Below are 121,896 nucleotides of genomic sequence, written 5' to 3'. Positions count from 1 at the left end.
ATTAAATCTTTCATTATACACTCTTAGTATTTTCTTTAAATTGCTCAGTACATATGGAAAGGGTATTAGAGGCAAAAACAGAGAAGATAGATTAAAACAAATACTTTAGAAACTTTACTTTAATAATTCTAACCATAATAATACCTCATTACTGCAGTTGAGTCAACAGGCCCAATTCATCACAGGCATAAGTAGGTGCTACAGTAGCGAAGTCAGCTGCTTATGCTAGTGGTGAATGTAGCCCAATGCCAGTAAAACAAGGATTTTTTTAATGGTAACCTCTGAAAAATAAATTTGCCTTCTATGTACATGTAACAATTTTTTAGCATCTCCTGTCAAGGTCTCTGTTCATGCTGCCTATAAATTGCTCAGTAAGGCAGACTTTAAAGCCTCAATTCAACAAAGCACCTAAGCATGTGTTTAATTTCAAGTATATGGTTTAACCCCACTGAAGTCACTGGGATCTAAGCACATGCTTGGATATTTTGTGGAACAGGAATGGCTTTAAGTAGGTGCTTATAGTTAAGCACATAACTAAGTGCTTTGCTCAATCAGTGCTTAAGATTTGAAGGTAGCACTCTCCTTTTCACACTGTCCTGCTACAAGATTTCTTGAGTCTACTGTTATTTGCACTTAACAATGGGGAAAGACCAACTTTTTCAGCATGAAGGGTCAATAACAGGTGTTCAGAAATAACAATACACAACTCAAGATCTGCGGATAAACTGAAATTAACCATTATCACAGATAAATCTATTTTCATCACTAGTTCTGAGTTTGTTAAAAGACACACAAGGATTTTTTACAAGCCTGTTGTAAATTCTGGTAGTGATGTTTGTATTTGAAAAGATTCTTTATATAATCCATAAATTATATTTTTTGTATGTGGAAACAAATTTCAAATTCAATAATATAACTGAGGTGGAAAAACTAGCCAGTCAGTTTTTCATTTTTAAAAATCAGACTGAAAAAACATGAACTATTAAGTTTCTCTGTTGATTACTAGAAATTGTGGATAATTGTACTTACTTACCTGAATACCTATTTAGCAAATATCTTCAGATACAAGTTTAGATACAGAGTTAAATGTAATTTGAGCATTAGTTTACACATATATAAATCAAAGTTTGACAATATCAAAATCCCATCAAACTGTGGGCCCTTCTTATGCTATTATCAAATATACTATACCACTATGGGATAGCAGAGAACCATGGAACACTAGCATTAGGCATGTTTATTAAATTTGGTCAAATTTTCAGAACCTTCCAAATAGGAATACTAAACATTTATTTTCCCCTTCTGGAAATTTTTTTCTCATGCTCAATACAGTTGTCATTCCAATTCCTACTCAATTTATAAAAATATTTTTTTTATCCAATAATCCCGCCAAGGTAAAAATAGGAGTTTTTATAGCAAATGATAAACAAGCTCACTGACTATGAGAGAAATTAAACTTATTTAAACTGTCATACATTCGCTACTGAATCACACATCTCCATTTTCTTTGTGGGTGTGTGTTGTTGCCCACCTCAGACTGGCAGTTTTTAAGGTGCAGAAGCATCTTTCAAATGTGTGTCTAACTTAATGATCAAGTGCCACATGCTTTGAATTTACATCGTTAGTCAACCAAGAGCTGTCTTTAACAACAGGTCTAATTGAAACTGCATAATTCTTTAGAAATTGTAGCACTTTCAATCTAATGAGAGAACAAAAGGGGTATTTATGTGGTTCATTATATTACTAGATGCAATTTTTTGTAATTAAAAAAAAACAAACTCAACCTCTCTTCAAAATTCAAAAACACATTTGAAAGAAGTTGCTGCACCTGCAAAGACACTCTTTAAGCTTACTATGAAATACAAAAAAGTGCACCCTTCTATATCTACATATAAAACATATTAGAAATAAAACTTGTGTAAAATGTTTGCTGTGCAAACTATAAAAACAGTCAGTCAGTCCATTCATTTTCCTAAATATTTTGTCACATTCTCTTGCTTCCTACTGCAGAGAATCACTGTTATCCAAAACAAGCCCACTGATGTTTGTTGTTGAGAGGTCTGCTCCATCGTCTTCACCACTATCCACAGATTCATCCTCACTTTGTCCTGCCATCATAACTTGCTGAACAGCCAAAGTAGCACCATCAGATGACAGAGACTGGAGACTGTCTACATTCATGTTGACCGGAGCTGTAATTGTTACAACAGCTCCTGGAGAGGTGAAAACATGTATACAATTAGTAAACTGAAAACAATGATCAAATCAGAATTTAGATTTAACATTACACAAGAGAATTTGGTTTTTTTAATAGGATACCTTGGAAATTACATATAACAACTAACTATGTTATTTAGGTTGCAAAGTCAAGCACTCAAAAGTTAGGAAATGTCAGAATTGAGATTGCAAGACTCTATTTGGTCCCTCTGTGTGCATGTATGATACAGTCTTTAATTACATGATAAACTAATATTTCCCACTGTACCCCTACCTCATTCAGTGCACAGGCTGGAAGGTGCTCAGGGAATGAATCAGGGTTACTTAAATGGATGAGACTGCTGCCTTATTTAGCTCCCATTGATGTCAACAATTAATTGCAGTGGTGTTGTAGCCGTGTTGCTCCCAGGATATTAGTGAGTCCAATAAAAGATATTACCTCACCCACCCTGTCAACAGTTACTGGCAGCTTTCCTATTGACTTCAGTGGGAGTCAGATCAGGCCCTTGATGCAGACGCTGCAAGGTGAGTAGGGACCTGAGGCAGGGGTCTGCAGGAAGGGAAAGGCTGGTCCTGTGGTTAAGGCAGTTGGATGCCACCCAGGAGGGATAACTGGGTCTATTCCTGCCTCTGCCACAAAGTTCCTACATGATGCTAGCCAAGTCATTTAAACCAAAAGTTCAACAGGTGGTTACTAATGATATAGTCCTCATTTCTCAGTGCCCAATGTGAGACTCTTGGGGCCTGGTTTGCAGCACTGAGCACACAACACTACAAGAGAATTCAATGGGAGCTGTAGTACCTTGGGCAGTAAGGCAGGGTGGTCTGCACGAATGAGAACAGCGTGGAGAGTCAGGAGGCCCCATGTAACAAGTCTGGCTCTTCCACTCTGGGAAAAATAATACATGTTCATGTAACTAAAAACTATATCACAATACACATGCACCAGAGCGAAGAATTAAGGTTGCATGAACAACTTTAATTCTGACATTTCCTAACTTCCGAGTGTTTGACTTTGAGAAACCTAAACAACATTCTTGAAACACATTTTTTCTAAATATAATATTATATACCAAAAATCCAAGTATTTAGCTAAAATTCTGAGAGAGAAATTTCTGTCAATTTTTTCCAGACTACCAACACAGTGGTTTAGCTACATCAGGAAATGCCCCAAAACATAACAACAAAAACCACTTTATTTCTATGTAATAAAGACATTTAAATAAGGAATTCATTTTACTATACATGTTCCAGCCAATTTTCCTTACCATCTGACATTGTAAGTTCATTAGATTGCTGCTGAGCAACTCCCGATGCAATGGAATCAGGCCAGAACCTCTGAACTGGTCTGTTTTGAGCTGTTTTTTTCTTTGTTTTTGGAGTTTCGGAACAGCTAGAATCCAGCATTGGCTGAAGAATTCGTCTTCTAGCATTGATAAACCTAAACATGACCAACAAAAAAACCCCCACAGCTTATGACCAAAAAATTGTGAATGCATGCGCATGCACACACACACAGAGACGGTCTCAACCAATGTTTTATGCAAAAAATAAAAATTAAATAGAAATTAATATTAAAAATGAAAAATGCTATTTCTTAGCACCTTGATTTCACACTCCACGTCAGGGATGCACGAGAACCATTGAACCACAACACCTGCTCCTGGAGCACTGAAGTCCTTTGATATTGCAAATCTAACTAAGGAAGCAGCTCTCTACTTCTCCCTGGCTGTCAGGCCCTTCTTCCTCCCTCCTCTACTGCCAACTGGTACAGTTCTTCTTCTAGCCAGGTGCATTCTAAGGTCCACCCACCCAATATAAGCTGTGAATCATTGCAGCATGGCCCAGATAATGGACGTTCCTCTAATTAGGGTCCCCCCAGACATGGCTCCTACTTGGGTCATTTGCTCAGGTTCCCTGCTCACCTGGCTCTTTCCTGTTTCTCTCTGGTTTGTCCCTAGGTCCTGCCTGACATCCTTTGATGGTCCCACTAAATTTCCCATGCCTGGCTCTTGCGCCAGTCAATCCACTCTCTTGTCAACAGTCTCTACCAAACAGATTCTCCACCTTCTTCCCAATTCCCTGTAACTCCCTGCTCTCCTCCTGTTTATTTCAGGCCCCTCCAATTGCTGCACAGGAACCATCCTTCCCTCTCTTTCTGCTCCTGAACATAAATTCAAAAGCCTGAAAAGCCATCAGTAATTAATTTCACTGTAGTTAGGTAAGGAAGGATTGTCTTATGACAAAGCACAGGACTTTGAATGAGGAGACCAGAGCTCTATGCCACTTTTGGTCTGTTGGACGGGTCATTAAAGCTCTCTAGCCTCAATTCCTTTATCAGCAAAATAAGCATACTACTACTTCCATATCTCTCGGGGTGTTATGAAGTGAAAATCCTTAGTGCCTGTAGGGTGTTTTGAGGTCTTTAGGTGCTTTAAGTTTGCAGAGTACTATTATATGGAAGACCATCCATTGTTTCCAGGCAAGTTTAGCGTAGAACTGTAGATTTAACTCTAGATGTTCATGATTTTTTAGTTTAAGTTAGACTCTTAATTTTATTTCTATGTACTGTACACATGTGGAAGGCACTCACATACACAGAGTGTACCTCCATACCCACACTCCAATTATGGACATTAAGCCAAAGTTTTGGATCTTACCAATTGTTAACCTGCAGTAGTGTCAGATTTGTCTGGGCTGCAATTTGCTTTTTCTCATCTTCTGTTGGATATGGATGCTAAGGACAACAACAACAAAAAAAAAAAAGTAAGAAAAAAGCAAAAAGTTTACATTCTTTAAAAGAAAATGAAACTTTCTTCATTACTATTGATTAAAAATGGCTAGAATAAAAAAACACCTGTTTCATTAACAAAATAATTTTTAAAACAAATTTTTACTGATACAGTCACTTAACAAGTAAAACTTTACTAAACAAAAACTGATTTTATCTTTATAAAGTGTATATGCCATCATTTAATTGCCAATGTCAAATTCAGAAAAAAAATGCTTCTCACAGCTGCCAGAGTCCTTGTTAGACAGTGTGATCCTTCATCAGCACAGCATGTGGTAAGATTTGATTAGTTACACTGTCTGACGGCTATGTCACATGAGAGTGCTGATGAGCCTTATGTGGTTAAATAACAACCCCCCTCCACCCGAATTAAACAGGACAAGGAAACTGTATGTAACATAAGAAATGCACATGTGATTTTCATGCATAATTTATCAGTTGTAACATCAGTTAGCTAAAACAGAAGATAGAGCGCTATAAATTAATGGAGTATTTATTACTAATAGAGACCTATCTTCCCCTTCCAGCGCAAGTATGTGTGCACAGGGAAGACACTGTAGAATAACATGGAGCCAATGGCACAAAGCAGTTGTTGGAAAGTTTGGTGAAAATTCAATTCCCCTCCACATATAATTTATACATGAAAAGTGAGCCATGCATTGGAGGAGTACCTGGCACTAAATCCTGGGCACCACTGAAATAAAGAATAACAACTTCTAGGAAATGTAATAAGATCTTGCAGTTCAAATGTTAAATATATGCAAAATAAGGGCCTTATCCAGCTCAGATTAGAGTCAATGGAAAACTCTAACAGATTTCAGTGGAAGCTGAATTGGGCCCTTAATGCATACAAAGTAAGGCCAAAAACTTTTATCTTCCTCAGAAAGTCTTCTCTGAATACTTATGACTGCTGATGTTTAATTCTTACCCCTATGTGCTGAAAGAGCCAAGATCTCATCACATTAGTAGCGTGCTTTGGAAGAACCCCTCTCTTATTTTTTGACGAGCCATCATCTTGATGCAAGATACTTAGATCTTGGTTTAACTGTAACTGAAGCTGCACAAATAATTTAAGAAAAATGTAGAAAGTTATAAAGTTACTTTAATGAATAAAGATATTGCACAAAAATTGTTTTTATCATGTGAAAGCAATGAAATAAATTAGCTCTATAATCTGTGTCAAAAAAGGGTACTTTATTTACCTGCAGCGGTAGTGGTGGAAGTTCTCTTGCAGTATTATCCTAAAGAGATCCATACTCTGGGTTACATATTATCAGGTTTCTGATGTTTTAGCATTTTCTAGAACCTCTTTCAAGAATTGCTGTAGTTGCCAGGAGGCTGTATTCACCGCATCACAGCTACCAAGTGCCAATTTATTTTCACTTACAATAAAATTCATTCCAGTGCAGGGGGCCAGGCATAAGATCATCCTTATCCTGTAAACACCATATTGAGAATCTGATTCTCTACTGACTTGCAATTTGTGTAGCCATTTATGCGTGGTGCACAAAGAGTGTAACATGCTATGCTTATTTTGTAGTGTTTCACACTCACTTTACGCAGGTGTGACTACACAAGATGCAAGGCTGTGAAGAATCAGGCCCTAGGGGTTTAACATGGAGCTTAAGTAGTGTAAGACACCTTGTGCGGGTCTTCTGCACTGAGGTGAATTTAACTCTACGGCCCTTACTTCCCCAGCCTAAAAAAATACATCAAAACTCTCAAAGCACAATAGGTCTGTGCATGTGCCTCAATACACATCATCATCTAAGAAGACAATAATGACAGGTATAAAAAGCAGCTCTCACTACTTAACGTTCCCCCCCGCCTCCAGTCTCTGGAAACTACAAAGCTGAACTGGTGAGAGGTGCACACACCAGCTCCTTAAAGAAAGCCATATATATAAACAGATACAAAGAATATATGTATGACAACTAACTTTGTAAAATAAACAGCTATCACCAGCTCCACTTTTAAGAGAAAAATCAGCTAAACTCTGTCCTTGAAGTATGTATGCAGTTTCTTGGGAACTGCATGCATACACGTTCAAGTTGAGTTTGGCCTGATGAATTTAGATTATTGCAACAATAAGTTCAAAAGAGCACGAGAACAGAGTAAAATAAATGACGAAGTTTAAATGATTGTAGTGGAAATTCAGCAGCTCCTTTAGCAAGTATATAACTGTATGCAAAGCCACTGTACAGGGAGAATCTATTACTTAAATGTACATCCTTAAAATACCAATTAATAAGGTTTTCCTCACATCTCTATCTATATGTGCACATACATTTTTAAAAACTACACTAAAGCAAAATTAAGTTTTAAAATTTAAATGCACAAAAATCAGGAGATTCTGAATTAGAGTTTCCACACAAATTTTAACCCTACCCAGTCAGTAACCAATGCTGCATGCACTTGATTTATATTTATGCTGTACCTTTTCTACAGCTTCAGAGGCACATATTTAGTGTTTTGTTTTACCAACTCTGGGTTATAGCCCCTGAGGCTGTATTATATTCTCCATGTTCCCTCAGCTACAGAGCATAACCAAGTGGCACCAGCTGTTTTAGAAAGGGCTGACTGGCTTCACCCATAAATGTTCTTGGTCCCCCAAACCTGGCAGGCCATTGCATGATTAAAAGGAGCACAGCATACAGACTTGAAATGAGACAGTCCTCTCAGTCAGCTGGAATCCTCTGAAACCGAAGTCAGCAGGATTTGAAAAGTCTGCACTTGGGATAGAGAACATGAAACAGATTTCAAAGCCTGCTGGCCAGGTCTCCCCACAACCCCCAAGACATCTGAAAAAAAAAAAGTTGTACTGTATTGTTTCTATACTGTAGGATCATTTAATGGAAGACCCTAATGTAATGCCTACATGGGGAAGAGTTCAGGCTATTGTAGGATCCATAACAGCAAGTAAAAGCTAGACCTTAATGATTTTTAACATAGATGTATGAAACCTTCATAAGTTATCAATCTTTCCCTCTTTTGTCTCCTTTTTTCACTCTCAATTGATGTATCTAGATGTTCCCACATTGAAAAAATCTGCATCTATGAACATTTGGAGAGATGCTCTTCAGTGTTTATCCAAACCTAGTAGGAAATAGCATAGAGCTCACATATGATATATCATTTCGAACAGCTGTGTTACAATTTCATTATTTCTAAACCAAGTTTCCTCAAACAAGACAGAACACTGATTCATCGCCAAGCATTGTGTATATGCTGAGTGTGACTATTTTTAAAAGGCTGTTCTTGAGCTAAGTGTAAAGTATCATATGAAAACAAAATTTCTCCTAGTCCCCAAACACATTCAGAATTGACAACACACACAGCCAATTTTTTTAAATTCACAGCAATCGGCTTCTCTGCAGAGGCTCACCATTGCATTTTTCAGCTCCCACAAGATAATTTCTTCCCCACTCCCTCAGAAAGTTATGGAACACTGGAAATAGGAATTTAGGAAGATCTATTTCATGCCCAAGGGTTACAGTGGAATACAGGGTCAAAGTCAACCCACAGATGGACTTTGGAGTTTCAACAGAAGTCAAAGGAAACGGACATATTTGTGCATAAGTTGAGGTTATTATTTCCCACTGGATGCCACACTTTTCCCATTCAAAGAAGCAATAGTTTTCCCTCCCAACAATCCAGTTTATGTGAGAAATTTTACAAGTAAGGGGCATGGATGCAATTCCTATTAACTCAAAGGTATATGTATCTGAGGGCAGTATTTGGCCAGGTACGTGCTGTTACAAAGAATAAGTGAATTTTAAATATTCTCTTTCATGAAAGAAAATCAGTAATTGTTAATGGACTTTATATTGTGCAAATGAATCTTCCTGTTCAAATGTTTAACAAAATTAATCCACTCTAGGATCTTCTTATTCCTGGATAATGTGATTTACCACTTTCTGATACATGGACCACTATCTTGATGTTCTGATTTGAGACTGTCAATCTGTTATCATATATTTTCCTTTCCTATAATGCAGATTTGATTGGACTGTCCTATTCTAAACTGTAAAGGGCTTCTCAGCAAAAGAAGGCTGATCTTTCTCTTTCTTGAGTGTGATGTAATGCACACTATTTGGCTGTCACCCATTTAGTTCAACACAGTACTCTGAAAGTTTGTGTAGTGAGAAACACGTCTTAACAAGTGTAAACTCTGAAATATATAAAAATAAAGTTTTAAATTACTGGTGCTGGCAGCCTTCTTGCGAAGTGACACTTCTGACACCAGCAGTATGGCATCATAACATACTTGTGTACATCCATCCTGCCATAATACTAGTTCAGTTAGAAAGAGTTTAAAAATGCTTAATGTTTACTCAGTAAACTATTTTTCTTCTATACAAATACTTCTCTGCTATCACCAAGAAGAAAGAAATTGATAGTTGATGTCATGATGCTCTGTCCTGTCAAGGGAGATTTTTGCAAATCTTTGAGATCCTATGCCATATTACAAATGTGGGGATCTTTGCAGCAATGCTTAACATTTTTTTCTGGATTAAAGTAATTAATTCTACATTAATTAATGTTTATTTGTGTAATGCTCAGTCTGTCACTTTATCATACTGAATACATTACTACCACTTTAAAAAAATAGGTTTTTTACTCCAAGGAACTATTCCATGAAGACCATGAAACCAACCTGTGAATTCTGGATCCTAATTGTCCCAGGTGACAGTGCTTGTGTCACTACTTGACCTTGTGGAGTGACCACAGTGACTGGCTGATACACTGTACCCCCTTTAAAAACAAACACAAAATTATGATTATAAAGTAGATGAAAGTGAATTTTTGAAAAACATGCATTTCAACACTAAGATCACTATTAAGTGAATATCTTGATGGGAGTTATTGTACTGACAGACATCATTCTTGTACCATGTCTAATTTAAAGAGGGACAAATAACATTCTATTTAATTATTTTAATAACATTATTGCTGACAAATAGAAATGCATTTTTTAGATAACGGATATTAACTATATTTTATTACAACTTCTCTAACACATTAAGATGCACTCTTGGATATTAAAGTTTCATTCATAGAAAACCATAACAAGTTTGACTCAATTTCTGTCCATTTTAGATATGCCAGATCAGATGCTCATAGTGACCTTAGTGACAAGACATTTCAAGTGTATTTCATCTTGACTGCCAGCCCAACACAATGGTGCAGTTTGACGTTGTCAGGATTTCACTGACTTCCAGTTCCTGTTACCAATCTACATAATGCGATGAAAGACTTTAAAGCACAGCATTTCAATAATACATATTTTTTGCCTAATAATATTTTGAAAAACAGTAGAAAACATATGTTCTTTTCAACAATAGATCAAATAATTTTTCCATTTATAAAAGGACATTGCATAGAAATATATCACACCCTTCACCCCCACTTTCCACAAAATCCTTTAGATATATTTCTGTGCAATGTCCTTTTTTTGGCTGTATATACATAAGTATTTACCAGTGGTTCTCAACCAGGGGTCCGGGGCCCTCTGGAGGGCCATGAGCAGGCTTCAGGGGGTCCCCAAGCAGGGCCAGCATTAGACTCGCTGGGGCCTGGGGCACAAAGTCAAAGCCCCACCGCATGCGGCTGAAGCCTGGGGTCCTGCCACCCAGGGCTGAAGCCAAAGCCTGAGCAACTTAGCTTCTCGGGGCCCCCTGTGGCATGGGACCCCAGGCAAGCGCCCTGCTCGCTACCCCTCTAACGCCAGCCCTGAGGTTCATATGCAGAAAACCAGTAGTTCTGGCACAGGCGGATCATGGAGTTTTTATAGCATGTTGGGGGGGCTCAGAAAGAAAAAAAGATTGAGAACCCTGGTATATACTATACTTAATTTACACACAACATATGAAACCAGTATTCAAAAGAACTACTGGGACACTCGGTTGTATGACATTTGGAAAGTTACTATTATAGGAGTTATTAATAATAAAAAATATTCCTATCTTTGTACATTTCTTAACAACTGTGAAAGAAAGCAAAATAAAAAGCAATATGCCAGTTTTTCTTTTCTGTGTCATACCTGCTACTGTTGCCATAGTTACATTTCCCTGCTGCAATGCTGATGCAGGCACCATAATCCCTTGGGGACTCAGTGTGCCTGCAATGGCACTTTGAATTTGCTAGAAAAATAAAATAATTAGTTTTTTTTAATTAAGTATGCTCATGTAATTTTTAGTTGCAACAAATCTGGGGCTTTAAAAAGAGGATCATCTCCAAGGGAAAGACTCCATCACTCAAAGGTCATTACTGCAAACTGATCAGCTTGAAAACATTAGTCATTAAATAATAAATTCACAAAGCAGACATGAAATACCCAAATATATTTGGGGATAAAAAAGATTTTGGATACAGAACTAAACCAGAAGTGAAACAACAATTTTCAAAGACATAGAAGATAAAGAGTAGATGTAATTTTACCTCCTGAGACCACTTGTAAGTGAATTTGGAGGTTTAATAAATAACTTAATTCCTTCTGTAGCTTTCTTACTTAAAAATGCAATATGTACATGATACCTTAATATTATAATTTAATTAAACTGTGTAATACAGTTATGTAATTTAAATTATGTTCATACACCCTGATCCTGCAAATATTTGTACATATTCTTAACTTTGCCTGTGAACAGTCCCACTGACTTCAAAGGAAGTACACGTGTAAAAATTAAGCAAATGTGTGTCTGTAGGATTGACAGCTAGTAGCCATGCCACCAAAAATTGTTTTAAGTAATCTCTATCTAATTTCAAACTTTCCTCGCCACGCTTCAAAGTACCAAAAGCAAAAAGTGAGCTTTAAAAACTGAAATTTAAACCATTAGGAATATTCATAGTACATAAAGTTAAACACGCACGTAAGTCATTACAGGATCGGCACCCTAGACTAAAGCACTACTAGGTAGTATGACATCATTGTCCACACTCAGGAAAATAGGGTTGCCAACTTTCTAATCGCACAAAACCAAACACCATACCCCCGCCCACTACATTCCCCCTCCCTTGGTGGCTCGCTCTCCCCCACCCTCACTTTCACTGGGCTGGGGCAGGGGGTTGGGATACAGGAGGGGGTGAGGGCTCCGGCTGGGAGTGCGGGCTCTGGGGTGGGGCTGGGGATGAGGGGTTCAGAGTGTGAGCAGGGGCTCTGGGCTGGGGCAGGGGGTTGGGGTACGGGGGGTGAGGGCTCTGGGCAGGGGATGCGGGCTCTGAGGTGGGGCTAGGGATGAGGGGTTTGGGGTGTAGAAGGGGGCTCCAGATTGAGGCAGGGGGCTGGGTGCAGGAGGGGGTACAGGCTCTGGGTTGGGGCTGGGGATGAGGGGTTTGGGATGCAGGTGGGGGCTCCAGGTTTGGTGGGGGCTCAGGGCTGGGGCAGGGCGTTCGGGCGACTCCTAGTCAGCGGCTCAGCGGGGCTAAGGCAGGCTTCTTGCCTGCCTGCCCGCCCTGGCACCCCAGAAGCGGCCAGCAGGTCCGGCGCCTACTAGGTGGGGGGGCCAGGAGCCTCCACGTGCTGCTCTCGCCCTCAGGCATCACCCCTCCAGCTTCCATTGGCTGGGAACAGGTCAATGGGAGTGCAGAGCCAGTGCTTGGGGCGGGGGAAACGCGCGGAGCCCCGTGGCCCTCCTGCCTAGGAGCCGGACCTGCTGGCCACTTCTGGGGCGCAGCACAGTGCCAGGACAGGTAGGGACTAGCCTGCCTTAGCCCCGCAACACCGCCAACTGGACTTTTAACAGCCCGGTCAGTGGTGCTGACTGGAGCTGCCAGGGTTCCTTTTCGACCGGGTGTTCCAGTTGAAAACCGGACACCTGGTCACTCTACAAGGAAAGAATAGTAGGAGTACCAAAAAGAGCAATACAGCAATCATTACCTCTCAGATTATTTTATACAATAGATTAGGTATTGTAATCAGATATTTCAACAATCTAGCAAATACAGTGCACGTGTATAAGACTATGTGCAGCTGTTAATATTACAAGGTAGATAGAACAGACACGTGACACATCTCTAAAATATTATGACTAAAAACCAACAGGTAACCTTTGTCCACTCTAAAATGTTTGGATCAATTTATACGTTCAGTTTATATACACACACTGAGCCAAACCGTCTTTTCAACTTCAGTGAGGCAGATAAACCTGACAGCTGGGTCAAAGCTAAGGAGACATTGCCAAAGAGATGCAATGCATATTATGACAACTTTTTCTTGTGCCCATTCTCTTTCCTAACATCTGTTCTCATCAAGGCAGCAACTCCAGCAAATCCCAAGTTTTTGTTTGTTTGTTTTTTATTTTGAAGTTGCTGGACTGAGGTAAGAAGTAAAAGGAATGCAGGCAAACAGTAATTATGGCATGTCTCTAAGTGTTGACACTTTTCAATAAACTTGTCCACTGTTCAGCTCCTCAAAAGAGGGTTGCTAACCTTAATAAAAACATAATTACAAAGAACAAGGTAAGCAGTGCATAAGTGGAATTCTTACAAAGTGCAGCAAAAAGGTATTTATAAATTTTGCGGTATTTCTAAGCAAAAGCTAATTTAAACTAACTTGAAATGTACCTGCGATGGTACAGGTGAATAAGGACTTCCAGGTTCTCCACTTAGTAGAGTTTCACTGTTCATTTTAGTTTTCAGACAGGCAATGTAACGACTACAGAAATCCTTGCAGAGTTCATTAACCTTTTCTAGCTCAAGCAGATGAATACGTAGAACCTGGATTGCCTTTACCATCTAGAGAGAAAGATGGAAAAAAGACTTAGAAACAAGGCAAGAAAACACTATTACTTGCATGAATAATATAGTGCAAACTTTAAAAACCATGTAAGAATATACTATTTCAATTACCAGAACACAGAATTACTGATGCAGAAGGCTGCTCACAATACTCTTTCCCAGGCTGTATTTTACTGGAGTGTGAAAGGCATGTGTTTAGAACAAAATCCTGTGTTGCTCCACTGCTTAGGTAAACTGTCAAACAAGACAGAACAAACACAAATACAGCATAGGATTTTTCTTGTCTTGGCCACAGTCTATATTACTGTACAATTTTAAAAAAATGGTTCGGGCAGGTGTGGTGAACAATAGTACTCTGAGCTATACCCAGAAGAAGGGGTTCAATTCTTCAGTCCCGTTCCCTCACTCCCTGGTTCAGGAGAAACCATAAGTGCTATGGAAGCCTTGCTGAGGAGGAGTGCTACCCATTACTCGGCAACTCAAGTGTCCAATTAATGCTGCCCTATTACCTAAAAGGACATTGGCAGCAACATAAGGCCTCAAGAACAGAGCTGTGAAAGTGAAAAAGTGGGAGAGGAACCTTCAGTTCTTAGACAAGAATAGAGCCCATCAGCAAATAAATAAATAAATAAATAAGCAAGCGTGCAAGCAAGCATTCATGCCATCCTTTGGATATAAACATATTTGTAATCATATCCTTTAAAATGCAGTTTTATTCCAAAGCAAGACTACATAAAACTGACATCTTACTCAACAGATCTGTTCCTATGTGTATTCAGCCATATCTGCTGACGTTAGTAACAAAAACACATTGTTTTTCTGCTTTTTATGCCAGTTTGCAGAGCTAACACGTCTAAGAAAGAATCCTCAGCTCACCCTATTTCACCTTGTGCATCAACAGGATTGCTCACGAAGCTCCAATCTGTTATCCCAGTACAAACTCACTGAAGGTAAGAGGGTTGCACTGGTGACACTCAGGGGATAATTTGAAGACAATGGGAATGCATGTGTAATCTTATCTGGCCTACAGAACTTTATTACTTACAATGTACAAAATACAAAAAAATCCTGTGGCAGGGCAGGGGGAAAACCCTATCACCCAGAAGCCTTAGACAAGTTAAATTGTTATCTGGGCAAGTAAAAGCACCAGACTTCCTGTTCACCAAACAAGGACATTAGGAGAGCCAGAATGACATCAGACACAGCAACATAGACCATAGTCAGAGGACCGAGTGGATGGGAAAGGGGAGCAGAAAGAACTAAGTTGCCTCAAGAGCAGGGACAGAGAGGAGCAGCAACACTGAGCTACCAGTGAGAGTGGAGGGGAGGAGATGCTGGGCAGAGGGATGGGCCTAGCTGCTGTCAGCCAGATATGCAATGCTTTGGGGAAAGGGGCTGATACAAGGGGAAAAGCACACTACTGAGCATATCTGAGGATAATGTGTTGGATACAAGTGCTCTGATCAGAGGTCTGCTGCAGTCAGGTAGTTCAAAGGCAGTCAGGTATCTTTACCAAAAAGGAAAGCCACGGTTTAACATTTCAGCCAAGCCAAAGTAGGCTGTGTATTATTATTTATATTGTAGCGGCACTAGAGGCCTCAATCAGAGATTGACACCATTTTGCTAAGCACTATATGTACCTAACAAAGTCTGCCCCGTCCCCACAGAGTTTATTGTTTACTCAAACGAACTAAAAATGTCATTACTTGCTGCTGCTAAAAACAATTTGATTTTATTTAGAATGGAGATGATCTCTCTCTAATACTTTGTTGCAGCCTTCAAACTGCAAATTTACTGCTACTAAGGACAGGTAGTCTGATTTTTTGCAGCAATCCTTGATTTACACACTACATGCTTAAGAAACATTTGTGTAAAGACTATCTACGCACCTAATTTTAAACAAATCTGAAAAGTGTGTGGAAGACATTGAACCACACTGCTGGGTTTTGGGGTAAAAAACCATCATCAGCAGAGCGCAATATTGGAGGCCCTGGGCCAAGAAAGAATAAAGCACATGACACATAAGAAAAATGAGATACTTAGAGTTAAATGCAATGTCCAGAATTAATTAAAAGCTACTATAGATGTAGTTCATGTCAGAAAGATGAAATGTTCTGTGTAATTTGCAGAAAACATGAGAAGCTTTCTGATAAGAGAGATCTTCTTGTAAGTGGGTGAAAAACCTTTAGAACTGATTTGCTACACGTACAAGATTTCTCTGCTGCTCATGCAAAATACACTGATGCAGAAAACAAGTTGCTTTGCCCCCAACAAGAACCTGTTACTATATAATTTTCTGTAAAGTGTTAAATAAGGAGATCCAACAGTTTGTCACCTTGTTTAACACTCTTTACAGTCACTAAACAAGATTTTAGTTCAAGGGATTCTGAGACTTTGCAATTTGAAGGCCAAAAGTGGCCTTAATCCTAGATCAGGGGTGAGCAAACTATGGCCCGGGGGCTGCATCTGGCCCTTCAGATGTTTTAATCCGGCCCTCGCGCTCCTGCTGGGGAGCAGGGTACAGGGCTTGACCCGCGTAGCTCCCGGAAGCAGCAGCATGTCCCCACATAGGGACAGCCAGGGGGCTCCACACGCTGCCCCCGCGCCAAGCACTGCCCCCGCAGATCCCATTGGCTGGGAACCGCGGCTGATGGGAGCTGCAGGGGCGACGCCTTGGATGGGGCAGCGCGCAGAGCCGCCTGGCCACACCTCCGCATAGGAGTTCGAGGGGGGACATGCCGCTGCTGCCGGGAGCTGCTTGAGGTAAGCACCGCCCGGAGCCCGCATCCCTGAACCCCTCCAGCGCCCCAACCCCCTGTCCCATCCCTGATCCCCCTCCCACCCTCTGAACCCCTCCTGCACCCTGGAGCCCGCATCCCCAGCTGGAGCCCTCACCCTCTCCTGCACCCAAACCCCCAATTTCATGAGCATTCATGGCCCGCCATACAATTTCCATACCCAGGCCAAAAAGTTTGTCCATCCTTGTCCTAGATCAAATCATATTAATAACTATAGCATGGAAGACTTTACAAATGCAAAGTTTCTTCAGGAAGTGCCTCAGAAATATATACAGATAGCTAGCTTTGTTACTGTGCTTGCTGATGAATCAACTGACAGGTAAGTAACTGAGCAAGAGATGGTGAAATCTGATTTGCGCATGATAACAGATCTTGTACTCTTTGCTGATACAGAAGACTTGCAATCTGGGATAGCTAGTGGTACTACTCAGGGAATAAAAACAGCGTCAGGAATTGTAAATATCATGGCAAAATAGCTACAACCAAAACCAAATGGGCTTTCAAGACTGATTGTACAGTAGTGAATACAGGATATTAAAGTAAAGTAGTGTGCAGGCCAAATTTAGGCACAATACTCCTTGGCTGGCTGTTGTAAAGTGCATCATCCACAATACTGACTTGCTATTCTGGATCTCAAAAAAGATTCTCCTTATTCTATAAAGTTTGGATTTCTTTTGTGCACTATTTTGGACATATTCACCATGTACATTGATTTGCTTGCCTGGCCAGAGCACTGAAGCCAGTGATCAAAAATGATCATTTAACAGTCACCCATTTTGCTACATATTGCAGAAACTAAGCTAAGGGGCTGAAGTAACCTTAGTTAAGGGCATCTTAAGGAGATCAAGACAGGCAAATTTGTGCGCACATTGTTTTCCATGATGGATGCAGCCTACATTGTGCCTGAAGTTTTTCTTACTCTTCAAGGAGAGGATCTCTTTCTTGTATGAAGTTTTAGCAAATCTAGAAAGTGGTATGTCGGAACTCACAGCAATGAAAGGCAATCCTAGCCCTTTGGTCCAAAACCTTATCTGTAGGGATGGCAAATGCTTCTGAGTCTTTAAAAGAAAAGCTGCAGAAAAATCAGATCCATGTGCTCAAAGTGTTATTTAAAATATGAATGCACATTCACCAGATTTCAATATTTTGACTACACAGAGTCCTAGTGATAAAAAAAAAAAAACACCGAGCCATTATGAAAGTATACAATAGACAGTCTTCTAGACCAATGCCCTCTTCCAGTGGTTGCCTTTAAAATTGTGTTTAAATACCGCCAAATCCCATATAAATGATCATGAACATGCATATTTAACAAAGTGTTTAACCAGCAGGTCACCTGCTTTTAAGGGTATACTGTTCTTGGTGGAAGTATTATTAAAAAATTGTCCTGTAATGCCACAATGGTAGAACATGGGTTTTGCACAAAGAACTTTAAAACAAAAACAACCAGTGGCAAAACAAGACTTGATGTAGCTACAAGTAAACAGCCTAAATATAAACTTTTCTTAGCCTCACCAAACTATTCTCTACTGGCTTGAAGGAGGACCAGGAACAAAACACATTCATGGACAAAGTCACAATGAGCATACAACAGTTAGGTAGCATTCACTGGAGGGCTTGACTAATGCTAATCTATAGGATCAGATGGACAGTACCCATAGTATTACCTAGGTATCAAAACTTTTACTTGTTTGAAATAAGTTACCTTGCCTCAGTTCTGACCCTCTGTCTCAGATTAGTGGTGATACTGTAATTAACATTAAAGCAAGGACAAAACTAATGTAAGATAAAGTGAGAGCTAGACACACTAACAGACCATAGAGAAACGCTTCCAGACAATTGCAGCAAAAATAATATTTCATTTTAATTCGCTTGAGAGAAAGAGACCACAGCCTGAAAATTGGGATGTGCACATTTTCGCATGTAATAAGTACATCTGCAGTCTTAATTTCCTGTGGACAAAGCATTAGAATTCTTTTCCCCCAGCATGACTGACTATTACATGCCACCTAATTATGGGTGTCAATAGTCATCTGATATGGTCTTTCCAGTTGCAGAAACAAATCTGGAACATCCACTAAACAGAATAATTTGTCCATAGGTACCAGACAGTAAAAAGTACATTGATATTGTTTGAAGCAAACCCAGGCATATACTACAAAACAGGGAATAGGACTAAAGGAATGCCTATGCCATACAGATCCTTTGTCCATTTACTTCAATATCCTTTCAGTGAAAGTGGCCAGCACCAGATACCTCGGAGGAAGTTGAAAGAAACCTTGTGCAGGACAGTTATAAAATAAACTGTCCACGGAAGAAGTTTCCTTCTGACTCTCCACCATCTCATCAGATATCCTATCAGATTGGCTTATGCACTAAAAGATGAGGGTTTATTGTTCTTCTAAAAAATTGTATTGTATCTGTTGCGACTGTACTGAATCTAAACCAAAGTCCATTAAAGTCAATGGAAAGACTCCCATTGACTTCAATGAGAGTCATATCAGGCATATTATCACTACAAAATGTCTAATCCTTTGATGTCTATTAAGTTTGGCTTCAATGACAATGAATTCCACATGTTGTGTGAAAATTATTTTTTAAAATCAGTCTTAAATGTGTTGCCTTTAAATTGCACTGCAAATCCCTTGCTCTTGTATTATGAGAAAGAGTAAACAGGAGTGCGCAGATTTATCTTCTATATATTATTCATTATTTTGTCCACCTTTACCATAACACTTTTATTTGTCTCAAGATCACTTTTCCTATGGGAAGTCTCTCCTTGCCTCTAAATAATACCATAAATCTGATAAAGGAAACATGGACTGCTCTGAGTTACTATGCTACTTCTTATATGATAAATAACTGCCTGGATTAGCAACACCACCTCCATATGTCCCCCACAGGGATATATTGGGAAATATAGTCAGACACACTACTCACAGGAGGCCACCTCAATACCTTGGGGTCAGCAGACACATCAAAGATTATGTGCATTCTTTTGTAACATACACCTCAGTGTTGCCTTTGAAAATTGTTAGTGTGCACTTCTGAGTAATGCAACCAACTGATGATTCTAACTAATCTTTAATTCTCTGGATCAATTCAAATAGGTGTAAAAATAAGTTGATAATGTTAAACTGCTAATTTGTTAAGTCTTCTTTTTAAATGTTGCCAGATAGCCTTTTCACTACTCTGGGTGATCTGAGCTACTCTAAATACTCTGCTTGGTAATATCTGTAACAACAGAACTCGCAAAACATACTGCTAACAAGTCTCATTGGTAAGCCCCTGTGGCATTCTTAGTACTGACCCAATAAAGAAATCTCATTACCTAATGCTAACAATGGTTGTACCATTACATTACACTGCATCTAGCATACAAAGAATACAAGTACTAATGTGTATCTTCTCTAGGATAGATTACTTCAGAGTTATTCACTGGGGCCTCATCCAAAGTCCACTGAAGTCAATGGGAGTCTTTCCACTGATTTCAATTGTCTTTGTATGAGACGATGTTCGGAGTGGCACCCTTTAGGATACTATGCCAATTGATTCAATTGGGTGCAGCATGGAGGAACTGAATCCTCTCAATTCAAATAATCAGACAGTGCTGAAATTTAATTTAGATGTCATTCTCAACTACAGGTGCACTAAGGTGGTCCTTAGAGATATTTCAAGTAAATTCTGCTGGAGTTTCGCATGCTGAAATCTTTTGCATAGCATTAATGCAGGAATCCATCAGCTCACTTAAGAAGTGAGTAGTCCTCATAGGATCAAAGTAATAGGAAGTCATCAAAATGACTAAAATTTACTAAAAACTGCTGAATCACTGTGCTTTAAGATTCTGCAACCCAATAAAGCTCACAATCCACTCCCATTTTAGCCAAACGGCTTTATTCCCAAAGATCTGTGCCATGTTGGCACACCACTCTTTAGAGGCCATGTACACTTGATCAGCCCCTTTTTTGGGGAGCATCTCAGCCAGTTTAGGTGTATGAGACAGATGAATCACCTGTAGAGTTCTGTTACTGATCCATGGGAGACTCCCAGACCATCCTTTATGATTGCTCAGAATATCCTGCAATTAGTGGATTAGCCTCTGTGCTGCCCTTGAGCCAGATGGGTTTGCTGAGGACCATGGTCACAGTATCCCAATTATTGTGGCGCTACTGTGACCTCAGAACACAGTACAACATTGAAGCAACATTGAGTAAGTCATAAGAACGGCCATATTGGGTCAGACCAAAGGTCCATCTAGCCCAATATCCTGTCTTCCGACAGTAGCCAATGCCAGGTGCCCCAGAGGGAATGAACAAAACAGGTAATCATCAAGTGATCCATCCCTTGTTGCTCATTCCCAGCTTCTGGCAAACCGAGGCTAGGGACACCATCCCTGCCCATCCTGGCTAATAACCATTGATGGACCTATCCTCCATGTATTTATCTAATTCTTTTTTTAACCCCGTTATAGTCTTGGCCTTCACAACATCCTCTGGCAAGGAGTTCCACAGGTTGACTGTGCACTGTGTGAAGAAATATTTCCTTTGGTTTGTTTTAAACCTGCTGTCCATTAAGTCTAAATTCTGAAAGCTGTTCTCTCCCCCGCCCCCCCTCAAAAGTAAAAAGAAAGCTCTTTCACCTTGGCCAAGCTCATGGCTCTTCGTCTGTTGGTACTGAAATATGTGGCTTCTTTTAAATCAATACTGAAATGCATGGCTCTTCCTAATTCAGCTCTTGTTCCAAGATGACAGTGTACTATTGAGCTGGTATTTACCCCCAACATGTTTATGTGTCCACAGGAAATGCAACGGGGCCTGGACTGGAGGGAAGGGAGTCTTGCAGTTGTGTGGCCCACTCTGTTGGTGCCTGTCTTCTTTGCCTGGATGAGCTGGGGCCAAAGACAGAAGAAGAGAAGCTGGGGGGCAGGGGGAAGGAGGAGGAGAAATCAGCCTTGTAATTAAGGATCCTGCCCACTCCACCTGGATATATAAATATATATTTTTAAAAGTTATAAGAGAGGAAAGGCTGCCATTGCAACCAGTTGCAAGTCTCCCTTGTGGGAGCACCAATAATTCAAGGAGGGTTGACATAAGAACCCTGTGTCTGGTTGGCTCTTGGGGACGAACTCTTCTGCTCATTTCTTTGGTGCCCTTGACTGACTGGACTGTATATTGACGTGTGAACAATCCAGAATGTCCAATAATACCAACAGGTGGGGGAAGAGGTTACACTGGTCAAAGGTGTCATTTCTGAATTATCTCGTAGTGGAAAATAGGGGAGGAGTATGGCTAACAGACATACCATAGAGAACCTATCTAAGGTATTTGCAGTAGACATAAACAAGTCCACATGATCTATGGGCAAAGAGCTTTAAAGATTTTGATTATTCCTCTCGAAAGAAACCAGGAGCGGAGGACAAAGGAAAACAGTGTCTTTGTTAATATTCAAAAAGTTAAAAATACCTTGAGGCAGTATCATCTGATCTATTTCATGCAGAATAAAATGACTTTCATTTTTACTTATTTTGATGACAGAATCTAAGGCAGATTAATAGAAGTCTGAAAAAAAAAAAATACCCCACAGGAAATGTTAAGATGCCAGCCAAAAGCTGTGGCTGATTTAGGAGCAGCAGCAGTCAGGCACTCCTTTGCTGTCAGTCCTGAAAGAACTGACAGAGGCACTACAGGCTAATAAACTGGCAGAAGTGAGGAAAGAGAAGAGCTGTCCCTCAATTCTAATAATATAAGAATTCCTGCCAGTCAATATACTAGGATCATGGACTTAAAAATGACTCTAAAACCAATGGTCTGTTTAGGGAATTCTGCTTACAGTTCTGTCATGTTATCAAGTGACAAACTCACAAGATCATGTACCATGTGACTCATACTTCAAAGATGACTGAATCTGAAATAATGGCTGCAATCTTTCTCAGAAAGAAATCTTTATGGCTATTTAAAACCATTAAATGTGTTTCTCCCCTTGACAATGAACCTCATATTTAAACAAGATATTTTAATTGAAAACAATTTGAAAGTGTGAAATGTCTGCAGCGGGGCTCTTTCTTTTCAACAGGAATCTAAAATGGTGGTAGCAATGTGGTGGGTCTTACAGAATGTCAGTAAACCTGCAGTGTTTTCCACTGGCTTGGCTACACTTTTCATATGATGGGAGAGAATATATCATTATAGCCGTTAATGAAGCAGTTATTATTATTACCAACACTTATGATAATATAGTGGTATGAGTACTTCACAAGACTTCACTGGGTCATTAACATTCCAGTTAAAATGAACAAACACCATGTGCCCCTGCTGCTTGCAGCTTTCAAAAAGCCTGTGGAAGGACCTGGTTTATTTTCTCTCTTCCACATTCTGTCCATTATTTTTGTCTATGGTGGCAACAGCCACTCTACTACAGGATTTAGCCACAGAACTGTTATAGGATACAAACACATTTTGTCTTTTTTTGTTTGGACAAATTATTTTACAATATCAATGACCTTTTCTTATGTAAATTACACCAAACTTTGCCTCTCCGTTAGAGAGATACAAAGGTCTCATGGTTGAAACACTAGACTGGGACTCAGGAGTTCTGAATTCTCTTCCTAGTTGGGACCTTGGACAAACCACTGAATCTCTGTGCCTCAGTTCTTCATCTGCAAAATGGGGATAGTAAGATCTCTCCACCTCACATAGGTGTTGATTATGCATTAATGCCTCTGGGGTACTCAGACTACAGAGGAGTGCCATTGAAAGGCCTATAAATGAATATAATGTAAATATTTCACTAACTCTTAACTGCTTCTCCATCTTTCTTGAACAAAAACTGGGTTTTCCAGTTTAACTCTGTTCAATTAGAAGTCACCAAAACAAACTTTCTACTTGACAATGGAAATATCCTCAGCTATCTATCTCCCTTTCATTCAAGTCTAGTCATGGAGTTGCCCTCCACCATGAGCTCTTCTCTGCACCTCAAATGTATATAATCTGCAAGTAAGCCTACTGTAACCTTTTCAGTACAGCACATTGTCTTCCTCCCCCTCCAAGTAGCTTAATTTAAATATGTATCAAGCCCTTTCAATGTTGCCTCATACTTCACTCCCTCCAGTCCCCTGATAGTTTCTGATGATCCTTTCTGAATTCCTTCCAGTTTGTCAATACCTTTCTCGCCTTGTACCCAGAAAGAAACCCAGTATTTCAACCACAGTCACACAAGTGCCATATAGATAAGAACTATTACCTACCTCCCTGCTCCACGATATCATGTCTTTCTATATGTAGCCAAAATTGATTTTTGGTTTTTGGCAGCCATGTACACTCATGTCTAATTTGCTGTCACCCCTCTGTCACTATCACCTTGATATCACCTGTCACTTCCAAACAACTTAGGTTTCTCCCATCTGTTTAACTCAAAAATAAGAATTTAAGTTTTCCCCAGATGTATTGACTTGTGTCTCTCACTATTCCCTTCCCCCAAGTTATTAACTGCATGTTTTTAATCTTTCTAAGTCCCTTTCTATTACAACATTCTTCTGCCCTGACTTGTTTCCCAATTTCGTTAAATTAATAAATAAAACATGTTTACTGACTCTTCAAGATCGCTAAAAATGTTAACACCAGCCTTTGTGGGCATCCCAATAGACACCTTCCCCAATTCAATCTATTGCCATTTATCATTAAGCTTGGTTTACAGTCTTTTAATCTTTAAAATATACTTATGCACACACTTTTAGAAAACTAAGGATAGGAAACTATCTTTTCTCCAAAGATACATAATAGATCCCTACTCCGAGTCTCTAACCTCCAAGGCTGTGTTTGTAAAAATACAGAACTTGCAACAATGTAGGAAGAATATAAATATACTGTAACAGAGTGAAAAAAAGCAAAAACAAAGTAAAATATATCTTGACCAAAAGGCAATACAATAATCTTTATTGCCTGCTTTCAACAGGTTCAATGAGGTGGACTTCAAGCAATAGTACCTTGTAAAAATAGGTCTGGAACTCTGTGTGGATGCCATAGAGCCCAAGCCAACATTCTTTTGACACTCATCGTTAAAAACACTGAAATCATAGCCCTACCAAGAAATAGCAATGCAAGATGTACTAAGACAGACTTCTGAGGTTGAATTTATGGAGAAGGGCCTTTACTGGGCTTGACATGTGTGCGTGAGAAGCTAGCAGGACTCACCGACCTAGGTAGAACACAGAGAAAAGATCTCTCACTCTAACATAAAAATAAGGTAGTCAAACATTTTGTGTGTGATGCATGTCAAAAGAGCCACATTGGCCTTTTTGGACCAGACAGTGATTTCTTTCCGTGTAAGTTGGAATGCTCTTTTGGTAGGCTTCTTCTGAGCAACTGGGACTTCAGAGGTACTGAATCTCTGATCCTCTACCTGCAAGTACTCATCAGCTGCCTAATTTGAAGTTCCTTCTCTCTGCCTTGTCTGAAATGGCAGAATTCCATTTATTGCTACAAAACAGACACAACCTTATAGGACTCTCCATTTGAACAGCTTTTTACGTAGGCCCAAAATACCAAACTGAGTATCATTTAGAAATGCTGTCTCAAACTGATTTATCATTCAATACAAACTGTTCTACTTGAATTTTTTTTAAAAAAGATTTCCTTATATTCCTATTGCATACCAGGCCTCAGACTTCTTTTTATGTATAAAAGTTAGTGGGCAATTTTTCTAACCTTTCCTCCCTCAGACAAGGCAGATGCATCAGGCAAAAAACACACCACAGGAAAATCTGACTAGATAATTTTTGTTCACTGTTCTATAGATCTTATCTGATTGCCTTCTGAGAAACTACTCTGTACAGTCAACTGGATTGTAGTGGGTATGTGTCTTAACTCATCTCTAAATATAATGTCAACCTCAGCTGTTTTAGGAGCACATATTGGAAACAACTATTGAAAAATGTGAGGCAGGTGGTCAAAATGAAGGATGCAATAGATGTTTGTAGATAAGAAAAAAAGGATAAAAAGACAAACTAAGTTTACAGACTATTTCTGATCTTTAGTTTCAGAATTCAGTACAATATTAACAATACACCATTGTAGGATCAAAAGATTTGGGAATCTACCGAGAGCAACAGTTGAGAGAAGTAATTGGGAATAAGAGGGAGAAGTGTCATTTGCTTCATAAAAATGCTTTATACTTACTAAATTATCAGTTTCTGGATCTTCACAAAAAAAGGGTTTTCCTTCCTTCTCCTGCTTCCTTACAAAATTTTCAATATCTACATCAAAACTAGCAGAGGTAGTGCCTTCTGAGCCCTGTGTAGATTGTTCACATTTTTCAAATAATAGTGCTAACAATGGAAACAGTGGGTGCCTAGGAATAAATAAATAATAAAATCAGGTCTGAATAAATATTTTTTTATTTTATATTTCCTACTTTATAACGTTAGGTATCCAAAAAGTAAAAACCTAACCACCATTCATCCAGAAAAGCAATTCTGTAAGTTTTATGAAAAGATTATATACAACACACAACTGACAATATTAGCCAAAAATCCATGTGAGTTATTAAAAAAAAAAAAAAAAAAAAAAAAAAAAGAGTAAAACTGTATAAGATTTAGACACAACTAAAGCTGTATAATAAAGCATGACTAATTGGACATTGACAAGAAGATATAATAATTGCAGTTATGAAGCTATGAAATGCCATTTTATTAATTGTAAGTTAGTAGAAGGTGATGTATTAGTACAATGTGTAATGGATTAGCACTGACACAAAGAATGAAACCAGATTTAAATTACAAAAAAATAAGCCTGATAGCATCCATCTGGTCTCCAATATGTGCCCCATTTCAATATAACAAAATCACTTTACGGTTTGGTACAACTGAGAACGGCCTGTATTTTGAGAGACTCACTGTGAAATTAGCTAACTTGGCTCAGGTCAGGACTAAGATGATTCTACCATTAACTCATTTTGTGATCTTGGCCAAGTCACTTACCCTCCTTATGTGTCATTTCCCCGTGTGTAAACTGGCAATAACAGTGCCTTTGTAAAGCACTTTTGGTATGTCTACACTGCAAAGTGAAGATGTGATTGTAGCATGGGTAGGCATACATGTGATAGTTTTAATTTAGCTAGCACAGGTCACAATAGCAGTGTACTCATAGCAGCACAGGTTTCAGAATGGGCTACCAACCAAAGTACAGTACATGCCTAGGGTCCATGGAGGGCTTGTACTCTGGTTAATAGCACATACTAAAGTCCTCGCCAGTATGTGTACACTGCTATTGTTACCCACACTAGCTAGATTAAAGCTAACACAGGTATGCCTATCTGTGCTACAATTACACCCTCACTTTGCAGTTTATACATACTGATTAATATCGTCAAATGAAAAGTGCTAAGATAAGTATTTTTGTATTATAGAGTTGTGAGAAAAGGCACATTTTTATTTATTTATTTATTTTTAACCTAAAGACAAAGTGGTACAGGTTTGGTTGATCACAAAAATAAAATAAATGAGGAAAGGCCTCAGATACTATTGAAGCTAATTCTAACATATAAAATATAATGGGACAGTATGAGTTAAAGTCACTATTCCTCAATAGCCTAAACAAAATACTATTGCTAACTTAAAGCTTGATGCCCATTACAGCTATAGCAATATCTGTTTTTAATAACTGACATATCTGCACTTCATAATAGTCTTCAAGATCATGCAACAGAATCCTAAATTTGGGGAAATTTTTTGCCTTAAGTAAAGAGTCTGAAAATGAAACCATTTTATTTGAACTTACTCATTGTTTACTTGCAAACTACAGCTCATCTGGTTTTAATCTGCCTAGTTAAAAGAAAAAAAAGAAAAGAAAAAACACCTAAAACTATACTTTTTACCCTTCAAAGACACAACCAAAGTCCATAATACTACCTGTAAATGGCCTGCTTGTCTGCATCCATTGGCGTCTGAGATTCTACAGGGGCAGGACTCACTCCTTCTGCATTAGTTTCAGAGCAGTTTGGGTCTTGTTCCGTTTTTAACTCGGTTACTACTTGCATCTGTAGAAAAAGGAGGATAAGTTATTTTACGTCACCAAGTACAAAGATTTATTAGTTAGTACACTGTTTTCTAAGTAAATAGCAATGCAAAAAGCTAGTAAATTGCCAGAAGGTTGGTATGATTTGGCAATTATACAAAAAGCATAAGCAGTAACAAGAAACTCATTTAATCCTTGACACTTTTTGTTGGATAGTGTAAAGGTCATTTCAAGTTTCAGCACTCAGCTTTAAAATTGGAATGATTGATATTAGTGAACTGCTAAAGCATTTTGTGTCTCACAAACCACTATTTTTGGAATAGGTTAGACATATATTGCTCCAAAAACGAGTTTATGAAAAGGCTGGATTAACAGCCTTTGTGGTGAAACCACAATAAAAACGTTACCCTCCTATTGATTTCCTTCTCCCTTTCCACAGAGACACTGATGCAAATAGGGACTCTGGAGCTAGTTTCTCCATCCATTAAAATTCACACTTTGTTATACAGAACTGAAATATAGCATTTGTTGCAGTCTTTCACAAATCAGGAATGCAATTTCGCCTTACAATTTACCTCTAAACTTTTACATATACAGATGACATTAAATAATATAGGAATACCTACTCAATGTAAAAAGCAACAGAAAATAACAGTAGTTGTATTTAAAGAGCAATATTTACTAGTTTTTCAGCAGAATGGAGCAAAGTAACTGCCATTAAAAATATTTTAACAAGTTTGCCAGTTCAACTAAATGAGCTCATCTTCACATCCATGCAGAACAAACTTAATCAGCTTAAAACAGAACAACAACAAATTAAAATCAAGTTAGGTGAAAGATACCAGCCTAAAAAGGCATCCAATAGTGTGTGTTAGAGAGAGACTATCAGTCTGAACAGCTAGTTTGTGTGGGAGTGCAGGGCACAAGTAAAAGCTGCAATATTAAGAGGCAAGAAAAAGATGCAAAACAGCAAAGCACCAAAGCACCTTAAAAGATAAACCTAAAGAGTCATGATTTAAACATTACTAACAGGATATAGAATCCTGTAATCTTTGGGTAGTTTTATGTTATTCCATGATCATATGGGGTATATTATAGCTCCACAAGAACATTGTTAGAGTTACAGTAGGGCAATTCAATCTGCACATATAGCACATCCTGAATGGCATCAATGGACTGGGAATGCCTTCGAGACTTTGATGGCTTTCTAAAATGGAACTTCCATTCTTCTTCACCTACAGCAAGGTATCTTTAGATTAAGAGCCCGCTTAACGGGGACAGAAAGATCATCCCACTTGAAGAACTTACCTACCATGGAATCCAATCTTCCCTTCAAAAAGGATTGCATTTTTCTTCCCGCTTGAGCATTAGTCACATCCGCCTGGGGGCACTGAACCAGTGGCATAGGAAGATTCTTTTTCTGCTTGAACCATGGCAGTTTGTGTCTTAAGCACCACCACCACACTAGGATCAAGGCCTCAGAAAGAAAATTAAAAACCACAGAAGGACCCACCCTCAGAAGAGTTGTCACCAAAGGAGCAATCCTTTGAAGGAAGAGTCAGGCCCTTAGTAATTATTAGAGTAACCAATACAGACGTCATCTAAAGACAAAGCTGCACCTAATTCCACACACAACGAACAAAAGGAATTTAAGACACTATCCTGAAGTAAGTCTTGCATAGGCTGTTTGTACTTTGTTGTCTGACACGGCTGAGCCCTCTTCTAGCTCAACAGGAAATTTTGAGAAAATGACAGAACTTCCTGACCCTTGAGAAGTTCTCTTGGAAGGCTTAGATGATTTTGAAGCCACTATGCCTGGAGAAAGACATAACCGATGGACTTATTTTTTGGCTAACGAAAGGAAGGATGGGCAATGGGAAAACAGACTCATGCATATAATCATAAAGATCGGGCCATATTTTTGCAGAGTCTGTAGGTGGAGGGGTCTTCACCTTGAGTCACTGGAAATTAAAAACAAGTTACCTAAAACTGGGGGCTACTTTCTTTCAGCTGTTTCCTGCTGATGACAGAAGCCAAGACACACCAAAACCAGAAGACTACTTTGTGGCAGAGTGCTCCTGAGGTGCAAAACAAAACAAAACAAAACAAAAAAGAACCACCGCTCTGCTCCGGAGGGAATTCTGTGCTACTGCACATGCACAGAAATCATGTGCAGTGCAGAATTTTCTTTTCTCAGCACAAAATACATTCTGCCAAGAAGTGCTGCAGTTATGCCTTTTGCCCACCAGGGGCTGCTGTGGCGCCAGAACAGAGAGCAGATGCTCCTGGGTGGGAGCAGCCCCAGCTGCAGGTAGGGAAGAGAAAAGGCTCTGGTCCTCACAGCGCCCTGCCTGTGGGGCTAGGTCAGGAGGCATGGGATATGGGGGGACGGACAGGGTGGAACATATGGAGCTGCTGGGGAATTACAGACTGGGGTTCAGAAGGGCTAGTGGGGGGACAGAAGGGTGTAGGCTCACGGTGGGAGAGGTGGCTGGCTGAGTGGGAGTTCAGGGACACATGGGGACAGGGGCAGATGTGCCTAATTGAATTAAAAAGGCTAGGGATCAGTGAGGGTCTGCACAGCGGAGACTCCCTAACAACCCTTCCACCCCACCCCCAAAAAAACTGTTCCATACTTCTCCCACCCACACCCAACAACCATCCAAGTTCACACGCAGGCTCCCGCCCAGCAATTACTTTCCTCTCCCTCAACTCCTCCATTACCCTTCAATGTATACCCCAAATTAAGAAACACAGTAAAAGAACTAAAAAAGAGCCACCGTGGCTTAACAACCATGTAAAAGAAGCAGTGAGAGATAAAAAAAGACTTCCTTTAAAAAGTGGAAGTCAAATCCTATTGAGGCAAATAGAAAGGAGCATAAACACTGCCAAATTAAGTGCAAGAATGTAATAAGAAAAGCCAAAGAGGAGTTTGAAGAACGACTAGCCAAAAACTCCAAAGGTAATAAAATGTTTTTTAAGTACATCAGAAGCAGGAAGCCTGCTAAACAACCAGTGGGGCCCCTTGATGATCGAGATACAAAACAAGCGCTTAAAGACGATAAAGTCATTGCGGAGAAACTAAATGGATTCTTTGCTTCAGTCTTCATGGCGGAGGATGTTAGGGAGATTCCCAAACCTGAGCCAGCTTTTGTAGGTGACAAATCTGAGGAACTGTCACAGATTGAAGTCACTAAAGGAGGTTTTGGAATTAATTGATAAACTTAGCATTAACAAGTCACCGGGACCAGATGGCATTCACCCAAGAGTTCTGAAAGAACTCAAATGTGAAGTTGCGGAACTATTAACTAAGGTTTGTAACCTGTCCTTTAAATCGGCTTCTGTACCCAATGACTAGAAGTTAGCTAATGTAACACCAATATTTAAAAAGGGCTCTAGAGGTGATCCCGGCAATTACAGACCGGTAAGTCTAACGTCGGTACCGGGCAAATTAGTCAAAACAATAGTTAAGAATAAAATTGTCAGACATGTAGAAAAACAAACTGTTGAGCAATAGACAACATGGTTTCTGGAAAGGGAAATCGTGTCTTACTAATCTATTAGAGTTCTTTGAAGGGGTCAACAAACATGTGGACAAGGGGGATCCAGTGAACATAGTGAACATAGTGTACTTAGATTTCCAGAAAGCCTTTGACAAGGTCCCTCACCAAAGGCTCTTATGTAAATTAAGCTGTCATGGGATAAAAGGGAAGGTCCTTTCATGGATTGAGAACTGGTTAAAAGACTGGGAACAAAGAGTAGGAATTAATGGTAAATTCTCAGAATGGAGAGGGGTAACTAGTGGTGTTCCCCAAGGGTCAGTCCTCGGACCAATCCTATTCAACTTATTCATAAATGATCTGGAGAAAGGGGTAAACAGTGAGGTGGCAAAGTTTGCAGATGATACTAAACTGCTCAAGATAGTTAAGACCAAAGCAGACTGTGACGAACTTCAAAAAGATCTCACAAAACTAAGTGATTGGGCAACAAAATGGCAAATGAAATTTAATGTGGATAAATGTAAAGTAATGCACATTGGAAAAAATAACCCCAACTACATATACAATATGATGGGGGCTAATTTAGCTACAACTAATCAGGAAAAAGATCGTGGATAGTTCTCTGAAGATGTCCACACAGTGTGCAGAGGCGATCCAAAAAGCAAACAGGATGTTAGGAATCATTAAAAAGGGGATAGAGAATAAGACTGAAAATATATTATTGCCCTTATATAAATCGATGGTACGCCCACATCTCGAATACTGCGTACAGATGTGGTCTCCTCATCTCAAAAAAGATATACTGGCACTAGAAAAGGTTCAGAAAAGGGCAACTAAAATGATTAGGGGTTTGGAACGGGTCCCATATGAGGAGAGATTAAAGAGGCTAGGACTCTTCAGCTTGGAAAAGAGGAGACTAAGGGGGAATATGATAGAGGTATATAAAATCATGAGTGATGTGGAGAAAGTGGATAAGGAAAAGTTATTTACTTATTCCCATAATACAAGAACTAGGGGTCACCAAATGAAATTACTAGGCAGCAGGTTTAAAACAAATACAAGGAAGTTCTTCTTCACGCAGCGCACAGTCAACTTGTGGAACTCCTTACCTGAGGAAGTTGTGAAGGCTAGGACCATAACAGCGTTTAAAAGAGAACTGGATAAATTCATGGCGGTTAAGTCCATTAATGGCTATTAGCCACGATGGGTAAGAAATGGTGTCCCTAGCCTCTGTTTGTCAGAAGATGGAGATGGATGGCAGGAGAGAGATCACTTGATCATTGCCTGTTCAGTCCACTCCCTCTGGGGCACCTGGCATTGGCCACGGTCGGTAGACAGGATACTGAGCTAGATGGACCTTTGGTCTGACCCGGTACGGCCGTTCTTATGACTTCCCCAAGTCTTTACACTGCTTCTGAGGGGTGCAGGAAATACATTTCTGTATTGTAGTTTAAATAAAGTATTACTCAAATTACATACTTGCTGACAGGTTTTTTTTTTAAATAAATTACCAAAATAATTGAAACTGGCATGATTATATTGTGTTATTTTGACAAATAAAATATGCAGACTTTTGCCAAATTTTAAACTATTGTATACAGAATTTTTAATTTATGGCGCAGAATTTTTAATTTTTTGGCCGTAGAATTCCCCAATTCTTGTTGGTTGTTATAACCTTAATACATATTCTTCACAACTCAGAGAAAGATGTAGGTTTCATTTTTAGAACGTACACACTATACATTTAAGTGATTTATTTTGAAAACTTTTCAGATTCGTTTTACAGCTATATCAGAAAAGGAATGATTGTTTGGTTATTTCATTTATCAAAGGTAATTGAAGCAGATATTTATGAAGTCACTGGGAGGTGAACTATCTCCAATTCAACAGGTTAATCTTTAATATTTGGAGGATTTTCTTGCCCTGCTGTACTAGGAGGAGAACATCACCAGACAGACATTTTAAAAAATTGTATTTAACTAAAAACAACAATGTTATGTATTCTGGATTTTTTTCTTCAACAGGAAACATAATATTTTAACAAAACAAGCATATGAATTTTGAATTTAGTTAAACATTCAAGTTTTTTAAAATCAGTTTTGTTTTTGTTAAAATTGTTTTATTGAAAAAACAAAAAACAAAAATTAAAATAGACTATGTCAGCCAGGTCAACATGAGAAATTTAAAATATTGGCTTCTGCAGCTAACTCAGTTGTCTTCACCTTCATTTTCCTATTTGTTCGTTATCTGGACAATAAAAACAAGCTTTTTTCAGGTCCCAAACGATTTCTCAATTTGGAATGAATTAGTCCAGAGGAAGAAAATATTCTTTCTACACTGGCAGAAGAAGCTACTGCTGTTAAAAGTGAGATATTCACTTCAATAGTCTCTGAATCCAAGTGCTTAAGTGACTTCCACCAGTTCACTGGTGTGACTTTCTTTAAAACATCAGCAGCAAACATATTTCTTGAATGGTTCACCCTTAGCTCTGAAGGCAGGGCCGGCTCCAGCTTTCTTGCCGCCCCAAGCGGCGAAGCAAAAAAAAAAAAAAAAAAAAAAAAGATAAAGCCAATCGGCGGCACTTCAGCGGCGGGCCCTTCACTCCCTCTCTTCCTCTTTGGCGGCACTTCGGCAGTAGCTCAAAGAGGAAGAGAGGGACTGAGGGCCCCGCCGCCAAATGGCCGCCGAAGACCCGGACATGCTGCCCCTTTCTATTGGCTGCCCCAAGCACCTGCTTCCTTCGCTGGTGCCTGGAGCCGGCCCTGTCTGAAGGGTATTATAGTTGGCATTATGGAGGGATGATTGCTGGATGTCCACGTTATAGCCAACTCCTCTTCTTCAGCAGTTAAGGTTTGATCCTGGTACTGAGTATTGAGAATATTTGCAAGAAAATGAGCTGTAAATAGTGCTTGTCCCATTCGTTTTTTAATGCTTGTAATTTAACTCTGTTATTGCATATTTTTCTTTTTAAGATCTCACTCAGTTCCTTCCAAATTTCAACAGCGTCAGCAATAAAACAGCTATTTCCCTGCATTTTGTTCAAGGCTACAGAAATAGACTTCAGGGTACTCAGCATATGTTCAACATTTCTCTTAAGCCCAATGTTGAGAACTTTGGCTGTGACAGTGCCATCTATTTTTTCCCAATTTTATTCACAAACTGTCATCAGATTAGGCCAGTTCTTGATATAGTGCTCAAAACAGTCCACTACTGAGTTCCATCGCACTTCTTGTGGGAGAGTTAGCGTGGTTCCTCCCACGTTTTTCAGAGCAGCTGCTGCAAAGTGGCTGTTATGGAAGTATTTTGCAATTTCAACAACATTAGCCTTTATTTCTGGAACACTGAAGTCTTTGGCTAGGAGGTGCATCAAATGAGCACTGCAGCTGTATGTTATTAGCTTGGGACTCTCTTCACTCTCTTCTAAATCATTTCTTCTCATCTTGGATACATTTGCAGCATTGTCTGTGACCAAGCTGCATACTAGACATTTGAATTTTTTTTCAGTTTGTTATAGCTTTTACTGTGTGTGCATTTCCTGATGTATCAATTGTTTCGGTAAGGAAGACATACCCTTCTTCTGTTGTCACACAAGCACATACAGCAGGATAATTGTGGACATTGCTCCACCCATCAAGACTCAGGTTAACAATTTTACCCTCTAGACCTTTTGCACACTGCTCAATTTCTCTTTCATACACTTTTTATCCAACAATTTGCCTGTGACATCTGCTCTGTTGGTGGACTGTATCCTGGTTTTAAGGACTGAACCATGTTAATGAAGTGTGGGTTCTCAATCATATGGAAAGGAGAGTTTGTTGCATAAACAAACCGGGCAATTTTTTCATCAATTACGTCTTTTTGTAATCTGCTGGTTCTTATCACAAACTTATCTATGGCTGTTTCTGGATGATGGAGATTTTTTTTTTTCTTTTTGCTACAGGTGATATACTGTGGCTATGTGACATACATGATGTGACTACACTATCATTGGCAGATAACTCTGAAACTATAGAAAATGATGGTGATCTTGAAGGTGGGTAGTCTTCAGAATCCTGTATGTTGAGGATGGATTCTCCTAAACAAAATAAGTCAATGCCATTATTTAATTATTACCAGCATACTGCTCATTTAGTACATCTCTACCTCGATATAACGCTACCCGATATATCACGAATTCGGATATAATGCGGTAAAGCAGTGCTCCGGGGGGCGGCGCGGGGCTGCGCACTCCGGTGGATCAAAGCAAGTTCAATATAACGTGGTTTCACCTATAATGCGGTAAGATTTTTTGGCTCCCGAGGACAGCGTTATATCGAGGTAGAGGTGTATTATTCATTGCATGCACTGACACTCAGTACTACTTTAAAGGTGAAATTGTAAAAGGAAGATCAGCCTATTTCAGCTATTTATTTGATCACAACTGCATCTAAAATGATAGTAGCAGAGAGTAACAACTATATTTTTTGCTCGAACATGAGAATTCAAGAATAGTCCAGAAGGAAGATAGGCAGTCCTTAAGAAAGAAGTATGAAATAAAAAAAGTTTACCAACCTGAAGATCCTGCATGTTCAGACATGTTCCTTTGATCATCTTCAACGCAGCTTCCTCCTGAGAAGGAACACTTCTCATGATGTTGTTTCATTCAGGCAACCAGGCCTTGCATTTCTTTGTTGCACTGTTTGCATTTTGCAAGCATGCCTGTCTTACCCACAGGTAAAGGAACTTCATTAAAATATTCCCAAACTGGATCTCTTATGGCCTGCTGCCATTATAGGTTTTCCCTTCTAGTGAGAGAATGGTATGGCAGATCTCAAATCAATGAAGGCTACACTCAGAAAGACCTCAAGACTTCTGGAATATGCTGCTCAAACAGTTTCACTTTTGTTTCTACTGCCTGTCCCTCCTGTCTCACATTTATCTCCAGACTTCTTCTCCTTGTCCAGATCTATTCCGCCCACAACGATCTTCTATTCATTGAACTTTTTGAAACTTTGCACTTTTAGAGAGATGTAAGGGATTGACTCTGTGTACACAAATTTGCAGCGGAACAATAGGGTTGATGTCTTATTTCTCACTTCTATATATTATGTATTTATTTAAAAACATTTTTGCTGTTAACAAGCATGTTATCTCTGGAGTGGAGACACAAATCCACTGTTTGAGAACTGCAAAACTAAGCATCACTGATGGTATCTTCTAAACTGAGCACTGAGTCCCATTGGGTAGACAGAAAGATTAACCTAAATAATCTATACAAAAATCCCTGGAACCCCATAGGATTGGGTCCCTAATCCATGAACTATTGGAACTCATTTACAAAACTTTTCTTAAACATTACATGAATATATTGTCTCATACTACAGAATTAGAATTTATAATCCCTATTCCACGATGAGATATCTTTGAGCTATAATGTATGTTAATTAAAACTATCTTTAGATAAATGCTTTTTGAGGAAAAAAACCTAATAAAAAAAATCCAATTTAAATAAAAAAAAAAAATAAAATAAAAAATCGGATTTTTTTTTTAAATCATTGATTTTTATCCACCCTGCAACCAGCTCTTTACCAAGGCACATAAGTATTCTAAACTAAGTAAACCAATCAAAGAAAAGGGTTTATGGAAAAAAAGCTCTCCAAAATAAAAGCAGGAGGTACTCCAAACAGAAGATAGCAATGTAGAGAATTGCCTTTTTGGAAATAAAAGATAACTGACTGTTCAGCTAACCAGGCCTCTTTGTAGGGGAAGCAACAACTCATTTTTCCTTCTGACAGTTAACACTGTCTCCATCTACTGGCAGGAAGACTTGTACCTACTGCTCAAGCTGGCATACAGCAATAACGGAGAACAGGTCTTCAGAGTGCGGATCAATGGCATGACTTTTTAGGAACCACTGCTCAAAGATGCAACATCATATCACATCACATATAGAGCCTAACCTAAAACAAAAAGGTCATTTTTCACTTGCTAATAGTAATGCAATACATAGAGGAGAAAAAATGCTCTTACTTGTTGTCCATCTTGATAGTTGTCTATACTTAATGTCTGTGTTGCCATCATGGTTAATGAAGGGTTTATAATGTCAAATCATCACAAGTGAGAACACATTCTAGAAAAGAGGAAAAGATGTCAGTTACAAAAATATCTTTTTTAAAATGGATTCTACACAATGCAAAAAATGTTGACAAAATTTCTGTCTGCAATAGCAAAGCGAATCAGTTATTTAATTGACAATGCAATTATATTCATTTTTTAGGCAGCCATCACTCTTGCAAACAAAACATTTAAGTTAATTGAGCTATGGCAATTTAAGGCTCTGAACCCTACATGTTTTCCTTCTGTAATGTGTCTAGTCATCAGGAGTGCTTTGGTTGTTGCCAAATCTTTCCCACACTCTTGCATATCACTGTAGTATGTGACCATTAAGATGACTAATTACTCATTGTTTTCCAGATGTATTCTATTTTCTAGATATTAAAAACAGTCTCAAGTGGAGTTTTCCATTGAGAAAACATTTCAGATAGTTTGAAGAATATTCTCCATTTTCATTTTGTTGAAGGGCTTTCATATCATGAACAGAGGAAGGTCATAGCTAAGGATACTAGTTAGTCACAGAGGTCATGGCAGTCACGGATTCCATGACTTTACCAGACCTCCATGACTTCTTTGGCTTCAGCTGTCAGGGACCGAAGCCAGGACTGTGGCTTTGGCCAGGGCTGTGTGCCCTGCCCCGTAGCTGAGGCTGGAGCCGGGACTGTGCGCCTTCAGCTGGGGCTGTGTATCCCCTACCCCTTTGGCCAGGACTTGAGCTGGAGTCATGCACAAACCCCTGCCCCGCAGCTTGGGGCCTGGGCCATACGCCGCTGCCACCCTCCCATGGCCGGAGCCATCCCTTGCTGTCCACTCCTCTCTCCCCGCTGGGGCTGTGTACTCCTGCCCCATGGCTTTGGTTGGGGCCAGAACCGGGGCTGTGCACTTTGGCTGCTGCCAAGGCCGGAGCTGGGGCTGTGCACTGTGGCTGCTGCTAGGGCCGGAGCTGGGGCTGCGTGCCCCTGCCCCGCAGCTGCGGCTGGAGCTGGAGCTGGAGTCGGGGTTGTGCGTGCCCCCCGCCCATGGCAGTGGGGCTGGTGCTGTCAGTCCGTACCCCCCATTGGGGCTCCAGCTGTCATTCTTCTTCCTTACCTACCCCACCCTCTGCCAGCCCTGTCTCCTGGTTACTTTTAGTAAAGTCACAGACAGGTCACGGGCTCCTGTGAATTTTTATTTATTGCCAGTGACTTTTACTAAAAATAACCATGACAAAATCTTAACCTTAGTCTTAGCTCTTTGGAACAAACCTTTGTATGTGTTTATATGGAACCTAATTGAGCTCCGATCCTGATTGGGGCCTCTGGGCACTACTGTACATTTTCACTGATTTTAAGGCCAGAAAGGTCCATTATGATCATCTGATCTTCTGCATAGTGCAGGCCATAGAACAGCATCCAGCAATTCCTAAATCAAGCCTTTATCCTGTGGGTGAGCTAGAGCATAATTTTAGAAAGACATTCAATTTTGTGAAGAAAGAGGATTGGATTCATATTCCTAGATCCTTTAAACCTTTGTTTACAGTATTAATGAAAAACGAGGAGGCGGCTATTTTCTGGTTCTGGTCTGGAGACAGCAAAGATCTCACGAGAACAGGCATTTTTACAATATTTCAGTCCAAGATAGTAGAAGCCTCATAAGAACACCTGATCTTGGCAGAAGAGACACCATTCCAAGTCAAAAACCTCACAAGAGCAGATCTTAAGATTCTGTCATTTAATAACTGAAAGCCTAGGCCTGATTTTGTATTCTTGGCCCATCTCCATTTAAAATGCAACTCTCCTTATACTCGCCCCACACAACCCCAAAGCAAGCACTGAAGATACAAGAACTATTAATACTGCATTGCATTCTCATTAATCGATATAGATATGGGTGGGCAGAGATGCTGGAACAAATTTTTATAGTGGGATTGCTGAAAGCAGAAACCATGTATTTGGCTACTATTACTACTTCAAGCCAGGGGGTGCTGCTACACCATCAACACCCCTAGTTCCAGCACCCCTGTGGGTGGGTCAGATATTAACAATGTCCTTCATAAAACTTTTCTATTATAACAATCTTTCGTACATAACATTTCTCTTGACAAAGGTATATTGCTATATTGCCATAAACAAAAACTTACACACATTAATATTGGGATAAAAATCAAAACAAGAAACGTATTTTGTACCTAGATATTACAACACTAGACTTCTATAACACCTTCCATCTAAGGTAAAAGGGATCTCTAAACCTCATTGGTCCATAGTTATTGACACCCAGACATGGTTAAAAAGGATGTAAGCGGTGGCCAAAGGCCTGGTTGATAGTTTCGCCATCTGGTGAGGGAGGTCGTTCAGACCCTCAACCAAGCAATAATTTTGAAAATCTGGTTGATGTCGATTGTGATGTCAAGGATTGGGTTTGAGATGCTTTACATCTCTGTGGTCTTTGCCTGTGCCTTTTGGGTTCGTAATGTAGTTGCTGCTGATGCTGGAACAAGGTGTCTCTGCTGCGTCGGTATGCCTGGTAACATCTTCATATCATTGCAGGTGATATAGCCTGAGAGTATGGAGAGTCGCCTGGGAATCTTTAATTGAGTGGAGGATCTCATCGGTTTTGTCAGAAAAAAGTTTTCCTCTGTCGAATGGGAGACCTTCCCCTTTTACTTGGTGATTTTTCAGAATTCCTGAGAATTGCAGCTATGATGCTCTGTGCATTACTATGGCTGTGGCTGTTGTTCTCGCCGCCGTGTCTGCCACGTCAAGGGACACCTGTAGTGCCGTTCTGGCGACCAGCTGTCCTTCTGTTAGTATGGCTTTGAACTGTGCATGCCTCTCCTCTGGGAGGTCATTAATAAATTCATTCAGTTTGCCATAATTATCATAGTCATATTTGGCCAGGAGCGCGCTGTAATTTGCAACTCTGAATTGTAGAGTTCCCGAAGAATAGATCTTTCATCCAAAGAGGTTGAATATCTTGCCCTCCTTGTCCTGTGGAGTGGACCTGTACTGTGGTTTGCCGCATTGGTTTATGGCCTCTACTACTACAGAATTGGGTAGGGGGTGAGAAAAAAAGGAAGTCCATAACCTTGGCGGGCACGTAATACTTCCTATCTAGCTTCTTACATTTTGGTGGGTCAGTAGCTGGTGTTTGCCAAATGGTTTCCGCCTGTTCCCTGATGATGTCATTTATGGGCAACACTATTTTAGAAGTCAGACGATGTCTGGAGAATCTGGAGGAGTTTGTGCTGGGTGTCCTGCACCTCCTTGAATGGGATCTCCTGACTCTGTGCTACCCTTCTGAACAGTTCATGGAACTGTTTGAAATCATCAGCCGTGGTGGGAGGTGGCGGCATTATGGCTTTCTGTGGGGACCAAGAAGAGTTATGCACAGGTAATGCTATGTCCTGCTCGGTGCCCTCTTCCCTCTCATCCCGTTTCCTCCTGGGCTTCCGAGGTCTCCAGTATGAAGGATGGTGGTGGTGATCTTATTTTACCTCTGGGTGGGGTTAAAGGTCTGTTGTAATGAGCCCTGTATGCTGCCTATAGGTCCCAGGCTGGCCATTGCATAGGAAAGGGCATAGGTGGGCACATCCATGGTTGACCATACCAAGGTTGCATGTCTTGTCCATAGGGAGCCTTTGATTTAATGGGTCCCCAGGGTGGTCTGTGTTCTGTGGGTGAAGAGTGGTGTGAAGAGAAGGCATGCTTTTCCTGTTCATCTCATCATCACTCGATAATGGGGGGGGTGGGCGAGGCTGGTCTGATGCTGTATGCTCAGGTGAGCCATCGATGCTGAAGAGTGGTGACTGCACTACTGAAGAGACCACAAGGTCTTTTTTTTTGTATTAATTGGTGTGGTGCCGTTGATTTTGGCACTGTCAGTACTAATGTCATTGTTTTAGATGGTACCGGGGACGGTGCCGATGACTTGTGGCCCCAACTTGCTCAGTATGGATGGTGTCATCTTGGCTCTGTCCGTCGGTGCCAATGGGGTCGCCGGCACCAGTGGTGGAGGCATAGTCACTGGTGAGGGCCTCGGTGCCGTGTCTCTTAACAGTATGGTCGGTGCTTTAGAGGAGAAGGCAGTCTTAGATACATGCCTCGACTCCTTGTCCTTCCGATGGGGCTAGGCAGAAGTCCCAGTGCGGACTTTGCCAGAGGTGCACTGTGCCTCAAAAGTACTCACCCGTGGAGTGGTAGGCACCAAAGATAGTGACCTAGCAGGAGACAGTTTCTTTTTATTCGGCTCTCTCTGTGGTGAAGTCGTGGCTCTTTTCCTTGATCTTTTAGGGGAACGAGCGTTGTCCTTAGTTGAGGTGGATATAGCCGGGGAGCCCCTGTGGAAAGAGTCTGTTGCCCTGGATCAGAAGCCAGTCGCAGAGATTTTTTTAGTAACTGACTAAGACTAACCAAACACTAACTATACTAGGAAAAAACTAAAACTATTTCTAATTATGTTTCTCTAGGTTTGTGAGAGATGCTGGGACACTGCGACGGAGCTCTGTCTCAGGCCAAGGATGGTGGAGAAGGAACTGAGGGGGGGTCAGGTCGTGTGCGCACTAGATGAGGCGCCAACGGTGCCATGAGATGACTACTGCACATGTGTGTCCCAAATGGACACTTCTCCTCAAAATGTCTGATCAACGGCGCCGGGATGCACTGACACCTGAAGTGGAGCATCCACAGGGACAGCACTCGAAGAAGAAAGTATTATCTCCATTTTATAGATGGAAAAATTGAGCCATAATGCCGTTTTGGTGACCTCATAATGCTGTTTTGGTGACCTTCCAACTCAGTCCGGCCTCATATTTCTAGCTAACATACGGAAGGAGGCACTGCTCTCCAGTCCACCTAAGGTGGAACACCTATAGGGACACTACTCAAAGAAGAGAAGGTTACTCACGCCGTGCAGTAACTGAGGTTCTTTGAGATGTGTCCCCCTATGGGTGCTCCACCTTAGATGCGTCTGCGTCCCTACGCCTAGGATCGGAGATTTTCAGTAGCAGTGCCCATTGGACCACATATGCACCCCATCCCACACCCTGAGTGGTGGCTATATAGCACTGTGCAGTCCAAATGCTATCAGTTCTTCTCTACTGCAGAGTCCATGTTTGAACTCCAAAGCAACGGGGCGTAGGGTGAGTAGTGGAGAACCCACAGGGACACACATCTCAAAGAACCTCAGTTATTGCACAGGGTGAGTAACCTTCTCTTCTTTTTTGAGGAGTGTCCCTATAGATGCTCCCCCTTAGGTGACTATAGAGCAGTCCCCCTGGTTGGAAGGCTGCGGCTTCAAATTTGGCTTTGTTACTGATGATAGGACAGTCAGGGCCCCAAGGGAGAGGAGGAGCATGGGTCGGGGCCAGAGTTCTGGAGCTCCTGTGGGGGTGCCCAAATTGGTTGGGGCCCCTGGGCATGGGCCTGTGCAATAATCTGCCACTGGTAGGGGGTCATGTTGGAGTGATGTTGCTTCCCCCTTTCATTCACTGCACTGTCCACCAGAGAATTTGGTGTGGGATGCATGAATAAGAAATCCACATCCTTGAAGGGGACATAATATTTTTTATTGGCCCTCTTACATGTGGGGGGTATCGTGGCTGGAGTCTGCCAGACAATCTTGGCTGGGTCTAAAAGGGCTTCATTGATAGCATTTCCTATCTTGGCAGATGTGGAGGTTCGCAGTATGTCCAGCAACTTGTGCTGTGATTCTCTCACTTCCTCCAATGGTATCTGGAGAGTCTGCAATTTTTTGGAATAGCTCTTGAAATTGTTTGAAGTCATCTACTGATGTTGGGGGGGAGGGGGGAGCGCTGCGTGGCATAATTGTCTTGTCTGGTGAAGATAACAAGATGTTGGTCGGAGGTGTAGTTTGCTCTATTTTCTCCTGCTCCTCAAAAGATTGTCCTTCAGGCTGAGATCTGGATACCAAGGAGGATAGGGAGTGTCTAGGTCTTTCCCTCTGAGTACTCTCCCTCTGGGAAACTGTTGTGTAAAAGCAACCCATGAATCCCAGCAAGGCCATTGCATGGCACAGGCATGGGGGGGCATCCATGGGGTGCCCATACCAAGGCCCTGAATCACACCTGGTCTCCTGGTATCTAGTATGTGTGTGTGCGGGTCACACTGTGTAGTCCAATGATAGTGGGGGGGGGGGGGAGGAGGAGGAAGGTACACAATATCACTGAATACAGAACTTCATCATCTTCACTTGAGAAGGAGCAAGCAGTCCCAGATGGTGATGGTGAACAATGTGGTACCTGTTACACTCTGGCGGGACAGGTGTGTATCGCTGTGAGCATAGTGCGAAGCAGGGGTGATTCCAGAGTCTCAGAGATGACCAGTTTTCAGAGTAGCAGCCGTGTTCATCTGTATCCGCAAAAAGAACAGGAGTACTTGTGGCACCTTAGAGACTAACAAATTTATTTGAGCATAAGCTTTCGTGGGCTACATCCCACTTCTTCGGATGACCAGGTCTTTTGGGAATCTAAATTCCTGCAGTACCGGCATCAACATCGGTACCATCGGAGACATGTGCATCAATGCCAATACTGTTGGCGCAGACGGTGCCAAGATGACTATGCGCTCTGTTGATTGTGAGGTAGATGGCGGCAAAGTTCTTGTCAGTGCCAAAGCGCTCGGTACTGTGTGTTGTCTTTGGGCTTCTCTTTGCCTCTATCGCCTGATAGTGCAGTCTTGTCTAGTCCAGCCCTCTTGGGGTCCTTGGACTTATTGGCAGTGTTGGTACTGGAGGTCCTGGGGAGTCAAAGGTACTGTGCGTAGTACCTGACAGTGTGGAGGCTACCGACCTTGTCAGGGAACTCTTTCTGGGATAGTTCCTTGATAGGCAAACTTATGGCCCTTTTCTTACTCTCTTTGTGAGAGTCTGCTGCCTTTCTCTTCATGGATAGTGGAGAGTGTGAGGCGGCAGATGTCAGTGATCTCTGCTCTGGAGAAATGCCAGGGCTGGGGTCTGAGGTTGGCCACAGCAAATTCTCCATCATTAAAAGTTTCAGCTTCAATTCACGGGCTTTTCGGGCCCGAGTTTTGAGCTTGAGACAGTGGATGCATTTTTGTGGGAAGTGCACTTCTCCCAAGCAACGAATGCACAGGGAGTGCCCATTGCTCATGGGGATGGCCTCCCAGCAGGAGAGGCACCTTTTGAACCCGGGGTATCCTGGGATAACTCCTGTGAAGGGAAGAATTTAGGGAAACACCAATCTGACCTAAAGGGTAACGAGGAAGAAGAAAAAAAAATATTTTTTTAAACCAGGAGAAAAAGGGAAAGAAAATGGAAACAACTATTAACGATCTAAATCTTAAAAAAAAAAAAAACATATTATAAAGGGCACTAAAGGCACTTGCCTAGAAAGGGCTCTGCAAGGACTCCATTTCTGGCCAAGGGAGGTTGCAAAGGAACTGATGGCAGTTGGACTAAACAGCGCTATAGAAGCTGCTGCTCACAATGTGAGACGGGGAGAAGGAGCTCATGTGCAGTCCAACAGACACTGCTACCAAAAATCTCAGATCCTAGGTACAGGGACACATACACACCTAAGATGAAGCACCGGTAGGGACATTACTCGAAGAAGAATCTATTCTTGCATATTTAACTGCCATCTCAAATTTAAGACATATTAAAACAGGTTTAAGATTTTCTACTAAAACCTCTCCCTTCTCTGACAACTTTACAATACTTCCAAAATCTACCTTCTCTCTCCTCTTCATGTATCCACTCCCTGTAATTCCAGTTGTTTCTTCCTCTTTAATATTTCCACATCTGTCCTTTTCTCATTGTGACCACTGCTCAAAACAGGTCTACACCCAATCATCCTCTTATATTTATTCTTATAACTTTCAATTACCTTTTACCATTCCAATATGCTACTAATGTTAGTTTTCTCACATACCATTTGACTACCATATTTTATTCTTAAGAACATAAGAATGATCATACTGGGTCAGACCAATGGTCCATTTAGCCCAGTAACCTGTCTTCCAATAGTAGCCAATACCAGATGCTTCAGAGGGAATGAACAGAATATATTTATATCAAGTGATCCATCCCGTCATCCACTCCCGTTTCTGGCAATTAGAGGCTGAGGAGATCCAGAGCATGGGATTGCATCCCTGATCTTATTGGCTAATAGCCATTGGCAGACCTGTCCTCCATGAACTTATCTAATTCTCTTTTGAACCCAGTTATAGTTTTAGCCTTCACAATATCCCCTGGCAATGAGTTTCACTGGTTGACTTTGCATTGTGTGAAGTAGTACTTCCTTTTGTTTGTTTTAAACCTGCAGCCTATTAATTCCTCCATCCTTCCCATCTCTTGCTGTATAAAATTAAAGCTCCTTTTCATCACCTAGAAGGGTTTACATAATCTGTCTTTCACTTACATCTTTGCTCTCATTTCTTCTTCTACCCTCAATTTCCTATGCTTTCTTCCTCCTCCCCCTGACCACTTGCCTTCCTCCTTCCTTCGTCTCCTTCTTCCATTCTCAGATCTCTGCCTTCTAGACTGCCGCCAGCTACTCCTGGAACAACCTCCTTGGCTTCCTCAGAGATGTTCCCTCTCTGCCCTCCTTAAAATAAATCCAGCTCTCCTATGTCTTGTGCTTACCTGATCTTACTAAGACTAATCTCTTCAGGATGGTGAGAGTATTTATGTTCTGGAAAACTTTTACAGCACTAAGAAACAACTTTAATTTTAATATAGATTTTTGCTATTTAATTTCTTAAATGTGGTGCTAAATATTGTGTGTGGCGCCACCCTTTAATGTAACAAGGACTAATAAAAGGTTCACATTTTATACTACTTTATAAATAACACGTTAGGAAAGGTCAAAAGGATAATGAAATTATAAAGTATTTAAATGAGGGTTTCATAAGCCAAATTTTCATTTATTTTCTTGGGAATTAGATCAACAAGTTTTTTCAAATCCTTAGATACTTGGAGGTTTATATTTTCTAACCCAAATTTATTAAGTAATGACTACTAGGTTAGTGTCATTCCACTATTTTATTATGGAATGGAAAGAATGAGGAACATTTCAAAATTCTTGCTACATTTGTCTTGGGTTTACTATTCAAATTCCACTGTCCCATATATTTACTAGAGGAGAATATTTAGCTTGAAGGGTATCAGTTAACTGCTACTCCATCTCCATAAAATTATAGATTCAGTATCTGTTTTTTGGAATGGCAAAATATTACAGACTTCTCCACTACAGAAGTTATAAAAAAGGGGAAGGTGGGAATAGAAGGAACAAATGCACTTAGTAATCAAACTTGTACACCGGACCCTCGCCAGAACACGGGGTGTTGGATCCATGCGCGGTCCCGCGTTAACGCGGGGACCGCGTTATAGCAGGGACTGCATTACCATGGATTCCAATTAAGGTAATTAAATTTGGGATCCATGTGCGGTCCCGTGCTATAAGCAAATATTTTGTTACTGTACTGAGACACATGATTGTAAGGACTAAGCAGTCTTGTAATGACCAGTGTTCATCTTACCAGTTAAAGTGGAGGTTTCACTAAAATTTGTATGATTCTGAAGGGCCACATTCTAAAGTAGCAGCTTTCTTAGAGTTTCATCATATCTTCAGGTGTGTCTCTTTCTGTTTTATCTGATAGTTTATGCTTGGGGAAACCATGTAGATGTCTTCACTTGTAAATGCAGTGAGGAGAAGAACTGTACATTTTCCCTACTGTTGTAGGCTACTCACATTTCATGTCTTATGGTGATTTCAGAGACAAACCAACATGGCTCTATAAATTTACATTGTGCCTCTCTGATCTCCTATAATTATTTGAATAAGTCAAATTAAATGGATAAAGGAGAATCAGAAGATATAATTTGGTAAAATCCTTTTGAAAGTTCATATTAAGTCCCTCACAGAAGGCTACTATGGAAACTATGTAGTCACAGAATGAGAGATGATGTTCTGTTCTTAGTAAGAAACTAGTCAAGAGAGAGAAAACAGAAAATAGGAATAAATCATTAATTTTCAATGTGTAAAGAGGTTAATAGGGTGTCTGTCCAAAGGAATCTTTTTCAGACTAATGTAATTTCATACCATTATTAAAGGACCTGAAAATGAGTGTGAACAGTATGGTGGCAAAATCTGCAGATAAGTTATGTAAATTAGTCAACACTACAGAAGAACATGAGGAACTTAACAAGGTCCTAATAATAGCCTGGATGACCCCATCATGCCTGATTCTGACACAGAGAGGACTCCCCACATTTGCATCTCCCCCACCTATGTGGAAGGGGAGGAGGAAGAGATATTTGGAAGCAGATCTGTAGCCCATTCCACTGAGAAGGGCTCCAACACCATCTCCTCTAAATGGAACATTTGAGGAGGACCTCTAAAAGGAATCCTATCAGAGCTGTCCTCCCCTATAGCCTCCTTCTGTGGATTTCGGTGGATGATGAGGATACTGAACAAGACAATGACAGAAAAATTCAGCAAAGACAACTCCAAGGTAATGCAAACTGAAAAGCACAATTTGAGCTAATCATGCACACTGATTGGCTCTAAATTAACTGAAGCCACCGTTATACAAGGCACTGGTGAGACCTCATCTGGAATACTGTGTGCAGTTCTGGCCTCCCATGTTTAAGAAGGATGAATTCAAACTGGAAAAGGTACAGAGAAGGGCAACTAGGATGATCCGAGGAATGGAAAATCTGTTTTATGAAAGGAGACTCAAAGAACGTGGCTTGTTTAGCCTAACCAAAAGAAGGCTGAGGGGAGATATGATTGCTCTCTATAAATATATCAGAGAGATAAATACCAGGGAGGGAGAGGAATGATTTAAGCTCAGTACCAATGTGGACACAAGAACAAATGGATATAAACTGGACATCAGGAAATTCAGACTTGAAATTAGAACAAGGTTTCTAACCAGCAGAGGAGTGAAGTTCTGGAACAGCCTTCCAAGGGGAGCAGTGGGGGCAAAAGACATTATCTGGCTTCAAGACTAAGCTTGATAAGTTTATGGAGGGGATGGTATGATGGGATAGCCTAATTTGGGCAATTAATTATCTTTGACTATTAGCGGTAAATATGCCCAATGGCCTGTGATGGGATGTTAGATAGGGTGGGATCTGAGTTACTACAGAGAATTCTTCCCTGGGTGTCTGGCTGGTGAGTCTTGCCCACATGCTCAGGGTTTAGCTGATCACCATATTTGGGGTCAGGAAGGAATTTTCCTCCAGGGCAGATTGGCAGAGGCCCTGGGGTTTTTTCGCCTTCCTCTGTAGCGTGGGGCACAGGTCACTTGCTGGAGGATTCTCTGCACCTTGAAGTCTTTAAACCATGATTTGAGGACTTCAATAGCTCAGACAGAGGTTAGGGGTTTATTACAGGAGTGGGTGGGTGAGATTCTGTGGCCTGCATTGTGCAGGAGGTCAGACTAGACGATCATAATGGTCCCTTCTGACCTTAAAGTCTATGACTCTATGTCTATGAGGAAAGACTGAGTTTTCATTGTGTATAACTAAAGAAACATATCTGTTCATTATGCAGTGGTGGTAAAAAACAAATTATGTTAAGTTTTATTAAGAAAGGGATAATATAAGAAAAAACAATGTCTTTATATAAATTGGCTGTACATCCTCATTTGTAATATTGCACTCAATTCTAGTCAGCAAAAATATAATTCAATTAAAAAAGGATAGAGCAGAAATAGAGAAGGTTCAAGAAGAGCAACAATGATGATTAGAGGCATGGAAAGACTTCCTTGTGTGAACAAGACGGTCTATGTAGTTTAGACAGGAGATCAACAGGTGAGCTGAATCAGGTATATAAAATGCTTAATGGTATACAGGTCAACCATGTTTTCCTATTTACTCTCATAATAAACTAAGAAAGTGGACACCCAATGATATTAACTCAAGGCATAACTACTTTGTGGGATTCATTGGTGCAAGATATGGCTAAAAGAGAGCTTTGTAGGATTCAATAAAGAAACAGATATAAACAATGTCATCTGCAGTAAGACTAAATACGGCAGATAGTTATAAGAGATATAAAACCTCATTTTTCAGGGTATAAACCAACCATTAATTGTCTGGGGTCAAGAAGAAACTTCTCCTATGGAATTATTAGTGCATAATTATTCCTTATAGGATTTTTTGTTTATTAAACTACACCTTCCTCTGAAGCATTTAGTACTGGCAACAGTTAGACAGATAAATGTGGGCCACTGACCGGATCCAGTATGACTAGTAGCAGTACCAGTAGTAGTAGTACCAATACTTTCTATACAATCATCCATGTTTTTGTGTTCATACACAGCAAAGTAAAAAAATATATATATATATATATTTCTCCTGCCCAAGGCAGGCTAGCGAAGAAAATATAATGGAATTTGCCTCCATCTGCACACTGCCTGTTAAAGGAGGAGTTAACATGGTACCAGCTGCAAGGAAGCTGCTCACCCCTTTATTTCAACTGGACGTAGAGGCCATTGTCTTATTCCAGCAGATTGAATTCCAGGCTCATTGGTGCACAAGATAGCAGATACACACCTAGGAATCAATAAGGAAAAATTCAGATGGAAATAATAATTTGGTAAATAGCTTATCAGGTGGAAATGAATCCCCCCCACCCCCAGAAAACAGAGTAATAAAAACAAGGGTTATAAAAAAAAAAAAAAAAAAAAAAAAAAAAAAAAAAAAAAGGTAAGATGTTTTTTCTACCATTTCTATTTGCGGGGGGGGGGGGGGGGGAAGGATATATTAAAAAAAGAATAAACTGCCCAGTCTTTATTGTTGACTTGCCCTCATCTTACAACCTCCAATGTTGCTTTTGCTAGTGCTTGCAAAAGAAAGCAAATATTGTGACTGCTGATCTTCTTTCCACTGTATGTGGAACCTTTGTATTTTACTCTCTGGATCAACATCCATTTGCTTGGGCAACACAAGGCAAATTCCAAAATAAATCCAGTGATGGCAAATCGGAACAACTGTGTACTGTCTTAAAGAAAGCTCTTCCATATCAAATCAAACACAGAGTCAAGAACTATTAATCAGCTTTTTTGATATCCTTCTTAATTGTACTCTCTCAAAATAATACATGAAAAAATATGCAAAATGTAATGTTAAGAATTATTCATCCCATATGCAGAGAGCTAGTAGGTTGTATTATAGGTTTACACAGCAGTTTAAAAAGCCTTCTTTAAATTAGCACTTAATATTGAATTGGATTTGACATTTTAAAAATAGCATTTAAAACTAGCATAAAACTGATGCAGAAATTATGAAAGTGTACTCAGAAAATATGGTTCCTGAAAACACTATTGAAAAATGACAGTTAACCCAGGAGCAAAATTTATGGTCAATAAAACTATCTCAGGGGAATGGTCAAGATGCTAATGCCATAGAGAGGTCGAGCAGTGAAACAACAGCTAAAAAGCAGTGATTCTTTAATACACAGTTGTGATTTAAAATAAAACTATGTATTCACTTATTCAAGACTCCATATTTCTAATCATAAAGCAATTTTTCTAAAATTTAGCTAGAATGAAAAAAGAAACGCCAAATCCAAATTTTGAAAACTGAATTGGAAATGGTTGGATTTGAGATCTAGAACTTCAGTTGTGTTCAGTGTAGAACCAATACCTCAAAGGGCCAGTTTTTTATTCCTGGGATAAACTATAATGAGGACACAGTGGCTCATAGTACTTTCTCCCTTATCCACCAAAGCCCCACCTCCCCCAAGCAGCTGAACACCCCTTGTTTTCTGCAACTCTACACTGTTCTCTATAAATAATTAACAATGAAATCATCATTACAGGTAAATCATATCATTAGGGTGAACGGGGTTTGTGGAGAGAGATCCTGTGGCCTCAGTACTGCAATTGCAGGCAGTATATCTGGGGATTACTACATTTGTAGATAAATCTCTGATAATTTTCATATGACTTTACATTGTGTCTCTTCATATAACCTTGTAGTGGGTCTACCCACGTGTGACCTCTGTTTTCATGAAACTTTGTATCAAAGCCTCATATAGAAACCTTGTATTGATGAGCCTTGGTATATGGAAACTTTGTATCAAAGCCTCATGTAGAAACTTTGCATTGCCCTCGGTATAATGTTATAGCCCCTAAGGAGAGAATAAGATAGAAGAAAAATGTCTTTTTGCTAGCAGTAGAACAAGATCTTTCCCCCCCACACACCACTCTTAATCAATTGTCCTATTGAATGAACGAGGTGTGAATGAGGAAGGCATGGAAGGCAGCACCTCCAGACAGCCTCAACCTTTGGAGAGGGGCTGGGAGCCAGACAAGCAGACATATTGACAGCCTCGGGGGTTAGAAGCAAGCACCTTCTTTTGGAAACACCCTCTTTGCAGCATTGGGACAACACCCAGAAGAAAGCAGCACAAAGGACCAATGGACACAGACACAGATTTTGAATCTGGTATAGATTTGCATGAGAGGGAAGCTGCTATAAAAGTGAGGTGTCTTGCAGAGGACCCCGGGTCTCGTCTTGTCAACATGGGAGCATCGATCCGGATCGGCAGAAGCCCGGCTCCACCCCTTCCCCCATCTAACTCACCTGGCCAGTGCAGTTAAGGGGAGCAACTAACTGGTAACAACAACAAGACGGAGTGTGCGTGTGTGTGTGTGTGTGTGTGAGAGAGAGAGTGAGAGAGAGTGTACTATATATATATACTATGCATATGATACAATGTTAATTAATACATGCATTACTAATAAATGTGGCGTTTTGCCTTTTTCCCCCTGAAAAGATCCTGTGCAGTACTTTAAGTACAACACATTAGCTTTATGAATGTTATCGGTACATGTTATATGTATTGTTGTGGGCTAGGGATTGTATTCTACTCTATGGGGGAGGGTTAACACTGATCCTCTAGGAATTAAAAACAGTCCCTTGACCCTCCCTCATGTAAGACACCAAGTGTAAGCAGAGAAAGGTGCTTAAGGAGGACAGGACCTAGGTGGAAGGGTGCTACTGAAGTGTGGAGACTGGATGGGAAAGGATGCTGTGGGAGGAAATTGTGTTAGTCTGGATGGGAGGGAATCACATGGGGTTGTCGTTGTGCAGTCCTCCCCATGAAGATACTTGAGGCATTAGCAGACCACTATGTTTTCCTCCAGAAGACATCAGATGAGAAAATGATGGAGGGAGGGTTGGAGGAGGTTTGCATGTGCTGTCCTCTTAAGGATCTTTTTGGAGATAAAGGGAGTGGGGGGGAGAGGAGACTGGAGTGCCACAGGAAATCATGGGGCCTCCATAGGTTGGGACAGTGTGAAGCCTGGGTTTGAGTCTAATATTGCTGAGATTTTTTTAAAACTAATTTTATTCCTCATGTAGTCCTAGAAATAGGGCAAGATTTAAAGAGGGTAAAAAGAGGGAAGGTATGAGCACTCATATAGAACAGATTTAGCTGTTGAGAAGAAAATTAATGGAACCAAAGGACATAAAGAGAAGAAATTCTTTAATTGCCTAAACACCAATGCTAGGACCCTGGTAATAAAAGGAATTGCTCATTTTTTTAGCATAAATTCAGTCTGGTTGTTATTACTGAAACCTGGTGGTGATTAGAATGTTAAAATCAATGGTTACACCCTATTTAAAAAGGATAAAGTGGGCAAAAGGGGAGAGGGAGTGGCACTCTATGTCAAAAATAACATTACCTGTTTCTGAATCACTGACAACTTAGAATAAAATGATCCTGAATATTTATGGATCAATGTCCTAACAGATAAAGCACAAGATGGGGTATTAGTTGGTGTCTACTACAGACCAGCAAAACACACTAGGGAACAGGATGACCAGCTCCTTACACACTTACCTATAATATATAGGGGGAAATGCTACATGATCATGGAGGACTTCAATTTGAGTGACATATTCTGGATGTCTCATGCTGCCAGCAATAAAATATCCTTGGATTTCTAAATAGTATAGATGACAATTTCCTAATTCAAGAAGTGTTGCATCCAACATGGGGGAAACTCTATATAAGACCTCATCTTAACATATAAAAAGGAGCTGGTCACAGAACTAAAAATTAATGGTAGCTAAGCTACAAGTGATCATGACTTGATTATTCTGTTTGCACACTAAATATGTAAAGTCCAGACCAGTAATATATATACGTGGTACTTTAAAAGGGCTAATTTCACAAAATTTAACACACTTATACCCAAGTCAGGTGGGAGGAGGAATTTAATCAGAAAAATGTGAATGATAATTGGGAATCATTTAGAACACCATACTAAATGCCCAAAATCTCACAACTGAGGAAGAATACCATATTAGTTTAAAAAAAAAAAAAAAAATCTACCTGGTAGAGGAAGTGAAGGCACACACACACATATATATTATATAAAAATGGAAAAAAGGAGAAGTTGGCAGTAGTTAATATAAATCAGAAGCTATGCATAGTATAATATTGATAAGGAAAGCAAAGGGATACAAGAAGATATCTATGACCGGAAGAGTTAAGGACAGTATGGAGTTTTTTAAAGTGTATTAGCAACAACAAGAATCCTAACAATAGTATTGGCCCATTACTAGATGAAAATGGTAGATTTATCAGTAGTAATGCAGAAAAGGCAGAGGTGTTCAATATATATTTTTGTTCTGTATATAGGGGAAAAAAAGATGAGGTAGTTATATCATATGATAACATTCTTTCCATTCCACTAGTATCTCAGGAGGATGTTAAACAGCAGCTACTGAAGTTGGACACTTAAATCAGCAGGCCCACGTAACTTGTATCCAAGAGTTTTAAAAGAACTGGCTGAGGAGCTCACTGGACCGTTAATGTTGATTTTCAGTAAGTATTGGAACACTGAAGAAGTTCCAGAATACTGGAAGAAAGCTAATGTTGTTCCAATATTTTAAAATAGTAAACAGGATTACCCATGTAATTATAGACCTCTCAGCCTGACATTGATCCAGGGCAACATAATGGATCAGCTGATATGGGTCTTGATTAATAAAGAATTAAAGAAGGGTAATCAATGTAAATCAACATGGATTTATGGAAAATAGATCCTGTCAAACTAACGTGGTATTTTTTTTGATGATACTACGAGTTTGGTTGATAAAGGTGTGTTGAAGTCATGTACTTAGAATTCTGTAATGCATTTGTCTTGGTATTACATGACATTTTGATTAAGAAACTAGAATGACATAAAATTAACATGGCATACATTAAATGGATTAAAAGCTGGCTAGCTGATAGGTCACAAGTAGGTGTATTTCTCATGGGGTCCTGCAGGGATTGTTTTTTAGCCCTATGCTATTTAACACTTTTATCAGTGATCTGGAAGAAAATAAAATCACCACTGATAAAGTTTGTAGATGACACAAAAATTAGAGGAGTGATAAATAATGAAGAGGACAGGTCACTGATACAGAGTGATCTGGATCCCTTGGTAAACTGGGCGCAAGCAAACAATGTGCATTTTAATACAGCTAAATATAAATGTATACAACTAGGAACAAAGAATGTAGGCCATACTTACAGGAGGGGGATTCTATCCTGAGAAGCAGCAACTCTGAAAAAGAACTGGGGATCCTGGTGGATAATCACCATAACATGAGCTTCCAGTGAGATACTGTGGCCAAAAGGATTAATGCGATCCTCAGCTGCATGAACAGGGGAATCTTGAGCAGAAGTAGAGAGGTTATTTTACCTCATATATGGCACTGATGAGACTGCTGCTGGAATATTGTATCCAGTTCTGGTGTCCACAATTCAAAAAGGATGTTGATAAACTGGAAAGGGTTCAGAGAACCATGAGAATTATTAAAGGATTAGAAAATACCGTATGTGGTATAGTGATAGACTCAAGGAGCTCAATCTATTTTGCTTAACAAAGAGAAGGTTAAGGGGTGACTTGATTAGTCTGGAAGTACCTATAAGGGGAACAAATATGTGATAATGGGTTCTTCAATCTAGTTGGGAAAAGTATAACACAATCCAATAGCCAGAAGTTGAAGCTAGACAAATTCAGACTGGAAATAAGACCATTTTTTTAAAAACAGTGACAGTAATTTACCATTGGAACAATTTACAAGCATCATGGTGGCTCCTTTATCACTGGCAATTTTTAAAACAAGATTGGATTTTCTCTAAAAGCTGCACTCTAAGACAGCAGTTCTCAGCCAGGGGTCTGAGGCCCCTTGGGGGGCTCTGAGCAGATTTCAGGAGGTCTGCCAAGCAGGGTCAATGTTAGACTCTCTGGGGCCCAGGGCAGAAAGCCGAAGCCCCATCGTGCGGGGCTGAAGCCTAGGGCCCTGAACCTCGCCACCCACAGTTCAAGCCTTAGCAATTTAGCTTTGTGGGGCTCCTGCTTGCTACCCCCTAATGCTGGCCCTGTTTTTTATATGCAGAAAAACAGTTGTTGTGGCAGTGGTGGGCAGTGGAGTTTTTACAGCATGTTGTGGGGGAGGAGGCGGCCTCAGTTCTAAGGCGCATACTATACAGGCAGTCAGACTAGATGTTCACAATGGCCACGGAACCAATGAAAGCCAAAATGGAGACTATTTTAGCTTGATACGGTCAGAGAGAGTACAGTAACTTGGCAAGTGTAAAATACTGCATATCCCTATAGGTTAGGAAGTCAAAATCAAAGGCAGTTTGCTTTTGTCACCTGAAAAAGGCAAAGCACCACTGAGGTTTTGTGCTAAAAACCAAAACAAGGTAACCTGAGCCGAGGCCCAATTTTATAAAAGAAAGCACACAAAATAATATCCTAGCATCTTAATTGAAGAATTTACATTGCACACTCATTCTCTCAATGCCTACTTCATCTATTAAAAACACGAAGACCTGTGCACACCTTAACAGATGCATACATTAAAGATATTGTTTAGATCAATGAACTTACTAATGCAATAATACAGCAACATAGTGTACAAGAGTGTACTGTGTCACAGGGACTCACTCATTCCACTGCGGTTGCAGTGATTACTTGTCTCTGACTTACCTAAACACTACTGAGCATATACTACAGTTGTTCTGTGTTTGTTGTTTACAGGATAGCTAAAAATATTGTAATCTTTGTTTGTTTGAAGGATATTCATATGTGTCTATGGGATTCCCAGAGCATCAGCTTGCAAAAAGAGCTTGTCTACACAGGGAAATTGACTAGCATATCTAGAGCGGAATAACGATTCCACTATAGCTATGCTGGAGTGACTTTGCAGCATGGCCATTCTATTCCAGAGTGTCACTTTTATTCCATAATAGTATGCCCACACAGGGGAGTTATAACAGCATAGCTATAGCAGAGTAATTATTCTGCTATAGTGGAACAGTTATCTCGCTATAGCTATTCTAGTCAATTGCCCCATGTAGACAAGCCCTAATAAAGTCACTGGTATGATTTTCCATTACAGTAAGAGGAAAATTTGATTTTATATAACTTTTCCCTTGACTGCTTTGGGATCCAATCAAGCCACTACCCCACACAGACATGAAAAAGAGTGTAAGGCAAAGTTAAGGTTTGAGTGCATCTTATCTTTCAAGAATGTTAAGTTGGAAATCAATGTTGGAAATGTTAAGTTTCTCAAACAAGGCACCCAAACTCTGCCCATGAGGAGACAAAAGCTTATTTTCATTATTTCTTTGCATGTGGAGTGTTAAAGATATGCATTACATAACACTGGATTTATGTTTCATAGAGACATCTCCACTGTTACTTTGTTACTACATTAATCTTTGCTTTTTTCTTGTAAGTAATCTAATGTAATAATCTGGGCATGCTAAATCTGCATATGGATCATTTTGTGTCTAGTGACACTTGGCCACATGCCATCATAGAGACTGAGCCTATAAGGTACTGTGCATTTCACATGAAATGTTATGTGCCCTCAGCATTTGACGGGATTAGGTCCTTAATGATGAGTGAGTAAAGACTGCCTTCAATATACAGTTTGTCAAACCAGGAATTTGTAAAATTATTTTATATGTGCTACTTATGACTAACAATGTTGTGAAGTGGCACAACCATTGTATGATTAAATGAACCTTGTTTTTATGGTCACTGTTAAAATGAAGCTTTAGTATGGATGGATAAGGAAGTACAAGTTTTTAATTTTCTAAATGCATCACTATGAAGGCAGAATTAAACAAGTTAGGATGCCTCATTTAAGAAGCGCAACCTAACTCTGCATTTCCTTTTTTTGTTTTTACACTAGCATTCTTGAGGTAACATTCACTTAACCCAAATATATATGCCTGCAATCTCCATTTCACCTTAAAGGTTCTATTTTTTTTTTAAAAAAGAAACCTTAGGAAGGCTCCTTTTTCCTATGAACTGAAGTGGGTCCAAAAATTGGAAGGTCTCCTGGAGGTCTGGAGTGAATGCTAGCTGGGGCTGCTGGCTGCAAAGTCTCCAAATAACCAGTGTCCCCACGCCCATCTGGTGAAGAGAAGTCCTGTAACTCTACAAGGGTACTCAGAATCAGGGATCCTTTCCTGCAGAACACAACAGTTCCCTTCCTCTCAGCTTCCTACTGTACACAGGACTTGGGCTGTCCTCCTAAATTCTGCAGGAATGGTGGTGAGGAATAAAGTGGACTGGAAGGAGACCTGAAGTTCAGAAGTGGAGTAGGGGGAGGAAAAATCTCCTTATCCCTCCTTTTGCTCTCAAGGCCCCATGAAGGGGATCTCGGTCATAGGTGCCTCACTAGTCTCCAGGACCCATTTAGGGTTTCCTGGTAAATGAATTTTCCCTCACCTGCTCATGCCGGCTTCCTTATGCCATGAACCTTAGAAAGCTTGTGGCCTCCTGCCAGTGAACCTTGGGATGCTCATCACAGTCCCCTATTCCCACTGGCTTTAGCAGCTTCACTTGGCCTCCAATTAGCCAAATTAGGTTCATATGGGACTAACATATGCTGCTTTCTGAATGGGTAGTTATTCAATATTTTATTTTAGCCTCATAATTCAGTGTGGCCCATACACTATCTACTGCACTTCATCCAAAGCAGCACAGAATAAAGAATTATTAATTTCTTAAAGGTTTTTCTGTGGTGCTCTCAATGTAATACCTTAGTTCTTTACAAACATTAATGAATTTATCTTCACAATATCCCTGTGAGATTAGATATTATCCTCATTTTAGACATGAGGAACTAAGGGACAGAGACCCATGACAAAAATGTCAGAAGTGTCTACTAATTCTGGGTGCCCAACTTGAGAAGCCCAAGACCTGGTTTTTCAAAGTACTTAGTATTGTATAGCAATGAATAAACTCAGACTGGAGCTACCATTGTCATCACTTGTAATCATGAGTGCTTCACACTTCTGCAAATTTGGCCCAAGATGTCTCTTGTTGGGCACCCAGAAAACAAAGCATACACAATAAGCATCTAACTGTGAAAATGTTGGGTTTAGTAACTTCCAGAATCACAGAGGAACTATGTTCCAGAGGCAGGGATAGAATCCAATTCTCTAGTGAAGCATTCAATTGTCTTAACCACAAAACCACCATTTGCTTGTCCTGCAGTCCCCTGCCTTATTCACAGCACACCTTCCAACTTCTGCAACAAATGAAGCAAGGGTCCTAAAGACCATAGCCTCATTCACTACAAAACCCAGATGCTTCTCTAGAGCACAGTCCTTGTGTGCACTGAATAAGTCAGAAGTCCAGTAGGTTTGGGATGGTTATATCCACAGCACAGTCCTCCTCCACGAGATAATGGAGTAACCAGCAGCAGTAGAAAACTATGTGGACCTGCTACTAGAGGGAGATTAGACAAATTCTGGCAGTGGCTTTCACAACTATTTTGTAGCTAGCAAAGGAATGTTGAATCAAGAATAATGGGTTTAATTCCAATGTGCTGTAATGGTTAGAGCATCTTCTGCTCTTGTTCCCCCTAGCCTCTCCCTATCCCCTTCTGCTCCCATCCACAGCTCTTGGCCCATCCCTCCCCTGATGCCTCCACACCCAACTCCTGTCCCGCTCCCTTATTCCCTCTGTTCCCATTAGTTCCTATCCCCCCCATTCCTTTCCCCCTCTTTTGTCCTATTGAATCTTGCCCCTGTTGCCCTCTCCTGACTCCTGTTCCCCTTCCACACCAGGTTCTTATCCTCATTACCAACCCTTCTGCTTTTTACCCTTCTGCATTTCACTCAGGCTGCTTCCTCCTTGCTCTTTTTGCAGTCTGAGCACCAGTAGGAGGAACACTGACAGGAGAGATACTCAGTTCCTGTGCCTTGCACCACAGTAGTATTGGGGTACGTCCAGACTACCCACCGAATCAGCAGGTAGTAATTGATCTATCGGGGATCGATGTATCACGTCTCGTCTAGACGCAATATATCTATCCCTGAACGCGCTCCTGTCGATTCTGGAACTCCACCAGGGCGAGCGGCGGTAGCGGAGTCGACGGGGGAGCCGCGGCTGTCGATCCCGCGCCGTGAGGACCCGAGGTAAGTCGAAATAAGATACGTCGACTTCAGCTACGCTATTCCCATAGCTGAAGTTGCGTATCTTACATCGACCACCCCCCCTCCCCCCCCAGTGTAGACCAGCCCTTAGTAACTGGGAGAAGCAATTACAGGGAAGGTCCTGCTCAGCCCCTATAGCCCTGGGATGCTGCATGCTCAGTGCAGATGGAATCTTCATGGAATTTAGCTGCCAAACTCTAACAAACTGCTAATCACATGTAAACGTTTTCCAGAGGCTTATAACTCAAATAAATGTGGGCAAGTTTTCACAAGGGCAGCCAAAAATATAATCCTGGCACAAATGCAATCACCCTATCAAATTTCAAGTCTCTGCATCCATGTCCCTCAAAACAAAGGCTGTAAGATTTTGTTTTTTAATTGGCAAAATGTATTTTTCCCTAACCTCATTCTCAGAAATCTTTGAACTGTTTTAGCTGAAACTTTCCAAAATAATTCAGTTTAAGACAGCCCAAATGGTTTACGTTTGCCGAAGTTAAAAGCAACTGAAAACAGGATTTTATAATGGAGAGTGTCAGGCAACCTTACTATAGGCACTGCTACCTTCATCACTTAGAATATACACCTCTACCTCGATATAACGCTGTCCTTGGGAGACAAAAAATCTTACCATGTTATACGTGAAACCGTGTTATATCGAACTTGCTTTGATCCACCGGAGTGCACAGCCCCGCCCCCCAGAAGCACTGCTTTACTGCGTTATATCCGAATTCATGTTATATCGGGTCGCGTTATATCGGGGTAGAGGTGTATATGAATTTAGTGGTTATGAACTGACTGACCTGGAAACATAAGTTCTCACTCCTCTATATTCTATACACACACATATTATGTACTTAAGTTCCAACTCCTGTTTCAGAATCCCCCATGTTTCTTATATAGGACATATATTTGAGAGAACAAAAACTAAGCCTGTATTACTGTTTTCCCTACTCTTTAGTCCATTGTTTTTAACTCTAAAGTAAGTAAGCGGAGAGGGCCTAGCCCACTGTGACTACCCCCAAAACTCACCATATCCTCAAAAAGGGCAGAGAAATTATCCTGAAAGCCCACAAATACAGGTTTAACCTGCTGGCAGTGTAATTCATTTTTATTTTATTCCACTAGAAGTAAATCACCATATCCCTTTTATTATCAGCAGTAGGAACTGCAGAAGATGGGGAGTTCCACCAGACAGAGACAGAGAATGCCACTCTAAGGGCAGTATATGACTATTTCTTAAACTGGTCATTCTATCCCCAGTTGTCAAGATCTGCTTTACAAAGCCTGGAATGTAGACCCAACTATTACATATTTTTGATGAAGTATTTTACTCAGTTATCAGTTGAGTCTTTACTAAAAGCTTCACCAGTAAGAGACAAATGAGGAATAGCAAGGGTTTTTTGTTTTTTAATACAGCAGCACAAAATAATACATTAATTTAAACACGGCTTATTACTGCTGATGCACACCATTGAATTTTAAGAGTTGGGTTTTTTATAAATTGTTTAGAAAATTCACTCTTTAAATCAGTGATACTGAGATTAAGGCTCGGGAGCCACAAGTGGCTTCTTAATGCGTCTCCTGAGGCTCTTTGCAGCACATGATATTAAAACAGTATGATTTAATTATTAACCAATCAGAATGCTTTTACTAGGTTATTAAACAATTGTAGTTGATAAAATAATAATACCTGGTCAGTCATTTTGCTGTGAAAATAATTCTATATGTATAGAAAATGAAACAATGAATTCACACTACTGTGGCTCTTTGAGTAATGTTGATCGCTACTATGGCTCCTGAACCACTGAGGTCGGAGTATCACTGCTTTAAATTATGTACTAATACTAAGTTGTTGACATACTCTTTCTATTATAACACAGAACTGACACACAGATTGTAAGAGAACAAGAAAGACTGTCTCAAGAAACAACAATCTGAGACCTAGCTAAACTCTCAACTTGAAAACCCTTCCCTCCCTCCTTCCCATACAGTACCCAGCGAAGTCCAGGGTTATTTAAATTAGATTTTTGATTGTACTTTGCCACTTGGAACTGAAATGAATACTTAGAATAACCAACAACTACTCTATCCTAGATCACATATTTATCATATCAAACAAGTGGTCCACAAACTTGTTCTGTACATGCAAGGAGGAAGAACACATGTATGCAAAGCAGAAGATGTAGGTTTTATTTCCAGTTCTAACACAGGGCGACCTTGGACATGTCACTTACCTCAAGTTATGTCTTCATTAGCACTTTTGTCAGTCAGGGATGTGGGGGGAAAAAAACAAACACATCCTAACCAACATAAGTTACCCCGACAGAAGCACCAGTGTGCACAGCACTATGTCGGCAGGAGATGCTCTCCTGCTGACATAGCTACTGCCACTTGTTGGGGATGATTTAATTATGCCAACAGAAGAACTCTCTCCTGTCAGCATAAAGCAGCTACATGGGAGACCGTATACCGACGCAGCTGCCTCAATACAGCTGTGCTGCTGTAAGGTCTCTAGTATAGACGTAGCCTCATTATCACCATTCTACAGAGGAAGAAACTAAGTTATTACTATTTACTTACCGCGCAGGATTGTTTTGAGGCTTATTTAGCTAAAATTTGACATGGTCAGATGAAGGTTGCCTTGTATTTTCTCCCCTCCCCCACTTTCATTCTGGGCTACCAATGCTCCATGCTTATGACATCAGAATCACTTCCATGATCGTGAAGTGTGAGATCACAAATAACGAATGCCTCAAAGGAGTACCCAGGCCTCTATAACTATATTTGACATGGACAATAATACAAACAACAAAAATCTAAAAGTTAAGCCTTTTACTATAAAGAAAATGAATGTAAGCCAACAACCTGTATGCCAAATTGGACTTTCCAAGTGTGTATCACAATTTCCATTGTAACACACCACACAGAGTTCTTAAACTTCCATAAAGCATACAGCAAATGGTAACTAAATACTGTTCTAGTTCAGCAGAGCACTTAAAGCAAGTGAGTAATAAATAAATATCTATTTCACAGATGAAAGGCAGCAGGTATAATTAACCCCACTTTACAAATGGAGAAACAGGCGAAGTGGCTTGCCCAAAGTCACTCAACAGGTCAGTGATAGAACCAGAAATAGAACTGCAGCTCTCCTGAGTTCCACTCTAGTGCTATATCCTCTACACCACACTGCCAGTGAAGTCAATGAAACTATTCACATGCTTAAAGTATGTCCTTAAGTGATTTACTAAATTAAGAACTTGTCATAAAGTTTACATTTTGACGTTGACATTTGTGTCCTTTATTATAAATCAGGGCAGGGGACTATCTAAAATTGAAAGTATTCATGGTGACAGACTAAACTGAAGATATGTTTGGAACACAAACTGAGCATTGAAATTATTCTCATTGTAACAAAAAATAAAGAAGCACTAATTTTGTAACAAAAAATAAAGAAGCACTAAATACTAAGCTATAGTAAAAACAAAGAAACTCAAAAGACACACTGTTCTATATCACCAAATAAATGTGATTTGTTATTTGTCTCATTTCTCAGATATTTTCAATAATTTAAGACAGTTCATTATAACTTTTTGTACTTACTAATTTATAAATATACACATTTTTTGCAATTTTTGGCAGAGGTATTAAGAAAATGTGTCCACAATATATTTTTATTATCTGCTACCCTGGAGATTGTGGGTTTGGATCAGGAAATTTCTGATGCTCCAGCAGTCATTAGTTTTCTGGCCTGCAATATAATCTGAGAGATTAAAGTATCCTGTATACACAATTAACATTCTTGAAATACATTTTAGGGCTTGTACACACACACACAGACACACACACACAAATTGTATCACTTTGACTATACATGTATAGTTAAAGAGGTACAACACCCCTATGTGGACCCAGTTATGCCAGTACAAAGGTGCTTTATATTAATATAGCTATTCTCATATAGGTATTGTTTATTTCCAATCCCGTATAACTAGGGGTCCAACTAATATAACTCCTTCAAGTTAAAACAAAACAAAACCCGTAACTGAATTAGGTATACCAGTACAAAAACTGAGTATAGACCAAACATTGGAAATGAGAGCAAGATCATGGACTTTAGAATAAGCAAGCAGTGATAACTGTGTACAAGAAAGCTTTTTAAAAAAATAAAGTTTTAAATAGGACATTTTAAATTAGATGAGCCTTTCATAATAAAGTAAATTGACCTTCAAAAAAGAAAAAAACCCTCTGTGATTTCCAAGTTCTCCAAAGAAGTCTACAAACTAAGCCAAAATGTGTTTCATGCTCTCTACTCCAGTAAGATATTTAAAGGAACAGACATCAGAGTCCAAGTAGGGTCAAGGGAAAAAAATTAAAAAATAAGTTTTGCCTGGATTGCTCTATGTGGGAAAAATAGTTTATTATGTAGCACAACATTCCTAATTCATAAGGCTATCAAAATAAACCTGGACCTCACTTTCCCCCCTGAAACCACACATCAGCTACATTTCTGTAAATGACTGGGACAAAAAGAGGACATTAATTGAAAGATGCATACAAAGCCAAAAACAGCAATAGCATCTCCAAGAGTGTTGGAAATATTAGCTGCTGGGACACCATTGTACAGATGAAAAATAACCTTAAAAAATATAAATAAAGCATGACATGCAGAGAAACACATAGTATAAATGTTAACCAGTGAAGTTTTAATTGGTGAGCTCTGGGTGATATCTACTGGTACATAGGACACACATTTCCATAGACTCAGGATGCGTGGCTAATTGAGGAAATATTTCAGGATAGATAAAATGGGGTACCGATATTATTACTATGTATATGTAGTACAACAGTGGCCAAAGGCCCCAGTCAAGTTTTGGGGCCAAATTGTTCTAGGTGCTGTGCAAACATGTAGGAAGTCATGCTCCATGCCTCAAATTGCTTATAATATAAACTGAAACAAGCTGCAACAACTATAACGTAGCAGGTCAGTTTAGCAGAGCTAATAAGACCAGCCACTGCCTAGCTTAGCTATGAGCACAACTTGTAATTTCTGAGTCATTTCAAAGGCATCATGCTGCCAGACCACTATTCATTAACTGGCTGATTTCTTGTGGGAGTCAAGGAAAATGGGGAATTCAAGATGGGATTTGAGGAGGGCTGTGAACTATACAGTGGGTATCTTTGTTGTTTATGTGGGGGCCTAATAACCCATTCCTGCAAGCCAGGTCTATTGGTGTCAAGCTCAGGGGTTTAGACTGTAGGCTCCTTGGGGCAGGAACCCAGGTCAGCTTTTCTAGCCTGTACAGTGGTGAAGCAGCGTGGTGCTGATGGCGGCCGGGGCCACAGACTAGATGATCTCCTGGGCTCTCCTGGCTTGAAAAACTGTAACTCAAACTCTCAGTGCCCAACAATAACCTGGGCTATCGGCAAACGGTGCCCGGCAGCAGCATGGCGCTGCCCGCGGCAGGCGGCTCACACCCCGGCCCGGCGGGGAGGTCAGGGCTCGGCGGGGACGTGGCCGAGGGTTTAACACCACGCGGAGGCGCGTGTGCCCGGGCAGGCGGCGAGCAGAGACGCAGGCAGCTGCTCTTTTCTCTCACCCAGGGACTGCCACGGGCCAGGCTAGGCCACAGCGGCAGCGACCGCCCCACCTCCCAGCCTGCGGGGGGGGGGGGGGGGGGAAGAGCAGTGCCCCCGCCCCAAAGCCCGGCAGCAGCTCCCCCGCCCGAAACCCCGCGCCATCGGAATCTTTGCAAAGGCCCTTTAAATATCCCCCCCTCCCGTCGCCCTCGCGGCACAAACAGCTGTTCCCCGTCCCCTTCCCTCGCGCCGCCTCCCTCTCCCTCCTCGGCGCGCGCGCGCGCGCCGCCTCCCTCGCGCTTCCACAAAGGCAACGGTTAGTCGGCAGCTGTTCCAGAAATTTCCTCGCTCCCCCCTCCCCTCCCCGCGCCTGTCCGCCGCCGCCCCTATCCACCCCCCCTCCCAGGTTGGATATAGCGCGGGTGCCCCCCTCCCCGCTGCTCCGTGTGGCGGGCTCTCGCTCCCCCCGCCATCCCCGGTCTGCTTGTGTGTCTGGGCCCGGCCGCCCAGCGGCGGCGGGCGCGCCGTGATGGATGGATGGCTGGGAGCGGGTTTGAGTGACAGCGCTTACCTGGGTGCCAATCTTCGTCACACTGACAAGCGGCTGCAGCAATCGGGACCCGCACCGCCGCGACACGCGTCACCGCGCACACACGCACCCGGCCAATCGCTGTCGGCGCCACACTATACGACAGCACGCTGCGCATCACGCCTCATCAATATTCACCAAGGGGGCGGGGCGAGCGCCGGCGCAGGGCACGCCCACCACTACGCTCGCCGGAGCGAGTGGGCTGGGCGAGCCGTACGGCTCCTCCTCACGCCGGCGTGCCGCCACACGTCCGTAATGAATACTCATAAGGGGGCGGGGCGAGCGCAGTCTCTGCTACGCCCCCTTCCCCGCCTCTTCTGTGTTGTCGGGGTGAGAGGGAGGTGAAACCAATTCCCAAGGGCGGGGGGAGGGGGGACGGAGATACCAAGTGAAGCGGGGCGGGGGCGGAGGAGCCGCCTTCTCAGGCAGCTGCATCAGCGCCTGCTACAGCTGTTGTCCCCTATGGTTCTGCCCTGAGCTGGCGAGGGAGGCCTGGCATTTGGCGCCCCTACTTTGCTGCCCCCAGGCTCTCAAATGCCCCTGCTGCTAGGGCGCCCCTCCCTCCAGTCCCTGGCAGGTGTGGTGCCCCCAGGCCCCCTTGTGTGTGTGGCTTGTGTCCCAGTCGCTCCCCTGTCCCCTTCCCCCCCCCCCTCGCTGCGCAAGGCCCTGTGCTTGCCCCCCATGTAGCCAGCCCATCGCCAGGGCCTCGCTGCCCACGGTCAGGGATGCAAATAAAATAAAGGCAGGGGGCGAGGGGGAGCAGCAGCCTGGGAATGGCAGAGCCTGTTGGTGTTACACAAATGGGCACTGCTGCACTCTGCCATAGCCTTCTGCAGAGCCAGGCCAAGGGACGAGCCTTGGCCAGCTGAGCTGGTGAAATTGGCAGCAGGCTAGCTGAGTGTCTATGCAATACACAGGCCTGTCCCATATCCCCTAAGCATGACCCCACTTCTCCCCATCTATCAAAACCCTGCTCTGTCCCCACCTGCAGTTTTTCTCTCTGGAATCTGGTCACCCTACACCTACCATCACCACCTAGCCAGTCACATATTGTCATTTTAGCTGCCTTCTTGCCTGAGGAGGCCTACAAGGCCTGGTCTACACCAAAAACTTAGGTAGCCCTAACTACATTGCTCAGGGCTGTGAAAAACTTCATATCCTGTGCAACATAGGTCAACCTAACCCCCACTGTAGACGCAGCTAGGTCAACGGAAGAATTCTTCCATTGACCTAGCTACCGCCTCTCGGAGACGTGGATGAACTACATCAAGGAAAGACCCCTTCTTCTGGTGTAGGAAGTGTCTACATTACAGCACCATTGCTGTGCAAGTGTGGTGTAGTGTAGACAATACCCCAAGTGAACTCCCTCTCTTGCCACTTCTCTGTACATTCAGATCCATGTGGAGTTAGAGACTATGAATGTGATAAAGAATAAGTCTGGCAGAAACAGTAAGGGGGAAATGAGTATTGCCAACCCCAAGTTTTCAAAAATCAGGTGACAACACTCATAATATTGTCTGAAAAATCATAAGATTTTAATAATAATAATAATACATTTTGTATTTTTTATTTGCCTTCTGGCTTTTGAGCCTTTAGGGTTCACGGCAAGCTTTACTCTGCAACCAGTGGGGCTAGAAACTTCCTCTTTTTAAAATGAAAGCTGACTCCACAAGATAAAGCTTTAAGAAAACCACCAAAATATCAAGAGACTTGCATTAACATTTCAAGGGTTGGCAACAGTGAAAGGAGAAAACAAGGAAAAAGAAAAACGTAGAAAATGAATTAGAGGAAAGAATATGCATTCTTTTCTCTCTCCACACCTAGCTGCCAAACAATCATGTGCTCCCCCTTCCCAACACCACAAAGAGTCCAGGACAGGGGGAACGATATAACAAAGGGTAGAGGAGAGCCACGGTGGAGTGCTCTTGCACTCTGTAGAGTTCCATAGCTGTGAGAGTACATAATATAAACCAATGGTGATATTGATGTGCAAATCTCCTTTTTTGACTTAGAAAACATACAAAGTGAATACAAAAACTTTTTTGAATAAAATGGTTGTCACAGTTCAGGGCAACTGCACCTGTATTCCCCCTCCTTGGTCCAGCAAGGGAACCCATTCTAGGCTCTCAGCTCCAGGCTCCGCAGTTGCCAATTCTCTTGGGTAGAGACCTGTGTCTCTCTCCCTTCTGACTGGGGTATTTCCAGGCTGAACAGTTGCCTGCCTCCACTGTGTTATACCCCAAAAGATAGACTGCCTTGGCAGGCCTGCTTTGCTGCTCTGCTCAGAGACAGTAGACAGTGTAATTACCCACAGTTATAAGTTACCACACAGCTCTTTCTAAGCAAGCACTTTTATTCTTAGGCTAAAAGCACTACAGTCAAATCATATTAAAAACAATAAAAGAACCTACACTCATGCTAGTAAGCTTACCAGAGATCACCCTGCCCCAACAAGGCTCTGACTGGTGATTAGTCCTTCAAACCCCTCCAGTTCATAATAGTTTTCTCTCAGAACTTGCTCCCATATCTAAAAGGGCCTCAGTGGACCAAAGACTTTCCAACCCTTCCCTAAGGATTGGGGCCCCACTTGACCCTTCCCTAAGGATTGGGGCCTCACTTGGAGCAGAGGTCTGTCCGTTTGCTGGATCAGAATGAAGCACTTGAGTCACTTTAGCTCAGGCTATTTAACCAAAAATCTTTTCTTTGTTGGACAATTCCCTGGATAATTCAGTTTGAACTAGTATAGGCAAGTCTCTCTCCAGGTGGTGGTAGCTCTCTGAAGGTGTTACAAAATGAGTTAATTTGCCCAATCACGTCCCCCCACCCCACCCCCGAACTCCCACTGTTCTTAGTTCCTGGAGGGCTGTGGTCCCCTTCCCCCCACAGAAATACATACAATCCCTTAAGAGTGCATAAACTTTTGCATTTTTAATCCAATGAATTTTTAAAATACTTAAACTTAATTTGATAAGGTTTAATTTAATTCAATAAGGTTTGCCCAGGATATTGTCCTAGCTGTCACAGTGTTTAATGCTTGCAATTACAATTTGTAAAAAGCTTAAAATGACTGGCAATACTAAAGTCTTGCAGTTACAAGTAATTAAATACCAAGGTTCTCATACTAATTTTAACTTTTTTTCATACTGCACATATTGAGTACAAACTGTATGTGTAGTTCTGAGAACAGAATTGCGCTTATTATCTATTAAGGCTACCTTTAATAACTTAAGCCCCAGTACTGTAAACACTTATGCATATGCTTAATTTTACTACCATGAGCAACCCTAAGGATTTTAATGAGACTCCTCATGATTGTAAAGTCAGGCATCTGCATAAGTGTTTGCAGGCTCAGGACTCAAGTTATTAAAGGTAGCCTTAATAGACAACAAGCCCAATTCTGTTCTCAAAGATATACATACAACTACAATTTTCTGAAATAGGACTTGTACAGTTGTATCTGAGGGCAAAACAGGATCCTGTATATACACAGTACACCTGTTAAGGTTACTGTGACATCCTTAACTTTTGCAATTCCTAAGTTCTGATTGTTAAAACTGTATGCATAGTATCATATTGATGTAAGTTTTGTACCTAACATATTCAAACAGAAAAAAGGAAACATTTCATTTGACAATAGTCTTTATTATGTACTTTGAAGCTTTTTGATATTTAAGCATTAAAAGCTATGTTTTTAAAGTGGTGTTGGGATGGGTTACTGTGTATGTGGAAATCACTAATGTGCATAACATTATACTGAATAAAACTTTAGTTCCAATGATCAGGTTGGCATAACATTGGCATAATAGTGTTTCGCACAGGTTTCCATTACAATGATGTCAGTTTCTTTAAGTGCTGAGCTTTAACAAAGGAAGGGTTCAACTGCTGCTCTCTTTTGTTACTAATGGGAAAAAAACAGTTAAATAATAAGAGAACTATGTTAACAATTTTGATGTCCTATGGCTATTTGGAGTGCATCCAGAAAAGCAGCCCTTGTATGTCTGTCCATGTATGCTGAACATTCATATAGTCTACTAGAGTTTTACATGGCATAGTAACAGTAGTGAAAAAAACTTGTGGGACTCATTGTACAATAGATGTGGGACTCATGTTAATACTAATAATAATCTATTTAAGTTAATATTAATGATTTAACTGAGTCTAAGTAGATATTAAGTCCATGAATACAGTATAACTCAGTTGATAACATTCCCTCTAGGCAAAAATGTTAAGAGATCATGTTCCACAGCAGGCTTTGGGCTCATATCAAATGCTGGCACTGCAGTGCAGTACGTCTCAAAGGGAATTCTGCACACTGATCAAGATGTAATTCTTTGGATGAGATATCACACAGTGGTTTCATTTACCCATCTCTGTTCAGAGAAAAAGTAAAGACCTCAAGGCATTTCCCAAAAAGAGAAAGGAATAAATCCTATCTCCTGTTTGGCATTCCTTCTCTCATTAAAACAAGTTCTAATTTCCAGGGCTGTACGTTAGCTGAATCACTGGCTGCATAATAGTTATTCCATCTGTTTATACAGTTGAGTCATTGCATTACCTGGTATCGAATGCGTTATTTGGAAAGAATGTTAGGCTATCTTGAGTATATATATATATATATATATATATATATATATATATATATATATATATATATATATATATATATATATATATATATATATATATATATATATATATATATATATTCCATTCTATATGTTCTCCAATACTTTGACACCTTTCACTCCCGTTTTAACGTTTTAACAAATGGCTGAAAAGTTAGCTGATAGTACCAGCACAACAAATACAGCAGAGTGAATAGTATTACAAAAATACCCCAAAACAATGCTATATTGCCTTCCTACCTGCAACACTCTTTGCTGCAGGAATTTAATGGTAATGGAGCTAAATTATTTCATAACTCAGTACATTTATTTTCCATTTGAGATATCATAAACAAATTATGTAGACAGAGTTTGAGGGGAAATTATCTGTTTTTTATTGGTGCCAAGGAATTGTGGCTATTTGGTCACTTGATTGCAAAGTTTCTTCCAAAATATAAACTGTTTGAAAAGACACAGTAAATTTTAAACCTAAATTTTATCTTTTTTTTTTTTGAAAGGGGGGCAGGGAAGGAAGGGGGCCCTTATATGTATCAAAACACTTTTTTGATTTAAATATAAAAATTAAATGAGAACATTTTATTTAACTGTTACCCTGTAGTGTTTCAAATGCAAACAACATTGTTCTAGTCCAGGGGTAGGCAACCTATGGTACGTTTGCCGAAGGTGGCACGCGAGCTGATTTTCAGTGGCACTCACACTGCCCGGGTCCTGGCCACCAGTCCGGGGAGCTCTGCATTTTAATTTAATTTTAAATGAAGCTTCTTAAACATTTTAAAAACCTTATTTACTTTACATACAACAATAGTTTAGTTATATATTATAGACTTATAGAAAGAGACCTTCTAAAAACGTTAACATGTATGACTGGCACGCAAAACCTTAAATTAGAGTGAATAAATGAAGACTCGGCACACCACTTCTGAAAGGTTGCCGACCCCTGTTCTAGTCAGTGCATGAGAACCTGAGAATGAAACTGACTAGAAATAAAAATAAAACCAGTCTACTTTCACTTTCCAATAAATGGGCCAGATCTATCTCCCAAATCTAAAGTCAGTGGAAAGACTCCTGTTGGCTTCAACGGGAGATGGATTGGGTCCCAAGTGAAATGCAATGCAAAGCAAAAAGAAAACAAACATCAGAGATTCTCAAACTAAGGTCCACAGAACACTTGCTTATGGTCCATGGAGACCTGTCTTTACTCTTCATTTCCAGCTGCTTTTACAGGTCTCCAGGGTTTTTATAGCATAGAAGAACTGGGAGGCTTTCCAAAAGCAGCTGGGAATGAGGTGAAGGAGCCAGCCAGCCAGCCACCCCGCCTCTGCTGTATAAATGGAACAGGAGAGGAACCAAGAGTTACGCTTAGCATCTAGAATAAAAAATGGGAGCGGAGTGACCAGGGGAGCAGAAGAAAAGAAAACAAGGCAGCTGGGTGGTATGTCCAAAAGACCAGGTAGCTGCTGGAGATAATGTCCAGGAGAAAAGAGAATCAAGCTGTGGGAAAATGTATGCAGAGGAACAGGAGGTCTACATAACAAGCAAGCATGTGCAGTGAAAGAAACGTAAAAGATGGCAAGACAGTAGAGAAGCATGAACAGAGAGAAACAGAACAAATGGGAGGGGAAAAATGAAAGGAACAGGAAAAGAAGAGAATATATTAACTTTTAAAAAAAGACACAATGCATTGCATTAAGGCAGTTAAAATACATACATATTTTCCTGATAATACTGCTCAATACAAGCAACTGCTGTAGTTCCCAGAGTGATATTATGTGACTAAAAATGCATGAGGAGTTTTATTACGAGGAATCTCCATTAAGATATGGTCTATACTATCAAAATATTTGAGAATTCCAGGAATAGTAAAAAGTAAACAATATTTTAAAAATTCTCTTTTAATAAAGTAAAGTGTTGTTAGTACCAGTGATAAGGATATTTTAATACAGCGTACTTTTATGTTGATTGTGTGCCTTTTATAAATCTCAATATACTTAACTATACACTTAAATATCACACTGAGCTGTGTCCAGAATTCAAATATTAGTGTCATCACCTGAAGTACTTTCAATGAGTGTTAGGAATACTATTATATGTGACTTTATTGCCTTTACATAGACTACAAGAGCCCTCTGAGCTACCATAAATTAACTTTTCAGAACTGTAACCAGGCACACCCTATAAAACATTCTGAAATATCAGAAGTTACACCAATGAAATACCCTCTTCGTATGTGCTTTCTGATGTTATCCACAGTAAAGATTTCACATGTCCAATTCAGCTTTCTGTCTCAAGGGTCTGTTTCACATATTCCTGCTTTATGAGCAATACCACTGAACACTGTCAGACTCATTCACTTTTTGCCATGCTGCCCCCTGCAAATTAAAATGTCTGCTCACAAAAATGAGCATGCTTGTATTTCCCATATATTTTTGATATCAGAAGATTGAAACAAACCCACTTATTGTCTATTTCAGTGTGATATCATTCAGATAAATGTACTCTGTATGCCTATTTGAAAGTTCAATCAATTCTCAACATTTTCTTTCTTTAATTAAAAAAACCTAGAAAATTAAATGCAAAAAGTCACATTAATTCTGTATTATGGTGGACATTTTTAAGCCCATAAGAGTCAGGAAGTTCAATGTAAAAGGTAAAAGTCAACTGTAATTTGACCATATTGTTTATTTTATATGTTAATCCTTAGAACAATGGCATGGTTCACACTGCCAACCAAATAAATATATTGATTATTATATACAGTCTCCAGAGGCACAAAGTACCACAATTTTATAACATGAAAGTGTACACAAGACACCACAGGTGCACAATGGTGCTCAATTATAGCTGCTATAGAAACCATAAAAACTTTACATTTTTGGTTTAAAAAGTTCACCAATAACATTTTACCATTTATTTAACATTTATTTAGTATAAATAATCTGGTTAGAAGATATTTAGAAACTGAAAATATTGTGCGGGTGAAAACATGTAATGACTACATAAGTTCCAGATACTCCCCTAGTGGGAAGTATTGTGGTGGGACATTATTGGGGTAGTTAAAAGAGAGAAAGGTTTCAAAATGCATGCTTTGGTCCAGGCTTTTCCACTGTCCAGTCTCTCCTCATCATCCCTATTGCTGATAATGGTTTTCTTAGTGGGAATATCACAACTGTAGTCACTGCCAGAATCCATTGGCTCAAAATTACTCTCTGAGTCAGAGCTTAATGCCATTATAAGATCTGTAACAGCTGCAGCAGTAATACATCTGAAAGTCATTTGAAAATTTCATAATGAATAAAAAGTTATTCATCACACAGATGTATATATTATATATGAACCCTACTACCTATTCAGTTACACTTACAGTAACCCGCTCCCCTTTGTATACTATAAACCTCCCTAGCTGCAGTATGACACCTAAAATTTACTATATGGTGTAGCAATAATAATATTACCTAACCTATTCTACCTATTTTGAACAAAAGATAGGATGTTGAAAAAAGAGAAGGGGAATAGAAAGCTATAAAAATTCATAATGCAAAAGTGAACTATTAACAGCATGAGACTGAGTGAATAATATAGTGAAAAAATAAGGTGACTATTGAGAAACAATGAAAAATATGGACTTTAAATATACAGTTATGAGGTTTTGTTAAGATCTCCAGGGATCCCAATGCCCCCAGCCTGCAATCTGATACCCGATAACACAGCCAAGATTTGAAAAATAAAAACTCAGTATAATAATGAAATGGGTGGGGCAGGTTAGGGTAGAGAAAGGGAAGCTATGAGTAACTATGAAGATTTTAGAAAATAATAAAAAGGGATCAACAAATGTAAACACAATCCATGGAAGGAAATGTATACATGTCCACCAATTATGAGCTCAGTCCTGCAGGATGCTAAATTCCTCATACAAGGTGCTGAAAACCCTTAACTTGGGAGTTCAAGTTGCTCAACAACTCAGCATCTTGCAGGATTGGGCCCTACGTGGGCTGAAAAACACCAGAAAATGTTATTCTGTATTTATCTAAACAGTAAAAATGAATCAGACAAGAAACACTTTCACCATAAAAACTATGTAGTGACAAGGCAAAATCCTGGCACCACTGAAGCCATTAACTTCAACGGGGCCAGAATTTCACCCATAGTCTCAAAAATGTTTAAAGAGTATTTCATTTTACTTAATCTTTCATTATCTATTGTTTGAAAACTCCTTTTACAAGCTCAAAAGTAAGTTTTGTCCTTTCCCATTTGTTTTACTCTGTATTTTTGTGTATCAGTACAGTACCTTTCATAATATCACTACAGCTCTGGAAACAGAGAATCAACTTGCACTTCCACAGTGAGGTGGCTATCCATGCAACAGCAGATCACACCATATTTTAGTTTCTATATAAGCAAATAGTTTTTAAAATGATATGGTTAGAAAAGTGACTATGTGAAAATGCTTTCTTCCTCAACAGATCTGCTTCTTATGTGCATTCAGAGCCTGAACTGCTTACTTTACTGACAATAAGTTTTTATTGGTTGCATATAAAAAAAGACAACATATATCTGTTTTATATCTAAACCAACTGAGAAAATACATACTGTAAAAATGAAAAATCTGTTAACACTATGAATGGCTCATCTTGGACAGGATCCTGGTGGATTCTTAGACTGATATATGTTTTTAAATCTTATAATGTGTTGTATTTCAGGACTGTAAAATCCTCTTGCCAATGGGATGGCCCAAGCACCTCTTTATGCCAACTGGCAGAGGGCACAGGGATACATGGCAGTGCAGGGATCCCCTGGGTTCACCAAAAGAATGTCATGCAAGGTCTCTAATGAAAGTCATTAGAGAGCTTATTGCCGAGCTCTGCGACTTTATCCTCACGCACAATTATTTCAAATTTGGTGACAATATATACCTCCAGACCAGTGGCACCGCTATGGGCACCCGCATGGCCCCACAATATGCCAACATCTTTATGGCTGACCTGGAACAACGCTTCCTCAGCTCTCGTCCACTCACGCCCCTTCTCTACCTACGCTACATTGATGACATCTTCATCATCTGGACCCATGGGAAGGAGACCCTGGAAGAATTCCACCATGATTTCAACAGCTTCCACCCCACCATCAACCTCAGCCTGGACCAATCTACACGGGAGGTCCACTTCCTGGACACCACAGTACAAATAAGCAATGGCCACGTTAACACCACCCTATACCGAAAACCCACCGACCGCTATGCCTACCTTCATGCCTCCAGCTTCCACCCCGGACACACCACACGATCCATCGTTTACAGCCAAGCACTGAGGTACAACCGCATCTGCTCCAACCCCTCAGACAGAGACCAACACCTACAAGATCTTCACCAAGCATTCTCAAAACTACGATACCCACACAAGGAAATAAAGGAACAAATCAACAGAGCCAGACATGTACCCAGAAGCCTCCTGCTACAAGACAGGCCCAAAAAAGAAACCAACAGAACTCCACTGGCCATCACCTACAGCCCTCAGCTTAAACCTCTCCAACGCATCATCAGTGATCTACAACCCATCCTGGACAATGACCCCTCACTTTCACAGACCTTGGGAGGCAGGCCTGTCCTCGCCCACAGACAACCTGCCAACCTTAAGCATATTCTCACCAGCAACCACGCACCGCACCATAACAACTCTAACTCAGGAACCAACCCATGCAACAAACCTCGATGCCAACTCTGCCCACATATCTACACCAGCAGCACTATCACAGGACCTAACCAGATCAGCTACAACATCACTGGCTCATTCACCTGCACGTCCACCAATGTTATATATGCCATCATGTGCCAGCAATGCCCCTCTGCTATGTACATTGGCCAAACTGGACAGTCACTACGCAAGAGGATAAATGGACACAAGTCAGATATCAGGAATGGCAATATACAAAAACCTGTAGGAGAACACTTTAACCTCCCTGGCCACACAATAGCAGATGTTAAGGTAGCCATCTTACAGCAAAAAAACTTCAGGACCAGACTCCAAAGAGAAACTGCTGAGCTCCAGTTCATTTGCAAATTTGACACCATCAGATCAGGATTAAACAAAGACTGTGAATGGCTATCCAACTACAGAAGCAGTTTCTCCTCCCTTGGTGTTCACACCTCTACTGCTAGCAGAGCACCTCACCCTCCCTGATTGAACTAACCTCGTTATCTCCACACTGATTTATACCTGCCTCTGGAGATTTCCATTACTTGCATCTGAAGAAGTGAGGTTCTTACCCACGAAAGCTTATGCTCCCAATACTTCTGTTAGTCTTAAAGGTGCCACAGGACCCTCTGTTGCTTTTTACAGATTCAGACTAACACGGCTACCCCTCTGATACTTGACACCATGCAAGGCACTGCATTTAGCCGTATGGAATGGAAATCTATCAACCTCATGAAGAAACTTGCACAAATACAGACAGATATCATCTTCCTTTCCAAATGCAAACGGATGGACATCATACCAAATGGACTGAAGGTGAAAAATCCATTGCTATCTACATACTGCACAGACCACAGTGAGAGATTATGCCATACACTATCAAAGAAACTGAGGAACCACCTGATCAGCATCCTATACAGCAAACAGATAAACATCAAGAAAGAGCTCTCCAACCTGGAGACTTTCATAAATAACCAACCCTCCACACAAATGGACTTTACTAAAATAAGACAGGAGATCTACATTACACACTTCACCTCTCTACAAAGGAAAAAGGACCGTAAGCTGTCTAAAATCCTACCTGGCACATGGGGCCACAACAGGGGTACCCCTAACTCACCCAGCAATATCGTCAATTTATCCAGCTACACACTCAACCCAGCAGAGGAGTCTGTCCTATCTCGGGGACTCTATTTTTGCCCCAGCACCCCCACGAACATGATACAGTTCTGCGGTGATCTGGAAGCCTACTTTCGCCGCCTCCGACTCAGAGAATACTTTCAAGATAACACTGAACAGCGCACTGATACACAGATACCCTCCCACCAACAACACAGGAAGAAGAACTCCACATGGACTCCTCCTGAGGGTCGAAATGACAGTCTGGACCTATACATAGAATGCTTCCGCCGACGTGCACAGGCAGAAATTGTGGAAAAACAACATCGCTTGCCTCATAACCTAAGTCGTGCAGAACGCAATGCCATCCACAGCCTCAGAAACCACCCTGACATTATCATCAAAGAGGCTGATAAAGGAGGTGCTGTTGTCATCATGAACAGGTCTGACTACCAGAAGGAGGCCGCCAGACAACTCTCCAATACCAAATTCTACAGGCCACTTTCCTCAGATCCCACTGAGGAATACACTAAGAAACTGCACCATCTACTCAGGACACTCCCTACACTAACACAGGAACAAATCAACATACCCTTAGAGCCCCGACCGGGGTTATTCTATCTACTACCCAAGATCCACAAACCTGGAAATCCTGGACGCCCCATCATCTCGGGCATTGGCACTCTCACTGAAGGACTGTCTGGATATGTGGACTCCCTACTCAGACCCTACGCCACCAGCACTCCCAGCTATCTCCGTGACACCACAGATTTCCTGAGAAAACTACAATGCATTGGTGACCTCCCAGAAAACACCATCCTAGCCACCATGGATGTAGAGGCTCTCTACACAAACATCCCACACACAGATGGAATACAAGCTGTCAGGAACAGTATCCCTGATGATGACACAGCACAACTTATTGCCGAGCTCTGCGACTTTATCCTCACGCACAATTATTTCAAATTTGGTGACAATATATACCTCCAGACCAGTGGCACCGCTATGGGCACCCGCATGGCCCCACAATATGCCAACATCTTTATGGCTGACCTGGAACAACGCTTCCTCAGCTCTCGTCCACTCACGCCCCTTCTCTACCTACGCTACATTGATGACATCTTCATCATCTGGACCCATGGGAAGGAGACCCTGGAAGAATTCCACCATGATTTCAACAGCTTCCACCCCACCATCAACCTCAGCCTGGACCAATCTACACGGGAGGTCCACTTCCTGGACACCACAGTACAAATAAGCAATGGCCACGTTAACACCACCCTATACCGAAAACCCACCGACCGCTATGCCTACCTTCATGCCTCCAGCTTCCACCCCGGACACACCACACGATCCATCGTTTACAGCCAAGCACTGAGGTACAACCGCATCTGCTCCAACCCCTCAGACAGAGACCAACACCTACAAGATCTTCACCAAGCATTCTCAAAACTACGATACCCACACAAGGAAATAAAGGAACAAATCAACAGAGCCAGACATGTACCCAGAAGCCTCCTGCTACAAGACAGGCCCAAAAAAGAAACCAACAGAACTCCACTGGCCATCACCTACAGCCCTCAGCTTAAACCTCTCCAACGCATCATCAGTGATCTACAACCCATCCTGGACAATGACCCCTCACTTTCACAGACCTTGGGAGGCAGGCCTGTCCTCGCCCACAGACAACCTGCCAACCTTAAGCATATTCTCACCAGCAACCACGCACCGCACCATAACAACTCTAACTCAGGAACCAACCCATGCAACAAACCTCGATGCCAACTCTGCCCACATATCTACACCAGCAGCACTATCACAGGACCTAACCAGATCAGCTACAACATCACTGGCTCATTCACCTGCACGTCCACCAATGTTATATATGCCATCATGTGCCAGCAATGCCCCTCTGCTATGTACATTGGCCAAACTGGACAGTCACTACGCAAGAGGATAAATGGACACAAGTCAGATATCAGGAATGGCAATATACAAAAACCTGTAGGAGAACACTTTAACCTCCCTGGCCACACAATAGCAGATGTTAAGGTAGCCATCTTACAGCAAAAAAACTTCAGGACCAGACTCCAAAGAGAAACTGCTGAGCTCCAGTTCATTTGCAAATTTGACACCATCAGATCAGGATTAAACAAAGACTGTGAATGGCTATCCAACTACAGAAGCAGTTTCTCCTCCCTTGGTGTTCACACCTCTACTGCTAGCAGAGCACCTCACCCTCCCTGATTGAACTAACCTCGTTATCTCCACACTGATTTATACCTGCCTCTGGAGATTTCCATTACTTGCATCTGAAGAAGTGAGGTTCTTACCCACGAAAGCTTATGCTCCCAATACTTCTGTTAGTCTTAAAGGTGCCACAGGACCCTCTGTTGCTTTTTACAGATTCAGACTAACACGGCTACCCCTCTGATACTTGACACCATGCAAGGCACTGCATTTAGCCGTATGGAATGGAAATCTATCAACCTCATGAAGAAACTTGCACAAATACAGACAGATATCATCTTCCTTTCCAAATGCAAACGGATGGACATCATACCAAATGGACTGAAGGTGAAAAATCCATTGCTATCTACATACTGCACAGACCACAGTGAGAGATTATGCCATACACTATCAAAGAAACTGAGGAACCACCTGATCAGCATCCTATACAGCAAACAGATAAACATCAAGAAAGAGCTCTCCAACCTGGAGACTTTCATAAATAACCAACCCTCCACACAAATGGACTTTACTAAAATAAGACAGGAGATCTACATTACACACTTCACCTCTCTACAAAGGAAAAAGGACCGTAAGCTGTCTAAAATCCTACCTGGCACATGGGGCCACAACAGGGGTACCCCTAACTCACCCAGCAATATCGTCAATTTATCCAGCTACACACTCAACCCAGCAGAGGAGTCTGTCCTATCTCGGGGACTCTATTTTTGCCCCAGCACCCCCACGAACATGATACAGTTCTGCGGTGATCTGGAAGCCTACTTTCGCCGCCTCCGACTCAGAGAATACTTTCAAGATAACACTGAACAGCGCACTGATACACAGATACCCTCCCACCAACAACACAGGAAGAAGAACTCCACATGGACTCCTCCTGAGGGTCGAAATGACAGTCTGGACCTATACATAGAATGCTTCCGCCGACGTGCACAGGCAGAAATTGTGGAAAAACAACATCGCTTGCCTCATAACCTAAGTCGTGCAGAACGCAATGCCATCCACAGCCTCAGAAACCACCCTGACATTATCATCAAAGAGGCTGATAAAGGAGGTGCTGTTGTCATCATGAACAGGTCTGACTACCAGAAGGAGGCCGCCAGACAACTCTCCAATACCAAATTCTACAGGCCACTTTCCTCAGATCCCACTGAGGAATACACTAAGAAACTGCACCATCTACTCAGGACACTCCCTACACTAACACAGGAACAAATCAACATACCCTTAGAGCCCCGACCGGGGTTATTCTATCTACTACCCAAGATCCACAAACCTGGAAATCCTGGACGCCCCATCATCTCGGGCATTGGCACTCTCACTGAAGGACTGTCTGGATATGTGGACTCCCTACTCAGACCCTACGCCACCAGCACTCCCAGCTATCTCCGTGACACCACAGATTTTCTGAGAAAACTACAATGCATTGGTGACCTCCCAGAAAACACCATCCTAGCCACCATGGATGTAGAGGCTCTCTACACAAACATCCCACACACAGATGGAATACAAGCTGTCAGGAACAGTATCCCTGATGATGACACAGCACAACTTATTGCCGAGCTCTGCGACTTTATCCTCACGCACAATTATTTCAAATTTGGTGACAATATATACCTCCAGACCAGTGGCACCGCTATGGGCACCCGCATGGCCCCACAATATGCCAACATCTTTATGGCTGACCTGGAACAACGCTTCCTCAGCTCTCGTCCACTCACGCCCCTTCTCTACCTACGCTACATTGATGACATCTTCATCATCTGGACCCATGGGAAGGAGACCCTGGAAGAATTCCACCATGATTTCAACAGCTTCCACCCCACCATCAACCTCAGCCTGGACCAATCTACACGGGAGGTCCACTTCCTGGACACCACAGTACAAATAAGCAATGGCCACGTTAACACCACCCTATACCGAAAACCCACCGACCGCTATGCCTACCTTCATGCCTCCAGCTTCCACCCCGGACACACCACACGATCCATCGTTTACAGCCAAGCACTGAGGTACAACCGCATCTGCTCCAACCCCTCAGACAGAGACCAACACCTACAAGATCTTCACCAAGCATTCTCAAAACTACGATACCCACACAAGGAAATAAAGGAACAAATCAACAGAGCCAGACATGTACCCAGAAGCCTCCTGCTACAAGACAGGCCCAAAAAAGAAACCAACAGAACTCCACTGGCCATCACCTACAGCCCTCAGCTTAAACCTCTCCAACGCATCATCAGTGATCTACAACCCATCCTGGACAATGACCCCTCACTTTCACAGACCTTGGGAGGCAGGCCTGTCCTCGCCCACAGACAACCTGCCAACCTTAAGCATATTCTCACCAGCAACCACGCACCGCACCATAACAACTCTAACTCAGGAACCAACCCATGCAACAAACCTCGATGCCAACTCTGCCCACATATCTACACCAGCAGCACTATCACAGGACCTAACCAGATCAGCTACAACATCACTGGCTCATTCACCTGCACGTCCACCAATGTTATATATGCCATCATGTGCCAGCAATGCCCCTCTGCTATGTACATTGGCCAAACTGGACAGTCACTACGCAAGAGGATAAATGGACACAAGTCAGATATCAGGAATGGCAATATACAAAAACCTGTAGGAGAACACTTTAACCTCCCTGGCCACACAATAGCAGATGTTAAGGTAGCCATCTTACAGCAAAAAAACTTCAGGACCAGACTCCAAAGAGAAACTGCTGAGCTCCAGTTCATTTGCAAATTTGACACCATCAGATCAGGATTAAACAAAGACTGTGAATGGCTATCCAACTACAGAAGCAGTTTCTCCTCCCTTGGTGTTCACACCTCTACTGCTAGCAGAGCACCTCACCCTCCCTGATTGAACTAACCTCGTTATCTCCACACTGATTTATACCTGCCTCTGGAGATTTCCATTACTTGCATCTGAAGAAGTGAGGTTCTTACCCACGAAAGCTTATGCTCCCAATACTTCTGTTAGTCTTAAAGGTGCCACAGGACCCTCTGTTGCTTTTTACAGATTCAGACTAACACGGCTACCCCTCTGATACTTGACACCATGCAAGGCACTGCATTTAGCCGTATGGAATGGAAATCTATCAACCTCATGAAGAAACTTGCACAAATACAGACAGATATCATCTTCCTTTCCAAATGCAAACGGATGGACATCATACCAAATGGACTGAAGGTGAAAAATCCATTGCTATCTACATACTGCACAGACCACAGTGAGAGATTATGCCATACACTATCAAAGAAACTGAGGAACCACCTGATCAGCATCCTATACACCAAACAGATAAACATCAAGAAAGAGCTCTCCAACCTGGAGACTTTCATAAATAACCAACCCTCCACACAAATGGACTTTACTAAAATAAGACAGGAGATCTACATTACACACTTCACCTCTCTACAAAGGAAAAAGGACCGTAAGCTGTCTAAAATCCTACCTGGCACATGGGGCCACAACAGGGGTACCCCTAACTCACCCAGCAATATCGTCAATTTATCCAGCTACACACTCAACCCAGCAGAGGAGTCTGTCCTATCTCGGGGACTCTATTTTTGCCCCAGCACCCCCACGAACATGATACAGTTCTGCGGTGATCTGGAAGCCTACTTTCGCCGCCTCCGACTCAGAGAATACTTTCAAGATAACACTGAACAGCGCACTGATACACAGATACCCTCCCACCAACAACACAGGAAGAAGAACTCCACATGGACTCCTCCTGAGGGTCGAAATGACAGTCTGGACCTATACATAGAATGCTTCCGCCGACGTGCACAGGCAGAAATTGTGGAAAAACAACATCGCTTGCCTCATAACCTAAGTCGTGCAGAACGCAATGCCATCCACAGCCTCAGAAACCACCCTGACATTATCATCAAAGAGGCTGATAAAGGAGGTGCTGTTGTCATCATGAACAGGTCTGACTACCAGAAGGAGGCCGCCAGACAACTCTCCAATACCAAATTCTACAGGCCACTTTCCTCAGATCCCACTGAGGAATACACTAAGAAACTGCACCATCTACTCAGGACACTCCCTACACTAACACAGGAACAAATCAACATACCCTTAGAGCCCCGACCGGGGTTATTCTATCTACTACCCAAGATCCACAAACCTGGAAATCCTGGACGCCCCATCATCTCGGGCATTGGCACTCTCACTGAAGGACTGTCTGGATATGTGGACTCCCTACTCAGACCCTACGCCACCAGCACTCCCAGCTATCTCCGTGACACCACAGATTTTCTGAGAAAACTACAATGCATTGGTGACCTCCCAGAAAACACCATCCTAGCCACCATGGATGTAGAGGCTCTCTACACAAACATCCCACACACAGATGGAATACAAGCTGTCAGGAACAGTATCCCTGATGATGACACAGCACAACTTATTGCCGAGCTCTGCGACTTTATCCTCACGCACAATTATTTCAAATTTGGTGACAATATATACCTCCAGACCAGTGGCACCGCTATGGGCACCCGCATGGCCCCACAATATGCCAACATCTTTATGGCTGACCTGGAACAACGCTTCCTCAGCTCTCGTCCACTCACGCCCCTTCTCTACCTACGCTACATTGATGACATCTTCATCATCTGGACCCATGGGAAGGAGACCCTGGAAGAATTCCACCATGATTTCAACAGCTTCCACCCCACCATCAACCTCAGCCTGGACCAATCTACACGGGAGGTCCACTTCCTGGACACCACAGTACAAATAAGCAATGGCCACGTTAACACCACCCTATACCGAAAACCCACCGACCGCTATGCCTACCTTCATGCCTCCAGCTTCCACCCCGGACACACCACACGATCCATCGTTTACAGCCAAGCACTGAGGTACAACCGCATCTGCTCCAACCCCTCAGACAGAGACCAACACCTACAAGATCTTCACCAAGCATTCTCAAAACTACGATACCCACACAAGGAAATAAAGGAACAAATCAACAGAGCCAGACATGTACCCAGAAGCCTCCTGCTACAAGACAGGCCCAAAAAAGAAACCAACAGAACTCCACTGGCCATCACCTACAGCCCTCAGCTTAAACCTCTCCAACGCATCATCAGTGATCTACAACCCATCCTGGACAATGACCCCTCACTTTCACAGACCTTGGGAGGCAGGCCTGTCCTCGCCCACAGACAACCTGCCAACCTTAAGCATATTCTCACCAGCAACCACGCACCGCACCATAACAACTCTAACTCAGGAACCAACCCATGCAACAAACCTCGATGCCAACTCTGCCCACATATCTACACCAGCAGCACTATCACAGGACCTAACCAGATCAGCTACAACATCACTGGCTCATTCACCTGCACGTCCACCAATGTTATATATGCCATCATGTGCCAGCAATGCCCCTCTGCTATGTACATTGGCCAAACTGGACAGTCACTACGCAAGAGGATAAATGGACACAAGTCAGATATCAGGAATGGCAATATACAAAAACCTGTAGGAGAACACTTTAACCTCCCTGGCCACACAATAGCAGATGTTAAGGTAGCCATCTTACAGCAAAAAAACTTCAGGACCAGACTCCAAAGAGAAACTGCTGAGCTCCAGTTCATTTGCAAATTTGACACCATCAGATCAGGATTAAACAAAGACTGTGAATGGCTATCCAACTACAGAAGCAGTTTCTCCTCCCTTGGTGTTCACACCTCTACTGCTAGCAGAGCACCTCACCCTCCCTGATTGAACTAACCTCGTTATCTCCACACTGATTTATACCTGCCTCTGGAGATTTCCATTACTTGCATCTGAAGAAGTGAGGTTCTTACCCACGAAAGCTTATGCTCCCAATACTTCTGTTAGTCTTAAAGGTGCCACAGGACCCTCTGTTGCTTTTTACAGATTCAGACTAACACGGCTACCCCTCTGATAATGAAAGTCTGTGTCACACTGGTCATCCTAATCACTGTGAGATGTATGCACAGAAAATGTGAGGATTTATGTATATATGCTGAAAATTACCTGCTCTAGGCCTTGTAGTTAAATGCAAGTCATTCAAATTGAGAAAAAACTTCTCCAGACTTGAAGTGGGAGATACTTATTTCCTCGGTGGACCATTGTGTACTGTGTGTTTTACAATAGAAATCTGTTAGCATACTGAGTGAAATGTTAATGAAGAGCTTGTGGAGACTTCAGAAGGAAATTAACAGGAAAAGGTAAACAAGGGTGGGGAGGGAACCCTGTTTTCAGGTGAAGATCAAAGGTCTGGTTTAGTAAATCTGGGGTGCAGAGACATGCCCTGGCATCCTTCAATCTGTGAAGACACATTGCCAGCAGGCATGATCTTATGAACAGAGGATCTCAGTAATCCTGGTTGAAAATGCTAGGAAAAGGACTTAGGGTAAGTTATTCAGCAGGAAACAGGAATGTTTTGTGAGTTTAGTTTAGGCTCTAGAAAGCATGTTATGGTTTTGGTTTTTATGTAACCATTTGTTTCCAATACTCTTACTTACTGTCATTTGAATTTCTGTTCTTTGATAAACTTATTCTTGTTTTCACTATAAATATATCTAAGTGCTGTTTGTTAACCAGAGTGGTGATCCTGAGTTAAAACTAGTAAGCTAGCCTGTCCTGTTCCTTTGTGAGTAATGAATCAGAGAGTTCCACGAGCGTTCAGTGGATCAGGAGCTGGGCACTCCAGACAGACGCTTGGAGGACTAACCTGTACAGAGACAGCAAAGCTAGCAGAGGCCTGGAAGGCAGTGTTTGTGTTGCCAGAGGTTGGCAGAATGAGGGAGCTGATCCACACAGACAAGACTTCTTCATGCTCAGGGTAAGTGGTAGTTAGGTGCCTCACAACCCTGGGAAACATCACTAGTGGTCAGAGGTGAAAGTAAGCCGGTACGCCCCGGTACGGCTTCCCCTGGCAGCAATTTAAAGGGCCCGGGGCTCCCAGCAGCGGCTGGAGCCCCGGGCCCTTTAAATTGCTGCCAGAGCCCTGATGCCGGAGCCCTGGGGAAGCGGCGGCGGGGCTCGGACGGTGATTTAAAGGGCGCGGGGCGCCTGCCGCAGCTACCGCCCAGGGCCCTTTAAATCATCCCCGGAGCCCTGGGGTAGCGGCGGCGGGACTCTGGCGGCTATTTAAAGGATCCGGGGCTGAGACCGCCCCCTCCTAAGGACTCCGGAGTACCGGTAAGTCCTTTAAGTTACTTTCACCCCGCTAGTGGTGCTTTCAGAGCAGACAGCATCACTGCCTTTGCTGCTGCTCACAGCTTTCCTAAGATACAGCAGAGTAAAACAGATCAGAATGGTCAAGTTCACAGAATACCTGAACAAACATGAAACTGACAATAAACAGATTGTTTTCACTTTGCTGCTTCATGCAGTGTTGCCAACTCTTTGAATTTTATCATAAGTCTCATGATATTTGATGTTTTATTTAAGGCTCCAGCTGCTAGAATCATGTTATTACCTGAGAAACTCAACTTCCATTTAAAAAAAACCCAGTTTCTGCATCCCTCATGGTTGCAAGGAAAAACTTGAAAATGTGAACACTTAAGGCTCCAAGAGCAGAAGGTAAATAAAGAACACAAAAAACGGTTACTCACCTTTGTAACTGTTGTTCTTCGAGATGTGTTGCTCATATCCATTCCAATTAGGTGTGTGCGCGCCGCGTGCACGATCGTTGGAGAATTTTCTACCCTAGCAACACCCAGTGGGTCGGCTGTGGAGCCCCCTGGAGTGGCGCCTTCATGGCGCTGGATATATACCCCAGCCGACCCAGCACCCCCTCAGTTCCTTCTTGCCGGCTACTCTGACAGTGGGGAAGGGGGGTGGGTTTGGAATGGATATGAGCAACACATCTCGAAGAACAACAGTTACAAAGGTGAGTAACCATTTTTTCTTCTTCAAGTGCTTGCTCATATCGATTCCAATTAGGTGACTACCAAGCCTTACCTAGGCGGTGGGGTCGGAGTGAGACATTGCCGTGTGCAAAACCGCCGAACTGAATGCAGCATCATCTCTGGACTGCTGTACAAGCGCATAGTGAGCGGCGAAGGTGTGGACCGATGACCAAACCGCCGCTCTACAAATGTCCTGGATCGGGACGTGAGCCAGGAAGGCAGTTGAGGAGGCTTGAGCCCTCGTGGAGTGGGCGGTGAGGCGTGGCATTGGGACACCAGCCAGGTTGTAGCAAGCACGAATGCAGGATGTGATCCAGGAGGAGAGGCGTTGCGAGGAGACCGGTAAGCCTTTCATCTGTTCGGCCACTGCAACAAAGAGTTGCGTCGTCTTTCTAAACGGCTTCGTACGCTCAATATAGAAAGCGAGGGCCCTGTGTACGTCCAAGGAATGCATACGCTGGTCTTGACGTGTGGCGTGCGGCTTAGGATGGAAGACCGGGAGAAATATATCCTGGTTCACATGAAAGGCTGATACCACCTTGGGAAGGAAGGCAGGGTGGGGCGAAGCTGCACCTTGTCTTTATGGAAGACTGTGTACGGAGGCTCAGACATGAGCGCCCTGAGTTCAGAAACCCGCCTTGCTGAAGTGATGGCTACAAGGAAGGCTATCTTCCAAGATAGGTAAAGGAGTGAGCAGGTAGCCAATGGCTCGAACGGGGGCCCTGTGAGCTTGGAGAGAACCAGGTTAAGATCCCACGCCGGAACGGGTTGGCGTTGCTGTGGGTATAGCCGGTCTAAGCCCTTGAGGAATCTGACGACCATCGGGTTAGAGAAGACCGAGGAAGCGTGTTCTCCTGGGTGGAACGCCGATATAGCGGCCAGGTGAATCCTGACTGTAGATATCGCCAAGCCCTGCTGTTTCAGGGATAGGAGATATTCGAGTATAAGAGTGATAGACGCCTGCAAGGGGGGCGTGGCTCGCTGCTCGCACCAACAGGAGAAACGCTTCCACTTGGCTAAGTAGGTGGTCCATGTAGAGGGCTTTCTACTTCCCAGCAGAATCTGTTGCACGGGATGTGAGCATTGTAGCTCTGTCTGATTCAGCCATGGAGCATCCACGCTGTAAGGTGGAGCGATTGCAGGTCGGGGTGACAGAGTCGGCCGTGGTCCTGAGAGATCAAGTCTGGGCACAAGGGAAGCGTGATCGGAGTTTGTACCGAGAGCTCCAGAAGCGTGGTGTACCAGTGCTGTCTTGGCCAAGCTGGAGCGACTAGAATCGTACGTGCCTTGTCTCTGCGTAGCTTGAGCAGCACCTTGTGGACCAGTGGGAATGGAGGGAAAGCGTAGAACAGCTGGTCTCTCCACGATAGGAGGAAAGCGTCCGACAGGGAGCCCGGAGATCGCCCTTGGAGGGAGCAGAACACGTGGCACTTCCTGTTGGCTCGTGAGGCGAACAGATCGACCTGGGGAAATCCCCACCCCTGGAAGATGGAATGGATAATATCCAGGCGAATCGACCACTCGTGCGTCTGGAAGGATCTGCTGAGACGATCCGCTAGAGTGTTCTGGACTCCAGGGAGGAACGATGCCATGAGATGTATCGAGTGGGCAATGCAGAACTCCCACAGGCGAATGGCCTCTTGGCACAGGAGAGACGACCGGGCACCTCCTTGCTTGTTGATGTAGAACATGGCCGTGGTGTTGTCTGTGTGGACTGACACGCAACGGCCATGTAGGAGACCGAGAAATGCCTGACAGGCTAGGCGCACTGCCATCAGCTCTCGAACATTGATGTGCAGAGCTAGTTGGGATGTGGTCCACAGGCCCTGGGTATGGTGCTCCCCAAGGTGAGCGCCCCACCCTAGAGATGAAGCGTCCGTGACCAGGTGCAGGGAGGGTTGTGGGGCGTGAAACGGCACTCCTGCGCAAACCACCTTGTGATCCAGCCACCAGGCGAGGGAAGTCAAGACCGAGTTCGGAACCGTGACCACCATGTTTAGGCTGTCCCGATGAGGACGGTACACCAACGATACCCAGGCCTGAAGAGGGCGAAGCCGAAGTCTGGCATGCCTGGTTACGTAGGTGCAAGAGGCCATGTGCCCCAACAGGCCGAGGCACGTCCTTACTGTAGTGATCGGGAAGGCCTGGAGTCCGCGGATGATGTTTGTGATGGTGTGAAACCGAGTGTCTGGCAGAAGAGCTAGGGCGAGTCTGGAGTCTAAAACTGCCCCGATAAACTCTATTCTCTGGGTTGGCTCCAGAGTGGACTTTTCTTTGTTGAGTAGAATGCCTAACTCGTGGAATGTTTGTAGTATTATCTGGACGTGAGCCTGAACTTGCTCCCTGGTGCGGCTGCGCACCAGCCAGTCATCTAGATACGGGAACACCCGTATCCTTTGTCGACGAAGGAATGCTGCCACGACAGCCATACATTTGGTGAACACCCTCGGAGCCGCGGACAAGCCGAAGGGAAGGACGGCAAATTGGTAGTGCACATTGTTTACTACAAATCGAAGGAAGCGCCTGTGTGTGGGGTAGATTGCTATATGAAAATATGCGTCCTTCATGTCGAGGGTGGCGTACCAGTCTCCAGGATCCAGGGAAGGGATGATGGTCCCCAAGGAGACCATGCGGAACTGCAACTTTACTATGAATTTGTTGCGTCCGCGTAAGTCTAAAATGGGTCGCAGACCCCCTTTTGCTTTGGGGATCAGGAAGTAGCGGGAGTAAAACCCCCTGCCCCTTAACTCTGGGGGAACCTCCTCTATGGCCCCCATAGAGAGGAGCCCAAAAACCTCCTGTGTAAGGAGATGCTCGTGAGAAGGGTCCCTGAAGAGGGACGGGGAGGGAGGGTGGGAGGGGGGGAACGAAGAGAACTGGAGAGCGTATTCCTCTCTCCACCATGCGAAGGACCCAATGGTCCGAGGTTATAAGGGACCAAGCACAGTGGAAACGGGAGAGGCGATCCCGAAAGGAAGGAAATGGATCCTGGATAGTGGCTGGCGCGCCGTCCTCGAGCGCACCTTCAAAAGTTTTGCCTAGGTCCTGAAGGTGGCCTAGGAGGGCCCTGGTTCTGACCGGGTTGGGGGCCGGTCGACCTCCGTCTACCACCTCGTCCCCGCCTTCTGGGGAAGTCCTGTCTCGGACGAGGAGGAGGGTAGAACCTTTGTGGCTGGGGCCTAAAGGGCCTGCGCTGGGGTCCTGGGACATGCATCCCCAGGGAGCGCATGATGGTTCTAGAGTCCTTGAGGCTCTGCAAACGAGAGTCCGTCTTGTTCGAGAACAATCCCTGTCCCTCGAATGGTAGATCCTGCAGGGTCTGCTGCAGTTCCGGCGGTAACCCCGAAACCTGGAGCCAGGAAACGCGTCGCATGGCTATTCCAGATGCTAGTGTTCTGGCGGCGGAGTCCGCTATGTCTAGGGAGGCCTGGAAGGAGGTCCTAGCCACCTTTTTACCTTCCTCCACTAAGGCCCCGAACTCCTCTCTCGAGTCCTGGGGGACCAATTCTTTGAATTTACCCATGGAATTCCATGGGTTGTAACTGTAGCGGCTCAAGGGCGCCTGTTGGTTCGCGGCTCTGAGCTGCAGACCCCCCGCTGAGTAAACTTTATGCCCGAACAAATCTAAGCGTTTGGCGTCCTTCGATTTGGGCGCTGCTGCCTGCTGACCATGGCGCTCTCTTGCGTTCACTGAGGACACTACTAGTGAACACGGTGGAGGGTGTGTATATAGGTACTCATGGTCCTTGGAGGGGACAAAGTACTTCCTCTCTACACCTCTGGCAGTGAGTGGGATGGAGGCAGGGGTTTGCCATATGGTATTGGCGTTAGCCTGAATCATACGAATTAGCGGTAACGCCACCCGGGATGGGGCATCAGCCGACAGGATGCTCACCACCGGGTCCTGTACCTCCACTATCTCCTCTGCCTGCAGGTCCATGTTGCGTGCCATCCTACATAATAGGTCTTGGTGGGCACGGAGATCTATTGGGGGTGGGCCAGAAGCTGTTGTGCCCGCCACTGCCTCATCCGGGGAAGATGAGGAGGATGCTTCAGGGGGTAAGGGATCCAAATGCGGGTGCGGCTCTAAGGGTCCCTGATGTGAAGGATCTCCTGCCCCGGGGCCTGGGGCCTGTGCGGGTGTCGGCACGGGAGCCTCCATGCCCCCTGGGGGAGGACGTGAGATGGTGGCCTCCGGAACTCTGGGCTCAGATTGTGCCGAGCGAGAGGCCACTGGTGGAGCCCCTTGCGCTTGGTGATACGCCCACGGGGTCCAGAAAGACCAATGCGCAGGGTCCTGTGTAGGGTCTTCTGCCCCGTCCTGCCAATGGCCCAAGTCGTCGGCAGCCTGACCCTGAGCAGGGTACGCCGCTCAGGAAGCCCCGTCGGACGAACGAGACGCCGATCTTGAGGGCCAGGGCGGTGCCGAGCGTGGTTGCGTCGGCTCGGTCCGGTACTGTGCCGATCGGTGCCGGTCCACAGGTGAGCGGTCTCTGTGCGGTGCCGGTGAGCGGTACCGGGATCGAGAACGGTGCCGATGGCCATGTCGGTACCGAGATCCGGATCTGGAACGGGATGATGAAGACCGCCTGTAGACTCGGTGCCGGGAGCGGCCTCTCGAATGGGAGCGGCGCTCATAGCGGTGCCGAGAGCTGTGTCTGGACTCCGATCGGTACCGATGCTCAGGACGGTGCCGAGACGTAGACCGGTGCCGGGAAGAAGATCTAGGCCGCGAGTACGACCGGTGCCAAGATGAAGATCGGCGCCGGGACTGTGAGCAGCGTCGGGACCTGCTCCGAGACCGGGAGCGGTGCCGCGAGTCCAGGCTCGTAGATGGTGGCCGTACCAGGGCAGGCTTGCCCCTGGATTGCACGGTCCGAAGGGCAGGCGGTGCCGCGGGCTGAGACGGCGCCGGTTCCGTGAGGGCGATGAGGTCTTTCGCTGTTGCAAAGGTCTCCGGAGTAGAAGGGAGACCGGGCTCCACCACAGAACGAGGCGGTGAGACAGTCCGCACCGGACTCAACGGTCCTACACCCGGTGCCGGAGTCAACGGTGTTGAGGATGTCTGCGCCCTCTGGCGTTCCAAAGGCGGACGCGGCTCTACCACCAGTGCCAGGGGAACCGGTGCCTGTAGGACACCGGCGTCCTGGGTCTTGCGGGGTCTTTTGTGTCCTGGAGACAGGGAACGGCGCCGAGGCGCTTGTGGCGGACGCGGTGCTGAGGGAGGACGGTGCCGTGGGCCCTTATCCGCATCTGCTCGCGGTGCAGTACCAGCGGGTGCCGCTGGGGCGCTGCGCACCAAGGCGCTCGGTGCCGGGACTTGGCGCGCCGAAGGAAGATCTGGGCTAAGTGCCGCCTCCATAAGGAGCTGCTTGAGTCTGAAGTCCCGCTCCTTTTTGGTCCTGGGTCTGAAAGCCTTACAGATTTTATACTTATCTGTCTGGTGAGACTCCCCTAAGCGCTTCAGACAAGCGTCATAAGGGTCTCCCATTGGCATAGGCTTAGCACAGGTCGCGCAGGGCTTAAAGCCAGGAGCCTTGGGCATGAGCCCGGCTGTGTGCCGGGGGAAAAGGGGGGAAAATAGCCCCCTTAACCCCCGCTAACTATTTACAACTATTTATACTGGTGAACAAACTATTAACAACAAACTACTAATCTAAAGAGTATAACAACAACTATCTACAAGAACTAATGAGTAAAGCTAGGGAGAGTGGAGAACAGCTATGCCGCGCTCCACAGTTCCAATGACCGTCACGGGCGGTAAGAAGGAACTGAGGGGGCACTGGGTCGGCTGGGGTATATATCCAGCGCCATGAAGGCGCCACTCCAGGGGGCTCCACAGCCGACCCACTGGGTGTTGCTAGGGTAGAAAATTCTCCGACGATCGTGCACGCGGCGCGCGCACACCTAATTGGAATCGATATGAGCAAGCACTCGAAGAAGAACTTTTATTAATGTTTAACTGTCATGATTTTTAAGTCCATCTAATGATTTTTTGGGAACACCTCATGATTTTCAAACACTCTGAGTTGGCAATACCATGCTTGGGAAAGCACTAAGTGATAGCAGAAGCAAATACTGAAGTTATTTGTGGAGGAGGGATACCCAAGGATAAGGAGCCTAGGGTACAGTGATTAAGACCCTCACAGCTTACAGATAGGGTGACCAGGTGTCCGGTTTTCGACCAGAACACCCGGTCGAAAAGGGATCGTGGCGGCTCCGGTCAGCACCACTGACCAGGTCGTTGACTGTCCAGTTGGCGGCGCCTTGGAGCGGGACTGGCAGGCTCTCTGCTAGCCACCATGTGGTGCCTGGGAAGCAGCTGGCATGTCCGGCTCCTAGGCTTACGGGCAGCCAGGGGGGTGCACATGCTGCCCTGCCCCCCAACTGCAGGCGCACCTCCCATTGGCTGGGGCACGGCAGGAGACAAACTAGTGCGCCTAGCAAGCGGCCGTTGAGGGGTTGTGGCGCGTGCCTCTCCCACTGCTGCTGGCCCTCTTCTCCTTGTGCTCCTCCTGTGGCTGGGCTCAAGCTGTGGCGCATGCCCTGCGGTGGACCGCGGTCTGTTGCCCCATTGCCGGACTCCGGAGTTGGAGGTATGTATCCTCATCTCCGAGTGCTGGAAATGGGGCTACACCTCCATCCCCCTCACTGCGTCCCTCCCTGCCCCAACCCCTACCTCCTTCACTGCATCCCTCCCCGCCCCATCTTGCCCTGCCCCCCACACCTACCCATCTCAGCCCTGTACCCCTTACAGCGCTCTCCCACCCATCCTCTCCACCTCCCAGAGCCGCCACCCCCATGTCCCTCACCCCCCACAGCCCTGCACCCCATTCACCTCCATACACTGCTGCACTCCCACTATGTCCCTATACACCTGTGCCCCCCACATCCTCATGCACCTGTAGCCTTCTGCCTCCCCCTGCATCCCATCCACCCCCCATACACCCTCCTCTCTCCTTCACTGCCCCTTCTCACCCCCACCCTGCTCTCATCCTTGGCCTCTTTCCCTCCCCATCCTCTCTCCTCTACCCCCATTCCCCATCTTTTCCCCTCCAGCCCACCCTTCTCCCTTCCTGTCTGGGTGTCTCTGTGTAGGCAAGTGTGTGCACGCATGCATTGTATGTGTGTAAGAGACTGTCTCTCTTTGTGTAGGGAGGTGCATGTTTGCCGCATGTTTGTATATCTGTGTGAATAAAATTTGCAGCCTAACTCTTAGACTTTTATTCCTTTTGCTGGCTTGCGCACACAAAAAATTGATGACATAAAATATGCGTGTATGCATTTCATAACAAGTTTTTAAAAGAGAAGGGAACTCTAAAAGAAATGTATTATTTCTTAAAAAGTGAATGTTGTTGACTAGTAATTGCAGAAGAGCCAATGTATCATACATTTCTCCCTCCCTCAGTCTAGCTACATTATAAACTCTTTGTTGCAGACTCTCTCTTTTTATGTGTATGTTCAGCACCTACCGTCCTGGAGCCCTGATCTTAGTTGGGGTCTCTAGGCACTAAACAATTGTAATAATAAATAACGTGGAAGTATATGTGTTGGTGCATGCTAGATGTGTACACATGAATACACGTGTGTATCTGCATGTAGATGTCGGAGTCAGTTTCTACAGATTTATTTATATAGGTATATGAACAGGTATGCATTTCTGTGGTTGTGCTCTATGGATTTGTATTTGGGCTTCAGGAGTGGGCCTTTAATGGATCCACTGAAGCTGTGATAATGTGTGGTCCTAATTCCACTCATAAAATTATAATAACTTTAGTGAACAAAAATCATAGAGCTGGTTATGAAAAATGGGAAGAGGGGAGGGAAAGAATCATAAAAACCTTTGTGAATTTTTTTTTAAATGACCCTTTTTGACTATTTTGCTGCCAGCTCTAGCGTCCTGTAACAAATAAAACCTGAAATTAGCATAATATATCTGTCAAAACAATAAATATGCCTGTTTGGGCCTTGCAGTGAAAATGAGCACAAGCAAGGGTGGGGGAGAGCAAGCGATGGAGGGAGGGGGGATGGTGTGAGCGGGGGCGGGGCCTCAAGAAGGGGCCGGGCAGGGCCTCTGGGAATGGGAGGGGCAGTGGGCAGGACAGTGGGAGGGGCTAGGGTGTTTGGTTTTCTGGAATTAGAAAGTTGGCAAGCCTACTTACAGCAGCAACCAGGAGGCTTTGGGAAGTGTAGCCTAGCAGATCCCTCTCTGCCCATTGGTATCCATGAGGATGCTGGGGAAGTTTAGAGTAGTGCAGATGTTGCTTCCCCCTCATCCCAAACAGCAAGGCAAGAGACTGTGATGAGGAGTTGGGAGAAAAAGCTCTTTCTCGCTTCCAGCAGCTGAGGGGAAGGAGAGGTTGGAAATAAGGCTTCCATTTTATCAGATACCTGCTAAGAAGAGGTTGATATGAAACTCACAGAGCAGGATCCAATAACCTAGTAGGAATCCCCTTTTTCCCTGTCTTCACTAGTAGGCCTCTGGCTAGTAAGTATCTGGAACATTTGTAAAGCCCTTTTGTATCTGAATGTCTTTACCATTGCTTGACTGTAATTTCAGAATTGCTGGAATTTATAAACAGAGCAGTTGTAGTATATTTTTCTGATGGTGTTAATGTGTATAATGTGTGTCCTGGGGAGAACTGGAACTAGCAGCAGCTCAAAGTTTCTGGATTATATGATCACTTATAGAAGATATATTTAAAAAAATGCTTTTCTTTTTACTCCAGTTGGCACTGAAAATAAACAAGATGTACAAAGGATGGGAGAAAGTAAGTACTATTACCCCATTTTACTAAAGGGGAGCTGAAGTACAGAGAAATTAAGGTCCAGAACTACAAAGATATTTAGGCTCCTAAATCCCATTGAAATCACTGAAAGTTAGGAGCCTAAATACCTGTATGGATCTGGGCCTAAGTGATTTGCCCAATGTCTCACAGGGAATCTATAGCACCTTAGGCAATTAATCCAGTCCCAGTCCAGTGCCTGAGCCACAAGATCATGGTTCCTCTCACTTCTCACATCCTACATGCATTTTCCAAAGACTACTTTTCCCTCTAAAGACTGGAGAATTTGGCTCATAGTTTCACATGAGCCCCAAAGAGAGTTTGGGTAACTTAAACATAGCTTGAATTGCTGAATTTGAATTTAAACTGTTAAGTGTGGGGGATACTTTCAGGGGAGGGAATGTATGAGAATGGGAAATGAAAATGTGGTGGGCTAACCTCCGTTAGCCCCCTTCTGGAGCTTCAAGGAAAAGCCATCACGATCACGGTCCACTGATTTACCTGGGGTACTAGCATCTGCCTAATATGGTACGTGCTGTGGCTCAACTGTCTTTACCAAGCCTCACATGTTCTCCTGTGGAATATTGCATAGATTTTAGGGCACAGATCATTTCCACTGTAGAACTAGCATACAGAACTGAAACACCTGAAATTCTCCAAAAAAGGTAGCAGGCAATCAGAAAATAATTTGAATAAAAATACAAATGTTACAATTAAGTAGCTTTTATGTGACAGGATTTTAAGTGCTTTAAAAACTATCCATCCAGTGCTACTGAAATAGTCACATTTGGGAGGGAGGGTTGGCACCAGCTGGTGCTCAGCAAACTGACCAGTGGTTTGTGGGGACAGAAAAATGTTGTCTGCTAAAAACCTAAGTATCAATCTTACTGGACCTATATGATACAAGTACAGTATAGAATACACTATGTATAGTGTACAGTCGGATGCTGTTGACCAACACATGCATCAAATGGGTGTCATTGTGCCATATTTCTCACCACCACCACCATCACTGCCATATAATGTGGCTTTCCCCACTATTACATATTGTAAAAGTGCTTCACAGCACTGGGTAAGGGTTTGATTTCCAAAAATAACTGAATGTACGCTGTCTATCAAGGGGTAACAGCAACAGATCTGAAAAAGTACACTGGGAACTCTATCTTCCAGAAATAAAAATTTAGGATACATCTCCAAAACCATGAAGTGTATGCTATTGTTAAAAAAACAAAAACAAAAACAAAACCTATTTAGGCAGAGTAGAATTAGAAATGGGAAAAATCTGGAAAGGATGTTGATGGGATATTTTATTTAAAATCCTAATCCCCACAGACGATTGTCATCTAAAAGAGGAGAAAGGAAATTATATATAAACACTCCACCACCACCCCTGCAAAACCTAACCAAAATATTAAAAGAACATTAAGGTAGCAAAGTCAAGCTCTCAGAAGTTAGGAAACATCGAATCAAGGTGGCCTGTGTAAACTTAATTTGCCTCCCTTGTGCACATGGATATGATACAGTCTTAAATTACACAATTGTATGCTACACAATGTAGGATAGGGACCCTAGACTGTAAATTCTTTGGGTCAGAGACTGTCCTTTACTATGTATTTGTACGGCACCTAGCACAATGGGACCCTAATCTTGGTTGGGGCCTCTAGGTGTTCTGGTAATACAAATAATTCAACTTCAACTCCCCGAGTTCACTTCTAGCCTATTGGGGAGGATTTCAGAACAAAGAACTGGTAAGGCTCTTAAAACAGGTCCCTTACAAGCAGCACACTTGGGACAGCGTGAAGATACAGTCCCTCTGCACAATTGCCTGAGCCAGCATGACCTCTTCAAGCGTGTAGTTCCAAGTGGACAGAACATTCCACAGAACTGGCATTCCCACTCTGCCACACCTCTCCAGCAGGCTCAGACAGTTTTGGCTCTCATCTGCCAGTACTAATGGAAGAGAGAACATGAGCTATTTGAAGAGTTACCCATCTTCCTCAGACCTTGCTAAATGCTTGGAAAAGGTCCTGGTATTTTCATTATCTTTTTACTGCAGACAAGAAAGAGTCACCTTAATGCACATTTAAAAGCAGTTTGGTCAATGACAAGACAGGGCTCAAGGCTCACGTGCTAGGGCTAACGCAACTGTTCAGAAAACCATTTACTTTGAACAGCAGTGATTGTTTTTCTGCTCAGCTGTTCAAAACATGGAACACACTTTGGAAGAAATTATCTTAAACACCAACAAGTTAAAAGACTTTTCACCTATTTAAAACAGGTCTGAAAAAAGACTACTGACTTCTCTACTGCTAAACCTGTTTACTGGGTTTGAGCTGGATTTCAAAACAAAACGTCTTTACATTTCTGTTATTCATAACTTCAATAATTGCATCTGAATTCAAAAAAATCTTATTTCTTATCGATTTCTGCTGTTTCTGCATCTTAATAAACAAAAATAAACCAGTTTCACTTTTAGTTAGATTCTAGTGAGTTTCTCTTACATTCTCATCTACTTGCACAATGCTACATTATTTGGATTGCAAACACTGCTTTTAAATTTGTATTAAGAATTTTCTGCTGGGTTTTGTAGAATTTGTTTTGGGCCTAATTTGTTTTACTTTTGGAGGTGTAACAGAACTGTATAAACATCATAGGCTGAAAGATTTTTGGTGCAGGACGCATGTCTACCTCTGACAAATGTCTAGAACAATGGGACACAATCCTGACCTGGATGATGTCATCATATATTACATATCATATATTATAAACAAATGATAAAAAAATGATAGGTTAGAAATTTGTAAATCTTTTGATCATTATATCACATTCTGTTTTCAGAGCAAGAGGTGCTTTGAAATTAAACTGCATCCAGAAAAGAAATGCAACTAGTCCTTCTATAACAAGCAACTACAAGAAATCCAATCTGTACTGACGCTCTTTTCTACAAAAATCCAGGAAGTTATATTTCTATGGTGATGGTAGGAAGCATAGAGCAGTTAAGGTCTCTTCTCTTCATTGTAGAATACAACACTGACTATAAAACAACATAGTATTAGGGCATGTATTGATAGAATTGTGAAGTTATTCCAATGTTGACCTTTATGGCCTGTGTTCTACAGGAGGTCAGACTAGATGACCACAATGGTCCCTTCTGGAATCTATGAAAAGATGTGGAGAAAAGGGTCACCATCTGATAGTTACTTGAACTGTGTCATACAGTCCAAAAGAACATTCTGTGTGTGTTGTCTCTGCTACCCTTCTTTTACGACTACAAAAGGCTAATCCTGTGCACACTGATTTATGTGGCAAATTCCTATTAATTTCAAGTACAGACTAGGACCTAAAGGAGTTTCTGCTCTACTAGAATCCATTTATTTTTAGCAGATCCACTAAACTATGGATAATTTACCCATTTCTGAGGCTGACTGTGTACTTAATAAGGAGGAGCACACAAAATGAACAGTCTTGGCCCCAAAGAGCTTACCATCTACAACAGTGGTTCTCAAAGTTTTGTATTGGTGAACCCTTTCACATTGCAAGCCTCTGAGTGCGCCCCCTCTTATAAATTAAAAACACTTGTATACATTTAACACCATTATAAATGCTGGAGGCAAAGCGGGGTTTTGGGTGGAGGCTGACAGCTCGTGACCCCCCATGTAATAACTTCATGACCCCATGAGGGGTCCCGACCCCAAGTTTGAGAACCCCTGATCTACAACATTGTGATTGTATTTAGCAAATCTATGACCCACATTATTATTAGACTGTACTTCTTACTTTTACTCTATACAAATAATATCTGACATGATCTACAGACTCCATATGTAATTACAAAACTAAAACCATGGTTTGCAGATATTTTAGCACTGGTATAGTTCTGTATTATAGGCCTGACATGCAGTGCATTTAGGACTCGATTCTGCTCCCATTTCAGTCAATGACAAAACGCCCACTGACTTCACTGATGTAAGACTAGGCTCTTCAGCAGGAAAACTCACAAGGCTACTTTTGAAAACACACTTTTCATGTTTATGTTTGTTAGTAACAGCACAGTCCTTTCCATCTTACAGGTACAGTATATATGGTTTCACAATAGGACTTGCTGTCCCAGTGAACCCTGATGTTTCATTAATGTTAGTGTCAACATTATTAGTATAAATGTGCATGAAGAGTAAACACATGGATCTGTATTTTCCATTTGCTGCTTTTTAAATTTCACAGCTCTAAGTGTAGTTAATGGAGGATTAATGTGCATCTTACATTCATTTTATTAGCAAAGAAAACAGTTCTCTTGGTTCCTAACTTAAAACGCTGAGCAACAGATTCATGTGGGCCTCTTGCTCATTTTTACTACAGTTATAAAATGCTTTTTAAATTTGTTTTGGTGGGTGAAGATATAAATAACTGCTCTATTAATGGCACCCAGGGACTTGTGGCCAATATCCAGATTGTCCACTGGCTGACTTCATTTTCCCTTTGACCAAACTTGTTCTAGTGTTTGTAAAAGTAAAAGCAGGTAATGGAAAATTCTGGGTTTGCTGCAAAGCACATTGCTTGAAGGCCAATTAATTTTTAAAAGAGAAAGAACAAGAAAACCAGAGTGGAACTAAACACACATAAGCTGGCAACCATCGAAGTAGTTTCCCAGTGGATGGAAGGGGATTACGAATAGGATAAAAATATAAATTTACTAGGACCAATATAAATTAACACAGGATTTATGAATTGAAGACTACTCTTCTCCCATCATAGCACATTTTTCATAGATGAAGTGAGACCCAACAGCTACTTTTACTTTTATTCTGAAAGAACAGTAGAAATTTAAATATGGTCCCAATGCTATGCACCAAAGCTCCTAGCCTATCAGCACAAGGAGTTATTGATTTACACGATCACTGTTGCTTTAATTATTAAATATTCAATTCTCATACATATGGAGATAATACTCCTAAAAGTTGAATTGATGTAATGTAATGGATTAAGAATTGCCCAACTGTTGTTCCCTTAAATATTAAATAGCTTGATTTTTTTCAGTTTTATGGGTGCCCCCCCATTTGCTCTATTACAAGTTCTAGGAGTGTCTCTGTATGTTATGTAAGGAGATAAGGAAAATCTATATTCACATGCTTCTACCAACAAGGATATTCTTTACCATAGCCCCATCTTCAACCAAAGGCTTTAGTCCTCACTTCATGCAGCATGCATAAACTCTTTAAAGCAGTGATTGTCTTCTTGTATGAAGAGAACATCACAATGTGGACACTAGCAGAATAAAAGTAATAAAATAAATAATAACTAACAATAATACAAAGAGGTATATAATGGACAAACAGATGCACATTCATTGATTTCCTTCAAAATAAACACTGCTGTGAATCAGAGGGTAGGATCAAGGCCAAAGTTTAGAATCAGATACCTAACATTTGATATGTAGTCAGCTTAGACCAGGGGTGGCCAAACTTACTGACCCTCTGAGCTGCATACGACAATCTTCAGAAGTTCAAGAGCCAGGGCGTGCCAGGCAGAGCAGGGCTTCAGCCCTGCGGCATGGTGGTGGGGCTAAGGCTTCTGCCTCGTGGGGAGGGAGGGTCTTGGGGCTTCAGCCCAGTCGGGAGGGGGGGCTTGGGGCTTCAGCCCTGCTCCTGCTGAAGCCCTGAGCCCCAACAGATGCCTCCCATAGGGTTGAAGTCCCAAGACCTCCCTCTCCGCAGGACAGAAGCCCCTACCCCCATCTCCCCACCCCAGGGCAGAAGCCCCAACCTCCTCCCCCCAGTCTGATAGGCAGAGAATGGGGGACCCCGTCCATGAGCTGCACTTTAAACTGTAAAAAAGCTGCATGTGGCTTGGCCACCCCTAGCTTAGACTACATCTTGTGTCAATATGCACTAAGATCTAGAAAAGCTAATTATGAAGAAGTCAGGGTGACTAATTTGTAACTCGCTAATGGACTCTAACACAAAGTGACTCTGATAGACAAGAAGACCTCATCAAAACCATCAGCGTAAGTTACTGCAAGTTTATTTATTTTTTACAATATGGACAGTGCAGCAATGTCAGAGCAATTCATTCAAATAGGCTTCAACATTTGTTTTTATCTTGGCTCTTTTAGTGCCTTGGTGACAGCCTTCCAGAAGATGGCTGAGGCTGTCTGAATTGTGAGAGCTCCACATCAAAATCCACAAAGGTATACATATTATACTCATGATGCTGGAGGTTCTTGTAGGTAGAATTATCAAATTCTTCCTGTGCAGATGCAGCAGCTGTTTTGGTCTCTGTGGGACAAAAATAAGACTAGTGAACCTAGTGATGCCAGAACAGAGATAACACTCTTTCTGACTGCATCAGTTCCATACAGTTGGAGACTCCTCATTCATTTAAGAAGAAAAAAACAAAAAAGTCAGCAGCTACAGTGTAAGGCTAAAGTTGCTAAACTTCTGTTTGTATCTTATAAGATACCAAGGAAGCACATCACACGTCTTTAAATGAAAAGACAGAACAACAGATTACTTGAATCAACTAACACAGGATTCCAAATATATATGACTCCCTTACAGTGGAAAACATTAGCAACAGTACTTTTATTTCATCACACAAACAATTTACTGTTGATGGAAATGAGTCTGTCTCTCTTGAATGCTGCCTAGTATATACTTAATGTCACTTAGCTTTACTGGTTCTCCCCACAGCCAAAACATTAGGTGACACTCTTAGCAAGCCAAGAGATGCAAAAGAGCATTAATTACACATTTATATCTATCATGTCAGACCACAAAATAAGGACATTAAAACAAATTAAGCTGATGATCTTTTCTAATAAAAACTTAGTTACAAAAAGGATTTCCACATTTCAACTGTGGCTGTATCAGAAAATATATCAAGGACTTTATATTTCAAGCCTCCTACTCCCGCATTATGAAATTCCTTGTATACTCTTTATTCTTTTCAAAACCTCACACTGGCTTTCTTTTCTAAAGAGATAATTCTGAATGAATAATAAAAAGCTTAAATTTCTGATATCACATATACTAAAGCTGATATTAATTTTTGTACTTTAGAAAGATTACACTAGTTTAAATAAGATCTTTTATAACAACATTACTGTTCAATTCACTTTACCACACAGGAAAATTGTGAGAAATTTTTTTCCAGAGCAAGAAGAAAAGCAAAACAGTATTTCCTATGCTAACCTGTACTTTTATATAAAAAGGGTTGACAGTCAGAAAGAAAGTTAAGTGCGATCTAGCAATAAAAGTTTGTGCCACTTGTATGCAGTGGTTTGCATTTGTTTATTTTATATCAAAAACTTTACCTTCTACAGTTATTTGTTTTTTTGGTAATGGGACAGTCTCCCAGAAAAATAAACAAGCAAGAAATAGAACATTGTGTTTTCTCCTTAATCCTTCTATATTGGTGCAGTGATACCATATGTTTCAACACATGTATCTGTTGCATTTTATAACTGAGACTCTTGCAAGTGTAACAAACAACAGAAACCACTACATACATATTTGAACCAGGTGTTGCAATCTTTGCTGGATAAGCAAGCTTAGGAAATAGTACAGTCAACCTGCAAGACAGGGTCCTTCTAAGTCAAGAGACAGATGCTCAGGAAAGAACAATCTCATTTTTTCCTGCCCACGATGCACTGCACTTGGTTCCTCAAAAGAAGACTTTATTCCTGAGTTCTTCCCCCATACTTCAATCTTCATATGCACTCTCTCTCAAGCAGAATGAGTTTTTCACATGATGTTCTTGTTAAGTGAGTCGGAGGTACACTTCTGAGTTACTTAGCTGGTAATTTTACTTACCAACAGCTAATGGCACATTTGTTTTGATGGATGTTTAGCATTCCTATTCCACTATGTGAGATGAAGCAGATTTAAAATACAGATTTCTAAGTAGGAAAAAATGTACAATATGTCTTGCAAGTTGGTCTGGCTGCTGTGTTTGCAGATAAATGAAAGAATACAGAAACAGGAAGGAAATGTAGGTTACACAAAATCTGTGACCAGTGCTGTTAACTATTGCTCTTCTGTTTATAAAAAAGACCAGCAACAGACCAGCAACAATTTAAAAATTGTTAAATGAAAACCAGATTTTGCTCAGTTACACCTATTTAAACCAGAAGTAGCTCCTCCATTTACTTTAATGAAGTTACTCTAGATTTACTCTAATGAGTGAAAGCAGAACCCAGGCCACTGTTTAAAATATGAACTAGTTAAGAAAATGGTGCATACTTCACTTTGATGCAGCAGTGCATTTTAGAATAAAGCCTTTCTCCAACTCACCAGAGGTTAACTAGACCCATTCCTTTAATTTTCTAGTAACTTTCTAGGTTTTAACTACTGAAGGGAGTGACTGAAGCTACAGGGCTTGGCTCGCTAAAGATAGTATTGTGGGCAAAGAGGAGAAGCATCAAATATAGACAACCGTAGGGAATGGTGTTTTACAGCTTTCATAAGCGCCTTCCATTGGCTGTGAAGAAGAGCAAATAGTTGGCAAGGTTAATCATAACAGTGATTGTATTTTAAAAATATTGAGGAAATATCCTTGGATTCTAACTCTGAAGGTAGGTCAAATTAGTGGTTGACTTTTCCTTTAAATAAAACCTGCACCCCTTTTGCCCAGCACTGTCTCTTGAAAATTGACATGCAAAAAGCATTACTTGTCATCTAAGCCTCTTGCAAATAATTCTGATCTTGCAAATAGGCCTTATTTGTGCTTTCATCCTTGCAAGTAGGCAGGTTCTTTAAATTAAGTGTGCTAGCAAAATGGTAGCCAGATTTTTGAACGTCAAAAACAGGACACCTAGCATTCTGATGGGCTGGAGGAGGTGTTGAACAAGTTGGGATGGAGAAATTTTGCCTTTTATTGGACTATGGGGAATACAGGAAGTATCTGGCAATGGGGCTGAGGGTGTGGGATTCATGCAACTTGTGGGTGGGAAACTGAATTGTTTAAGGAGACCAGTTATAACCAAGAAGGTTAGGCAAGATACAGATATATGGCTGGGAGATGATTTGGGGAAGGCATGATGTGTGATAGAGAAAGCCTGGGGAGAAAGGGGCACTGATGTCTATCTTATTGATTTTGTTGGGTCCTTTGCTGGCCTGACATATTACTCACCTTACAAGTCCGCCTGTCTCACAGCTAACTCCTGTTCCTGTGATCTTCCTATGCTACCCAAATCTGTTGCAATCTGTGGTATGGCAAAACTGGGGGAGACAGTGGCAGCATTTGAGCAAATGGGATAGTGGCACTTTCAGCTCAGCAGAAAGGCAGCTACTGGGTTTGTATGCAGAAGTTAGACAGGAAGAAAAGGGGGAGAATCCAGAGGTTGGGCACAGGTCGCTGGCTGTCTTCAATGTGGTTCTACTGAAAGTGCAACAAAATCCTGATTTTATGACAACAGACTACGACTAGAACAGTCCCTCGAAACTGGAACAAGCTCGGTTACCTTATCTGTTAACAAGTATAATGTTGATTTAAGAAAAAAATAAGTACAATGAAATAAAAAAATATGTTTCCTTCCACCATCATAACTAGAAGCTGCATATTAAAAAGAAGAGAGAAAGTTCTTCAACGTAAGTACACAGGATAGCAAAAATTTATCACCAAGGTGTGACTATCTCCTCCACAATGTGCTATATCAGCTAGCTTTATAACAGAATATGGAGAATCCAGATCAAAGAGTTGATATTGTAGATATAATTAAAAATGTTATTTCAAGCCCCAGCCCCAGAAGAACCAAGATAGTTCAAACAATTTAAAGCTGTACCCTGTATAGTGCTTTGCTCTTCAGTCTGAGCTCCAGCTTCTTGAATGATCTCCTCCTCTGTTGTAGTGTTTACCATGAAGGGTGTCTCCTTCAAAAACTCCTCTTGTAGTTTAGGAGAAGCTTTTTCTTTTGTCTCAGTCTCCTGTACCTCCCTTGTCTTGGTTTCTTCCCATCTCAATAAAGTCAGCTTTTGTTCCACTTCTTGCTGAGGCCCTGGCGGAACCTTTAGCTGTGCTGCTGCTGGTGGGGGTCCAATGGGAGGCTCCGCCAAGTGCCTAGATTCCTTAAGTCTGACGGCTGTTGGCTTTTGGCTGTCTTTAGCCTGTGTTTTTGAGATTGACTTCTGCAAATCTGTCCCTTTTGGGCTTTGTTTCACGGAAGGTTCTCTTGTTTCTGACTTTAATATTTTACTCTTGACTGTTGCTGTTTTACCAGACTCCATCTGCTTGATGTGAGGCACCTCAATTTCCGGTCTGGGCTTCTTCTTAGGTATATATTCTCGGTCTCCTTTCTGGGACAAGCTCTCTTCTGCCAATGTCATTACCTTCACTGTTCTGTTCTCAAAAAAGAAGGGATCTCGTCTTGGAAACTCTACTCTGGTTTTAGTGGAAACTCCTGAGGCGCTATCTTCTTCATCAGAATCAGAGCTAGAATCTGATTCAGAGCTGGATGAAGACTCTTCCTCAGCCAACTTCTTGCTCAAGCCTCCTCTTGTTGTGATAGAAGCCTTTCCCTCAAGTGAGGAAAGTGTTACTCTCTCTGGAAATGCTACCAAAGTTTTTCTTGACAAGAATTTCCTCACCTCTTCATCCGTTAGCTTTAAAGCTTCATCAGTGCTAGTACTTGTTATGGTCTTGGTCTCACCTTTATTTGCAGATGGTGGGTGAGAACTAGTAAACAACTTTTTAGGGAATTCAACTGTTGTTTTGGTGGCCAGCAGTTTGGTGCTCTCCTGAGGTGCCACCACATCTAGGAAATGGCATAAAGAGGATTATTATCATTTCTGACACTCCTGTTAATTTGGAGATCCTAAACATCCAACGTTAAGTTTCTGAACTGCTCTGGTATAAAAATCAAATTTGAAAGTGTTATTTCATTAATTGCACAACCCTGGAACAGACAGCTACATTTTCTATATTGTGCATAAATCTGAAGTGGTAAAAATAAGAACTCTACTTAACATCAGACATTCTTTACTGCTAGAACTGGAACTCTCATGAGATCTGGCTTTTGTTCCTTGCTGTGTCTGAATTCTTGTGAGAGCTCTGCAATGTCACTTTCTTTCTCTGTGCCTCAGTTCCCCATCAGTAAAGAGGGGACAAAAATATCTTCCTATTTTACAAGGGTGTTAGAAGAAATTCATTACCGCATGTGAGGTACTCAGATACTACAGTGATAAATATTATATATAAACCTAAGAACAAGACAACAAAGAACAATAATTACTGAGTGATCAATTTGATAACCATCACAACAGAATAGCTATCTTCATAAGCAACAGAGTGATAACTCATGAATGTTGCTTAGATGGCTACATGTCTCTCCCTTGTTCAAGACCTCATATAAAGTATAAAGTAACTGGTTATAAAAATGTCCCCATAATTTACCTGCTGAATTGTTACATAAAACCACAAAATGCTGCCCCTTCCTCTTCTTGAGCTTTTCCACTTACTATTTTGCCTTCCTGCCTTCTTCCTCTCTGTCTGTTTCTCTGTGCTGGGATTTCTCCACATGGACATTTCAGTGGATTTCCTGATCCTGTCATCAGCTCTCTGATTATTCCATATTGGGGACAGTAGCAAGCTAAGTGCCAGCCCGCCACTCTTTCTCTGAGTAGAGGTGGGTACCGCCACTAAATTTTACTGTCCAGATTGGGGATGCTGGAAAGAAAGCAGTAACTTCTAAACTGTTACCCACCCTTTGGCCTTAGGTACTCAAGGCAGATTGTGTGGCCTGCTGGAGGAGTGGAAGACCAGTGACAGAGACTATTCTTGTGAGGACAGGGAGAGCTTCAGGAAAAGCTGGCAGCTGCCATGCAGCACTACTAAACTGTCCCACTACTCCCACAAATAGCTGTATGATTCCCACTTTGGTGTGTAGTTTAGTGTGGCTCTGCCACATAACTTGGAAGTCCATGCTGCGTAACTTGGATCTAACGTACCACATAGGTCACAGGGTATTGATTATTTCTACACATACTTTTTCCACCAGTTTTACAGTTATGGAGATTAATTGGGATGTATGAGAAATAAGCGATTCCGAGTACAGTTAAGCCTTCAGCAACATGCGAGTTAAGACATCAGTAAAGTCACAGATGCATGGAATTAAAAACATTTCATGAAGAGAAATATGGTAATTTTATTTATATTTCAAATACAGTAGTTTAAGGTAAATACTGATTTATTATATAGATATTATTTACTTAAAAATAATTTCAGAGACACAAAATGTATGTAAGGCACAGCGAAATCAAATACTGGGTCATCAACCCAGACACCATGGTCTACAGACATTGTCACCGATATTTGAGAAATTTTATTCAAATATAAAAAGATCTTGTACTAAATACACAGGAAGTGGCAAGGTAAACACAAGAGTTGGGGGGGGGGGGGGAAGTATCAACAGAGCAAAAGCTGGAGCTGTGTTCATGCTGGGAAGTCTTTAGAAACTGAACAAAAGAAGGCAGCAGCAATACTGAAATGGAGCATTAATACTGGGCATCATTAAAGACTGGAAAAAAAGAATATGATTTAAAATTCAGTGAAGAGTGAAATATTATATTTGTCAGCATATATCATTAACCATGCGATCAAATTATTAATGGTATAGAAGTTTAGTTAGGCACTGAGCAGAAGAGTATTTTCGCAAAGTCAGTGGCTATATTAACAAGCTTTTTGACTAGCAATATTAAGGTGCTTCAAGCTTTGTACCACAGGATGCACTCAACTAATATTGAACTGAACTGGCTCTGTTGGAACCAATAACATGTCCCTGTCAGTGGCTGGCATGGACATATTATCCTCATGAGTGACTTGGAAGATAAAGATAACAGTGGTATCATTAGCAGAGGCTCTAAATGATAGAAAACAGCAGCCAGTAGGACTAGTAGAACCAGTTTAAAATGTGTTCATTGTCAGAAAAGTAGAATATGGAAATGTCATTTTTGTTCCCTTTCAGTGATTTCCACAACAAATGTGTTCATTTTATCAAGACAAAGAAGATTTTCACAGCCTCCTCAAGCTGGGATCTGAAAAATCAGGCTATGTTCCATGTATTTTTATTACCAATAAAATACACTGGATGGAATAATCATGTACTCAAAGGAAGATGTCCTAATTGGTCTTTTCCTACACTATCCAGAGACTTACAAGAGTTAGAGATTCCAGAAATTGATGCTATGATACTACAGTGATGACAACCCTAAAAGTACCATATATAATTATTGTTTTATGTATATTTTTACCAAAACCATGCTTCAAAACAAAGATACTATAAAAACAGTAACTGGCAGCAGCTATTGATTTAAAATATTTTAAGTTTGCACTTCTCTGAGCATTATCAATAATGACTGGAAGGCAGCAAAGGCCCTCAGGTAGGATATCCAAGCTTTTATTTCCCAAGCTTTTTCAGAGATCAAAGTTAGGGATTGGGAGAGTTTGTTTTGGAGAAATCTTTTCAAGCAGGTTCTTTTTAATCTGTCTTTGACATGTTTGATTATTAAGTTATTTAAATTTTGCATATGTCTAGAAAATAACTTAGAGATGCAATGTACAAGTCTGAACAAATAAAAATAGGGTTCTAACTATATGTTATTTTCTAACAAGATATGCTCAGTCCTAGCCTCCTAAAAAATACTGAAAATTGGAAAGTTTGGGTCTAAAATACATGTGCATGTATAAAGCTTAAATTACAAGCAACCAACATGATTGTTATGGATCAGATACTACCATTTTCCACTTCTTCATAAAATCCCATTCAGTATTTTCATAAAATAATGCTAAACTGAGTTTGAGGGCATTTAAGCAACTGTTTCCATTTTTTATGATAACATTAAAAATACAGGTCATTGGCCCCCAACTCTCTGAAGGGATCCACAAGCACATGCTCTTGAAGTCCATGGGACTATGCTCAGGAATAAAAGTCCACAATTCTGAATTATTTTTGTAGTATTAGGCCTTGATCTTTAGTCTGGTCAATTTCTATTTAGAAATATGTAGCTGAAATTGTTGCTCAACTTTTACTCACTTTAAGTGATAAAAAAGTGACAGGATCTAGATATTACAGCATTTTATAAAGTCTCTATTTCAGGGTGGATAAGAATCGGTTGATTTTAAAAAAATCCATTTTTAAAATTTAAATTAAATACAGGTTTATTTAAAAAAAACTATTTAAAATTAAATTTGAAATTGTGACCACCTATATTAAAATCTAAACTTTCTAGAATCTATAAAATCATTTAAATAATATTAAGCAGTGCATTTGCTGCCAAGTTTTAAAGAAAGTCAAATCACTGAATTCGTGAAGTTACTGGCTAAGCAATTGGAATGAGAGTCTGAAGTGCTGAACCTGCTTTTGACAGCAGTGGCCTCTTCTCCAAGTGCAGAGAGCACTCTTTATTTCAGTTTATTCAACTAGTTCAGTTCAATGGTTAGTTCATTCAAAGTTAAGAAACCAATTTCTGTAATCAGTAAAACAGGAAGGCTTGTTTTCCTCTTCCAATCCTAAAACAAGATGTGAGGGGTGAGAGCTACTAGTTCTAAAATCTTGAAGGACTGGTAACCTAGAAACAATCAGTTGAATACACTAACTACAGATAATGCTTCCTTTGGGAAGTTAGTTTTATATGCAAAACATGTTTTGATAAATATTTTTTCTTACATCTCTAGCACATAAAAGGTAGTTTTATTTAACTAATAATAACTATTTAAAAATGTTTGTGCATTTAATTGAATTTTAATTTCCATCCAAATAAAGCCTGATACAAATCCCAAATGAAAAATTAATCATAATCTAAGAAGAAATGCATCATTAAACTTTTTCTAACGAAAGGTAAAAGATTAATAATCCAAATAAATATAAATTAAGCTACATAATTGATTAAATAAACATGTATAGAAATAGTGTATCCTCCTGGTTTGCAAAAAGCACTAAATTTAGTGTAATGGCTATATTTAAATGCAAATTAACATGTTTTAATAGTTAACAACCAATGAGAATCACTTTCTTTAGGAAAATAATTAAAAAAGTATAAATGCAAAACAAGATTAAAATCCAAGATTTAAATTAAGGTTTTCTGGTAACGGATTTGAATCATGATTAAAGTCCATGATTTAAAAATCAATCTATCCTGTTCTCTCCTTTTGAAATTTACATCCAGATTCTGACTTAGGTCACAGGCAGAGATGATCCAAATACCCCTGAGCTTTCTGAGTGTTTCGAAGTTCCAACCCAGATCTGTATTCTACTTAGTTTGCAAGCTCCTCAGGGGAAGGACTGCTTTTTGTTCCATGTTTGTACAGCATCCAGCACAATGGGCCCTAATCCATAACTGGGGTCCCTAGGTGCTAGTGCAATACCAACATTATCTTGCAAATAGTACCTTTCTTTATAATGGGCTACACCCCACCCCACCAGAGGCCAATGTCCCAGGCTCTGAGGGGAATGTTTGAAGTGCAGATCCAAGTTTTACAGTTTATACCCATCTCTAGTTACAGGTGAAAAGTGAATTTTGGAGACTCATTGCAGTCACTTTTTGTCCACATGCCAAAGCCACTTCATACTGGGATCCCAGCAATCTGCTAAACTGAGGCCAAAAAATCCAATAGCTTAGCTGTTGCAGGTAAGATCTGAGGTGTATTGGCTGCACTGGGGTGGGCAGGAAAGAAATGTTTGGCTTACAACAGTGGTTCTTAACCAGGGGCCACGAGCAGGATTCAGAGGGGCCGCCAAACAGGACCAGCGTTAGACTCGCTGGGGCCCAGAGCAGAAAGCCAAAGCCCCACAGCATGGGGCTGAAGCCCGGAGCCCTGCCACCTGGGGCTGAAGCAGAAGCCTTAGAAACTTAGCTTCATGGTGCCCCTGTGGTTTGGGGCCCCGGGCAATTGTCCTGCTTGCTACCCCTTAATGCCAGCCCTGCTGTTTATATGCAGAAAACCAGATGTTGTGAAACAGGTGGGCCATGGAGTTTTTATAACATGTCGGGGGGGCCTCAGAAAGAAAAAGGGTGAAAACCCCTGGCTTACAATACATAGGTCTACATTTTGCCTGATACAAACCAGTTGCTACTAGTCCTTTGCTAACATGGGCGTGTGGCAAAGCCCATCTGTTTGATAAGCACTAGTGCAGGTGGAGGCAGTTGAGGGTGGAATTTCCATGTGGTGAGGGGTTTAAGTTTTATTGGTTTGCTGATTGACAATAAGATGAAGTGTGGTGAGAAGCTGTTGTTTTGGACAGTCTATTTCATATGGTCCTATGGTTTTTTTTTTTTTTAATTACTTCTGGGTTCATTCTGTGCCAAAAAATTAAAAATTCGGTGCACAATATTTTAAAATTCTGCAAATTTTATTTGTCAAAATAACACTACATAATCGCACCAGTTTCAATTATTTTGGTAATTTATTTCAAAATACCTGTCCGCAAGTATGTCTGTAACAATACAGACACACACAAAAATTCCCCCAGAAGTAGAGAGTTAAAGAAACCCCTATGACAACCCAGTTCCTGTTTTTCTGCCCTCTTCCCTGCCCCTCCAAGCCCAGCCAGGGGGCCAGACACCCACAACCCCTTCCTCCCCAAGCCCAGTCACGGGGCCCTGCCAGCCAATACACCCGAACCACCTCCCTCCAGAGCCCAGCCGTGGCCCTGCCAGCTCAGACACCTGCACCCCCTCCCCCCAGAGCCCAGCCCAGACACCCCCTCCCCCCAGAGACAGCGAAAGCCTGATGCTCGGTCCCAGGCTTGCACAGAGTTTCCTCTGCGCCACTCTCTCCTTCCCTCAGGGCATGCTGGGAACTGCAGCTGCCAGGAACCCTCTAGCTCCCTCTCCCTCCCGCCAGCAATGTCTTCTATGTGCAGGCTGGGTTCTGCTGGGTCCAGTGGTCCTTAGTTGCGGCTAGCAGCAATGCAGCCCATTTCTGTGGGGAAAAGGAAATTCTGTGCGTATGTTAATTTCTGCAAAATTCTGCATTGCACAGTGGTGCAGAATTCCCCCAGGAGTATTAATTGTATGTCACAGGTGTCCAGAGTGTGGGAGTCCTTTGATATGGATTATGTTTAAGATGAAAATCAAAATCGATAAAATTGCCCCTCCCCTTAAGATGTATAAATAGTTACATGACATAGAAGAAAAAATCAAAATTTGTAATGTGGACATTCTACAGACTAAAAAAAACATTCAAATTGCTTCTTGTTAAATACCAAATGAAAAATGAAGTTTCTATTAGCTGTGCACCTATTTTAATGTGCTCATATACATGACAAATGTACACAACCATCAATTTAAGAAAAATAAATATCTTACTCTTTTCTTGCCCTTTTTTAGAGCCCTCTGATTTGGTGCAGAGAGAAAGAGATGGAGAGAGGCTTCGGAGTCCCCATGCTTCTAGCTTTAGAGTCTGCAAAATTAAAATCAAACAAATCTCTTATTTTTTTTAATTAGATAAAACTTTGATTTTTCATCTGCAGTGTTCTTCTGATTTACTGTTAACTACTGTTTTGCGTAAGATGCAAAGAGGGATGACTGACGTGAATTCCCTGGATGCAGTACAAAGGTGATGGTGGAACGGTTATCTCATTGGGATTCCTCTCACAGATTTGCTTTCTGTGAAACAGCAGAGACTATAATCAGAAATTCTTGTTCCTAAATTATACAGATAAAATACTGATGCTATTTGTGTATAACACTTACACCAAGGAATAATACAGTTAAAGTAAGCAAATATTTAAAAGTATGGAAGGAAACAGGTAAAGCTAGATAGTTAAACACACTCAGCTCATAGAATCTCTTACAGTATGATTTTATAGACCAGAAACCCTCATGACGCCCACTCACCCTACATTATATTAAATACAAAAATGTTAAAAGAACATTAGTTAGGTTGCAAAGCCAAGCACTCACACTTCGGGAACTGCTAGAAATACCGTTATCTGTCCTCCTTGCACATCCAAGCTGTGCACTGAAGAGGAGCTAACATGTAACTGCAAGATCCTAATGCACATGCACAAGGAAGCCAAGTCAAGGTTGCATGAACAACCATAAATCTGTATGCAGTGTTGTTGAAGCAGTGTTGGTTCCAGGATTTAAGAGAGACAAGGTAGGTGAGGTAATATCTTTTATTGGTCCAACTTCTGTTGGTGAGAGAGACATACTTTCAAGCTATACAGAGCTCTTCTTCACAGAAGCACTGCTGCATCCAGGTCATGGTTTGGATGGAGCCCAGTCTGGCTCTCTTTTTCCCACCTGGGAGGTGGAAGGGCTCCTACAATAAAGGTGCCCCTAGGAGGGTATGTGGCATGAGACACTGGAACCACAAGCTGGGTCTGGAGAGAAGTTATGGAGGGAATCCAGCTCCAGTCTCTCTCCACTGCCCTGGTTACTCTCATAACAGCTGCTCTGGCAGCAGAGTATCTGCTGCTTGTTCAGAACTCAGGCCAGGTTCTTTGTAATGGTCAGGGTTTCTGGTAAGCTGCAAAAAGGATCCATTACATTCTCTATAATGGAAAGCATTAGGCAACCTAGGGTGACCAGACGTCCAAATAAAATCGGGACCGTCCCGATATCAGTTGTTTGTCCCGCGTTCCGACGGACGTATTCTGGCTCGGGGCTTTTTTTTTTTTTAATTGCGCTTCGGTGGCGCTCTGGACCTGCCCCCCCATGTGTCCTGATATTTTGTTCATGTAATCTGGTCACCCTAAGGCAACCTAAATATAGGGGTTTCTACCAGCTCCCCCTTATGCAGTTCCAGTCCAGGCTACAAACTCTATTAAGGCACAACTCTCCTGCTTCATATGGTCTGGAGTCCCCTTCAGTCCCCTCAACATTATTAGCCTGATACACCAAAATTGTGCTTTTTACTCTCTCGTATATAGGCCAGACAACATTCCTCCATCACAACCACATTTCATTGTCTATTCGCAATACACATTCCAGAAACACCTTATGGAATATTAGATGGAATTTGAAGGGGGGGGCGGGAAGATTGGAGGGGCAAAAAAATCCAATCTAATTTATCCATGCGTCTTATATGGATTAGAAATCCCATTACACCTTCCCCATTTTGAATTGGAGACCAACACCTACCACTCATATACAGACCACATATCTACCTACATCCAATCAATTCTACACAAACACCCCAACCATCAACCCCAACTACTACGGCCAGAATAGAAGAGTGTTTCCAATGTGTCTATAAAATGTACCACATTTTCATTTGCAGACAACTATTGCAAAAATTTCTCAAAAGTTGTGGTTATGAAATACGTATATCGAAGCTGGATGCAGGCAGTTAGGACTGTTCTGAGCCAGGACAATGTGATTTTACACATGCATCTGTAAGATTCTATGAACTGTGAATACAGTTAAGTATTTATTTACCTACCCTTCACTATTTATTTCCTTGCTTTTAAAATGTTTAGGAATTTTAGGAGGGCTGGGGGGAGAGAGGGGGAAAGACTAAAAATTTAAAAAACCTGTTAGTGTTCCTTAACTTACACAGTAGCAAATTTCATGTTCATTTAAAAGAAAACAGCTATGGAGCACTTACAAGTTTAAAAATTTCACATGTTCATGGCTTCCCATAGCTCACTCTGCAAATTTTAAACCGTACTGTAAAACCAGGTCAGGGGACAACTATTTTGTTACCAGAGCCTCTGACTCAGTAGTTATTTATGTAGCACAGAAAGGGCCAAAATGCTCTTTCAAAACTAACAGTATTGGCATTATCCAAATTTTGAGTCCAAAGAAAATACCTTTGAGTTTTACTCCTTTTCTGTTCAAGAAGAAATTTCACAAAACACAACCTTTTGCACTTACACTTCTGGAGAGCATCTATATTAGAAAAAAATAATAGTACCCGTACTGCAGCAGCCAGCCAATAACAATGCTTAGACCCAAATTTCATGATACAATTATAAAAATGCCCCTCGAGGCCAAAGCTGAAGCTGTTTTGCGCAGCCGCTGTAATACAGGTACTCATTTTTTTCTAGTTTAGACAAAACTGAACCATCTCTGCTCGAAAGTTTTCAAGGGCTTCCCTCCCTGCAACCAATTAACCATTTTCCCAGAAGGGTCAAGGTAATGCTGCCCAGTATGCATTCAAGAATTATAGTCTTATTCTGTAGAGCAATTATTTGTTGTTTACACTGTTTCCTTCCAGAATGACATTTTTGGCCGTATTGGATCATGTTTTACATTCTGCCATACTGTGTCCTGGTTTATATTATGTTGCACTAAAAGGAAAAACACAGAAAAAGCAAACAGCAAGTAAAGTTCAAATATTTGTTGACACTGTGGGCTACAGTCTTAAAGTATGCAGTAGTGAACAATCCTATTTTGGTAGAAAAAGATACATAGGTTTGGCAGAAATCAATTTAAAAAACAGTAATTTTGGCAGATAATAGTAATGTTTATTTTAAAACATTTTTATCTATTTAAATTTTCACAATAGTGGGAAATTCTGAGGGATGTCGGACAATAATTATTTAATGACAGTAAATGTTGAGATTCAAAAAGTTAAAGCATTATAACTGTTAAAACACAAATTGTCAACAACACACATCAAAATATACAAAGTATATCCTTAAATCTAACTAATAAATTCTTACTTTAATAAATAATTTCGTACTTTGCCTATCTGTACATTTCTATTATCACCAATAGAAATATTTTTGTCAGTTTGTGCGTGTACACTGAAATTGACATTTACTGATAAAAATCTAATCCTTCCAAGCCTAAAGATACACAGTACTTTTTTGCCAACTCTATGGGCTTGTCTACATTACCCGCTGGATTGACGGGCAGCGATCGATCCAGCGGGGGTCGATTTATCACGTCTAGATGCGATAAATCGACCGCCGAGCGCTCTCCCGTTGACTCTGGTACTCCAGCAGGGCGAGAGGTGCAGGTGGAGTCGACAGGAGAACGTCAGCCGTCGACTTACCGCTGTGAAGATACCGCGGTAAGTAGATCTAAGTATGTCGACCTCAGCTACGTTATTTATGTAGCTGAAGTTGCGCAATTTAGATCTATATTCCCCCCCCCCCCCCCCCCCCCCCCCCCCCCCGCAGTGTAGACCAGGTCCATCTCTGAGGCACATGGAACAGAATTTGAGATCTGGTCATGGACTATCTACCAACGTATCTAGCCCAGTGTCAGACAGTAGCCACTACCTGTTAAAGAAAGGCAAAAATCAATTTAAACACACACAGTCAAATGTAAAATGAGGTACAGTATGTGTGTGTAGGATTTTCTTCCTGATGCCAATTTTAGTCAGTTTACTTTTTGAAGCATGAGTTTTGTTTTCACCTCGAGCTGTTTCTTGCATTATTGTGTAGAAACATTTAAGACTCGTTGCAGAGAAGCCCTTGCATATTAGAGCTTATAACTAGGATTGGCAGAATTCTTTTTTTTTATATATAATTTTAACAGATAATATTGATGTTTATTTTTAAGCATTTTTTATTTGTATTAATTTTTATATTAATTGATTTAAATTTTCACAGTTGCAGGAAACTGGGGTGGAGTCAAACAATAATTATTTAATAACAGTAGATATTGAGCTTAAAAATTTAAAGTTTTATAACAATTAAAACACAAATTGTCAACATCATGTCAAGAACTATAATTGATCTTAGCCAAAAAAAGCTGAGAAGCGATATCTTTAAATCAACAACTCAGACCTGTTGTTATTATTCATTCACTAGTCCATTTGTAACAAGCCTAACTTAAAAGTCTAAATCACTGGATTTTTGACTGTAATAAGTTCTCAGGCAGCATTTTTCCTACTTTCCCTATCTATAAATTTTGATTATTATCGATGGAATATTTTTCATCGGTTTGTGTATGGACAGTGATATTGACATTTATTGGTAAAAATCTAATCCTTCCAAGTCTGCTTATAGCCATGTTTGAAACAATTTTCAAGCACCATTCTAACAGATTGCATCAAACGAAGCCCAGTCTGCCTGAGCCTTATCTTCACGAGGAAGGCTAATAAGTATTAGACTGGGGCAGGCAAACTTTTTGGCCTGAGGGCCACATCGGGTTTCCAAAATTGTATGGAGGGCCAGTTAGGGGAGGCTGTGCCTCCCCAAACAGCCAGGCTTGGCCCGGCCCCCGCCCCCTATCCAACCTCCCCCTGCTTCTTGCTCCCTGACGCCACCCCCTCCCCCCAGGACTCCTGCCCCATCCAACCCCGGCCTGTCCCTTGATGGCCCCCCCCGGGACCTCTACCCCATCCACCCCCCCATCCCCTGACTGCCTCTGAAACCCCCGCACCTGACTGTGCCCCGCCGCCCCATCCAACCCTCCCTCCTTCTTGACTGCCCCCCCCGGGACCACTGCCCCCATTTAACCCCCCTGTTCCCCACCCTCTGACCGCCCCCACCTCTGACCACCCCCCAAACTCCCCTGCCCTCTATCCAACCCCCCCGCTCCCTGCCCCCTTACAGCGCTGCCTGGAGCACCAGTGGCTGGCGGAGCTACAGCCGCGCCTCCCAGAGCACTGGGACAGGGAGCCATGCCGACCGGCTGGAGCCAGCCACGCCACCGCACAGCACAGCACAGAACACTGGATCAGGCCACAGCCCGGCATCTGCGCTGCCCAGCAAGAGCTCACAGCCCCGCTGCCCAGGGCACTGCACCGGTGTGCAGTGAGCTGAGGCTGTGGGGGAGGGGAAACAGCAGGGGAAGGGCTGGGGTCTAGCCTCCCCAGCCCGGAGCTCAAGGACCAGGCAAGAGGGTCCCGCAGGCCGGAAGTGGCCCACGGGCCGTAGTTTGCCCACCTCTGTATTAGACACACCTTTCTCCTGTGGTGTGGGCATGACCAGATATGAAGCCTGGGCTCTGGTAGGAGGGACAACAGCAGTCCTGGATATTGAGGCATGCTGCCAGGCAAACAAGCTGGAATGTTTTGAAAATTTGCAGTGACACATTTTCCAGATAGGCCTCCCTCTGCACTGGAGCCTGTCTACAGCAGGGCACTGAGCCACACCACTCTGGCTGGGGCCACAAAGGGACAGGGCAGCTCCGTGCTCCTAGCCATAGCACTGTTGCATGCAGGCAGGTCTCCATGTAGGGTTGCCAGGTGTCTGGTTTTCGGTGGCTGGGAACCGTGGCCAATGGGAGTTGGGGGGGGCAGCGCGCAGAGCCGCCTGGCCATAGCTCTGCATAGGAGCCAGAGGGGGGACAAGCCACTGCTTCCGGGAGCTGCCTGAGGTAAGCGCCGCCCGGAGCCTGCACCCCAACCGCCTCCCCCAGCCCTGATCCCCCTCCTGGCCTCCAAGCCCCTTGATCCCAGCCCAGAGCACGCTGCTGCACCCCCAACCTCTCATCCCCAGCCCCCCCCGTGAAAATGAGCGAGGGTGGCGGGGAGATGGAGTGGGTGGGGCAGAGTGTTCTGTTTTGTGCTAGTGGAAAGTTGGCCACCCTGGGCTCCAGAGCGCAGAGGCCTCACTGCCCCGCCTGCCCAGCACAAGGGGCAGCAGCCTCAGACTCTGGCTCCTTTCTCGGGGTGAGCAAAAGGCTGAGCCCCGCCCAGCCGCACCCACCCCACGCCCAAAGACGCATGCGCAGCACCTATAGTGCCCCCCCCCCATTGTGTACAGGCTCCCTCTGGGAAGGTGAAGCAGTGACAACATGACGCATGCGCACTAGCCCCACCCCGCCTCTTCCCCCGGCCAGGAAAACTGACCCCGAGTGAGTGGAGTGGCGGCTGAGGCCGGACGCATGCGCAATGGCTACTGTCCTTGCGCCCCTACCCAAAGAGTCGGTGGCCCCTTGAGACAGTGCGCGCGGGGGGAGGGCGTGGCTGAGTTCTGGCGCATGCGCCCCAGGCAGGAGCCACAGCCCTGGGTTGATTTGAACGGGAAGCGCCACTAACGCGAGCCGGCCAAGTGGGGACAGGTGCTTGCGCCTCTCCTACCCCCGCCCACGGGAGAGCATCGTCCCCGCCGCTTACCTTGCGAGTCACGGCCCGGCCGCAGCCCAGCAGCGAGGAGGCCGCCATGTCTGTGTCCCCCGAACCGGTCCCCAACGCCTCGGGGAAACACGGCACCAGCAGCAGACGTACCCACCTCTCGGGGGCCTCGTTCTGAGTGTCCCTGCGGCGTGGGCGGGGCCTCGGTGTAGAGACTCCTTCCCCCGGCAGGCAGCGTTCCATCTGCCCCGCCCACCGCCACAGGAGCCAGCCCCTCGTCCCCGCCCCACCGCCGCGGTCGCTGGTGCTGCTGGCAGCATGCGCGTGTCAGCCCCACCTAAGTGAGGAGCCCCCACTCCCTGTGAGGGGACCGGCCCCCCTCACAGCGGGGGGAGCTGCCCAAGAGCACGTCCAGCGAAACAGGAGAAGCGCTGGGGTCCTATTGGGTACTGGGAAGTGCATACTCCCTCCAGCCTGGTGGCAGAGGGATAGGAGGGCTTATGTCCCTGATACTGCGGTCATGACTTCACATCCTTGTGCTTCATAGCCACAGGACTATCCTGCCCCATGTATAGACTAAGTGCCAGTCCTAAAGCATCCAAAGAACGGGAGAGAAGGTTGGCTATGATCGTTTGTAAAGACAAAGATTTTCCAACAAGACATTGTTCGCTCTTTCCAGTGTAGTTTTCTAAGGCCTCAATCCTGCAGAACACCAACTACTAATCAGAGGGCTTACTACCTCCAGTATTAAGTGTTGTGCAAGATTAGATCTTAATTTTGCAGGGAACCAGTATATTAGCAAGGAGCATGCCATATAATTAAATTTTTGCTTGGAAATATGAACACAATGCATAACAAAGTCTAAATAGCTTGCAATAACAGGTGAAGGTGCAGTGACATTTTAAAAATACCTTAACTAGTTATAGTGATATTAGAAAAACACTTTTAAACAGAGTGCTAAATGAAATAAATATTATCAATTACGTTTTAGGACTGTATGCACAGAATCAACCCACTGAAGTATCCAGTGTTACTATCTAGAATGATAATTTCTAACATTTATAGAACATACACTAGGACTCCTTTTTCAAAACACTGTTCAAACATTAACTAATAATTATCAGAGTACATGTCAAGTAAGTACACATTGCTATCCATATTTTACAAATGGGGAAACTGAACAATCAAGGACATAAATTCTGTCTCAAAGTTCTCAGCATAGTTTGACAATTTACTTCCATCCAGGTTCCTGCACGCAGAGCTCTTTGTAGGATCAGAGCCTAAATTACTTGGCCTAGGACCTATGGCAAGTATGTGACAAATGTAGGGTTTAGAACTCAGGAAAACTGCCTTAGTTCATACCACTAAACTACACTGCCTTCTGAAACTAGACTTAAATAAACTGTTACTTGCAGGGACTTTTATTAAAAAGAAAAATCTAGGGACTAAAGTGTAGCAAATTTAGATTGAATCACTTCTAGTTTATATATTCATAGTATAATTTGTACTGATAATATTAATTAAAGCTTCCTGCTTTTTAATAAAATCTTGACTTTCTATAAAGCTTTGCCCTATGAAAGTTATAATTTACACAGACCAAAAGTAGAACAGACTTATTTGCTGATTTGAGGGAAAATACCTTTGATTCTTAGGCCCCACTTCTACAAACATCCATGTATGAATAATTTTACAGACATGAATTATCTCATTAACTTCAGTCAAACTACTCATGCATAAATTTAAAGTGTCTGCAAAATCTGGGGTATTAGTCAATGTTGGGACACTGTCAATTTGCATTTTTGATTAATTTTAAAATATTCAGTGTTCTTACAGTATGTCTAGGAAT

The 121,896-nt window shown here is 42.3% G+C and overlaps 2 protein-coding genes across 5 annotated transcripts; both read right to left on the bottom strand.

The window, feature by feature from the left end:
• Positions 1-1,408: 1,408 nt before the first annotated feature.
• Positions 1,409-65,804, bottom strand: PKNOX1 (PBX/knotted 1 homeobox 1). 4 transcript variants are annotated; one of them, XM_065399674.1, is made up of 14 exons: positions 65,734-65,795; positions 54,649-54,901; positions 49,580-49,669; positions 37,064-37,163; positions 27,449-27,576; positions 25,719-25,890; positions 13,574-13,744; positions 11,052-11,151; positions 9,666-9,763; positions 6,211-6,249; positions 5,937-6,065; positions 4,878-4,954; positions 3,486-3,658; positions 1,409-2,213 (listed from the first exon to the last, which is right to left on the bottom strand). In XM_065399674.1, exons 4-14 carry the CDS (start codon positions 37,112-37,114, stop codon positions 2,002-2,004), a joined length of 1,350 nt encoding a protein of 449 aa, XP_065255746.1. In that variant the 5' UTR covers positions 37,115-37,163; positions 49,580-49,669; positions 54,649-54,901; positions 65,734-65,795; the 3' UTR covers positions 1,409-2,001. The 4 variants fall into 4 exon arrangements, with proteins under 4 accessions (XP_065255746.1, XP_065255826.1, XP_065255978.1 ...); XM_065399754.1 differs by lacking the exon at positions 54,649-54,901 and having other exon boundaries at positions 65,734-65,804; XM_065399906.1 differs by lacking the exon at positions 6,211-6,249.
• Positions 65,805-102,137: 36,333 nt separating this feature from the next.
• NDUFV3 (NADH:ubiquinone oxidoreductase subunit V3) lies at positions 102,138-120,254 on the bottom strand. Its single transcript, XM_065415395.1, has 4 exons — positions 120,093-120,254; positions 113,435-113,528; positions 105,916-106,884; positions 102,138-102,409 (listed from the first exon to the last, which is right to left on the bottom strand). Exons 1-4 carry the CDS (start codon positions 120,138-120,140, stop codon positions 102,243-102,245), a joined length of 1,278 nt encoding a protein of 425 aa, XP_065271467.1. The 5' UTR covers positions 120,141-120,254; the 3' UTR covers positions 102,138-102,242.
• Between the last annotated feature and the right edge of the window lie 1,642 nt (positions 120,255-121,896).

The sequence above is a fragment of the Emys orbicularis genome, chromosome 1 (assembly GCF_028017835.1).
Source record: "Emys orbicularis isolate rEmyOrb1 chromosome 1, rEmyOrb1.hap1, whole genome shotgun sequence".
NCBI lineage: Eukaryota > Metazoa > Chordata > Testudines > Emydidae > Emys > Emys orbicularis.
Note: the sequence above shows the minus strand (reverse complement) of the source record. Positions and strands in the feature narration are given on the sequence as shown.

What these genes read in the sequence shown, in the direction of transcription:
- NDUFV3 (XM_065415395.1), bottom strand. Translation starts at nt 120,140, where the DNA reads ATGGCGGCCTCCTCGCTGCTGGGCTGCGGCCGGGCCGTGACTCGCAAG. An exon ending in TAAAAAAGGGCAAGAAAAGA is followed by an intron (nt 106,885 to 113,434) that starts GTAAGATATTTA and finishes GCCATTTCCTAG; the next exon opens with ATGTGGTGGCACCTCAGGAG. An exon ending in AGAGCAAAGCACTATACAGG is followed by an intron (nt 102,410 to 105,915) that starts GTACAGCTTTAA and finishes TTTGTCCCACAG; the next exon opens with AGACCAAAACAGCTGCTGCA.
- PKNOX1 (XM_065399754.1), bottom strand. Translation starts at nt 37,114, where the DNA reads ATGATGGCAACACAGACATTAAGTATAGACAACTATCAAGATGGACAA. An exon ending in ATCCAGAAACTGATAATTTA is followed by an intron (nt 13,745 to 25,718) that starts GTAAGTATAAAG and finishes CTTTCTCTCTAG; the next exon opens with ATGGTAAAGGCAATCCAGGT. An exon ending in TTCCACCACTACCGCTGCAG is followed by an intron (nt 6,066 to 6,210) that starts GTAAATAAAGTA and finishes TTATTTGTGCAG; the next exon opens with CTTCAGTTACAGTTAAACCA.